The sequence below is a fragment of the Cuculus canorus genome, chromosome 17 (genome assembly GCF_017976375.1).
Source record: "Cuculus canorus isolate bCucCan1 chromosome 17, bCucCan1.pri, whole genome shotgun sequence".
NCBI classification, from domain to species: domain Eukaryota; kingdom Metazoa; phylum Chordata; class Aves; order Cuculiformes; family Cuculidae; genus Cuculus; species Cuculus canorus.
This window is the reverse complement of record NC_071417.1, coordinates 13,244,090-13,388,268: the sequence shown is the minus strand read 5'-3', so window position 1 is coordinate 13,388,268 and position 144,179 is coordinate 13,244,090. Positions and strand designations below refer to the sequence as shown.

Sequence of the window (144,179 nt, the reverse complement as noted above, 5' to 3'; positions counted from 1 at the left end):
TGGCATTAACCAGATTGTGAGAGACGACCTTTAATTTGCTCACTCTAAAGCAAGTCTGTCGTGCCAGAGACTTAACAGATGATATACTCTGGCTCCAAGGAGTCAGCGCTCCGGAGTCTTTGAGCATCCCACTCCAGATCCGGGATAGAGCAGGACTAAGCGCAAGCACGTAATACTTCTATCACTCCCCTTCGATCTTTTGGACTTGTGCGGTTATTTACTACCTGGTCTGGCTGCTGGGAAATCTGGGGAGGACTTGGAGCCTCCTGCGAGGACCCTCTGGAGTTGTGGTATGCCCCAGGCTATCTCCTGGATTATGGAGTTTCCATTGTGTTTTCTGGGGTAGACGGTGGGGGAGATTAACAGGAAAAGCATTGTCACAAACCCGAGCTGCTGTCATGACTCACGGCTTGGCCCCAGCCAGCCCCTGCGTCTCCCAGGGCCGAGGCCCCTGCACCTCCTTGGCCAGCTGCGGGCAAGCTTGGGCTCCCGCCCTCTCCTCCAGCACCCACCTGAGCCAGGCATAAAGGCAGTGGGTGCCAGCGGGGCTTCCCAAACCCCCCTCCTCCCTTCTGACCTCACTTGTGATCCTTCTCTTCCCCCAGGCCTGCCTTGGAGGCTTTGTTCTGCTCACTAGGTAGGAGGGGAACTCTTCGATCTGTACACGGAGATGGAGAAAAAGAACATGATGTCCATCCTAAAACCCAAACCCTGGGAGTCATCTGCTCTGGCCAGGGATCAAAGGCTCCGTTCCATTTTTAACCGCTGCTCTGCCCCACCTTAGTGCTGCAGTGCATCCAAGCATGTTTTCCCATCATTTCATTGTGTGCCAGAGGATAAACAAAAGCCACCCCCTCAGTCCGAGGGAAGGATGCATTCTTGAGAACTGCTAACTCTCCTCTACAGATAAGTGCCTTTCCCACTGCGGGCTGCGACAGCTACTGTAAACCTTGTCCGAGCCAGTTTTCCTGAGCTTACATGACACAACAGCCAGCCAAAAGAGATGGATGGCTTTATTTTTGCCAAGAACAAATCTACAGATGTTGGCTTTAACCAAAAGGAAAAAAAAAATAAAGGCTCTGCAGGTGATTGACAGGCAGCAGGAGACGGGGAAAGAACAGCCCAGAGATACATATAGACAAGTAACGTATACAAAGTTCTTAAAAACAACGGCAGTGGGAGCTGATGCCATTTGTTTATTAACAGCCTGCTTGTGCCTGGCTCTGGAGAATCACGGAAAGGCCAGCGCGGCACACAAGGCCTCACCCCACCACCGCTTTGGTCCATAGATGCTCACGAGGGCAGTTTACACCACTGTAACTGTTCCCTCAGGCACAACCAGGGATGCTCCTGATAGGGCTGGAAATCCCCAGGGCAGGCGGATTCTGAGGGATGCTCAGTCTTACAGCCCCAGCAGGGAACTGGCATCCTCCATAGACCACTGTCCGCTGGCAAGAGACTCTCACCTGGGGACCACAACCAGCCCCACAGCTCAGTCACCTCTGCACCTCTTCATCTCAACACCCCAACTTTGAACAGAACCAGTAAAATCGATGCCTGGGCATCTTCATTAGGAATCACCTTGTTCCAAACTATGTCCCACCTATCAGGCCTCTAGAGCACGAAACGGAGAAAGAACACATCCCCCAAGCAAGAGCCTTTTTCTTAGGCTTCACCTGAGAGGCCGTTCGGATCCATGATGGAAAGAGCAAGGGCAGATGTCCCAACACGGGGAGAAGCAGAGAGCGTACCAATGGTCTAAATCCATTATCGGACCTGGCACAGGACCATCACCAACAAACTCCTGAATTTTTCATCTTGGAATACTTCTTTATTTGGTTTCTCTCCACCCCAGTTTCCACAGCTGGAAATGGGGATGATGGTGCAGCGCAGCGCTACAGATACATCACAGATGCATTAATAAACAAACGCTTGTAAAATGTGCTTCAGGTTCCATTTAGAACCACTTTGGGGAAGGGGGAGAGAAGCAGTGACACTTTTGATCAGAAAGCCCTGCGCCATCGTGTCTTTGCTCTGCTTGCAAAACATAAGCTGCACATGCACCACAGCTTTGCTGCGGGGAGAGCATCTGAGGAGGAGGTCCTCGCAACGACACGTTATTCCTCGCAGACCTCAGTGCAGATGGAAGATGTCTACACAAAGCCACTCCTCTACCCTGGCCCGCTATTCCCACCTTACAAGTTTCTCACACACTGCACATGCCAGGATACTGCCCAATAAAGTTCCTAGCTAGAAGCAAACGAGATATTTCACTCTCGGTCTCATCCAGTTGTTGGCAGAGGCTGCCAACGAGGCTGGCGAGCGGCCAGGCTTTATGGTGCGCTTGTGTGCGTCAGCCGCAGATACCTGACTACCAGGAAATGCAGTGAGACCATCAACTCATCACACATAAGCCATCAGATGGTAACAACTTTCAGTTGCTGGTATTGACTTGAGCTGCAGTTGAAAAGGCACTGGTGAGATGAAAGGCTCTGTATCCCATTACTAATCCCCTGAGCTATCCAGTCCCCCAAATTTTGTGGAAGTTTTAAGTTTCACCATGAAATGTTCATAAAATGAAATGCACATTTGTTGCCAGCTCTATTTATTCTTATCCAAGCATTTCCTCAAATTCCCTCCCTGGAAGCATTTGCAGCAAAGGCTCTCGGCCGCTGCTGGAGGCTGTTCCTCTGCTCCCACCTCCTGGGAGCCTGGCGCTCCCCATGTCTTCTCTCCAGGAACCTTTGGACACAGGGGTACCTGTCAGCCCGTGATGGTCCCCATTAGGCATCTGGAGAGGAGCTAACATTTCTCAAAGGGCTGTTAAGAAGTTACAGCCTTTCCACAACCACACTGGGGCCACAGAAGGGTCTGGGTCCGTCGCCTGCAGAAGCCCAGGGTCCAGCTCGTGCTGCTGGTTGAGGCCATGCTGCCCTCAGCACCCTCCTCCACACCAGCAAACGTGTTCTACCACCCACAGGACGGCTGTCGCCTTTTCCACGCAAGCAGCGAGTCACGATTGCGTGCATCATCCATCGAGGAATCTCATTTACATTTTGGAGGCCTGTGTCATGCAGATGGACTCTGGCAGAGGGCTGGGAACAATGTGGGAACACAGGCAGAAATATTCATGTCCCACCGGAAAGTCTATTTTTTTCTTCTTTCCCCAAATCTATCCCACCCCCAAAGAGGAAGGCAAACACAATGCTTATTAGCGACAGGGAAATCTCTCACACATTTTCTCCAGCTACAGACCAGGGGGCAAAGCCCATTTAACATCGCTCACATGGCACCGAGCATCTTCCCACCCATGCGAAGGCTGCTTTAAATAAAAAACATCCCCACTAAATATGGACACTGCAGAAACCAAACTGGTTTAGGGACATTGTTGCTCAAGAGAACAACCTCTTCCCAGGGAGATAATGAAGAGCAAAACAGCCACAGGAAGAGCAAGGGTTGTAACAGAACCGGATGAATATCGTTACATCCGCTGGGAGTCTTTTTTGGAAGCGCAGCATCCTCCCTTGAGGAAGGGTGAGAAACCTTCTGATAGCTCTTCAGCAAAGTGTTGTGGTCATTCGGGGGAATTCTGCACATGCCCCGGGAATGTGTCACTGCCCATATCCACACGCACATCCCCAGCTCTCCAGCTTCTCCCTGAGGACTCATAGCTGAGTGAGCTCCAGTACAGGAGCCCTGGCCCTCCCTTTCCAGGGAGACCTCCCCTCAATAGCGCTCGGGAACCAAAACAAATCCTTCCTTTTTCTCCACACCCCTTTGCTGAAAGCCGTTCTGTGGTCACGGTGTGTCTAGAGATGCCGATTTCGTGGTTAAAAAAACTCCACCTACAAATTACAACATTTTGGGATGCCTGCAGACGAGTGGGCAGAGCTGCCGACAACACTGAACTGAAGTTGCCAGAACCCAAGTGTTGGCGCACTGACTGATGGGTCAGTCACTGCAGGAGGCCAGACTCGCCCTCCTTTGCTCACAGCACACTCACATAACCCGTCCCTACTCTCGAAGAGCTCATTACTGCTCCGCTACTCTGCCTGTGTCCCCTCGACCTCTCCAGAGTCAGATCTGGCAACGACGAAGCTGCAGGATGGATCAGACTGAATCAAATAATTTCGGTTGGCAAAGACCTTTAATACTACTGAATCCAACCGCTAACCTCACACTACCAAGACATCACTAAACCATGTCCCAAAGCACCACATCTACATGTCTTATAAACACCTGCAGGGATGGAGACTCCACCACTGCCCTGGGCAGCCTCTTCCAATGCTTGACAACCCTTTTGGTGGAGAAGATTTTCCTAATATCCAGTCTAAACCTCCCTTGAAGCTATTTATTCTCATCCTATCACTTCTTACTTGGGAAAAGAGCCCAGCGCCCACCTCACCACAACCTCCTTTTGGGGAGTTGCAGAGAGCGATGAGGCCTCCCCTCAGCCTCCTCTTCTCCAGGCTAAACAGCCCCAGGGCCCTCAGCAGCTCCTCATGAGATCAACAAGTCTATCCAAAGGGAAACTTTTTCTTCTTCACTGGTGGGGCTAATTTTCCACTTGATCCACTGATTTCTGGAGCTCACCCTGGCAGTGAGAACAGCAGGGAGGCAGTGGGAGCGCATGGTGGGGGATAAGGGCAGGGCAGCTGCCTTCAGGCATCCCAGATGTTATGGAAAACTCCATCCTTGGGGTGCCATTTGGCAACCATCCAAAACCAGTCTAAAACCTGTGCTTCCACCCCTTTGGCACAGCTTTCTTGCCCCTCTCTTCTGTTGGCATGAGCACCCAACAGATCAAGCATCTGTGTAGACACACAGACCAAGCCACAAATAAGAACAGTTCTCTTTCTTCAAACTCTATAGATTTGGTTTTGGAGAAAAGTCCCAATTCTGTAACAATTTAGGCAAATATTTAACATAACTTTTAGTTAAGTGCCAAAGCAGCCAATGGGGTTCTCTGCCTTGATGACAAAGATGTTTAGAGCAGCATCGCCCTACAGACTTCAAAAGGAGTCTTGTGCCTCTCCCTGTTTAAAAGCAACTGCTCAGTGTGTTAAGCTACGGGTACGCACGTCTGCGTGAGGTCAAAGCCAAAGACAATACTCTCGGAGCAATGATATCAGCATCTGGCCCAGAGAGCGGAGTTTCACTCCTCCAGTGGTCATGGCATTTCTCTGCTTCTCCGATAGACTTGTGGCTCCTTGTGGAAAAGCCATGGTTCCACAAACATTTCTCTCGGTGGTAAGCCCAGCTTATCCCACCACACTCCCCCTCCTTTCTCCATCACCAGCCACTCACTCCCAAATCCCGTTCACCCCTCAATTATGCCAATCCAACTATTTATGGAGCCACACGGTGAATCAGCCAAGAGAGCTGATCCTGCAAAAAAGTAAAATAACCTTGCAGAAAAGGAGAAAGAGAGAGAAAATAAAAAGCGTTCAGTAAGAAGGGGCCTTAACCAGAACTGCAAAAATCCATGGGGCAAGCTGGATTTCTGACGAGTAACTCAGTATTGCAACTACTGCCCTCACATCTGTTTACTGTTATCCCTGCGCAAGCGAGGTTCCGGATACCGGCACTACAGGGGCTGAGGCATAATAACGCGTGGCACTTGGCTTTTCTGCTCCTATTAGGGCTGATTACAACTGTCTGAATTTCAGTGTTGTTGATCATATCTGGGGGGAGGAAAAAGGGGGCTTTCAAACTGTTAAAAAGAAAAGACCTGGGAAAGGTTTTCACAATGAGCTTTCAAATATCTTGTTTGAAATACCTTGCAGCTACACTTTCCCAACCTGATTATTCATGGGGTTTATCTTTAGGGAAAAACAATGGGCTCATAAACCCCTGAATAAATCCATACAGGTAAAGGGAGATGTTTGGCACTGGAGTGGTGGCGGAAGCAAGAGGAATGGAGCGGAGCTTGTAAAGAAATCACCAAAACAGAGCTTTTCAAAAAAATAGTTTTCTTTGCACGGAAAGGCTTGATATAAACATATCCCTCTGCCCCCAATCCCTCCTCTACATTTCCCTTATTCTTCTGCAATTTATGGAGTTATAAGGCTGGCAAAGGCATGAATCTGCATTTTAGAGCCTAAAGCCTTTGCTTACCAAAGACACAGTCCTGCTCAGGTGATGGTCCATCATCACTGTCCCACCTCACTCTGTGGGTGCACAAGCAGCCCTCTTCACAGCAGACAAATCTCCCTCCTGCTTGGAGTTGGCAGGAAGAATCTGGTTGTGGAAAGACAAGAGCGGAAAGGCGGAAGAAGGGAATTTCTGTGTTGTGGGACACTTCGAATTTACTCAGTTTGATCTCCAAGTTTTCGTGGTCGTGCTGAACAAGGTCATGTTTGAGTTTCACAAATGACTAGAAAGGGAAAGCTTGTTTGTTCTTTTTATCCAAGCTCAAAGGGTTTACCACAGAGATCTACGGCTACAACATAAACATCACGCAGCCAGAGCAAAGGAACAAGCTGAAAAACACCACCGCATATTATCTCCCACAACAAACACTGGTTAGCAGGAAGCCACAACAACAGGAGGCAGAGCACAGTGGTGGTCTCCACAGCTACACGATAACCAAAAATCAGAACATGAAAACACAATGACCACAACAAACAAGCAGCCGAAGACACAACAAGCTCAAGAACAAACCCATCACCACACATCACAGGCAGAAATGACTGCTCCAGCCTACAGCATCTCCATCATCGACAGGCACATCGAGTCACTGTCAGCCAAATCCGCAGCACGTCCCAGTTCAAACCTCTCCCAGTAACTGATCTCATATGGCCAACCCAGAAATCATCCAATCTTATAAAAGAATTACAGCGAGACTATAAGGCATCTACAACAACTCTTCTATAAAACAGGAAGAAACACACAGCCTACAATAGCGAAGCACTTCATAGGATCCCTTACATTTTAGCAGCGCCTTTGGCCATGACCGCCCCACCTAGAAAATGAAGAACGCATCAGTCCAAGTGGAGAGATGCTCCTTGTTTTCAGTCTGTGTGCCTTTGGATTTTACGGAGAGCTGGGTGACACAGAGAGCCGGGGAAACTCCTGAAGAAAGGAGAAAGCCTGCAGGCTAAGTATGGGGACCACCTCCCGAAACAGGAAAGCATGACTAGATACAGCAAGGCTCAGCGGCTGTGCAAAAGTCTTCAAATCAGCATCCACTGGGGCTCACGGTGAAATAAGCTCACAGGTAATAATGAATAACTGAGAATGAAGAGAATGAAAGATGGTTCCCTGCAAGAGGACCATAAATAGCAGATGGGGAGTCAAATCAGAGAGTCTGTCTGCTGAATGTTTTGGATGCCTGCACAGTCATGGAATTTTAAGAGTAATCACAGGGAAACATGAAATCTTTGTACACCGTTAAAATTATAATTTAAGGATCAATCAAAAAGGAGGACTGGAAATAGCACAGTAAGAACTTTTTTTCACCTGCTGAGTCTTGATGGTTGGAGAACAGGGTCACACATGGTGCACAAGAGCTACCACCAAGGCATCCAAACTCACAATAAAGCTTTCTGCCCCACAGGGAAAACAACAATTTATTAGGAAGGCTTTCTGAATTACATTTTATCAATGCAATTTTACTGGATTCTGCAGAATGTATCCATTCAACCCTTCATGCGAAGTCTTGCTAAGTCGGCTCCACAACATGGCCCTGTCCTGCCGCAGGACAGAGGCGACATGACCCAGCAGCTCCTGCTCAGCACTTCCCAGACTCAAAACCTCCCTTTTCCATTTCCATCAGCTCGGCAGTGGTAAAGTCACTCAACCGTTGACTAAGAAGAGCAATATGTACCTGAGGCGTCAGAATTAATTTAGTGTTTCAGTTAGGACTTGGGCTTGTATCAAAGCCACGAACACATGTAGACGCTCAGCTCTGGCCCCACATAAAAACCAAACACAGAAACTCTTCTCTGGCCTTTGACAAAGCAGACAAAAGGTCAAAATGGTCCAGTAACCTCTACAAACTTTCCTTTCTTGAGTTCAGCCAAAGAAAATTCCTTGACATTAGAAACCAAGTAGCTCACCCTTTGCCAAGCCTGGAGAGCGCAGGCAGCAAGGCAGAGTTTGGCTGCCCCATGTCTCCCTCCTTATGGGGCTGGGAGCGTTGATGGGACACAAAAGGCAGCAGCAGTTGGCTGGTCTCCCCATTTACACTCCAATACCACGTCCTTGTTCTCATTATTTGCGTTTTCTAACTGCTCCCAAGTTTCCTTCTTTCCTTCCTCCTTGCTCCAGACCCCTCCTGCCTAGAAGAAGGGATATGGCTCATGTTGGCATCAAAAGAGACCAAGAAGAGGTCTCGTTCTTTAAAATGCTCAGCTTCTCATGAAGTTCAACGCACTGTCCACAGCCTGATCCTGGCAGCCAGGTCTCCAACTCCACCATACCGACCAGGGCACTTGCTGGAAGTCCTCCATCACCAGAGGGACTCTGCTCCACTGGAGATCACCACGAGCAGCCTCAGGAGCTGAGCCTGCTCCTGGCATAGAAGTAGCTCATTCACAACTGAAGTGATGGCCACAGGACTCGCTGCAGGTTGCACCTCGTAGGGAAAGCACCGGTCCCTTTCAGTGGATGAGCTGGGAAAGATCTCAGCTTAATTTTTCTGCAGACAGTAGTAAACTCTCAAAACATCAGGCATAGTTTAACGCAGGTGAGCGACAGACCTAAAATGTCTGAGACATTCAGAGCAGCCTCCTCACTACAGCTGAACATTCGTTAAACATTTCCTTTATGACCTCTAGTTTTATGGGGGTTCCCAGCTACCGATGCCAGCCAAAGGTCCGGAACACAGGCTGGACGAGCTGGTGGTGCAGTGCAGGCAGAGAGAGGCAGCCGTGGCAGGGACGGGAGATGAGATCACACGACGGCAGTGCCAGCAGCTCAGGATGCTTGAGTTCAGCTGCCGGCTTGGCAGCGATAACGGCTGTAAGCGGAAGCTGCTCCTTGCACCAAGTCTCCACTCTCTTTTTATAAAGAACAGTTAATTTGATTTCCCTCTCATCTAGACTGCCAGTATTTTAGGGTAGGGCAAGCTGTCCAGGACAAAATCATAACCCAGGCTTGTAAATGAAACGTGGCACCAAGTGAGCAACGTTGAGTCAGCCTCTTGATACCGCTTTATATGGCCATAACCAAACTCGGCCAAGGAAGACGCGGGTGCTGGAAGTCCAGAACAAGGGATAAAGGTCAAATTCTTCTTGCTTCTGAATGAGATTTCCAGGTGGCAGAAGAGGTGCAATGATTTAACTAGATTTGTGTAAATGTTGTAACAGAAGTCATTTGTGTAAGGAAAACCAGACCAAGTGGGTTGGGATTTAGACAAAACTCCATACGTCTCTGCAACCTGGTTGGGCCACATATCCCAAGAGCCTGGGAAGAGATCCCAGTGAACCAGGCCAAGTCCTCAACCCAGGCAACAACAGAGCTCTGAGGCTAAGCTTCAGTTTAAGGTCAGAGCTCATCCCACCTGCAAATTCTAGAAGAAATGCCAAGATTCGGAACCCTCAGAAACAAGCCCACCAGAGGCCTGCTGCGGACAACCACGGCGGGCGCTCCTCCCTAGGAGGAGATGTCGGCAACACGGACTGATGCTTTTCCCTTTGCAATCAGAAGAGAAACGGTGCCAAAGAGGAACAGACCATCTGATCTAAGTCACACACCAGTGCAAAGCCGCAGCACTCAGCACCCTGAATACACGTGGCTTCACCCACCAGAAAAGGGGAGCCCAGAGCGGTACCTTGGATCCAGAGATCCCCACAGCTCAGATGTTTCTGCAGACCCAGGTGCTTTACTCCTAAGCTGGCAGGTGAGAAACTTGGTATTTTCACAGATAAAATGCTTACATCCCTATTTAATGGCAATTTGCCCAACTTAAGTTTTCCCACTTTGGCCCAGCACGACAATACACAGCACTCGGCAGGATCTGGCCCAGTAACTTTTGGGGATTGATTAATTAGATACAAACGACAATATTACAATATGTATGGCTGAATACTACACAACTATTTCACCTCTTCAGGGCTCTTCAGGTTAAATAACGATGCAGAATACGAATAAGCAAAATAACTCTCTTCCAGTCTCTGTATCTGAGCTTTTGGAATGCGCTATTTTTAGACGTCCTCCTGCCACTTGCAGCTTTATAATATAAATGATTGCTCTGGGCATCCTGGAGTAAAACAAATTAATTTTGTTAAAAAAAAAAAAAAAAAGGAGTGATTTGCAATGACTCAGTAACAGCCTTTGACAGTCAAATAACTCAGGGCTCGGAGTCTCCAAGTGCCCATTGACACACAAGTCAGAGCTGGCTTCCAGCGCATGAGAACTCTGAAAGGCACAGAATAATGCCGTAAAAACATGTTTTTTTCAACCTAAATAAATGACATCCTGTAATGCAAAAAACAGTTTTCAAACTTGCACACATCTGCCCCATTCCTCCCCTCGCTCTTACTCTCCCTCTTCCAGAAAATCTATTTATTTCTCCCGCTGGCCTCAGGATGTTTTGGTTCTTGTTTATCTATAAACACATCCACTAATAGCTTCAGGAGATCGGGTGATTAGACCTGTGTGAATTTTTTGAGCACTGTTTTTTTTGTGGAAAAATAAGTCTTTCAGGACTACAAACATCCCATAAATGCATATTGCTGACTTTGGAGTTTTAGTGTTATTTACTGCAAAATCCCAAACCATCAAATGAGCAAATTTCTACATATTTTCTTTGAAAAGCCTACTTTTTTTTCTTTTTTTTTTTTCTTGAATAGTATTAAATAGTATTAAAATGCTAGCATTATTGCCACTGTACCAGACACAAAAGAAAATTTAGTTCCCTTTGGACGTTTTCCACTATCATTGCAAATGAATCACCGCACAAGTTTTTTTTCACGTGCCAATGTATTTAATTATTTTATATAGGGTTTTAATTTTTTGTCTGGTGTTGCCCAACACCAGCAATAAAATATAAGCTGAAGGCATTGGTTCTGAATTCTGAGTTTGCCAAAGAACAGGCAGAAAAATTAACATTAATTAAGAACATGGAGTAGCATCTCACCCTTTGTAAATGAGTTGCACTACTGTAAGTTGCTCCAAGTCCCCAACAGAAGTAAACCAGGCAGGCGGTCCTATCAGCAAGGGGGAATCCTAGCTGCTAGCGCTGAGCCACGACTGATGGATGCGGCATATATAGTTGTGGCAGGCAAAGATCAACCCCCTGGAACCACCCCAACCTTTGCTGCAGCCTGCAAAGCTTCATGGTTGGACTCGATGATCCAGTGGGTCCTTTCCAACCTGGTGATTCTATGATTCTGTGAAAGCACAGGGCTAGTAACAGCCCTGCCGAACGAGGCTTGTCATAGAATCATAGAATCACTAAGGCTGGAAAAGACCTCCAAGATCATCCAGTTGAACCATCAACACAACCCCACCGCACCTGCTGAACTACGTCCCAAAGCACCACATCTACACACTCTTTCTTTGAACTCCTCCAGGCACAGAGACTCAATCCCCGCCCTGGGCAGCGTGTTTCAATGCTCCATCACTCTCAGTAAAGACATTTTTCCTAATATCCAGTCTGAACCTCCCCTGGAGCAACTTGAGGCCGTTTGTGGCGGACACCAGGCTGGAGAGGAGCTGGCAGCACGCTCTCATCACGTACAAACCATTTAGTCCAAAAAGCGCGGCCAGCAGAGCAAAGAAAACTATTATTCACCTCTACTTGGCACTGGTGAGACCATATCTGGATTAGAGCCTTCAGTCCTTGGGTCACCCTGTTCACAGCAGGTGGCAGGAGCTCCAGGGGGTCCAGGCACCAACATCTCTACCATTTGAGATCCTTTCATTTGGCCAAGTGCTGACCAGCGTGGAGATACAGCACTGACACAGAGCTCAGCAAATAAAGTTAGGGACACAACAGAGGGACCGAGGACAGGCTCCAAATGTGGAAAAAAGGGGAGGGAAAGAAAAAAAAAGCCAAAGAATGTACCATTGAAAACGATGTTTCAATTAGCACGGGTAACCAGCAACTGCATGACATGCACAGAGCACATGGGCTCTGCACGCAGCCGGGATCGTGGCACATGAGGCAAGATTAAAGTCACGTCGACCAGCACGGCAAAGGGTGCTCGCCAGGGCGCCGGCAGCGAGGTGGGGACAGGCAGCACGTCGCAGCGTCGAGCAGAAAGCTGACCGGGAGCCCCTCGGCTGTGCAAACCCTCCCTGTTCCCCTGCTCTCTTGGGCTTCACTTGCACAAAAAATGCAGCATGTGTTTCTCTGCATCCAACTCCACCAACTGTGTCAAACCATGTGGAGAAGCTCCTGCCTTGCCCCTTTCTAAAGGGCATCAGGAATTTCTGAAGCCAGAGGTTCTTGGCTTTTGAGGCTTCTCAACTCCTTTAATTCTGCCGTAGTTGTGGACTAACCCCAAATGAATACAAGTCTTCCTAATTTAAATGCTACTGGATCAGGGTGTTTTGAGCTCCTCCACTGGACGTGTCGCCGGGGGGAAAAAAAGACAAAGATAAAAGGTCAGGCACAGTAAGAGACAAATAATGACATTTTCTTTTTTTTGAATTCAGGATTGGGAAACTTCAACCATATCCTCAGCTGGCAGAAAAGCAGAGAAATACATGTGTATTTTATCAGAGAGGTGTCTATTTTCCCTCGGCTTTCCAAATGTCATCAAAATAACACCCCCCTCCCAAACACAAACCCTCCAGCTCTACATGCCTTTGATCCAACTCCCTTCTGGCCTTAGAAATGTGGGGATTGCTCCCTCTTACCAATCCGCCTATCAGCCTTGCTCCTGCATCCATATACATACAGATGTTATCTATCTGTCACATACTCTATGTGTCTAAATACACACGATTTTCTTTCTTCTCTTTTTCATTAGGAAAGAGATAACAGGTAGGCAGACAGACGAACACATGTAGAATATTAGCTCTAGGTCCCTGTAAGCTTATCTTATCAGTTCAGTCTAAATCTCCACTCACAGCCTTTTGCTCTGAATCGCAAGCGAGCTGAAACTTTAATTTGGAAAATGTGGCATCGGGAAGAGAACTGTGACATTTGGCTTAAGAGCTCAAGAGCAGTGCTCTCAGCTCCCCGCCACCTCGCTGCCGAAACCACAGCCCGAAGAAAAGACGAAGCCATCCGTCCATCTGTCCCCCGAAACCTACAGGAGAAATAAAAAGGCTGAAAGGGAAAGAAACATCTTGGGATAAAATGGGAAGTTTTAGATCTCGCAGGAGGAATGCTGCTGAAAATGAGAACCATTTGAAAGCTCTGGGGGTTATAAAGTGGAATTCCCACTCATACAGTACACAAGAGTTATTAAGTGTGTATATGAGACTCCTGTTTTACTTCATGTACATGATTATTTTATACAGGGAAGTTTGGAAAGAATTATAGCCTGAGCCTGAGGCCAAGCCAAGAAGCAAGATGAGCAGCAGCAGCAGCTAAAGGAGAAAGGTTGAGCTGGCAGTGGAGAAGCAGCCGGCCAGACAAGGGTTATTTATAGTGCCTGGAGCATGGGAATGTTAATTGAAATCAATCAGTGGCCATGAGGACACTAAGTTGGAGTGTCAAGCTAGAGCAATTAAAAAGCCCATCCCGGGGGACTATGAGCACGTCCTGACTTTTTTTTTTATGGGATGGAGGTTAAACAGCCATTCACTTCGGAGTGAGGAAGACACAAGACGGTTGCACTGTCTAAGCCAGGAACTGAGTCAAACTCTACTACTGTTTAAAATCACCCACTGGTAGCGCAAACAACTGTCCTTTCCCTCGTTGGGTATTTCTGTCAGGAAAATGGTGAGTAGAGGACTCGGACAGTGTTATAGCATATAGGAAAATGGCCGAGTTGGCAAAAAAGGGGGAAAAGAATTGCTTTAAATTGTATTTAAGTCCCATCCCCTCCGCTGTTCGGCAATGCTGACATTTGGCAGCTCTGACATCTGACCTAGGGCAGACAAAGGACAGCCAAGCATGGAAGACATCCTTTGCTCTGCTGTTGTTGTAACTGAATTTGGTCATAATTAAGTAAAAATCGTATTAAGATAAAAAAGTGGGGACACTGGAGTGTCCTTCAACAGGCAACGGAAAGGAATATTTGGCCATTAGGGCAAAGGACCTTTAACTGAAAAGAATGCAGGGAGAGTTTGCAGCTGAAGCGGCTGCCCAGAGCGGCTGGGTGGCACCTCAGGCTTTGCCAGACGCCAGGAGAAGGAAGAGGAGGAGGAAACGCCAATGCTTTAAGAACCGACATCACCACCTTCACTAAACCGGGTATCAAAACCAGCTCTGGCAGCAAACCCATGTGAAACCAGTGCAAGTGAAAAAGGAATCGATACGTATTTTAATTGCGCCGTTTAAATTGTTGACAGAACGCTTCCCATGTCTTCGCCTTCAGCGAGGGGAGGCGAGCACTCTGTTAGCTCTGCGATAAGGCCCCTGTGTGCTTTGTGTCCTTTTATTTATCGGGGAGATAAGCCCTGACTGACGAGGTTACAGATATTGGGAAATCCACAAACTGCATTTTAAGCGCTGCTGGAAGCGGGAGGACGGAGGCTTGGCAGCACCGCGGGTTGTTTGGAAAGAGCAGTTAATAGACTCTTCTTCTTTGGAGGATCCAGCAAATGGGCTGCAGGAGTCCCGAGACAGGATCTCCTCAAAACCAAGCTCACTCCACGCCTTAGAGTAAATCTCCACTCACTTCAGCCAAATACAATTCACCAGTTACTCACTAACACTGAACAAGTCCTACAGCTGTAAAGCCACCATTCACTCCTACAAAAAACCCCCAAATCGTGAATATTTTTCATTCCCCCCACGCCATTTTTTTTTTAATTCATTTTAAAAGAAAATTTCTGTAATGGCTGCAAATGTCATTTTCAACCCTAGAAAGGGTTATATGAAAATAAAAAGTGACGACATCGGAGTGCAATGCATCAGGCAAAGGAGAATAGTATTTGGCCACTAGTGCGAAGGACTTTAAACCCTAGAAAGGGTTGAAAAGGAACCAGATTAAACCCTGTAAGGGTTGCAGCTCCATTCCCGGGCAAGCTAATCCTTTACAAACTAACACAATTTCCTTCGAACCAGAACCTTTTGCAGAAAGGAAAGCCTCTTCCAGAGCCTGCCTGCTCTCCCCTGCCTTCGCTGACCCCATATGAGGAACGCGCCCGCCCTGAGTCCCCAGGAACACGCAAACATTGGCCACGACAATCACCTCTGGATCGTCTCTCCAGCACAGCTGGAGCCCTGCATGCCAGAGCTCAGCGTTGGCCAGCGCTTTGTACATAATTAACCCTCCTGATGTTGCAACTTCAAGGAAGTTCAATCTGACTGCTTGGCAGTAAAACACCCAGAATCTGCTGACGCCAACAAATTACCCGGCGAAGAAAGCTTCAGGATTTTAGGTTCGGCAACAAAGGGTGATTCTTTTCTTCCGCCTACACTATGGAATTTGGATGATGCTGTTGACTCAGTTGCGTTACTCCTGCTTGTCACAGGAGGCTCACCCAGGGACTGCTTACCAAGGAGCCTTCCCCAAGCAGGCAGGTGCACAGGACACTTCATAAAGCAAATGCAGCACTGGAGAGAAAGTTGGGGCTCGGACTCTCGGCTGTGTGCCACAAAAATACCTTAATATAGATTTTTTTTTTCCCAATACTCAGCAGCGACTGAATCGAGAACAACCGAGTGCAATCTGGCATCGCGTGCGCCAGGATTCCTAGGACTGAGTCAGCAAAACGGTTTGTGGCAACAAGAATAACTCGTGTGTCACAGCTAACCCCGCTCTTCTGATCCTTAAGGAAAGTCTATTTGCAGGAGATAAATGCACGCATGTACCTACGTGTGCGTGAGAAAAAAGAAAACCTCTCTGACAGAGGTTTCTGTAATTAAGTTGGGGTTTGTTGTGCTGTGGCACCCCCACCTGCTACCCCCGGCCACCCAAGTTGTAAGCTGTTTTGTTGACTCTAGGCGGTTCCACTTTCTTCATAAGCAGGCTAAATTACAGAGGAATTTTCATATGAAAATCTTTCATTTGAAGAGATTTCCAGCACCGCAGGGACAGTCAAGTTCAATGTCTGCTTGCAGAACATGGGAATACACGCGATTTTGAGAGCACGTGAAATAAGCAGCATGTTGCTCTCTATGTGTAAGTGCGGGCAACGGGGATTGGGAGGAGAAAAGCGATCCATGGTAAGAAAAGGGCAGAAAATTGCACAGCTCACTGGGAATCGTCAGATTGCTACCGAGTTAATTTCAGACCAATTTGCTTTTCCAAATCTTTGAATTATGTTAGTGTTACATCCGAGACCAAGGAACTGGCACAGATGCAGAGGGCAGCACCATTTCTGTGTTATTTCCTTCTGAGGCATCACTGTGGGATCGTTTAACAGTAGCGTGTTTAGCATTTCTCCCTGGTGCTACGGCACGATGAAAAGGACAAGCCAAAATCTCTCATCCTGGGATTATTTGAGTAACACTCTGCTACCAAGCAGAGGACTTTGCCCTGGCCTTTCCGACTGTCCTCCAGCGCCAGAGCAGGAGTTTAAGATCACCCCACCACAGATGCTCTTGCATATCCTCTTTTTACCAGAGATTAAAATCAATCTCAGCAAATAAAAAGGAATCGGGATGTTGGCTTGCCCAACAGCTCTAAGTAGACACCCAGATATCTGGAAACAGAGCAGTGCCTGGAGATCCATCCTCTGGCACATGCCAGCCCCAGCGCACATGTGCTGCAGCGCCAATCCACGCCTGCATCCAGCGCATCTTAGCTGGATTTATGACACATCCCCCCCTACACATCCGCCTCTATAATTTGGTCAAGAAAGCAAGGCAGAGATACACAAGTGCTGGGCTTTATCCCGGTGACTTAGTGCAGACGGACTGGGATATTGCAGGAAATTCTAACACAGGAATTCACCTGCCAGAGCTGTTTTCCAAACCTTACTTTCAGGGAAAGACCTATCTTGCAAACACACACACAGAAACACTTTCAGACACGCTGCTGGTTGCACAAGCTGAACTCTGTGCTACGCTATCAACGTGCTTTGTGTAGTTTTCGGGAATGATGTATAAACATTTCCAGCAAAAAAGCCTTTGTTTAAGCTTGTTTGCCAGGTGAGATGCTTCCCACTTCCTTACTTAGGCTTCTGAGAAAAGCACATTTAAATGGGAGGAGAGATCAACTGATGCACTGCAGCCTCACTGCTTTGCCCAAGCAACCCTCCAACTCGGGATTCAACATCCCCAACAGTCGGGAAATGGCAGAAGTCCTTGTAAAAATCACAGGCTCAGAGAAAGGTGCCAGAGGCAGTTGTTCAACCTCTGTTTAGGAGACGTCCTCGTTCTGGGATGTCCTTCCTCTACCTTGGCACTAAAATAGGTCCTTTCAAAGCCTTTTTGACTATTGCGGTGATTTGATGCCATGTTTCTCCAGGTATTTGGGTATCACCCACTACAGCCGTACTGGTTTACGTCACAGGAAATACCAGCAAGTGACTACAAGAGCAGCAGCCCGCGGCCTGGGCACAGCCGGCTTTGCTACCCACATAACCAAGATCAGGCTAAGGGGGAGGCTGGCCTCAAGGTTCTGCCCCGTTTGCTGAAGCACCCCAAAGCGCACCATCCCTCCACTCCTGAGAGCAGCTCACGACCAGAACGCAACCAGTTTGATCTGAGCAGAGGTTCGGGTCTGCACACAATATAAACTCCAGATATATCTTAAGCGTGACGGGACAGATTAAATTATGTGATGTACTCCAGACAGACGTTATTTCATGCAAGTGAAGGGTCTGAATATGAGCAGTAACCTCAAGGCAGGTCCTTACCCACCCTCCCAGTTTCTTCGGGTGCACATCACCCGATCTGCAGGACGAGGCTTATCCAGCCGAGTCTTCCACTTGAATCATTACTGAGTAGCATCTTGAAGACCAAACCCCCAGATCACCTCCTGGGATCATCATCTGCCCTGGCATGGACCTCTGCAGACAACTGCATCCACCTGAGCGAGGTGCAACCCCTGCTATGACCGAGCGCAGCCCTCCTGCCCCAGCTCCCAAAGCGGAGCAACTGGTGCCGTTGGCTTGAGGGAAAAGGCTCGCAGCAGCACAAGCACAGACGGAGTAACCCGACGCCCACGGTGGCAGGCTGCCTGCATTCATACCATGCCTCTCCCTGCTTACCACGCCAAAACCAGCAGGATCTCTCTCATAAGCACAGGGGACCACAGCGGAGTGATGCCAGAGGAACTCCTTTGCTTATGTAAGACCTAAGTTAAAGTTAAACAGCTATCGACCCTCAAGACAGAGATCTGATGAAAATGGCACATCTCCTGCCTCCAGAAACGGCAGGTTCCGGCTTTGGGATTTGCTCCTTGTGCTGGAAGGACAAACACAGCGGCTGACCACAGACACAGCTAACTGACCCGCACCTCCAGCATACCAAAGGCTTTCCTTTCCCATAAAGATACTCACTGCACTGTAAGGCTTTGGAAACAGGCAATAGCAGAGAAAAAGCAACAAGAGAAGGTTAATACTCTGCATTAATGCAATCATTTTCTCAGGAAACTCTGTCCCTTCAGTATGGAGGGAGTGGAAGCTGATAGCAACTACCGCAGACTCGTCCCCCCCAGTGACACCAAGGTCTGCCCAAGCCCCGAAGCAATAAAATGCCCAAGAACAGAACCAAGATTTATCACAGAACTACATTTATTGTTTCTTGAACTACGAGCCTCTTCATTCATTCCCAGCCTAGGGATCCCTGCAGTCCTCAGCCTTTGCCAATGGCCATCCAACCCAGCACATCCACTGGCCCTTACTGGTAGTCTTACACTACTGTCTGTAACCGGGGATCTGAGTCCCTTTGCCAAGACCCTTTTCTTCCTTCTGCAGATGGGGCACAGAGGGAGAGGCACAAACACACAAAACACCTCAAAAAGTTGAAGCTGATGATTTCCTTGGGTTTATTTTGCTCCAAGCTGGGGCCAGCAGTGTCCAAGACAGTGTCCAGCACCATGGCTCTCCCTGAGACATCTTTGGGAATGACCTAGAAGCTCCCTAAAAGCAAGTTGGCTAAGGAACACACTACCCGACAGGTTGTCCTCGTGAATAGCACCCAACACTAGAGATGCTCAACAGCGAGTGTGACGAGCTCCCATACGGTCCAGGGCTGCTCCTCCATTGGGGACAATGGGGTTCAACACTAGAATTGCAATGAAAGTTGCTTACAGAGTTATTTACCTCATAGACTACATACAACGAGGAGGGTTAATGGAAACAGCACAAAGCCCCAGGACACACAGTGGACCTGCCTGCAGAGATCCCCATTGGGTAAAACCCTTCAAGCCACCTCTGGGTTAAGGCTCAGAGAAAGAGAAGATGGATGGGAAGAGAGGATCACGGAAAGAACAGCCAAAGTGAAGGCTACCGCTAGACTAAGCCAGGGGGCTCAGCACCTCACAGCATAAATCTCAGTCCAGGGGCAGGATGAGGCAGGGGGATAGTTGGGTTCATTCCTTCAGGAGCTTTTTGGCTTCTGACTTTTCCCTGAGGCTTATTTCCCTCCTGTGTCGGGGAGGAGGACACACACAGAGCAGCAGGCCCAGCATTGCAGCATTCTGAGCACGCACACTGCCCCCTCCGCAGCGCCCGTCAGCATGGGGGTCCCCAGACTGAATTATCAGCAAAGTCTGACCAGGCAAAACACAGCCAACCTCTCTCAGGGGACAGATCAAAGGCAAAGCAGCTCTTCTGTCCTGGTTGGGGGACACGCCCGCACCTCTCAAGACCCCCAGAACACATCATGGGTCCAATTCTGAAGTCCTGTTTCATTCCAGATGGGAATTTTAGCCGAATAAGGATTTAAATCAAAGCAGTACTAAGGCTCCAAGTCTCTGCCTCTGGACCGCACTGGGACGGCTCTGGCTCGGTCTAGAGGTGGGGTGGAGGCAGTGGAGCCGAAACCCACCTCCGCCCCAGCCTTGTGCTCTCACCAGCATTTCCCACTTCTGCCCCCATGTTAGGAAACAGCTGAGTGACCCTTCGGAGGGACAAATCCCTGAATTTTACGCCTGAAGGACAATTTCTTTCTCTCCCTACAGTTCCCTCCCACTTCCTCCCTCCTCCCTGAAAGATAAACGACTTTGCTGGAGGAAAGGGTGAAATTTCATCCCAGATCAAACCCCATGAGCAGAACACCCATGTGACGGTTCACAGAATACGCTTTGCATGCAAATATCATACATGCAAAGTGAAAATGAGTCATTTCACAGCAGCTCTGGCTCTAGGCACTGAGTGACTTCTCCTCTGCGACTCCTACACTTGTCTGCTTCCCCTCATTCACCAGCTCTGTCCCTGTCAGCCCCAGCTCCTGTGGTTTCCTCGCCCCGTTTGCCTGCTCAGGCTCCAGTCACTTCAGATAGGATATTAGCTGGGAAGGAAGGAGGGAGGGTTTTTTTTTTGCTCTTATATTTGTTTTACATTCTGGTTTTTACAGCTTTGAGGTTTTCGCTCACTGCTTTCGCCACTGGCTTCAATCGCTGTGTGTTGGCTCCCAGAATCCAGAGAGGCCAACAGTTTCCAAAACACAGCAGCAGTGTTTGTATTGGCTTCTGAGCTTGCTTGGGCATGGACATGGCTTGGCTTGCTCTCCCTGCGTACACGAGCTGTTTTCTTTCATTACGGCTGTTAATTGTTTGCTTTTGAGATCTAGACACAGGAGCAAAGCCATTTTACAGTAGGAGCAATAAAAAAATGGGAGGAAAAAGTTAAGTTCACCACCAGGTTTGTCTTGAGCTGATCACATAAGCTCGGAGATCAAGGGCAGAACGAACCCTCTGCGCTCCCAAGTCTGTGAGCGAGGGAGAGGGGAAGCGGGAGGTTTTGGCTGCCTGGATGGAAAAACAAATACCCTCCCACAAATGAGCTATTCTCACAGCCTTGAATTAGTGCTGGCAAAAGCCACCTAGGAGCAGCCTCACTGAAGGCAACGGGGCTGAAAAGATCAGAGCATATCTGGAGACCTTGAAGAAGATCCCTGCGGAAGGTTTGCAGCCACAGCTGGGACAAGATGCTCAAGAGCCACAGAGAACAGTGAAAAGCATGATGATGAAGAAAAGACACCCCTCCCTTCCCCCCAAAAAACCCACAAACCAAACCAAAATCCTACTTCCCTTAAATCAAACAGTAGCTAGAACAGCAAAGAACCCAGGTCTCGCTTCGAAAAGCAGAGCTTTAATATTACCCGGCCATTTTTCTGGCAGCGCTGCAAACCCCAAAGCCAGTAAATACAGCAAAAATAAAAGCCAACTGTAAGAAGGAGCGACAAGCTTTGGCTCTCACGCGGGCTGGACGCATGGAGGGGTTCAGGGCAGCCATAGCGTTCAACCACAAAGCTGAAACTATTTGTCTGTTATTTACCTCCCCACCCCACGTCCTCCCCCCCTCTTCCTCCGCACCGATTCCTCCCCACAACTGACCTCCTCCTCCTCGCCAATCAGCCCAGCCTGCCAGCACAGGGGTTACAGCATGACATAATTGCAACATGCATAAACAACATTTGCCATTAAGGGATACTTTTAATGAGAAACAGAGCTGCGAAGGGGAAGCATCAAAGTGGCTCACGGAAGGAAACCGCCTGGAACAAAATCCTACTTGATGCCCCAATTAATATGTTCCCTAATTCTATTTCCTGCACTTGTGGTCCCACAGCCTCCTTGCTTTAATTTCTTTGGGAGGATGGAGAGGAAGGAACCTGGAAATGCAGCGTCTTCATGGCTGACTTGATGTGCAGGCAATGCGCATATTAGAACAAATTAGAGAATTAAAAAATAACCGACGACAGACTGAGGAAATGTCATCCCCAGGATAATAGTATTAATTGAGACCTGGGTTTTGCAGGCCAGGCCAGCTTTAGAGGAAAAACAAAGCTGAAAGCTGGAGTAATATGACTGGATTAATTACACTGGGAGGTTTTTTCACTCCACCCCTGTGTTCTGCCCAGCTTCGGTCTCTAAACTCGGTGACACTGTCGTGTGTGTTAACAGCATCTTCTCAGTGCAAAGGCAGATGTTTTAGCAGCTCATGGGCATGGCAGGAGAGAGCTCCACAGGGTTTCTCTGAGCACGACACCCGCTCCCTCCTGCAGCCTACACAAATACAGGCACATCCCAAGTGTCTTGAAGAGAGCGTCTCCTGCAGATCTGTCGTGTTGTGAACGAAGCGCAGCTGAGCACCTTATGTTCTCCCGACCTTGAGTTTGACTCTAAAGAGAAGGGTAGGGTCTACTGTTTACATTTGTGTTTAACATATGTACGACAGACTCCGCATTCAGAAACTAACTCGGTCTATGCACCAGATGTCACTCTAGCAGGTATATCCACTGATTCCCTGGACTCAGGTAAAGTCCCAGTGATACATTCAGAGTAAAACAAATGAAAAGAGTCCCTATGGATTAAAGACTCCAAAGCTGAGCACAGAAGAAGGAGCAAAAGAAACAAATATCCTTATGAAAGGAGCGCTACTTGGGAAGATGAACCATCTGGTGAACATCCCTGTTTAACCATCACCAACAACTTGAAGTTAAACAGAGGCACGAGACTCAGAAATGATGTAAGCTTTTTTTTTCCCTTTTGCTTGGATTCCTATGGAGACAAGGCTGGTGTGAGCAGAGCTTGTCCACCCACAGTTACCTCACCACTTTCAAGCCACAGATCTTTATTTAGATAAAACACTACATTTTTCAGCACAGTCAAGATCTCAGAGTTAAGTAGTTCCTACAAATATCATACTACAAGGAAGCCAGGTGGAAAAGAATTCCCACAGTGGTCCAGAAGAGGGAAAATCCAAACCTTTAGCAGCCCCAGGGAATCCTACAAGGTATAAAACCACAGTGAACCAGGCTTAGTTTGCTCATTAAACAATTCCTTTTAGAAAATCTCTTCCTTTCTCTGCGAGTCCAGGCTACGCCTTAGATAGAAGCACCCAAAACCATCCCAAACATGGTTACTGCCTTTGAAATCCTGGCAGAAAAGGGCTGGAAAACTTCTGAGAAATCTCACATGGAAGCTTGCTTTCTGCAAAACTTCAGTCCTCACAAGAGGTACAGACAGCTAAAATCCCTAATTATGATAAAGAATAAAGAATTACTTCTTTCAGCCTTGAAGTGATATCCAGCTTATAGGGTATCCACTGATTTACTGGACAGAAGACTCTTCTGATGGAGCCATCTGCATTCGAGCACCGCAGCCCAGAGGAGCAAGCAAGCTGCGTAAGTGCTCCTCAATCCTCACCCACGTCTCCAGGGCTTTGGTTTCAGCACTCTAAGAAAGAAGATAGGGGAGGACCCCATCGCGGGCATTGCAAGGATACCATCGACTGGGGTTACGACTTTGAAAGAAGAGTGGGGGAAGAAACCACGACCGAAGAGATGGAGAAGCAAACTTCTCCTGGTTTCCAGCCGCAGAGAAGTTCCAACAAGACGTTAAAAACCCCGCTTACACATCACCCTGCCCAGTTTCCTCCCCAGCACCTACGGAGAAGGGAATCGCTGGGTCCAGCACCTGCCCGCCCAGCAGCCGCTCCCAGGCCTGAAGCGCCGACCTCCAAAGCTGCATCTCCTCTCCTCCTGGGTTTGACTTCTATTCCCCCGCGCTCTCGCCAGAGGTGCAGCCATAGAGACCTCCAGCACACGTGAAGGATTTCACAGAACCAGCCCCAAATCCCCGGCAGGCCCCGGCCGCTGGACGGCTGACAGACGGCCCTTACTTTGCTCATTCTCATTTTACTCATTTGAGGTTTCTTAGGGAGACCAACGCATTTGTTTATGGATACAAAAGACAATGACAGCTGGCTAAAATTATTGGCCTGAGAAGTGTTGTATGTTGAAACCAGTCTTTTTTTTTTTTTTACAAACAAAATTTTTAGCCGGAATTTTTCCTTACCATCAGCATTTCCCAAATCCTGTCAGATTCTTTTGGAATCATTCATGAATATTTTTATTGACCTTACCAAAACTGTTCGCAAAACAAGAATGTTTTTTTTCCTCCTTACCACAGATGCTGTTTTCCAAACACGAAGTTTGCTGCAATCAAAGAGATGGTGGCTGATTTGTACAATTAGTTTGCTAAAATGGATCTAACTTCTAAAGCATTTCAAATCTAGTAAAGCAGAAACAACCAAAATGACAGCTTCTCAAATATTTTTGATACAATCTGTCACCCGCTCACACTGGAATTTGTTTTGCTACCGAGAAACTCTTCTTCTCCTTATAGGGTTGCACATTTTAATCTCTTCCACACTGAAACTAATGGAAATTACATTTCAAAGTTTGTTTTATGATCTGGGCTCGAGTCTTTGCAGGGAATCTCAGAACGCAACACCGAGCGTTAGATGTAAAAACGTAGTTCCTGAACATTTGCAGAATCTGCTATTCAGAAATCATTCCAAAATAGCCTTATTAAATACTAAGTTCTCTAGAAATGTTGGATTTCCCACTTACTGAGAAAAGATTCAGCACATGGGAAACCACTAAAATGGTACATGATGAAAGAAAAATCTGGGCAAGATTTACCCTTGGGTTAGGTTGGGATCAGGACTATTAAAACGTGCACCCTCCAGTCAAGGGTTTGGACAACAGGTCAATCTTGCCCAAAGTGCATGTGTACAATGCTCCCCAGGGAGATCCTCTACGTGCAAATTTGGTGCTGTTGAGTGTTCTACACCACCACAATTTAAGATCCTTTGAGCCCTGGTCATTCTGCTAGGACTGAAGTTAATTCCCTGAGGACATTTAGAAGAGTCACCTGCTGCTGGCCTGGACCCTGGTGAGGTCGGTTCAAACAAAATTAGGGTGAGTTTTGAATTTAACTGGACTCAATGCCGGAAGAAATCAGGTCACATTTTCAGAGCCTTAGACTATATAAAAAAAACACTGACAGTTTTCAGTACAGTTTTCAGATAAACACAAGCTACAGGCAAGTCAACTGTTCCATCACAATGCAGATCTAAGCGAGGCTCCAACTCAATGCTTGAATCAACTTTTCCAAGTCACAGAATCACCGAATAGTTTGGTTTGAGTTGGAAGGGACCTTCAAGATCAACCAGTTCCCCCATCAGAGGATCTGAAAACATAATTCACCATAGGACAAGAGAAACACTTCAACACCTTTTAGACAAGATCTGCCGCCGTTGTCAGTCCCCAAAGCCATTCACTCACATAAGGAAAAATATCCACACATTAAAGGCTTTAGGTACAGAAAATCAGGTCATAAAGGAGAAAAATATAGATGCTTCCACCACTACATCAGCATTTTCTTGCAATGATTTCCTCATACCTTGCGCAGTGCTTGACACATCATTACCTGGTAATAGGTCTCTCAGCTCTGGGTGGGAATGGAAGTGGAAAGAACTGCTGGGAACTTAAGGACCATGGCAAGCTGTGTACTTAATAAAACCAGAGATGCATGTCTGGAAAAGGTAGAGCAGAAATATAGAATTGCAAGAGAGGCCCTTGCTCACAAAATCTGGGGCTCAGCCCTGCAAAACTGTCAAATACCTCCTGCAACGAGTGGGAGTGAGAGGTGCTCACATGACATTACTGGATCAGTCGCTCATTCATTACTTGACTCCTGGTTTTACTATTCTCCTTAATGGACTCCACTTCCTCTATTTTCCCTGTATGTGTGTGTTAAAAGGCTCGGACCTCCACATGTGCTGACTCTCAACTGAGAAACACCCCATATAATCACAAGGAACTTTATCTCATCTGCAGACGGTGACACCTTCCCACAGAGGATGTGCTTTGTACTGTCCAGTTTGGATAAAAAACATTGCAAAACACAACCAAAAAAAGACAATAATTTTCCTTGTTTAGATTTCACCGGAGCTGCCAGAAAACCCAGCTGGTTGAAGCATACTGAATGTGTTTTGCAACTATCTTCCTTAAAGTTTTCTTTTGCAAAGACTTGTGAACATTCCCGTTCTTGTTGCCTTTTCACAAAAACAGTAATGGAAGAGTTTTTGCAGTTGTTTCTCTCTTTCTAAGCTTGTTCTCAAAAAGGAAAACCCAAAAGCCTAAAACAAGTAATAGTTTCACTTCTTACGTAGACTTACATTTAAAGCGAAGGTCAGGGCCTTTTTAAGAGTTCATTCTTTAGGTGAACAAACTCTGAATGCCAACCCTCAACCAAGTATGACTGAAACTATTTTCTTTACCTGGATTACAACCTTCAAACACACCCAAGTCTCAACAGAAGAAGGGATTCTAACTTAGACCCCAATACCTGAGCTAGCAATGCCAGCCAGCTCTGCAACTCGGAGAGGAAAGTGGACACCTCAAGACAGGCACAGGAACCAACGTTGGCAACTTGGACACTTAGCTGCTTACTACTAAAGAAGTGAAGCCTGTCAATCCTATTAAACACTCCTGGCATGCAGACAACCCAGGATTCAATGATAAGAGTGCCTGCCTTGCTTGCTCTTTACCTCAAAACCACCTGAGGTTTCTTCATTGCTGTCCACAGACCTCTGAAATCAGAAAGCAAATCTCCAACGTCACAATCCAGGCTTTGGGATTCAGTCCCTAACCTCCCCTACGTTACCGGCAGCATGAGACGACATCGTGGCCCGGTCTCACCCAGCAGGCAGCCGTACCACCAGCTAGGGTTGCTTGTCTCTCTGTTCCCAAGGAACAAATTCATCCTCTACAATAGGCAGAGATGCTGTGTGATGCCCAGTTAACTGATTCGTATCTCTCTGCTTCTCCTCTCCAGCACAGGCTGATCCTGCAAGAGCAGCAGAGCTGCACCTTCTCCCGGTGAAGCACTGGGCACCGCCTGCCTTCACGCTCGCAGGGCTGCGGTGGGGATCTACGCTCTCCTTCTCAGTCAGAGAGCACAGAAAGCACTGACATTACAAAGAGCAAACCCACAAAATACAGGCATTCTGGTCCATCCAGTTTCATTTGGAAAAGCATCAAGAAGATCCAGATTATCAGATTCTACAACATCTGGAGAACGGCAACTCCTGTTGCACAAGCTCAGTGTTTCTTACCTTGGCCCCAGTGGTTGCCAGGATATGTGGTGCCCCCTCCTCAGTTCCTCCCACCCAACAGTTTGTTTACAGTCTATGTGCAAGGCAAAAGCTTACTTCAGATGTATGTTTTTAGACGCTGCTTCACCTGTAAGAGCTCAGCTGGTTTGCTAAGAGCTTCGCATGATCAGAGGACTGAGGAGTCAGGAAATGATGGGCACAACCCAGATACCTTCTGCACCTGGAAGTAACACAACCCATACACACTTCCTGCCCAGTGTCCACCACGATCACTCACAAGTAATAGTGCCGTGCCTGGAGATGCTAACGGCCCTTTGAGCTCCTGCTGTTTCAAACTTGCTCCTCCTTTCAGGTGGCCCCATCGCTCATGTGAACTTCAACTGCCAGCACTGGGAGGCAAAGAGCAGGAACGCATCCACCACCTCCAAACCTGCAGGTATCTAACCTCAGTTTGTGCATCTGGACAGTTCTGTAAAGAAGTAAATCAAGGAATAACAACGGGAAATGAAATGTCTCAGCTCTACATGACTCAATTTTCCAATCCCAGATCGCCTTCTTCTCCCTTCGTCTTTTACCAGTTTCTAATACTTCATGGGGAAAGAGAGAGAGGAATTTGAAGAAGTGAGATTAGATGTAAGCGTACATATCTTCCTTCGTGGCCACTTGTTGTGTGATGGAGCTGCAATGCCCCGTGATGCAGTCACAAGAACCTCTGTGGCTCAGCCCCACAGGGCAGCGCCCCACTGAAGGTCCCTGCCACCCCCCGGGCCCCGCTGCTGCTCGGGACGTTGGCTCCCCGCTTGGTTCGTTTGATGCGAATGGCTTTTGCATCAGGGGGGTCTGCTCCTCCACCTCCTGCTCCACGTACCACCCCTGCCACCTCCGCACGCAGCAGCACACGCCGTGTTTCAAACCCCCCCATTTGTCTGTTCAGTGTCTTCATAAACGAGGGAGAAAACGAAAGAAAGGGGCTGGGGGAAGGGGATGGGATGACTAAATCGGTAACTTGTCTCTTTAATTTCCCTGCCCCCCCATCCATCCCCTAGAGACACAGGCTTCAAAGCCAGCTACAAATATTTACTAATTCTATTAACAGGATACAAATTGTTTTCAGGGGAGCATCAACCACACAAAGCGGTGTGGCCCCCCCTGCTCGCAGCCCCCCAGCACACGCACTATACAGGCAGCCAGTCCTTCCCGCCTGCCTCCCCCCCCCAATTTTCTTTAAGTTCAAGATGAGTTGAAGGGTCAAAAAGGCAAAGGGTGTTTCAGAAGTTTAGCAGACAGCATTTGGTAAGGGGAAGGCAGCGGGAGGGGGGCGGGGGCAGAGAAGAGAGAAGGAATCTGGCATGCATTAGGCTGAACAGTTCCAAACATCCATCCTCCACAGACTTGTTACTTTCTTTCTTTCTCACAGGAGGGTTTTTTTTTTTGGTAATTTGTGGTTTATTTAAGTATTTTTTTCCATATCAGCCAAAACTGTATTTTAATCTCCTTCCCCCACCTTCCTACGCTGCCTGCTTGCCTCCAGAAGCACACGCTCGCTTGCGGTGTTAGCTCTGAAGCGCTCAGACACATCCAACGTCCTTCGCCAAGGAGCTGCTGCAGGGAGTTTTGATAGTTGATGGGAACTTAAAAGGTGAATAAAATGCTCCATTGTGGATGAGAAAGGAGCTTGAGGCAGTGAGATGCTCTGTTCTCACCCAAACGTGGCAGAGAAGGAACAGTGCTCGCTCGCACGGGCATATCCCACTGCCCAGATGCAATGGCAATGGTGACCTTCCGAGTGAGGAGAATCAGATCCACTAAGGCCACGATCGCTGCTATACAGTTCAGTGGAGTGTAATTAGAGTTACTATGCTAAGCCTTCGGCTCCACAAAGTCTTCCAGGATATAATTTTCCATAAGACTTAAATGTTGACCCATAACTCATTATGTTTTATGAGCCCAAAGTACGAACAGTACAGGCTTCATACTTAAAAGAAATAACACTTCCCAACCATCCATCTACCTAAAGCAAATCCATCTGGCTGACTGGACAGGTGACCGAAGTTCCCACAAATACATTAAGGTGACATCAATTGGGACTGTGGCATCAAGTGGGTCAGGTCTGACCTCTGGACACCACCTCCTCAACCTTAAGGAGAGTGGGAAACTCAGCCAGGAAAGACAGCGCTGTGGGACACCAGCACGAGGACTGACTCGCAGCAGACGCCTCCCTTTGCTTTGGCCAGTCCCTCAGGTGCGGCATGAAGACGACTCCTGTCCTCACACTGAAGTGACGTCATGGGAAGGAGAAGGCTGTGCATTGCTCTGCGTGTTAACCTTCCCTGGCACGCCAAATATTTTCACTTTTGTTCTGGGTCAAGGAGTGCTAAGGATGGAGGAGAGTGTTCAGCACACCGCAGAGGAGCTGCTGAAGTGGACCTGCCTTCTGCCAACCAGATGTGAGAGCCAAACACCGTGGTACGCGGTGATTAACAAAGAATGAACTACCTGACCAAAGAGCCCCTCAATCTTAACCACAAATCTTGTTTCTTTGCTTCTTAGAGGATATGACCCACGCAGCCCTCCAGATTTTTTTCCACCAAGAGGAAATATGTAGATAAAAACGTGTATCTTAGTGGAAATCTCCTCCTCCTTAAAAAGAAGGAAAACACAACACCCCAAAAAACAACTCCCAGTTTTGGAGGAAAGATGGAAGGGTATCCCTAGAGGTGTTCAAGGCCAGGTTGGACGGCGCTTGGAGCAACCTGATCCAGTGAGAGGTGTCCCTGCCCATGGGTAACGATTGGAACCGGGTGGGCCTTAAGGTTCTTTCCAACTCAAACCATTCCAGGATTCTAGGAACACAAAGGCAGCAGGTAGAGGCCAGGTAAGGAAAGGGAGAGCACTGCACCCTGTTGCACATCACTGAACTTGAGGTAATTCTCTCTGGCGCATTAGAAGTCACCTTGCCCATGTCTTATCAGTGGAAGAAATAGGTACCTCCAGAGGGCAATTTAAATCTCAGGTGGATTAAAGTGCCCTTTGGCACCAAGGAGTTCAATAGTGCCTGAAATTAGCTGGGATGAATCTGGGCCTTAATCAACAAATGGACTTTTCATTTCATGAAAAGTGTCAAGATTGCAAATTATTTTTCATTTCAAATGAGGAATAAAAAAAACTCGCCGGCATTTTATTTTCCCTGTGATTTATTTTTAAATTCATTTGAGTTAATCAAAATATATATTTTCAGTCCTTTCAAAACATTCCCATTTAATTTTACACATCTTTAATTTGTCTAAATATGAACTGCATTTTAAAAATTAAAAATCTTTTCCCTCCCCACAAGGAGGAAGAATAAAATCCCTCACTTTGCAACTACTGAAGTCAGACCTCTGACATTATTTTCCTCTTACGTTATTTGAAACAAGGATTCCTGTAAGCATATCTGTTTGCACATAGGAAAATACTCAGTTTTCATCAAGGTGGTGGTATTCTCTGAGAAGAAACCAGCACAGGGGCATTTTTTGAACCACTTTGAGTCGGCGTGACTTCAGTACCCTACAGAAGCAGCCGAGCCAAGGGCTGGGCAGGGCTTTGGAGAGCAACAATTCGTTCCAGTTCAGGATTCAGAGCAGCTCAACACCGTTTGTTTTCCCCAGCAACAAATTACAAGGTACCCATCATCTTCCTCCTAATACACACTATCTTGTTTGACTGTAGCTTAAATAACGCAGCTCTTTTTGGACTATACTATCAGCCTACAGCAAGAGGGTAACGCACAGTTCAAGAGTGAAGGAAGGAGGAGAGTTAAAAAATCCACCACCAAATTAGTTCTTCGATAGTTTGTAAATGTTCACAGTGTCAACCTCGTGGTAACACCTGCCCATGGCACATAGACCTTGACTTCCTGGAGTCCCTGCAGCATCTTTTCAAGTAATCTTTGGGAGAACAGAAGGATGTGGCCTTGGAAAAAAACCCAAGCCTTAAGTGCATAAACAGCTGTGGCCACATTTCCTATGTCTGACATCTCAAGGTTGCTGCAAGAGGGGAGAATGAGGACAAACCAGGCTCTGAACAGGCTCTCCAAAGGAAATTATTTCCCATGTGTTACTTATTTGTTAAAGAGTTCAACAACTGACTTTGTAGAAAGATTTTAGCTGCTTTCTTAGCTGCTTTTTGCAGTTGCAGTGGTGTAGAGGCTTTCTGCACCACCTGTGTACAAACACCTGTGGGTATCTGAACGCACACGCTACGTGGATGTTTGGCTCAAGAAAGTTATAGATGTGGTAAGACACAGTCAAGCAAACATCCTCACTCACGCGAGTGGACTTGCAAGGATGATGAGCATTACACAAAGTGACCACAACAGTCAAAGCCATTACTAAAGCGTGGGCATTATGCTAATAGAAGATAATCCTGAGGATAATCTACAGCAGTTTCAGTTACTGTCAGAGCTACACCACATATAATGCTTGGCATCACACCAGTATGACCAAGAGGGCAAATGATTTCCAAACTAGGAGCAAAACAGTCCTCCTTTTGGGCAGATCTGACAAGACAGGGCTCACCTATGAAACGGTGCGAGCAATCCAAGTGGCTGGTGTAGCCATTAGTGCCTTCTGGTTAGCTCATCACAACGCAGAGACCCGAGCACTGGTCTAAGCGCGGGTGTCTGCGCAATGCACACTGAACGCAAGTCTGCACGAGGGGCTGGGGGACTCGGCCGAGGCCAGGAGGGGGTTCCAAAACAAAAGCCATAAGGGCAAGCAGAATCCCCTCAGTCTGGAGGGAGCACAGGCACTGGCCAGCCTACCCTTGAGCTCTAAGCTGTGCTTCCTCCACGCCTGCTTGGAGGAGGAAAATGAGAACCATCTATCCACACATCCAACATCCACAGGCACTGAGACCTCCACCCACTCCCAACCTTCGCTGTGGCCTCAGTCAGTCCTTAGGCGGCTGAAGCTAGAGAAGCATGGTGAAAACATCAGATTACATCGCCCTCCAAGGAGCTGCCACAGCGGCCAGCGATTGCTGAAGTGAAACCTCTCGCCTTCTCACAGGACGCGGGGGAGGACAGCAGCAAGCTGGTAGGGATGACACCAAAACCAGTGACCTCAGCAGGCACAGAAGCGATCTGCCTAATGAAGAATGAGCTTGGACCAACTGCATAGCAGTGAAATTGCTCTTAATCCACTCTGCGGAGATCCAAGCCCTGCTTTGCTCCTAGAGTGTCCGTTTGACTTAGCCCCACGCTCCTCGCGCTATCAAACCCAGAGATAATGCTGAATCTAGGATTCACCTCACAAGAATAAATGAAAATAAGCAGTTTGAGAGGCAACTTTGAATACTGTTTGCTGAGCACTTCACCAGGGAGCAGAGGAGCTGTGGGGCTGCGGCAGGTGAAGGCAGCTGTCGTGGAAAATGAGCAGAGAGCAAGAGGCCGAGTCTCCATCTATTCCCCTTGCTGGGCTCAACTATCCATAATCCTTAAAAAGGGAGAAACAAAACAAAACAAAGCCTCTGCATCAGCCTGTTTTGGCCATACATCCTTCCTACTGCAATGGCACTCTGACCATCCCAGCAACCCAATGAGGTGTTGCTGTAATTATGGTTTAATGGAGCTGCAAGGCTGTGTCATAGCAAAGAGCCTTATAACAGAGGTGGAATGCAATTTACTACCCACCAGGTATAGAGCAATAAATCTGCAATATTTATTGGCAAGAGAGAGAAATGTGATCCAGAATTCCATATGCTGGGCTGGGGGAGGAGATGAACACCACTTCCAAGGGCGAAAACCTTTTTTCTGTTGCTCTTAGACTGCTGTGTGCCCTGAAACAGGGATAGTATTTATGTGTCGGTAGCCATTCCCAAGGAACCTGAAGCACCTTCCAAGCTGCGCGCAGACAGCGCCAGCGAAGCTTGGCTGCTCCGAGAGAGCAGGGAGTGGCAGCTGGTATCCTGTCAGCTAAGGAGGGGATTCTGCAGCTCGCACATCTGGCCAACCCTGCATTCTTGCAATATGAGCCCCAGGATAACGCGAACACAAAACCTCGGGCCAGCGCTGCAGCTGGTGTAAGCCAGCGAAGGCATGCTGATTTGCACCCACTCAGTGCCTGGCCTCAGGCTTCTCCCCCTACCTCGTTCACTTGAAACTTGCGGGCAGGCAGTAAACTGCACGTTATTCAATTTATTGCCCTCCGAAGGGGGAAAGGCTGAGCAAACTGTTCCTGAGGAATGGAGACATTCCCAGCCTGCTGCTCGAGACCATTAAACCACCCCTTCTGCCGCTGAGACAGACTCCAGGGAAGCATCTACTGCTCTGCGCACTGGCAAACTGGGCTGAAAAACTGTATTTCAGAGGCATATTGAGTGCAATGACTATGGAAGCAGTGGTGAGAGGAAGCCACCGACAAGTCCTTAACGCACAGAGATACAGGCGCAGTAATCAGAAAATCCATGTTTCTCAAAGGTCTTAAATTGCACCGAAAGCGTGTGTGCCCACATAAAGGAGACGTGCCTCCAGCACGGGCGATACGCTGCCTTCTATACTCATTTTCAAGACGTGTGCGTGGGAATGGGGCACACCACATCCTTCCCCGTCCTCAGGTGGATGGCAAATATCATGATGGTCTGAGGAATCCTATGTGAGATAAAAGCAAAAAGCAGAGCAACTGCCAGGTGCAAAAACAACCGAAGAAAAACCGGAGTGTCGCAGTCCTGGAAGGTGCCGAGTACCTGTGCTGGAGACTGTGGGAATGACAAATGGCTATTCCCTCCCAGGGGACTGGATTACTTGTTTCCTATGTGTGCAACAGACATTTTCTCTTCGAGCAAAAACAACTAGCAGGTGGCTAGTCCTGCCTTCCGAACGGGCTGTGGCAGATGCAGGGCTGTGCTGAAGGGAAGCTAGGGTTTCACATCCTTAATTCCCTGCTAGCTAACTGGGTTGTCGGAGGGTCACCGAGATTTGTTTGTGTGCATATGTGAGTGTCAGAGACCAAGCAGTGAACAAGAGGGAGTGTTCCAGCAAGATTAATCCTCTACCAGAACTGGCTCTGTCCCAAGGGTGACTCTCGGAAATGCTGGTATAAATCTACAATTAATGCTGTGAGCTTCAATGGAATTGCTTGGGAAGTAATTGACAGCAAGGTTTGGCCCACTTGGTGCTGATCCCATGGCTTATGCTCTCATTTTCCCTCTCTGAATGAATTTCCCAGATGAATTTCCTACTCCTTTCTACAGTCTAAGTATTCAGGGCCATAGAACTACATCATTTACAGGAGCGCCTCCCATTGAAGACCCCAGAGAAGACGCGGTGGCAGCAATACAGCTTCTACCAGGTACCATCTGTCATAGCTTCACAACAACACGGGTGCTCTGGTTCCTTTCAGCCAGGAGGAGGCCGAGGCCCCAGGGCCCCTTCCCGTGGGTTCAGCATTTCAGCACGAGCGCACTGTACTCTCTGGAAGCATTTCAAGACAGTATCAGAGTTCGCTGCAGACGTGCTGGGATGATAACCTTGGCCATATCTGCCAAGACAAAGGTTTCAAAGGCTCCTCACAGGTCTGACTTTCAAGTTGAAAAGTCTATCGTTTATTGACTTAGGGAACAAGGTTGTCACCAGCTGTGAGTGCACTCGGGAGGAAAACCCTCCATGGAGAAGCTGTACATCTACCCAGAAAGCAGACGGCTGCCCTTACAGGTGCTGTGTTAGCAGGCAGCTTGCTAGTTCACCACTTGGCATGACAGTGTGTCTCTGGTGCTGGCAGATCTCTCTCAGTCTACAGAGGCAGCAAAACCCAGCACAGAGCAAGCATTTCCCCCCTGGTTTGCACATCTAAAGGTTTCTTGTGGCCATTGTAGTCAAGTACCATATGCACATGGGACAGGGAGAGCCTGGGTGTTGTACCGACAGAGTTCAGAGGGCAAAATGAGGGTTTTTTTCCATCCTTAGGTTTAGACCATAGTTCTAAGACAGTGCCAGGTCCCACCTGGATGCCTTGGTGTGCACCTCTAACTGCTGCTGGCTGAGCTACAGAGTTTTGGGAAGACAGGGTTGTCTACGAAGGCTGCAGCCTTGTTTCCTTGGCATACAGAAAAGGAAGATCCCAGGAAGGCAAGACCTACCATTTCTACAAAACATACTTTGCAAGAACCAGGCCTTCCACAGTGATCAGGGCTCAGGCCACACTGAAGGCGGGGACAGGAGGCACTCAGGGACCCCTCCTCAGCTCCCCACATGCTACAGGGAGCCCCCTAGACGTGGGGCTTCACTTGGCTTCCTTCACATACAAAGGTCAGAGGCCTCCTATGACTCCTTCCGGAAGCCAAGGCCCTTTTTGGCCATAGCAAAGGACACAAAGCATCTGTTTGGGGCTGTCTCCAGTCTCTTCCCGTGGCTGCCCTGAACTCCTGCACTCAGCCGCAGGCCCATTACCTCCACAACAGCAATTTTCAGCCTTCAGCCCTCTATAGCTTCAAGGCTGATACCAGACTGCCTGTCTTGGTCAGCTCAAAGTCTCCATTTTGTTGGTTTAGATGACCTCCAGGGCTGATCTCCTCTAAGACAAACCTTCTCCATCCCCTGCGGATCCCACACCAGAGGCTGACTGTAAAGCACTGAGGGCTAATCATCCTGAAATGAGCCATTTCTGCTCCAGGAACAGCTCAGGCTGAGGGCAGGCACAGTTCCTCCTTCCTGAAGGCATCTGAACTGCTCCATGTGCTGCCTGAACACAGCAAAGGTTTTGTTGTTGGGTTTGGGTTTTTTTTCCTCCCTCCTTCTCACTGCCTACAGAGCCAAAGGGTTTGTTTGTTTTCCTGTTACTCATCAGAAAGGTTTATTTGCGATTGCTTGAGAGGGGGGAAAAAACCCTCCTTAGCCACAGGCAGACAAGCTCAGTGCTCAGGAACATAATGGCTGGAGCCCGCAGGCCCATCTGCTCGCCGTCCTGCGAGGTGGAAGGCCAGCTCTGATCACATCCAGCTGCTGAGGATACGACTGATCAGGTATGGCTGAACGTCAGAAAAACAGGGTCGGGTTGACTAGGGGTTGTGGCAGGGAGGGGAATCAGCAAGGAGCTATTTAAAGCGTGTTGCAGAACTGGGAATTTTCCTGTTTGGAGATGTCAGGGCTGCAAACAGAGACACATACACAGCCCCCCTGAAGGGAGGGAGGGAGGGAAGGAGGTTATATTTTCCCTGTCAGCTGCTATAGCATCCTCTGAGCTTCATGAGAGAACGAACGAAGCTTTCATACCGCACTGAATAATTCCTGCATTTTTAGGTTCCTATTTCCCCCCTCCTCGATGAATTAAGATCTAGGAATTCAGCTTGTTTGTTGTTGCTTTTGTTACTGAATATCCATGAAAAGCTCCATGTCCCTGGGAACTAATAAGGTATTAGCCTTGCGTTATTGCTGCGTATCAACCATGGAAACATGCCATTTGGCTAAATCTCCTTGAAATATGGAAATATTGAAGGATCAGGTGGAATGGCTAAAAAGTAAGTTAAAAAAATAGGAAGATGGCTGATAGAGGGAAGGAAAGAAGGAAGTATTTCAAGCAAAAGCAATTACGCAGTTTTCTCAACTACAAGTTTCTACCATATTGTAAACAAAACCACCCAATAGGAATAAATCTGCTGGCAGAAGAACAATGAGGTCTCAGTTGCCACTAGAAACTGAGTCTGGGAGATACAAGGGTGAGGCTGGGAGCTACCCGGGGTCTATTCTAGCCTAACTTCAGCTTCTTTACTTGTTTTGTGCTTAGTGCATCACCACACCCACAGCAGTTTTGGGCAAGATACTTCTGGAAGACCACCTCAACCAGATCATATCGTCAAAAACCTGGACCTTCAGTGACATTAGGTGATAATTTTGTATTTTGGGATATCTTTTAGTTTCTATGCATTACAACCTTCCAGAGCACACTATCACTTGACACAGAAGCACAGACCGCTGACGGCGTGATATCAATAACTATGTATGTATCTATATTTTATAACTCGGGCCATTTCAGGAACTGGCAGATAATTAACTCTGAGTACTTAGTCATCTATTTTGCCCTCAAAAATCTTCCCATCCTTATTTGTGGTCCAAGCAGCAACACACTTAAGACTGAACATGGCTGCAGAACAGCTTTGAAGAAGCCTTAAGGTACTGAAGACTCTAAAACAAAGCAATTTGAAATAGCATTGTTCTCCTCCAACCTGCTCTTGTCACAATAAGCTACACACCTGCCTCGTAGGACTCAGGAAAGACAGCAGAGATCCTGACCCCTCTGGTGATAAGGGATACAGTACCCTCAAACCCGAACATTTCTAAAACACTGTGTCAGCCTACACAAACACTGACTCAAGTCAACACACCGCTGAACCAAAATATTTTGATTTGATAGAACAAACTCAACAGTTGTTTAGACTTTGGCTGAGTAGACTCAGAATGAAGGTTTCCCTTTCAGCTTCCCTATTTATTCTCACCTCTGCCATCACGCAGTTAGGTGACCATGGCCAAATCTATCCCTTCTTCCTCGACACCGAATCCCCCTCCTTCTCAGCCATTCAGATGGCCAACTGCCCCGGATCATCTCCCACAGCACACTGACATGGAGCAAACACAACAGGATTCTGGTCTTATTCAGGAGAGACTGCATGGCTATACATGAAAAACTGTTATTACAGTTCTTTCCAGCTGCTGTACAAGCACTTCCCACAAAGCCAGTGTGGAAGTGAAAAGCCTCATTTAATTAATGGATTCACAGAATTCAGTGGTCCTCCCCAAAACATCCTTGTCTCCCTGTTACAACAAACCACCACGTCCCTGATCACAGCTACTCCCAGCGCCCAACTCCCCTTGCACAGAACGGGCTCTTGAGTGCTCGCAGTGGGAGGTCTATTCTCACATGAAATTAAAGCCAGGCAGAATCAATTAAAGCAAAAAGGATGGGGTCTGCTGAAATGACAGAAGGCATTTGGGCAAAGCCTCACAGCTGAACGCAGGAGAGAGGCTGTTGCCCAGGGTTTTTCGTTGCTCCATGAAAGCTGGAGTCCAACAACTTCTCTCCAGAGGATTCCAGACTGCCAGTCCTATTTTTTTTTTTTTTTCAGTGGCTCATGGTGCTGATCAGCAAGGAAGACTGAAGTTAGAGAGGGATCAAAGAGGATATGAATGCAGGGAATTAGCAGAGGAGGAACTTTGATTAACTGGGAGAGAGATGAGTAACAGCCCCACTTCCCTCCATTACCCCAAGATCAGCAATTCCTGTGGGGGCCCAAGATAAGAAAACCAAACCCAGATTTTCTAAGTTGGCAAAACCTCCACAGGTGAACATTTAACTCCTTCCTCTTAAGGCTCATTCTCCACCTTATGCTTCTCTGCAACCACCATCTCCGGATCTAATCTATATATTTACACCTATTCCTATATCCCTCAGAAGTGTCCGCTGTGTCCATTCCTGCCTTTGTCCCCTGGTGACCCAAGACCATTCCCAGGGCCGGACCGAAGCCCTCTTTGCCGGGGGGATTGGCAGAGCACTTCAGCCCATACCCTCAGGAACAGATGTTGGCTTTGTAACTTTAACCTCCCTTCAAAGCCACCCCCTCCCTCCCTCCTCATCCGGCATCTTCAGCCTCCGTGCCATCCAATTTGTTACCTACAAGGAAGGTCAGGCTCCTGCTGGGTGCTGTATGTCTCTCACCTTGGGGCACTTAATTTTTTTTCTCCCACCAAACAAGATGCTGGAGCAGAGAAACAATAAGGCAAAGAAATCTGCTTGAGAGAAGAACCGATACTGCTCCTGTCTGATGCAGGAAGAATTTTCTTTGCTTCTCCCTCCTGTCCAAAAAATATTCTCCAGTGTCCTGGTAAGAGGCACAGAATTCCAGGGGGGCAAACGCTCTGCAAGCTCATGAGATGTTCAGCTTCTACTGGGAGCAAGTGGGCAGCATTAGCTCTTAAGAGTTTGCCTTGCTGGGCTGATTTGTGGTGTGAACATGCTCTAATTAGTCATTTAACTTAAGAACCAAGACTCCCAAGAGAAGATTTCAGAGGGGAATTCAGAGCTCTTCCAACTAAAACTATCAACCGCCTAATGCAATTTTTCTGCATCTCCTTCTCATGATCTCTCGCCATCCTCATCTCTCCATTTGTTTATTAAAAATACGTGGGGTGAATACTTCCACACCTTTGCCAAACTCTGATTTGTGCACTCCCATCACATTGCTTTCTGGATCTGGGCTGGGAAAGGAAGGCATCTCTGTTCACGAGCATGGGGCCGGTCAGCAGCAAGAGCCGCTTCACATCTGATACAATGGAAGGAAACATTGAAACTGGTCAAAACCTCCAAGCCTCTGGCATGCAAAGGGACTCAGAGACTGATGGTCTGAAGAGTCGACTTGAACTGCTCTGAGTTTTAAAGATGATCAAATCTTAGTTTAAATCCCGACTGAAACATCAGACCTGAGCCTGCGTCTTAGATCACTGCTAACGTTTGCTACTTTGCTAATGTCGAAAGCTTGGCTCTCTTCTCTTCCCAGCTCCAGTACTGCCACACTGAGTGACCTTAGCACAGCAGTATCCCCAGCTTGCTCTCTTCTTGACAGAGACAGGCAAATGACTTTATGCATGCCAGTATTTGAAGGTAAAGATGAGCAGCAGACACTACAAAATACTAAATTCTTGTTTCAGTAAATGATAGCCCTTCCACACTCCCTCCCCTGAGAGTGTATCTAGCACAAAATCCCAACGCTAAAAATCTTTCCGATGTCACCACTAATGAAATGTGAAAACCTGCGGTGGGGTCAGCTCTGCCCACCTTCTGGGCTCAGCTCTGCAGCCGGCCCATATCACATGTGCCTATGTGTGATGGCACGACAGATCCGATCCAAGCATGACAGTTTCATTGGCCCTTGTGCTGTGAACACACATGAGGTTTGACTGATCTAATAAGCTCGCTGTGCCACAGCTGCACAAGAGAGAAATGGAGAATCTGACTGGTCCTACACACCGCTCCTGGTTTGTTTCCCTATCCCTAAAGCACAAATGAATGACAACATTCCCTTTCGAGGTCCTCTGCTAGAGGAGAGATGACAATGCTGTAGTCCAATGAGCTGAAAACACCTCGATTTCCTCCCCAAACCCTTCCAATCATGGTACAAGAGTATTTTATATGTGAGGAAAAAGGTCCTTAACTTATTCTTCAACAGAACCACTTCTAGAGCAGGTCTGGCAGAGACGTAAAGTCTCTTTTTTCTTAAAAAAAAACCCCAGAGAATGTCAGACAAATCCTCAAGCTCTCTGATTTCCTAACACACATGTGAAACCTTATATCACATCAACATCTCTTTGAACTCTAGGCTGGAATCAAAGGTTATAGAAAAGACTCTTTAGAGTGTAGTAAGCCAGCAGTTCCCCTCATCTCACTAGGTCATCTGTTCTTCTGTTCCGTACAGTGTCTACAGCAGCTTAATAGACACTTCTCAGAGCTCTTCACGGGTTCTTCCTCCAGGCACAGAACTGAATTTAAGGGGAATGGATAGTACCCACTGGTGAAAAGAAATTAAATCCTTGTATGTCCTTCGAAACATCAGAATGTCACAGTAATAACACTGTAGTCTGAGCACTGGGTTCCCCAACATTGCAAGGAGCTGCTAATAGCAATTCACACCAATACAGATCACTGTTCAGCTCCTCTCACATCACAGCTCTGGCCACCAGAAAGCAGCCATGTTTTTCTAAGGAGCCTAGTGAGAAAAAAAAAACATCATCACCACGCCACAAAGAATTCTGATATGGGGGTCAAACGAATCCACAGACTGAAAAAGAGCAAGCTTTGCCTCAAACCAATATTCTGAGCAAGAATTCCTCTGCTAGAAATGCCTAAACTCAGAATTGGGTTGCAGGAGGTTTGCCAGTAAGAAATTCCATCCATCAGTGCTAACCCTGGTTCAGAATTCTCTCCTCCAAAGGCCCGTTCAGATAACATCTAGAAGATGATCCAATGTATGACAGTCCAGCCTTACTGGACAAGAAGATTCTTCACAAGGCTACAACTCTCTCAGCAGCTTCTCAACCACAGAAGGAAAGGGGTAGTACAAGGCCCACTAGTACTAACGGAGGCTCTTTATATGTTGTTAAAGAACAGTCGCTTCCCTATCCATGAGTGCTGGATGCCTGAACCCCCCGAGGAGCCCCCGTCCTCAGCTCCGGCCACCCAGGACCATGGACAGCAGTCCCCCGGCCACGCTGCCGCACGCCGCCGCCGCCGCTCTCGCTGGTCGCAGCGCTCCGACACCAGCGCGGAACACAGGCTTGGTTCTCCTCGTCATCCTGGACTAGAAGCTGAACACATCACAAAAGCTATCATGAACTAATTCCGTCATCCCAAGGGCTGCAGTTCTTCAGCGAATGCACATTAGTCAAAGGAATGCCACTGTGCCCACTGAGTTCCAGAGAACACCTTAGAATGGTGCAGAGAACTTTATACCTGCCCATGGCAGGGGGTTGGAACTGGATCATCTTTAAGGTCCTTTCCAACCCAAACCACTCTATGATTCTCTGCTCTGTTGTGAACAGAAGTTTGCTCCCCACCCACGTTCTGATAATAACCAGAGCACAATGGCAGCATTCAGAGGAACGCCTACAAGCCTCTCTTTCAGCTTCCACTGTTAAGTGGCCCCTGGCTTCCAAGACAGACTTAAAGGACTTCTGTGCAAAGGCCAAGGTGTTACATGCCCACATACTCCATTTACTCCACATCACCTCCTTTGCCATACAAATTCACCAAACAAGAGATGGTGTGAGGGGATCTCAAAATGAGGTGTCAATGCTGTTTTACACAACGGAATTCACAGCTTTGCATCACTGGGTGTATATGTCCTTCCATGGGGAAGGAAGAAGAACTAGATTCATCTCTGCCATACTACTGCTGCAAATGATTTTAAATACCAATGCCAGTATATCAAGAACTAATTAATTCCCTTACACTTCCAGTTCTACAGTTGCCTCAAAATAAGTGGACCATCAGCCAAATTTGGGTGGCTATTGGCAGTCACTTCTACTTTGACAAAGAACACGTTGCTAAGATACTACAAGACCAGTATTCCTATAAGTCAGCCTCATTCTCACTCAGCATCCAAAGTTCAACTTGGAGGATAAAGGAAACGAGAGAAATGTCTACTGACAGTAAGCCTTGATAGGGTCATGGGCTTCGCAACAGCTTCAACATGCAGGCGGGTGAAAACATCACTCATGAAGTAAAGGGACAGAGGGAAGAAATAAAGAAGGGGAGGGGGAGAGGAAAGAAAAAGGAAAGGTTGATGGACAGTTGGACTTGTTGAGGGTGAAATCAATTAAAGTGCATCAAATCCAGAATTCATGCTTTTTCAAAGTGACAAATATGTGCTGGAAACTGAGAAAGACGAAGGGAAAATAATGTCTTTGACCTCCCGGAGACCGGCTGTTCCTTCCGTCAGAGGAGCCAAAAGTGAAGTGAGATGCGTTCATGATAAATTGTAACAGCCAGGCAGCCACCTTAAAAAAGAACGAGGTGAAAAGGTTACAGAAGAGATCCAAAATGCGAAGAATTCAACCAACCATCAAGATAAATCAACTCAGGCCCTTGTGTGTGCATACCCAGCCTTCACAGAGCTGCTGCGGCTCATCTCAATTTGTTAGACTTACTTCAAGTGTAAGAGACACACACCCACGCATCTTGCTTACAAAAGCTTTTGAAAACATCCTTACTAAGGACTGGCTCACTTCAGCCTTCCAAAGCCAAGGAATGCAGCCACCACTGACTCCTTCTTTGGCCCACCGTGTTTTCAAACACCAGGCACTCGCAATACACGGCCCTTCCAAAGCTATTAATGCATAGCAATGGACATTAACCAAGCTCGTCAAGCAAGAGCTGCCCAAGCCTTCCTGACTACCTACTGCAGCAGTAGCTTCACCTAGGCAGAGGTTCCTGAAGCAAGCACGTTCGCTCTCCTTTCCCGAGCTGTTGCCAGCACTGAAAGGATTTTACCAAGTAGTTTTCTAATGTTCAGATGTGATCAGTTAAGCCTCTTCACACTGCTGACTTGTGCAGATGGGCATGTGAGAGTAGCCCTAAACATGGGAGCTAAAGGAGATTCCCAACTGAAGCGTGGAATGTCTCATGCCTGAGATCCCAGCTGGCATCCAAAGCTTAGCTCAAATGTAAAGGGAACGAAGTTCGAATTGACACTGTTGCTGCGAGGAAGCTCAGCTATCAAGTCCTAGCTGGCATCCTCACAGCTCTGCCTTCGGAAAGCACTGGTGATCATCTTGCCAACTCCTCTTGACACACATGTCCACCCCACTGTTGTTGCATTCTTCTTCACGACAACCTTCTCTGGATGGTCCCTTCCCCAAAACAGCATGATTCTCTCAGGGAGACACGAGTTCACATCAACAAATCCTTCCCGACACTGCCCTGAAGCACTTTTGCTAAGATCAGCTATTCAGAATGATGGGACACACTAGTTAGATCTCTCTGTGTGTTTATCAATCCCTTCTCAGCCACTTTCCTCTGTAAATCCGTCAAATCTTTTTCTTCAAGCTCTGTGGGAACAGTTAGGAGCTATCTCCTCAGAGGTGCCTGTCCTGCCACTTGGATTTCATCCCCGTCCTGCAGAAGCCGGATGTCAGCAATCAGAACTGGCCTGCACTGCGCAGACACAGCAGGAGCAGCGCTACTGCCAGCAAGCTCAGAGTGACGGAGTCCTTCCAAAAGGCCCCTGTAAGACCTCTTGTCCCTCTGCAGGGGACTGGGAGGAGTCCAGGACAGAGAAGGAAGAAGGGAGAAAACCCAGAGATTAAGTCAAAGGAGTAAAAAATGTGTAATACCCCAAATGAGACACAACCAAATTGTTCCGAGCTGAGCCAGGGCAGGAATCAAGCTGTTCCACAAGAACACAGGATGACACAAGATTTATAGGACACGACTGTATCAGACTTTATAAGAATATGGGTATTTCAAGTCTCTCCTGCAATGCCTCTTAGCCAACACAGTTCAAGACACATAAATGGTACCAAAGAAGGAACAGCATCCGTTACAATCCTGTGATGGATGTAAACTCAGCCACACACCGTCACCAATAGCTTCGGACCTTACAATCTTCTTTTCACTCTTCCAGGGACTTTGCTGCCTAAAAAGTGACACATCTTCCCTCTTCAGCAGGGAGTATCCGGCAGTCCATTTGCCTTCTACCGATGCTGTAACCTAAAGTCTAAATCTGCAGAGATGCTGTCCTACGAAACTACACTTCTTAGCTTATACGCACTTTGATTGTGCAGATCTAGGTCAGCATCCCGCATCCTGACAAACATCAGCCGAGAATGCTTGTTTCTCCCCTCACACTTGTCATCACTCGAGCTGGTTATCATCCCCACTTTGCGGCTGGGGGAATGAAGCACAAAGCAGTGAAGTGACTTGGCTGAGGCCGTTTTGCGGGCTAGGGCCTGATTTGGGAATCAAACCCAGGTAAGCAAGCATCAAACACGGTCATATCATGTTCCTAAGACTAACTAGAGATGCTTTTGGGAAGACACACTTGGTGGAGGGCTGATATAGTCTGCAGATGCCACCAATTACATTCCCTCAATCAACTACCTGATGAGTTAACCAGAGTTTCAGGTGGCCGACAGACCAAAATCTAGGACAACCCCTAGTGCTTCCAAACAAGCTCCCTATTCCTTGCCTGATCACCAGACAGAATAAGCACTCAGGGTTTTTACATCCTTTAATTAAGCCCTGCAGAACGGGGCAGGAATCTCACAGATAAACCCTCTGCACTCTATTTCATCAAACATGCCAGATGCAAGGATAGAGGCAAACATGAGATTATAGATATGAAACCAACAGAAAGCTTTACCAAACAAAAAGGGGTTCTGTCACTATGATTGAGTTGCTTCTGCTCCTGCTTCCGATACCTGGTGTCAGAAGGGGCAGATGAGAAAGGACCACGTGGCAGAAAAACAGGTTCACTATAGACAGTCTGGTAACAGCAACCACACAGCTCTGCATCAGACATCCACAAGGAAAAAAAAGGTTCCCAAGAGCCAGACAGCAATTGTTACCCTTTTAGGACTGAAATTTGTTTGTTCGTCCAAAAATATTTGCCATCTGAATGTTATTTTTTGCTTTGGTTTTGGATTTTTTGTTGATTTTCACTAAATTGCTTTCATTCATTGTATGAAATCGTCCATCTTCAGTTATTTTTTCCATCTCTTCTCAATTCTTTTTCTGTTTTTTGTGGATTCAAAAGTAATTTGGTGCTGAAATATTTTGGGTGAGTTTGAAATGGAGCTAAAACTTTTAATGTTTTAAGGAAGAAAACACAGAAATCTCTCTTTTAAGCCATTGTTTCATTGCCACCCATTATAAAAATGAAGACAATTTTTACTGTATTTAAAAGAAATGAAAAGCACCAGTAAAACGTGTCTAAACGAACGCTCCCCCTTGCTGATCCCGGACATTCGGCATCACCACAACTGCTGCCACACAAAGTCAGGCTGCCGCTCTGGGATTCAGGCTATAAATGGTTAAGTTTTATTTTTAGAGGGACAGTACAATTGCAAGAAAAAAACCCACAACCAGCTTTTTTTCCTCTTTAAAGGACTGTCTCTAGAGAAGGAACAGAGCAAAGACACTTATTGTTTGGAGTGCAGCCACAGCGAGCCACTGCCACCACCACTTGCCTCCAAGCATGCTATGGGAACAACCAAGGTTGGGAGCCTCGTGGCTGAGTCCATCTGTCCCCCGATAGTTGTAGCCCAGAGCTCCCGCTTTCCCCAGCGGCCGGTCGGTGCCTTCAGCAAGCAGCACCACGTCATCACCCCTCCTGCCTGACCTGGAGGAGGCTTCTTGCCAGGGCGCCTCGAGATGACTCGCTGCAAAGCTGGTGCAGACTTAGGGAGATTTACGACTTCCTAAGACACTCTTGAGCTCTCATCTTCCTTTACCCTATGTGATCTCCACCTCGCACCTTGCTTAGGCACAGAACAGCAATTTTGTAGAATCACAGAATTGTTAAGGTTGGAAAAGACCTCCAAGATGATCAAGTCCAACCATCAACACAACACCACTGTGCCTACTAAATCACGTCCACATCAAGTGCCACATCTGCGTGTTTTTTGAGCTCCTCCAGGGATGGAGCTCCATCACTGCCCAGGGCAGCATCTTTCAGTGCTTCACCACTCTTGCAGTAAAGAAATTTTCCCTGATATCCAATCTAATCTTCCCCTGGCGCAACTTGAGGCCATTGGGATGCAAAGCTACGCCAGGTGCCTGCGCAGTCCTGATGCTGCACTGTGCTACTGATACACCACCACACACACGACTTGTGCCGCAGTTGTTGCTTCTGCACACAGGCAGAATCACATCAAGTCTTCATCTGCAACCTTTGCACATTGCTAAGGAGGAGCTTGAGCATAGCATTCATCTTTGAAGGACCTGAGATCCCCATACATCGTCTGCCCAGCACACAGACCAGGCTTTCATCCAACACACTGAATATAAGGATCAAACGCAACTGCCCGTGGAAATCCCAATATGCAGTATTTGCTGTTGATACCGAGACCTCATCCTAACGCGTGACCCCAAAGCAACACAGAGGAATAGATGACAGATTTTAGCATGGGATTGTCTTTCCTGAGCAACAAGCATTCTCTGTTGTCAAGTGAAATCCATCACTAAGTGAAACAAGGCCATTTCCTCCAAACGTAAATCCTAGAATTACTGGTTGGGAAGGGAATTCAGTAAAAGCGCCGTAACACTGTGCCACGCATATAATCCAGCTGGTTTAATTCACAGCTTCCCAACCTTTGGAAACCTTGACTTGAAAAGACCTGAAGCTTTGACCCCAGTCTTCTTCCCTCTGGTACAGCTTCCTACACTAACCCTCTGGGATATTAAATCTTCCACTTGCATTTTCTCCTAGGCAGAGAGGATATGAATTTCATAACTCCTCAGCCGAACTGCCATCAAGAGCCATGAAATATGACAGGAAACCACCAGCATGGACTTGCGAGTGCTCTGTGCGGTCACACGAGCTGCAGGACTGGACACGCTATTAACAGCAGCACATGGCACAGATGCCTGAAGCATGGAGGTTCACAGGGTGCATAGAGAAGAGCAAGCCTACGCTTGATGGAATCTGAGCAGGACAGAGCCAACGCCTTCATCAAGGTTGGACATGCACAAGAAAACCTGTGCTTAGAAACCACGCAGACAGGAGAAACCAGCACAAAGTCTCCCACCACACAGAATGAGGCAGCAAGGAGACATGAAAGCATACATGGGAAGGTGTTAAGGAACAGCTACACGAGGTCTTACACAACACACAGAGGCAACGTTCATGATCTACTGTAAATCAACTGCTGCAAAGCCCCAGGTAACAGACACAGCCTTCTCTTCCAAATCAACGTTCACCTGCATGAAGGACAGGCAGTAGCACTACAGCCATCCATCCTCCTGCCACACAACACAGAATGAAAACATTCTTTGAACAACTCCTATCACAGGGTTTGGGCTGCAACAATAACAGTAATTTTCTTATTATCATAAAGAGCCTAGCACTAAAACTGACAAGATCGCTTAGTTAAGGAGAAAGAACTAGGAAAAAAGACAGAGTGTTTGCTCACTGTACCACAGCCAATTACTGCTATTTAGTCAGTCTGAGCAAGATCATATCTGCTCTCCACCTGACCATGATTTGCTGAACTACCAAAGGCATCTAATCACTTTAATCTTTGGGAATTCAAGGCTAACATGCAGGCATTAACATACCTGGTCTCTCTCCAGCCAAGAAAACACTTGACCCTATGATTCCAAGGCCCACATTCCACATTCACCCAGAAAACCAAGCATAAAACCAACGTTGGAAGAACAAAAATAAAAGCTCAACACAGACAAAACATCTCTTTGGGCACCTTTTCTTCAGCCACACTCCAATCCGAATCAAGGGCGCAGCCTGCAACATTTACAAGCTACCAAGATCCACTATTCTGCAACCCTGCTACCCCTACATCCACCTCTTCTCACACCAGCCTCTGCGTACCATATTCTCAACTGCACATAAAGTTCACTTACTCACAGTTAGCAGTAGGCAACACCTTTTCCTCCATCTCTTCTGGTCGCTCTTGTTTCCCCAGGGTCCTTTGCAGCAGAGGTGGCTTTGGAGCAGGCAGTTGATTTCAACCAGTCAATTAGAAGACTTCAATAAAAGCAACTTCACACACAGTAAGTTTTCCTCAGGGCAGAAGCATTTTTCTCATCCTCTAAGAAGACTGCAGTCACTTGCATGCTTTTCACTTGCAACATTACGCACAGACTTAAAACAATTTAGGATTTACTCTTCGCTTATCGGCACAAGTTGGCTTTTTCCCCTCTTCTCAAAACAGTGTGGACACTAAACATACCCCAGACACAGAATAATAGGAGATTAGAGTCCCAGCGTGCAGCTACAGAGCTTGACTCCTCCAAGGGAGCCACCAAAAGAAACCCCAAAGGTAGCCTCAGGCTCACAGAAGAGAGTGAGGTGAGGGACTGAGCTTAAAAGGAGCAGAGGCTGTGGCAGAGCAACCCAGGTGAGGCTGGTCAGGGTAATAAGGGCCTACTGGTGCACTCAGGCCCTGCCAATTTTTACTTAATTACTCCCAGGAGAAAGCCATTAGACAATCCTAGGATTATCTAGGGAAATTTCTACATTTCTGTACCGGGATTTCCCTCTTGGAACAAGAGAGTAAAAGAAGGGGATTGATTGCCTGTCACTCAAAATCCAGATTAGCCGTCTGTCTTTCAAAAGCACACCCTCCACTGCTCCCCAGGAGCGCAAACCAGGTAACTGTGCTGGATATCAATTTGATGAAGCCTATAAACTGGCACAGCTGCTGAGAATGTAACATAATTCTGCCCCTGAAAGACCATGACTGCTTTTCCTCATAGCCAAAATGTCCTTTGACTCTTTGCAGAGGCAAAATGGATCCAAAGCGGGGCTGGCGAAACAGCCTGGCAGATGGCACTTGGGCAGAACCCTCCCTGATCACAGCAGAGAACTAAAAGGGAGCCAAGTCCAGGAGGACAAGGAGCACAAGAGCCAGCAATTCACATTCCTCACCAAGGTGACTGCCCTCAGATGGCTCAGCCTGCTGGGGGTACCACGCCCCACCTGGACTGTAACCTCTCTATTTGCTTTTTCTCACCCCCCCTGAGTCCCCGGGAGTTCAGGAGAGGAGTTAAGCACACGAGAACAAGGCATTGCCTTTTTATGACAGTCTTTCCCTTTCCTTCACGCCCTCCTTTCCCTTTATCCCTCCCTGCACTCTGCCACCAGCGCTCGAGAGAGAACTCCTTGGCACGTTGTACTTCTCACTTTCTCTTCCGAGTCACCAGTAGCATCCTCGCCGCAGCCCCGCTGTGGCAGCTTTTCTACCCCAAGAAGATAATAAATACATCAAGCCTGTCAAAGTCACATTGTTTTGGCTGGGAAGAGGTGCCCCCCTGCTGGGTGAGATTACTTCCCACAGAGATGTATGTCTTTCCCCTTACTGACAGCTCTCCAACAGGGAGTAATCGGTGTCCAACCGAGAGGAGCAAGCAGCAAACGTTGCTAAATGGCATTCAGGACTGATGAGGGCAACAAGGAGGATAAAGAGCTTAGCCCTGCTCACACGCAGCCCTCCTCTGGCTGGCGTGGTGCGCTGACAGAGAGACAAACTGGATCTCCTTGCTGGTTTCCCAGGCAGGGGGTGGCAGTGAGAAATGGGAAACTAATGTTCCTGCTTGAGTCTCAGGGCAAGTGTCATCCTTAATCCCACACAAGCACGACACCTGGAACTCTCGGTGCCTGAATGTGTGAGTGAATGAGAAATTAGGAAAGGAAAGACATGAAGAAGGACAGAGAAGAATCTCTCTTTGCCCTCGGGTACAGGTGTTTTTCCAGACACCAGGCCCTTTAAACCTCCCAAGCAGCAAATTCTCTGGCAAAGACACTCCCAGAGCTGCACTCCTGGCACCGGGTGGATTTCTGGGACAAAAGCTAGCGGAGAAGTGGCATTCACTTGGGAAACAGATTTCCCATGAAAAATTCATGAAGAAAGAGTTTGGCTTGTTTACATTTCACAAATGCGTAGGCTTTTCAGCAGCCTCTGAGACAACCAGGTAAACTGAAGGGCAGCCGTGTTCTCACCTGCAGGTCATCAACTCGCCCCAGAAACCTGTCAGCATTGTGCTGCTGGTTTTGATTATGTCAGATGAAGTAGCTTTGTAGTCTCAGCTTTTTTAATTAAAGAAAGAGAGTAAAACGATCATTGAGACACTGAGATGAGACTGAGCAGTATTGCAATGAGTCATCTGGAGTTTCTCCACCTCTAGACCGGCCTCTTCAAAGACACTTAAGGGAATCAATTGCCTGTATCCCACTAAAATCCTCTCTGTATGTGGTTCATGAAGCTTTAAGCCCCTTTCCCACCCCCACAACCTCTATCCCTCACCTCTGAAGTCTCTCTAGTCCATTATTCTCAAAGCTGATTTGTGAACAATGCATTCACTTTCCGTACTGCCTAATGAAGATGTTCCTGGCCCTGAACATTATATCTGCTGCACTCTTAATGGAAAAAAATAGCTATTATTATCATTGGTGGTTCAGATGAGTTTCTTGGCAGTGAGGGTGGTACAGTTATGTGGACAATCAAACAAGCCAGTGATTATCGCCAATGCATTTTTGAGGAAACCATTGCTGTTTAAATGCCAATCACAACAATACCTCATTTAAAAGCATAAAAGCTTTCACTCAGCAGACCTATCTTCTTTTTCCAATAGCTAGACAATTAAATAAATCTCCTGACACTTAACCATCATTTACCCAACAGTCAGAAAATGGATTCAATGCCTTTGCATTAGTTAGATTATGATATTAAAGAAAAACTGAACAAGTACAAGCAGGTGAGGGAAGATCTTTGAGGATTGCGTGCTGCACGGCAACCACAGCACAGTATCTTTTGCAGAGGGTAGAGGGATTTTTGTTCCTCCCTTATTCAGACATTAAGATAGTTCTTAACAGTATTGTATTTCATAGATTTTAACGTTCTTGGGAAACAAGGTGTTTTTTTCCCCCTTTCATAGGTTGGAAACCGAAGCATAGCATAACAGCATCCTGAAATTCCTTGTCTGAACCAGGAACCGAGTCTGGATGTGGTGAACTGTTCGATAAGTAACCTTTCTACACTTAACCCTGATCCAAGCTTTATTTTGTGAGCATTTCCATTAAAACCGATAGCTGGAAACTTCAGCACAACTGTGTGTTAAACCTCAGCAAGCAAGAGAGGCTGGGACCTACTGCTTTTTTGCTAACCTCTTAGGAAAGGCTGCTTAATCTTAAAACACAGCCCCCAAACTAACACTGAAGCAAGTGTGACTGCCCCTGCACTGGTATGAATGTTGGCCATTACCAGATGATAAACCTTTTATTACTCGTGATCCCAGTGGTGCTCTTAATCCCTGGCTCTAGCACTTCTCCCTCATTAGGTTCCTCACGTGAAGAGCATGTTTTTCTGAGACCATTATTGAAAAGGCGATGCTAAATAACTCCTAAATTTATTACCTTCTGCCTGCTGTCAGCTCCCAGTGGCTGCAAGGAGAGTGCCCTTCTCCGTTCCAGGTAACAGCAATGACACAAAATTGCTGTCTTCCAAGCAGTGGTTGACTTTGAGATGTTTTATTACGTACTCGTTAACTTACGCTGAATTTCACGGTCTCCTTTACAATATGCTGTTCAAAAAAAAGAAAAGAAATAAATTGAAAGGAAGGCAATTGATCGGTTTTCTTTTCTTGCAGAAGTAACTACTTCTTGTATAGACCAGGCTCTAAATTACTGACAACTATATGGACAGTTAATTGTTTCCTGATCTCCGCTTACTCAATTTTTAAAGAACTCCCACAGATAGATTTTATAGAGATGGATCTTTGTTCTACCTCCCTCCCAGTCCTTGCTTTGGCAGAAAACAAATGCCTGCACTTCATAAAGATGTTTATGATGGGCTGGAAAGAGTTAAAACCTCATCTTCCACTCCTCCCACTTTATCGTTTTAATTGGCTGTTCTGATGACCTGACCACCTCTTTGATACGCATCAAACGCCAGCCTGTGAAATAGGGAGCATGTCAGCCTGCCGAACAAGGGTCAACCTGACTGTCAATAAGGCCATCAATCAGACCTACTGGCAGGATGGATCCAATCCAGACCAAAAGCCTCAGATGGAAATGAAACAGCCTCCCCAAAGATAACGCCGTGTGCACTGCGCGGCCCGACAGCTCGCGGAAGGGTCACTGGCCTGCAGGCCAGAAGGCGGCAAACTTCAAACTGGAAAAAGGTAACAGTGAGCAAACACCAAAACCCCCTAAACCGACAGAAAGAAACCCTCTCAGCCAAGCCAAATCCAAGGAGCTAAGTGAGGTGAGAGAGACAGGACATGCAGGGAGTCAACACGCAGCACAGGAAGGACGTGGATCTGTTCGAGTGGGTCCAGAGGAGGACATGGAGATGATTTGAGGGCTGAAGCACCTCCCATATGAGGACAGGCTGAGAGAGTTGGGGTTGTTCAGCCTGGAGAAGAGAAGGCTCCGGGGAGACCTCAGAGCAGCTTCCAGTGCTGAAAGGGGCTCCAGGAAAGCTGGGGAGGGGCTCTGGATCAGGGAAGGGCAGGGAGAGGAAGAGGGGTAACAGTTTTAAGCTGAGAGAGGGGAGATTGAGATATCAGGAAGCAGTATTTTCTTTTGAGGGCAAGTATTTTCTTGAGTATTTTCCTGGCTCCATCACCCCTTCTGTTAAGGGATAAGTTCTAAATCCTCAACAGGAAGGGCAGAAGCTCAAGACAAAGTTTCTAACCTTGCCAGGGTGTACATGCACTCCTGTACACCAAAGTGCTCCCACACGTTACACACACAGAAACCTCAAAGCGGACATAAAGGATATATGTGCTGTTTTGAAGCATAGCAGCTCGGAAGCAAGATAGATAACGCTAGAAAATGTCACTTAGCTTGGAGGACCATCCCTGTTGCTGTTGCTGAGAACCTGCCACCCACATACCTTCATTACGTGAAGCCCACCAGTGTGACACATACAGACCTTAGCACAAACTCACACGGGTGTTCACATTTATATTTACCACAGAAAGTTTGGGGTTGGAAGGGACCTCAAAGCTCATCCAGTTCCACCCCTGCCATGGGCAGGGACACCTCCCACTGGATCAGGGGCTCCAAGCCTCATCCAACCTGGCCTGGAACCCCTCCAGGGATGGGGCAGCCACCACTGCTCTGGGCAACCTGGGCCAGGGCCTCCACAACCTCACAGTAGCAAATTTCTTCCCCAAAGCCAAGTCCCCTTTTTCCTGTTGCTCTAAAGACAAGGCAAGCGCTCGCTATACACTGCAAGCCAACTGCACCGGCTGCCACGTGGTAGTTTCACACCCTCTGGCCTTCCACCCCTGCCCTCTGCTGCACCTCCTCGTGTCGCTGCTCACGTCTCAGGGCTCAGAGACTGGTGTGGTACAAATATTTGCCTGCTCTCGGGGGAGAAACAAGAGTGCACTGGCCTCCAGGGGCAGGCGGTCTACATATTTATTCTGAAATAGCAAACAACCCGGAGAGCAAAGAAGAGAAAAAGCCAGATAAGATAAAAGCGTGTTACCAGGTCTAACAACATAAAATCAACAAAGACCACAGAGAAAACTTATCTGCAAAGACCAGCAAACCCAGCAGCTAGTGATTCTGACAGAGGAGGCCTTTTGCAGGTTGGATCACTCAGAAGACTGGTGAGACGAAGCTGGAGGGCCCAATATCAGGTAATTGTGAACCCCTGTCTGTGTCTCAAGACGATTTACATTAAAAGATGTTGTGTGGTGTCTGTCCTGCCTGCATCACAGAAGTATAACTGCAACCAGCACTTCATAACACAGAACAGAACACTTTCCTATACATCAGAACAAGCCATAGGCCAATATCTGACCGAAGAGTGGTGTGAAACACCGCAGCAGTTCATTTCCAGTGTGTCATGGAATTGGGTATTTCTTCCAGAAGATAGGTTCACTCAGCTGTGAAGGCTTCTCTGTCATTTAAGAAGTATCCACATTTGCTGAAGTTTTAATTCATGCGTGTGTTTAATTTATAAAGTGAAACAAAGTGTGCTTGTTAGACAAACTGCATCTGATGAACCCGGAGGGAAAAAGTAGAAAGGAGGGTCTAGGAGAACCACATGTGAAAGCCATATGGAAGGGTGTTCCACCAGCTTGGAACCAGATGGAAGAAAACATTGTCCCTGGACACTGTACAGAGTCCTACTGATAACACATGATAAATCATTCACCGAGTGTAAGCAGGAGAGTGAACATCACCACATACCAAGCTGTGCGGGGACAACAGGACCATGAGCTGGAGGACATTAGATAAAAGGACAGCACTAAAAGCTCAGATGTTACCCCCTTGTGTAGATCTAATCTGAGCTGTTATCAGCAGGGACAGCCAGAATAGCTGCAGAAAGAAACAAATGCACAGCAGCAGCGAACGCACTGAAAGAAACCACAACACAGCCAAGGCGGCAATATCGGGAAGCTGAACAGGGATCCCGAAGAACTGTCTAGATATTCACCCTTACGAAGAAAATATGGGCTTAGTCCTTTATCCAAGCACTAACTTCTCCGTGTGACCTTCCACAAATCATCTGAAGTCAAAGGGCATCCTCCCTCTAACTCCAAAGCACCACTGCCTTCTCAACCACGCTGCATTTCCCAGAGAGCCGAAAGCCCTTCTTTGACTTGAGGGTTCTCTTTGACATCGTCTGTCTTCTCAGGAGGGACAACTGTTCCTGACACAAGAGAACTCCAGGTTTCACTGGGTCAGAAGACAGGATAGCGCAACACACATAAATGCCACTCAGAAGCAGGTTAGTCAGAAGGTGGCTGTGCCTGATAATCAATAATTTATTTGTAGTCAGCAGTATCACAAAGCAGTGATGCCCGCAGGAGCCCTGCTCAAGATAAATGGGGCATTACACTGACGTGGAGCTGCAGATTTCAGACTGACAACTAGTTAAAGCTTTATATCAGCTGAACTTCCCAATCCTGTTTATGGCCTGAACGTTCATTCCTGGCTGTGACTCCTTTCCTCTTGCCAGGGTTTTCATTTCTTGTGTCGCATGGAATTTTCCTGCTGGAGGAAGGGGAACCTAATGATAAATATGCCTATTTCATGTCCCCATGCGCACAATTATCTATGCAAGGACCAAATGACTTCTTGACCGAACAAAGACCTGAAATCTCTCTTCCAAGTGCAGTGCATTTCTTTTTAATGGTACAGGCCTGCATAACAGACCCCGGAGCCGGATGGGCCATTGTGCACACAGAGACAAGAAAGCTGATCAAAACACATCTAGGCAGGACCACCAAGGATGACACTAAATTAGACCACCCAGTCACTTCGTTGGCCCTATTTTGAGAAGCCAGAATTTCAGAGCGTAAAACACTGTCCTCACTTGGGTTCCTTGGCCTGCGTTTTAGACCATTGCATATCTCCAGTGACTTCCTGCTACCGACCTCTGACAACAAATCATCCTAACCAGCCTCCCTCCCTCTTGACAACATCCTGTTCCTTCCTCAAAAAAACCTCCCACTCACAATTCCAAGGTTTGATATCAATCTTAAATAAACGCCTCTAGACTCAGCTGCATTCCCTACGCCATTTTATCTCCCGCCTCTCCAGAATGGCAGTGGTTCAGGAAGCATAGGTAGAGGCCTCTTAGGCCTTTCTAATTTTAATTCCGCCCTTGCGTCTTCTTTCTTTTCCCCATATTTTCTTACAGAGAAGGGAAGCTATCTGCAGGAGAATGGACATGGCAATATGGATGTCTGCGTACTGCCACTTCTGAAAGGGAAAAACGGTCACCCTAAAAAGAGACAGTGCTGCAATCTTCTATATAAAATACAGTGAGAAGAGAATCCTCGGGAGAGGTTCTGCTCCACCACCTCCCTTGCTCTGGCTTCCCTCACTCCACAGTTTGGGTGAAAGAAAACCCTGCTAATACGTCTACCTATCAGAGTCCCTTCTTCAGCATCCAACTCTCCCCATCCAACCTTTCCATCTCCCATCCACAGCCCATCTTGAACCAGGGCACCTGAATCAGAAAAGCACCACCTTCCACTCCCTAGATCAACACTGCAGAAACCAGAGGCACCTACAGCAAGGGAGTCAGCCCAGGACAACGGGGCTCCTCATCGCATCGTTCAACTAAACAACTTGAGCCAAGCAGGATGAATCCAGGTCCTGATACAAGTTATGTCCCTGAAAGCCCCTGGAATAACTCACAGCCAAAAGGAACTACATTCACTCCGTGATCCAGCAGTCTCTTTAATTCCCTAAGTCTTTATACTTTGCCAACTGCAGGGAGATTGGTTCATGTTGGATTTAGATTTAATTTTCACACAGGAACTCTTTCACCGCATATTTCACTGTTTCATCACTTCTGCAACCCTTTCTGTTAATGTGTTTACTCCCAACCTCAAAACGTCACGCCCGGTGCCTTGCAGGTTACAGTCTTTCCAAAGAACAGGATCGCTCAAAAGCAGTGAGATTTGCCTGCTCATATTTCACATTTGCAAAGTTATACGTGACACTGGTGCTTACCTACTCCTCTTTTTGTCTTCCTTTGCTCTGCCCTCATCTCTCCTTGCCTTTACAGTGTACCAAAATGGCCCTGATTCATCTAACCAACTCCCTGGAGTCTATTTCAATGAGGATCTGTTTCTCGCTCAAGAGGAATTCCTTGGGTCTTCCCAACTAATTCATTAGCAAGTCACTCGATAATAAGCCAGCGATCATCTTTAGGAAAAGCAGCAGTGAAGTAGGAGACTTCCACGTTGGAAGAAAAAGCTGGAGAAGAAGCAAAGAAAACAGGCTTTAGACAGAAAAACAAAGTGGGGGAAGCAAGATGGCATGGCAGCCTCCTAAAATGCCCTCAGAGTCTCTAAAGTAATGCTATTCCAGCACACGCATCCCTCAGCTGCCCTCCCTCTACTTATCATCCAACTCATTCAGCCATGTCACTGACATATGTACTTAGCAGCAGTTATCGTCAGTGGCACATAAATAAATGGCAGGTATCAAAGAATCAAGGTCGTCAACTCGTCATGAATATTTCAGAGAGAAGCAACATGAAAAGCTCAAATGTCCCAGCCTCTCACATTCCCAACAGAAGGAAAAAAACCACACACACACACACACACACACACTCACACGGGCTGCTGGCTCGGCCATCACGTGCACGTAGCTCATTTCAAGGCAATACCACATATGTTACAAGACAATCTGTCACATTTTAAAAATCTATAAATATATAGCATATATCTCCTCTGTATAATGTGCAAACTCTAAGCAGCTGGCAAGAGGGCAGTGGTGATTTAATGCAAGCAAACTCCGCTTTGCTGAAGGGGCTGGCGACTAGAGAGCTTGGGTCGTAACAAGAAGCCTCTTTGACAAAGGCGCAGAGTGGCATCTTTTCACACAATTATATGTGGGTCACATTAACCTCTGCTGGGCAGGATTCCCTTGAGCTGCTTCTGTCTGCACGTCACTGCAAAGAAATCAAAGCAGAAATTCCTCTCTCCCTCTCTCGTGCAGTCTTGGGCAATGCAGTCAAAGGATGGAGAGGGTGAAGCGGTTCCCAGTTTGTCACACGCAGACGCGGGCTGCAAGTGTGAGTTTCCCAGTGAACTCGGGAGCAAACTCCACACTTCAGCGCCCAGCAGTTCCATTAATGAGATATGTTAATCAACGGGCATATGGGAGATTTTAAGCTGTATCAGTGCACTCTAATATCTGGAGATATGGCTACTTACAGGGAGACCTTAGAGCGGCCTTCCAGTACCTAAAGGGGCCTACAGGAAAGCTGGGGAGGGGCTCTTGATCAGGGAGTGCGGGGATGGGATGAGGGGCGATGGCTTTAATTTGGAAGGGGGAAGATTTAGACTAGACATTAGGAAGAAATTCTTCACAATGAGCATGGGGAGGTCCTGGCCCAGGGTGCCCAGAGCAGTGGTGGCTGCCCCATCCCTGGAGGGGTTCCAGGCCAGGTTGGATGGGGCTCGGAGCCCCTGATCCAGTGGGAGGTGTCCCTGCCCATGGCAGGGGGTGGAACTGGATGGGCTTTAAGGTCCCTTCCAACCCAAACCATTCCATGACTTTATGTTTCTTATAGCCAAAGGGACTTAGTGAAGTTTCACTTTCAGCACATACACCAGACGTTGCTTGGAAACTGAATTTTGTGGATGGAGAGACGGACCTAAGGCAGACAGACATTTTTTCAGGGGCTTTAGAGACATAGATTTTCTCCCGTTGAGTACAACTCGAATTTGCAAATGGAAATTTCATCAAACCCATCACAATTCACTGAACATTTTTTTAACCAAATCATTTGGGTATTCCACAGTTTTAGGTTTGCTTGTTTGTTTAATGTCTGCAGGGAGTCTATTTATCAGACAGCTCCATTTCTGGGTGGCAAACTTGCAATGAGATTAATTTCCTATTTTCTAGTGCCTTGAAAGCCTGGTTTTGTAGGTTATTATTTTTTTTTGTTGCTTCTCCAGGCTTCTCATCACTTTCTTCATGGTACCTCTGAGCTCGGAGGGTCTGATGTGGTAGATAGCAAATGATCTTTATGTTCTGTGGCAAACTGCATTGAAATCTTCTAAATTTGAGAAAGTCACTGTGCAAACCCTGCTTTCATTTCTGTTAAAATAGGTTCTTTCTCAATGAACTCCTTATGGAAAGGAAGGAAACACTCCTTGCAGTGACAACCAATACTTACACTGTCATTCAACTCCAAGTACTGTGTCCATTCACACCTTTCAATCCCAGCGGGCTGTAGGGATTTGAACTTGCAGAACACAAGAAGCTGGAAAAGCCTTTGAAGACGGCTGCAGACTGTGAGATAAGGGCGTAAATTGGACATCAAAACACCTAAAAGTGATGATTAATACTGATGATTTTAAAGGTATTGGAGCATTTCTCTTATGCTGAGACCAGTTCCAGATCATGATCTGATATTAAGAAGTACACTGTGGCATTACCAGAATCAGTAATTGCTGCTCACCTTTCACCCTCTTGCTCATTCCCCCTCCATGCCAAAGTGCTCTTTCCACTCATTTGTGCCAGGAAAAATCCATGTGACCAAGCGCTGAACCAGATGGAGGAACTTTTCCTGCTTTAAACAAACAAACAAACACACGAAACCTTATGTTTTTTTGCCAAGTTGGACGGCTCCTCCCATCTGGTTCCCAACCACAGGAGTAGTCGTGCCGGCATAGCAGCAAGAACAAGAGGCCAGGAGACAACAATGACTTAAACCAATGTTACCACCAAGCAATTTGTAATGTCAAACCACAGGCTAAATCTCAACTAAAAGCTTTTTGGGTTCAGAGTGAACACCTCTATTAAGATGAATTAAGCAATTTACAGTGTTCAGAGCTGCAGCTTCAAATGTAGTTTAAATCTTTATTTTCAACTCATCCCTGTGGCAAAAATGGCCTGAAAGAAACCAGATAAGGAGATCATAGATTAGATTGAGATGAGATCTTAGGAAGAAGTGTTCCACTGTGAGGGTGGGGAGGCCCTGGTCCAGGCTGCCCAGATAAGAGGTTGCTGCTGCATTGCTGGAGGTGTTCCAGGCCAGGTTGGATGGGGCTTGGAGCCCCTGAGCCAGTGGGAGGTGTCCCTGCCCATGGCAGAGGTGGGACTGGATGGGCTTTGAGGTCCCTTCCAACTCAACCCACTCTGTGATCATTAATTAAACGTTTCTGTAGAAGTTTTTTTTTTTGTGTGTGTATTTATATTCTCCTTAATAGAAAAGTGTATCTCTGCACTGCAGCCACAACCACTGCGACTCCATTGTACTACAGAGCTATCAGAACTACCTTCATATTCACGAGTGCAGGTCCTGATAACCACCTAGCCTCAACAGCACAGGCTCAGCATGGACTAATTTGTCCTGACAAGATTATTTGCGAATTAGGTGAGGAGGTCAGATAGCTGCTCTATAACCACATAAAATTGTAGTAAACATTTTCCAAGGTTACACCATACTTACATTTTAAATGTTTTTCATAAAGCATTTGCTTCATGTACCCCCTCAGTACCACTCTCAGGCACAGTTTCAGTCAAGAATATGTTTAAATATTACTTCTCCCAAAGAGCAAGTGATGGGACGAGAGGAAATGGCCTCAAGTTGTGCCAGAGCAGAGTTAGATTGGATACTGGGAAAAACGTCTTCAGTGTCAGAGCGGTGAAGCCCCGGCAGAGGCTGCCCAGGGCAGTGGGGGAGTCTCCATCCCGGAGGGGTTCAAAAGTCATGCAGACGTGGCACTTTGGGCCGTGGTTTAGCCAGCACGGTGGAGCTAAGCTGATGGTTGGACTGGATGAGCTCAGAGGCCTTTTCTAACCTTAATGATTCTATGACTCTACGAACACCCCGCTCAGACTGCCATTTCAGGTCTGTACTCACCAAAGCCAAGCTTCTTTCAGCTGGAGGGTAAGAAGTAGATCCTTGGCTAGGAATACTCAAGCACAGTGATGGTTAGCGCCACGCAGAAACTGGATCACTGGAATTAAACACAGGTAAACCCAAGGAGGACAGGAGAAGGTTTGGCCCTGAACTAACAAAAAATTGGTTTCTAGATGTTTATAATCATATGTCTGTGTGAGCTGTAAGAGCCTGCCCCATCCAGAGGGCTAAACTAGTCAGATGATGTTACTGTGAGAACACTCCTGGATCACAATCAGAACATACTCCTCCTTTATGCTTTGCAAAGAATTTGTCTCTGTTTTGTCATGCAGAGGCATGAGCTGCCTGTCAGTGAGATGAGCACGGTACTGAGGGATTTCTCACACAGAATGATCCAAACCCCACGGACTCACGTGCGCCCATTCCAGACGGTTCAACAGTTTGTACTGACACGTGGCACGAGGACACCCAAGTGACAGAACGAGCTGGAAGAGGGCTCACACTTGTCTTTAATTCTCAACTTCACAGTCTATTTGGAAACACATTTCTGGAGTTTGTGCTCTGCTTTGTATTTTTGGAATTTGGGAAGCATGAACGAAAGCAAGACTGCCTGGTCTGGGCTACTGCACGCCCTGGGAAAAACAAGGCACAAGGGTGAAAGGGTGCACATAGAGCAAAATGGTGCCTGAGCACCAGCACGCAGTCGCATTGCAGACATATCCTGCACGTCGATGTGTGCAGACAGGCCCGACACAAAAGCTGGCACACACGTTAGACTGACCAAACACCAGTGTCAGCTTCCAGCACAGTCACAGGGGAAGATGCACTTCGATGTACTTAGAACAAGAATAAGCGATGCCATCCTCGGTCAGGCCAAAAATCAATCGGCTCAGTGGCTGATCCCTACCAGAAGGCAGGGACAGGCTGCTGAAGGCAGAAAACAAACCTCAGGTGCTCCTGTGACTCAGCTTTACCTCTTATACCTGGCTATCATTTAGTGATCTGCTTAAAGACTTCCTTCCTTAGGTGGCAAGCACAGCCATCGATGGAGACGCCCTCCATTACACATCTAAACGGTCTGTGAGCATATTTGTGCCTCAGGCCACTGTACTCTGTGGCGATAACTTCTGCAATCTATTTAGCCACTCACGTCACAACTTATTTCCTTTTATTTGTTTTAAACTTATTACCTGAAGAGTTCTTCTGGTTCTCCTGACTCCAAAGTCTCCTTATGAGAGCTGTTCAGGATGTCCTTCAGTGCAATTTCGTTGGGAGGGGTCAATTAAGTTAAACTGAAATTTCTCCCAGACAGAACATAAAGAGTTTCTAAGAGTACGTTCTTAGATCCTGCACGGAATTTCTCCTGTCACTCCACCCTGTGTCTCGTTTTCAAGGATATCATGTGTGATGTGGGCAACCCAGAGTGTCACACTACTTGCAAATATTTAATCACATATATAACATGGAAAGCTTCCAGGAAGATGAGCTACAAAAGCCCTTCCCAGTCACCCACTGCAGGCGAGCTAGTGTATCAAGATCAGCATGGAAGACTCTGTTTCCAGACCATGATATGAACATGGTAGAGACGGAAGCTTTGGTTTCCCATCTCACAGACACACACCATCAGCACTGGTTTACTCTGGGGTGACTGACCTTCTTTTTCTAGTTTTCAATAACCACCTGCTTGTTCTAAACTGGAGCTGAGATGAAAATCCTTTCTCTTTCCCAGTTCTGTTCTATGTGCACTTCCTGTTCACTTAACCTTCACTTTTGAACTTCTACTTCCCCAAATGTGCCTTTGCCTCTCCAGCTGAGCTCTATCTGCCTCCCCAAAAGTTACTTCTTGCTGCCCTGTTGCTGCAGTGAGGTCTCCCTCTCTTTGTCTCTCCGACACTTTCTCTCTCTACCTGACACTTTGGGTCTATTTCCAACAGAGGAAGATGGATACAGTAGAGATTTCTTCACCTGAGACAATATCATTAGGAAACCTTTCTAGTCAATAATAAGAAATAGAAATTTCCATGGCTTCAGATTATCTTGAAGTGAATTATTAAACTGGAACATGGGTGACTAAATCATGTAAACATCGACAGTGTAAACACCTAAACTCACTTAAAGGAAATCTTGCCCTCCTCTTGGCCACAGCACAATGTCACACGCTCCAATTTGTTCCTTGTCATTTGGAGTACTTTAAGAGGAGCGAATATTCTCCTCCCGTTATCCTTAGTTTCAAGGGCACTGCCTTCTGCCCTTCCTTCTTTTCCCCTCTCAGTTGAATGATCTTGTTTTCCACCATCGACATCAGCTGGTCCACCCAGCAGTCCTGCAGTCCTGCTATGGAGACCGGTCCTCTTGACCCACAGGAAAACAGTTTTCTAACGCTGTCCAGAAGCCCCTTTGTGAAAACCACCTAGAGATGTTCTCTGGTGGCTTTAACTAATTAGACTGAAAAGACAAGTAGCGTTGTCCGTACAGAACAGAAGTTTCAGCTGCCTCAAAAATGAATTCAACTTTTTGGCATAAACATGACCTCCCAGCACTGAAACGTAATGACAGATGCAAATAAGAAATTAACCTGGCCGGCTACTAAATCAAAGCGGTGGAAAAGCTTTTTTTCACTGTTTCAGGAACAAGCTTTTCTTATAACCTTATCATATAAACAGCTTTTGTAAGACTCCACCGATTCAGGAGTTTCAAAAGGATGCGAAGGAAGAAATGATGGTAAGATCCTGGGGTCCTCTCTAAGAACACCCCATGGCCTTGCCCTGTCTCCTGCCTAAGAATCTGAACCCCAAACTCATTGCTCTGGTCTTAAAATGGCCTGGGGATGGGGCAGCCCCTCAACAGGCAGAGCCACTTAGGATGGTGTTATTTGTAATCCTTAAGAGTAACACAAAAAGCTTTTTAGGCTGGGTTGGTTTCTGTCTGAGCAAACTTGATGTATAAAGAGGTAGCCCCATCCGAAGGTGACATAACCCAGATGCCACAGTGACTTGACACTGACTTTACAGCACTCTAGAGGGAGGAAGCAACTTCCCCTTGATCAGGCAACACCCAGCACCTCTCCTGCATCACTGAACACTCAGAAACGCCCCATCCCACCTACCTCCCCCTAGACAAAATGAAATGTTGTCCCCTATGCATCATTCATCAAAGCCAGGCCCCGTAATTAATAGCACCATTTGTTCAGGGAATTTCAATAGATACTGAAATCCACAGCATCAAAGCATGGACAGTCTCATCCTGCTCTGGCAGATATAAATATGTCAGGAAGACTTTCACAGACACACGGCTCAGGAATCATTGTCCCTCTAAAAAGGGTTTTAAAGGTCTTTCCAAGTGTTGAGATACAGCAAATTAGGTTCTCAGCTCCAGCACAGGTGACACTAAGAAAGCAGCGCTACATGAGGGAACCACCGTTTTTTGGGCTTTTTGAGGCGAGACTTTGGGCTGGGCTTGTCTTCACAAAAATGAGCACAGCCACAATTACAACAAATGCCAAAGCTGCGAACACGCAATGAATTCACGGTAGCCAGGTGCAACGCAGGCCGCGTCATGCTGCCCTTTTCCTTCAGCAACACCACCCATCACAGCGGCAGAAACGAGGGCGTGGTGGTTTTGAAGAGGCTGTTGTCCACAATGGACATTCAGCGCAGACCTCACCAAGCCAGACACGCGGGACATAGGGTGAAACTTTCTCCCTAGCGTTGTAGTGCAGAACGGTCCAGCCCAGCACAAGAGCTCAGCTGCCTCCTCAAATCTCTACAGATTCTCTGGGATAATTTTTGGGGCCTGTGGTTTTTCAGCAAAGAGGAATTGAAAGAACAAAACCTTGGTTCATTACATCATGGCTCCAGTAACGTCTAGGAACATTTTACATTTGATAAAATCTCCCCAGATTACCTTCTGAAAGCCTTGCGGTCAAGTCACACGGCTGGAAACACAAGAATGATGTAAGTAACCACTGAAGAGCTCATAGATCAGTTCTCTCATGATGCACAGAAGCTCGGGAGAAGCATCACTCCTCCTTCAAGGGATGTGGTAATTAGCTGAAGTCAAGGGACTGCTAGGTATGGAGAGAGAGGAAAAATGACCTGGAATTAACACACGTTCAGTCTCACTTTATAGGAATTCTGGGTCCAAGGTTGCTCGCAGTGTCTACTCTTTGCATGAGTATTGCCCCCCCCCCCATCTGTCCCTCCATGGCTCAGTTTCCTCTGGATCTATTATCCCACCTCCTGACTGTGTGGTTTGGAAGCCTCTGGGAAAAGAAGCTGAAAGAGCCATCTTTCCCAAAGTACAAAGCTTGTACAGCGTGAGACTTGGCTCTCAGTCCTGGTGGATGAACCTGGCTGAAAGCGAGGATCCACATCTGGAGCTTGGCTGGAGGGCTGTTAGAGCAGCTGCTCAGAGGGCATCGCTGCCAGCCTGAGGGCTTTACAAATCTTACCTCTGTTAAACCCAGAACAAAACGGTAAAGTTCAGGGAGATGAAATATGCCAAGTTACACTGCGGAGAACCTGGGATAGTAAACTTTCCCCCAAAACCATTACTAGAACGGGAATCTCAGTTTCATCCTTGCACATTCTGCCTTCAAGAGACAAACAATTTTGCAATCTATTATTAACAGGATAAGCCCTGTGCTTTGGCGGAGTACTGTGCTCTGCCTTTCAGAGACAAAGTGTGAACCTTAAATCTTCATGTAAAGCTGTGTAAGCCCAATTTGTGTATTTAACAATGCAAGGATGGGCAGGAATCACCTTAAATTCTGACCTCAGATGACTTCTCCCATGTCATTCAAATCAAAACCAAATTGAGACACAATAACCAAGAGTTCTGGTTCCCAGACTGTACTTACAACCACTAGTTCACGCTTCTTCTCATCCGAGCAATGTCACCACGACACTTCTGTTCACTGGAGAAAACAGAAGTGACAGCAGCTCTTTGTTGTGATTGGCCCCTGAGCTTCCCTTGTCACACCACAATTAGTTAGCTGGATTGCCTTATTGCAATCAAGTATTCCATTCACAACTGCGTTTGGATGGCTAATTCAAAGTCTCAAAAGCAGAGAACACTACAAAGTTACAACTCTAAGAATGAGATGCTTCTCTTAAAGAGGTGGTTCATCCATTTGTTTGCTTTCCATTACGGACTTAATGAAGTCTTTATTTCCGCTTTGAAAACTCAAAGGAGTTGTGGCATTTGTTGTAAGCACAAGAGTGAAGGGCAGTTCCTGTTCCAAGGAGAGCACTACCTAAACCAGCCAACAGGTAAGAAAAAGATCAACACAAACACTGGCTCCTCCTCATGAAACGAACCATGAGAAGACAAAAAGATTTGCCTGATATCGTTCCAGCTGAATCAGAACCTGCAGCACCAGGCAGTGACTCAACCAGAAGACCACCCTTCCTCTTGGAAGCACAGCCGGAGGCCTGATTGCGAGTAGCCAGGCAAGAGAAGGATTACATGGTTCACATAGGTGAAGATTTCTGGGCACCCTGAGGCTTTGCCAGAAACTGCCTCTCCATGACACCTTGGCACAGGATCTTTGTCAGAGCAGCTGAAGATAAATGCTCAAGTCTGGTATTGCTCCCTGTGGCCCATCTGCATGCTCCGGCACTAACTTCCTGGTAGGTGCCTCCCTTTCAAACGGGAATCCAATTTACAAAGCCTTTAATTTTAAACTTTCTCATCACCGACTTAATAAAACTAAATGACAGGTAATGGTCCCAGAAGTCAGGAACTGTTACATCTTTCTCAACACTAATAAGGGCTGATCAGATGCTTGTGCGCTCCTTTTCCAGCTCACAAAAGCCTGGCTCCCCAAGGACTCTGCAAGCTGGGGAGACACAAGAACCAGCCCTCTCACAGGGGATGAAGGGAGAGAAAGGAAAAAAAAACAGAAGGAAAAAACCACATCAGTGTGAACACTTGAAACTGAAAATGGGTAGCAGGATCACTGCGGTAATGCCTGCTCTCCTCTTGGAGTTCATTTGGGGCCCACGTGCTCACTCCATTTCCCCAACAGGGCACTGGGGGCTCTCCGAGGCGCTACAGGCATCGTGGCTACACAGAGGCACGGAGCAAACCGGCTCTGATTTCTGCCCAAAGGCATCAGTGTCATACCGGTCGGGATGTCAGCTTGGGAGAATGTCAAGGCAGCAGTCACGGTGTGCTGTCACAAGGAGAAATAGATATCATTTCAAACACACAGCTCTGGAGAGAGGAGGGAGAGGCAGAAAAGAGAATCCCATAATGCACTTTTTGGGGGGGAGATAGGGACAAGGAGGCTTAACTCTGCTTTGGCCACGCTAGAGGAGACAGTAGAGGATGCTCCATATCTTTACAGCCCATGTGCCACGAGGCTGGGAGGGGCAGTGAGTACTTCAGAATAGTCCCAATTCTCATCTCTTTTATACACTCTTGGTAGAAAAACAGTATCTGGAATTGGCCTTCGTAAGACCATTTTCTCAATTTAAGGAGCTCCTTGGCTAGCACAAAGCTTCAGTCTTTGCCTCGAGCACAAAGGACAACAACAGTAGTGTGGTCGCAAAGAACAGGGCTCCAGCGGTTTTCGGTCCTCCCATGATAAAAGCCAACCTCATCCCTACCCCAACTGCCTCAGTAAAAACAGGCCTTACAGCCTTCACATTCTAGGTCTAAGGCAACCCTGGCTCACCTACATTGCACTGCACCCCTTTACAGAGAAGGGGGGCCTTTACACTCATATCTTCCCCCATTACAGAAAACCACGTTACTTAGGCATCGTTTGGAGACACTCTACCTCACCTACCTCATATCCAGGTGACAGAAAGCAACTGGGGCACAGTCAGGACTGGAAAACACAGCATCAGACTTTCCTTCACCACCTTCAAGACCATGCTGGGGCAGCTCCTCCCTCTTTTCGTGTCTTTTTGTCAATATTGTCTGGCTTTCGCTTTTGTTTTTCTGCTGTCCAGGACGGTGTTAGATCTGCTGCCACTTCTGTTTCCCAGAGCACACTTTCATGCTGATTTTCTATTCTTCCATGGTTGCAAGGGCATTGGCCGTGCAGCGCACCCAGTCGAGGGAAAAAACTTCTTTGCTGGAAGGGGAAAAGAAGAGAGCCTTCACCTCAGTCCCTTTCCCATGGCTAGAAGGAGAACCGGAAAGAACAAGTTATCCATTGTAAAAGCAAGGAGTGAAGGCTACTGTTCCCATTTACAGCAGCATCCCTCAGACCGGCTGATACCACCACCCAACAAGGAAAACAAGGTCCACAAGAACATAGGAGACAGCTGGTCCCGGGATGGAATTTCAAGCCAATCCTTTTGGCTAGGACAGAAGAAATGAACACAGGAGGTACTTAATGCAAACCAGGGCGAAGGATTAAGCCTGATGGATGCTGCCATCCATTCTCTTTGGGTTTTGGGGTCCCAGGTGGTGGTAAAGCTGATCACTACTGACAGCTGCCATTCCTACTGGTTTGCACAGATACAAGTTCAGGAGAGTTCTGCTAAGAGTTCTGCCCACAACAAACAGGGACAGTATCATAATATTCCCTATATCTTCATCTAGGTTTAGGTAACCATATTTCCAAAGCAAGGACTTTTCAAATAACACCTTTTAGTGTCCCAGAAACGCTATCCAAGAGCGCATGTATTTTAACAAAAGGAGAGGGGATGGAGTTAATTTTTAAGAGAAACATGACATTTCCAAGAGCTGATTATTTCTCATTCCCCATAAATCATTTGCTTTCTGCCCACGTGCACAAAGGGAGCAGCACCGAGGAGTCTCAGCCTTCATCTTTGAAGGCATCCTAGTGGACGGCTTGGAGACGACACAGCAAGCTTATCGTGTTACCCCACTGCTGATGTCTGCGAAGCAGTTTTGATACACAAAGTCTGTATCACAGAAAGCCCTGGAGCCTGTTGCAATATAATTAATGTGATAGGAAATCTTGTACTGGAGCACAGCCAGGATTTTCATCACACTCAAGCCTCACTCAGTAACCACTGGACTTTCCATTCCTCCCTCAGCCACCCACCTTATTTGTCTTTGCTTCCCAATTCCTCTGAAGCACCTTTTAAACCCTATTGACATGCCTGTTAGCTGTAGTAGCATGCAGGATCTATGAAGGACTCTCTGTCTGGAGCAAATTCCTCGCCTGCTGGCTCGTCTCTAGCCTAAATCAAGGCTCTCTTATCCTTGCGTACGACACTAGCTCATATAGCCCTGAAACCTCACTTCCCTATTCCCTTCAGACATTTTTATACTTAAAGTGGTTCCTCTTTCCTCACTCCTGTCCTTTTCCTCCCAAGTTTCGCTTTCCACATAAAATTCTTTCAGCTTTTCTGAGCAGGGAGAAATCTCCCAAGACCCTGCATCATTCTCGTTACCTTATCCTTTTCCCCATGCTCTGAATCTCTCTGATAATAAGGTGCATACACTGTACATTACAGCTGAAGAAAGAAGGGGGATTTATACATATGGCCTCTTCTAAGTGTAATACACAGGTTTGGATGCTCTCCCAACATCTGCTCTTAGTCTGGATGGAGGGAATGAAAGATGTTACAAGGTTTGTAGCTTGTGTAAGAAAGACCTCATGAAGAATTGCAATAGCAGACTCCTAGCCCATGGGAAATGGGTATGGACAGCCTCTTCGATTGAGGTGTAGCCTTTATAGGGACGCTTCATCTTGCGACATTAGCTTTTTCACTGCACTCTTTACTAGTAAAGAGCAAACAGCGTTTGTATTGCTTCTTACAACACCATAGTGCCGGATAGATGAAAATATCCGTAGCCGGTGACAGATAGGACTAGTAAAGAGGCTCGCCACATGCGTACAATAAATGGACAGCAGAGCCAAGAAAAGAAGTCGGTGTCTTTGTGGTTCCATGTTTGCTTAATGGAATGTCTTTTTATTCTTCTAGGAAAACACATACCAGTACTTTTGCTCTATTCCACCAACACGTTATACCAAGCTGTCGCCCCAAGCAGGGTACTGGTTCACTTAATCCAAAATATGCTGCCACAGGGAAATGTAAGCAACCCTGTGGTGGTCGTTTTGGTTTAACCTGGCTCTAAAGTCCTCAGATTTACAGGATTTCTAATCCTTATTAGAACACAAATGTACCCGTGGATCTTCCCGCTCTCCATGTCACTTAGATAAATTCCCAGGACTGCTGGGTTTTATGCCCCTGGCTCCGGCATGATCATATTTTGCACTAGAACAAGGCACATGGTAAATTCCTAAAGTTTATTAGTCAAAGTGTTTTTCGCAGGATGACAATACAAGACCCGCTATAAGGCTACAAGTATAACAACATTCCAGACACCCAAAGAAGACTTAGATGCTCAGCTACCATGAGAATCTTGAACATCAGCCCTAATGCATCTTAGTCGGGTGCCCCAAAACCAGTGTTACTCCAAACTTGCAACAGAAAGTTTGGATAACTGTCTAATTCTATTGGAGCTTTATCCGTCTTTGGCATTCCTGCACACGCCCTCTTTGTCCCGCCCATAGTTTTGTCCTCAAGGGATTTCAATGCTTCAGACACTTTCCTGCGACTTCAGCTTGTTGGAGCAGTATCTGTGGTTGGACCTGCATGAAGAGTCCAAGCAAAAAACCTCACAAAGAGTAGATCAGAGATGTCTGACGTGCACTAAGTTCCTGGGTGGCAAAACCAGAAGTTCTCATCCTGCAATATGACTACGCAGGAGGAAAACAAGGACAGCAGGACTACACTCATAAATGCTATTCATCTCTGAAACAACCAAATCTCAGCCAACCTTCTGGCTACGTATTTCACCTCTCATACAAACTAATTCCCAAAAAGGGTGGTTCTGCCTTGAACAGAGAAGAGCTGAGTTGCTGTCTTGAGTCCACCACCACCTCTTTTTTTAGACTCAGGGCAATTTGTTCCATTTCCAGACCTCAGCTCCCCATCTGCAAAAAGGACGGAGCAGCTACAAGTCTCTCTCTCCCTCCCACCATTCAGTGCCTTATTTATTCAAGCATTTCACAGAACAAACTCGCTGAGACCTCGTGCGATGACTTCATCAGGAATCTTATAGGAGTGGCAAATAATAAATAACGAGAGACGAGCTGTTTATCCAAACAAATTGAGAACAAAACAGGAGATGTTGTAATTGGGATGAATATAGAATAATACTCACCCGCCCCGTGCTGTGGCCCAGCTGAATTTGAGCTGTGCAGCACATGCACGATGCAGCTGGATTCTGGGAAGCACAGGCCTGAGAAGAGGTGCTTTGTAGTGGATCAACACCAGAATCTCACGGGTTGTTACAAGCTGTGATGTCCTCTTAGACTTACTTTATTAAGGAAAAGCATATCCCTGAGAAATCCCCCTCCCTCTTTCCCTCCTGCCACTTCCCTTCTTGAGTTCCCAGGACTATTTTCTAAGGCATAGCTTTCAAAGGAGCATAAGCTTGACCTGACGGTCTGGCAAAAGAGAGCATGTTAAAAAAGAAAACTTGGGATGCATGGATCTCCGCATAACAGCTCTGAATGTGGATTTTGAGGTGCACTGCTTAAGGAAAGGCCGAGGGCCTGGACTGCTTTCTAACTGAAATCTACCCAGCCACATACACGACAGACGCTTATCCTTTCATTGCTTGTTGCCTTTTCAAACCACACAACAGTGTCATTGTTCAGATGGCAACTTCACAGCAAAAGGCGATCGTCACATCCCTCGGCTGGACTTGGCTGCAGTTCAGATTTCAAAGCCCAGAGCAAGGTTTTTTCACTGCAGCTTTTCTTCTGGGAGCACGCTGACAAGCCGAGCGGCTTACCCTCGGATGTGCCAGCCCGTAATAAAATCACCAGTCACCCAGGATCTTCTCCAGACCAGACAAAGGTACCGCAAGGGCAGGCGAAACAGATGCCCTGCAAATACCAGAAATCATGTGGTGTTTACTAGGACTCTCAGCCTTGTTCCTGCCACTCGGCTGGCCCGGCTCCAGGCGTTCAGGGTTCACACTGGACTGACTCCAGATTAAATGACAACGTAAAAATTTCTGTGTGTCTCCATGCTTTGGTTTTAAAACCTACAATTAAAAGGATACAGGGACACAGTAATTTCCTTGCTGAATCAGAGCTGTGGGCCCGTTAACACAGGATCCTATTCGTTACGCTGCCGAGCAGAAAGTTCACCACACAGTTCTCTCTGCTCTGGTGTTTGGGAAATTGTTGCTTTAAGAAGGATGACAAAAGAAACCTGAAGAGTCAGGAGTAAAGAAATAGAAAACCTTGCTGACAGAAACACGGAGCTCGTCCTGCAGTACTACTACCACAATATTTGTAAACCATGCACTGCTCAGTCTGTGTAGCACCACTGCAGGAATAAGGGAATGGATAGAAGTTCCATTCGATACATAATTTCATACTTTCATTGATTACTTATGTTTTCCTTTGGAAAAGAACCTCCAAAATCTCAATATTCCCTACAAAATTTCATTCTGGACCCACTGAAATATGCTGGAAATGTCTTATACACACCCAAAGCCTATAAAAAAAGAAGCAAAAAGTCATTTGCAATGAGAAAGAACATCTAAATAAAACCTATGGCTTCATCATCATCATCACCAGCTCTTCTTTTTATTGTTCCTCTGAAGACAAAAAGAAGAGCTGAATCACTGTGACTTCCTCAACTATTGCAGTTTTGCCAAAATTACATTCTCTGATGGGAACCAGATCATCAAAGCATTTCTGACCAATTTGATGTGTAACAGTTCCTAGAGAGTATCTCTGTCAGCTGTGATAATTAGGACAAGATTTTAAAAGAAATGATGCTGCTGTGAGGGAATTCAGTGCTTGGACATGGAGCACAAAGCCACGTGATTCCTACCATTCTCTTTTCACCTTCAGTTTTCAAGATGTTGGCTAAGGACAACTACTATTATATTCTCAGCCAAGAGATTGAGATTATTACAGAGGAAACATATGGATCAGACAGCATCTGCCATGAAACTTTATCCTTTTTCTGTCTTGTTTAGCTGTTTTCCCTTAAAAAGACATGAAGCTGAAAGTACGTGTATCCTTAGTTTATCAGCACAAAGATAACAAAACATAATGGATATTTATCTTGCCTGGATGCCATTTAAACTTCTGCAAATGTGACCAGAAATTATTCTTACTCGCTCAGGAGAATCCTTTTCTGGAAGATTTTCAGTGCTAACAGCTTCTGCTTACACGAGAAATGCTGTGCAGAAGTGCTTTTTCAAGGCACGGTGACAACCCAGCTGCCAATGCCACCCAGCTGGAGGAATCTGAAAAGGCAATGAACAAACATGTAAGCGCTGGAGCAAGACTGTGAGCTCTGGGACAGCCAAAATGACTCTGTGCAGCTGCCCGGCCTTCAGCAGGAGCTTCTCCAGAAAATGCTTCTTCCACAGCTATTTCCTACCAGCAGCAAGCTATTCCTGGCCTCCAGCAGCACTGAATTGCTTCCTCCTTCCTGGCCCTGCACAGGCTCAGCGTCTTGGCCAGAAAGCAGAGGTGTGAGGCTGTCTTCTGTCCGTCTTCACCCTTTTCCCACCCAGAAGCTCTTCATGAGCATTCCCATCTGCTCCTCGACACTCAGACACAAGGATGAAACAATACGTGGAGGAGTGTAGTTGTTATTCCAGTTCCCAGAGTAGGTGCTTTGCTTGGGTCAGGCTGCTTGGACCTGGAGAACAGGGAGACACTAATGGAGATAATTTCCACCTGCTCCCATACATTCATTTTTCAATTTTCCCTGTCCTTCCAATTGTCTTCAAACATTCAGTTCTGGTCACATTTATACTTCGGCTGAGATAGTCCCAGCTGTTTACCTGAGCCAAGCCAGGCAGTCTGTTCCTATGATTCACCTCCAACTGAATGAGAGGCTCCTCCTCTGGCTGGAAATGGCTTTCGTACACCACCGAAGGTCAGAGATATCCCTATCACCACACTTCAAAGAGCCTCTTCCCATGTGACAACTTGGTGTCTCCCCAGGATGATGTGAAAATCTTTTTCTCAACAGTTTTAAGCCTTTTGATCTTCATAAAAACCGGGTCACAGAACACCTTATACTGTGTGTCTTGAGGAATGCCATAAACCCTGAGCCACTGCCACACTGGGCCTCAGTATCTCTAATTTCACACTATTTATGAGCTCATATTTGCTTTGAAGGGACACAGCGTACTTTAACATCTTGGATTAAAATCACACCTGTCATTACCTGTGCCCACAATTTACGTTAGTAAAAGAGGAATAAAATCCATAATCTACTAATTTTTCTCCCACTAGTCCAGTTTTTAAGTCATTTGCGCTTATGTCCTCTCCAGCAGCAAATGCAGAGGAGGGAATTTGCAGCCCCTTTGACTCTCCGGGCAGCCCCGCACACACTAGCACCACAAACATTTTATTGCAGACATAGCAGGGAAGTATTCAAATCTAAATAAAGATAGCGTCTAATCTGGTGTCTTTAAAATAAATGCATGAATCCATTTGTTTTTCAATGTTAGAATGTTTAAGGTGTTAAAAATGCAGGACTCGGGCTCACTGGTGACTTAGGAAATGCAAGAGATCGAAAGCAGAATGGGAAGGATTTATTTCTACACACTTTTACTGCACCTTCTTTTATCTGTCTGTGTGTCGGTATTGCTGAAAACGCTTTTCATCATCCTTTTACCTCAGGGCCTGATCTCCAACCATGGCACCCAAGAGCACCGAGGCGCAGGGCCCTCACTGCTCCACTGGTGACATTTCCAGCCAAGAGCGTTCCCTGGCCCTGAGCTGGTCTCATCCTCGCCAGGTCTGGCTGTGGTGTCACGTAGACTCTTCATAGCTATCGCCAAACATATCTTTCTGCATGTTCTAAAGTAAGGGAAGAGTCAGAGAAAGAGATAACATATCCTGAACTCAGGATAGTCCCGAGTTGAAGAACTCACACGACACACTGTAGGAACACGCCTCGGATATGCAACCAGGCTTACAAGATCTCAAACAAGAAACGGGTCTGTCAGCAAGGCAGGATTTCCACTGACTGCAGAAGAACTAAAAAATAAGCTCTTTTTCTTCTCCAGCTTTGTTATCAGTGTATTCCAGCATAGGCAGAATAAAGACAAAAATGGTTTATGAAGCCCTATTTTGAGATGTGGGAAAACAAGCAAATATCCCTTCTCTTCTGGACCTACCACGTGTGCAGATACTTGAGGCTGTTTGAAGAGGAAGATCAAGCTATGCTTCCCCCAACAAAGGAACAGCGAATCATGACAGCTCATGGCATTTTTACTATTAAAAGTCAAGCACAACACAGACCTCCTCTTTACAAACTATGTCATGGAGTGACTTCTCTCCTTCCTGCTCGATCAATACTTGTACAGAGACAGAAGAGTTGATTTAGTTTATAGGGATGCTTCACATTTCATGGAGTATTCCTCATCCCTCATCCACCAAAGTGACAACAAGCAAGTACGTCCCAAGTCATGAGGGGAAAAGATGATGAATATAAAGGGAACGTATTGGAATTATTCTGCATTACTAAGTAAGAGAGAAATATTTCCAGTATCGTTAAATTTCTCATTTGTCCAGTGCATTTGTCCAGATCATAAGATTCACATCAGAGAAAGAACAACAGCAAAACCAACACAAAATCAAATAAGAAGGGAGGGAGGAAAGACTGGTAAAATTAACGCTGCCTAAGAATTAAAGCTGCCCAAGATGTCAAGTTTGACAGCTTTCTTTTCCTTCCCTTTGGAGGGTAGATGAAGGCAAGTAATGAAATGGCACACACAGTGCAAAGACAGTCAGGAAAGAGAGAAAAATCTAAGGGGAGAAAAATCTAAGGGAAGAAAAAAATCATAGGGTCTATGGTGACAGAAAAAACACACGAAAAGTGTATTCCCCCCAAGTTGTCAGAGATGTGAAGGCACCTGGTACAACCTCCGCTGATAAAGGCTCAGACCCGTATCATTAGGAGACAGGTCCCTGGGTCTGAGGGCTAATTTATGATTTTGAGATTGCCAGCTAAGACATAATTCACTGGGCAGCAAGACTGAGGTCAATATACGTTTAAGTAAAAAGGTTTTTTGTAAGCCTGTGGGGTCAATCAGGAAAAGCTGTCATTATTGGATGGAGGGATGAGGGGGAGAACGGATGGGCTGGCACAGGGAGGAGAACTGACCAAGCCGTCAATTCCCGTTAAGTAACTAAGACCATTTTATTGCTAAACAGCAGTCTAGCAACAAAGCACATCCTGGAGCATGTGAGCCAAAGGATCTACCCCTTCGGAAAGAAATACTGCACTCTCCTGTCCCTCCTTCCTTGTTATCCTCTAAGCAACCTCCTCCCAACTCCAGCTAGGACCAGATTTACATCCTTCTTTCCGAGATGGAAGATACACGACTGAAAAGACTGTTAAACCACGTGAACAGAGTTCAGTTTGAGTAATCGAAGGGCCCTGTGTGCAGGGAAAACGTAGCACACGCCCTGCAGCACCGCTTCAGCCCCCTGCCCTACTCGAAAGGTAAGGCTGTCCAGAAACTGAAGTTCCCGTTTCTCTTTATAGCCACCTCGAGGCTGCTGTGATGTCATTTACCATACGACAAAAAGCTTCTGTTTAGTAACCATCTATATATTTGCATTTAAGATGTTAACATTCCTTGTGGACGATTCTAGGGAAAAAAATCACGGCATCGAAACCAACTGAGGCAGACCAGCTTGTGTCCACTCAGCAAGGAGAGCGCCCTCTGAGCTAGGCAGGGGAGTTAAATGTTCCCTCGCCAAGTTTGAAACCCGCAATGCACATTTCTAACCATGCCGGGCCTCTATAGAAGAGAACAGAACTGATCTCCGTGGTCAGTTCCTACTTCCTTAGAAAACTGTGGCTCTAGCAGCTCACATTCATGTTGCTAAGCTGAGATCTCAGTCCTTGAAGCCACACTTAGCAGACTGGAGTCCCTGCTCTTCTGTCTCACCACCCCAAAGCAGCTGAATCCTCTACTTAACCCGAAAAACTTCAACTGCAATAGGGTGTGGATTGCAGAGGAAAACACGCCGTGTTTGAGCGAGAAGGGTGGGAAACGCTGACAAGGCTGAGTTGGCAGTTTGGACAGCTTTTACTGCTTGTATGGAAATACAAAACGGTGAGAAGAGTTGAAAAACCATGATAATCCAACCCAAAGTGTTCATGGCATGACTACAAACAGAGAACATATAGAAAATCACCCTCTTGCTGACTGCTTACAGACAGACCTGGTAGCTGGAAGAGTTCAACAGGCTCTTGGTAAGATCTAGCTGGCTGCCTGCGCAGGAAAGCCTGGGAAGTTGCTCTTCAGCCAAGCAGGCCTGGAAAGCAGCGTTACTCATCGCAATTGTACTAGTGTTGTTCCCGAGAGCGAGGACGTGGCCATCCAGTCCAGCTTGGTTTGGCACTAGAAGGTGGCTGAATAAACTGTGGTCAGAATGAGATCCAAAAACAAGACCATCGCTGCCGCAAGCGAAGACGGCATGACACAAAAGAGACAGGCCGCCTGCGCGACCACCTGAGGCAGCGCCCAGCAGACTGAATGCTTTCGAGGTCCAGGCTACGACTGCTGATGGGGCTGGTGCATCCTCAGAAGACACTAAAGAGGATATTCTGCTTTCACTCGTGAACAGAAATGTGTATTGTCACTTCTCAACTCCCTCGTAAGACCTCTCTCTGACGCACCACATAACCTGGTTACTGTTTACACCGATTCAAATTCACTTTTTCTCCAGCAAACTTCCCTATGCTGGCATTACTTTCTTCTCCTTCTTTGATTGCTTGATTTACAGTATAGAACTGACCTTTCTTTCCCCCATATTTTGAGGGTTCTCGGCTGTGTGTAGGGCTTTGGGATGCCTCCTCCAGAAAATCCACTGCTGCCCACATTCCCAGAGGTTTCAGCAGCTCTTTCCTGGGGCGCTTCTGTTTCTGCTCCGGGGAGCTGGGTCACGTCTGTAACGAATTAAGGCGGAAACAACACTTTTAGAAAACCACTTGGTGGATTAAAAAAAAAAATATCATAGCAGACCCATTTCATAGTATCACAGAACGGTTTGGGTTGGAAGGGACCATGAAGGTCATACAGTCCAACCCCCAGCAGTGAGCAGGGACATCTTAACTGCTCAGAGCCCCATCCAACCTGGCCTTGATTTCAGATGTGAGAAACAGGTACGAGTTGTTGGTTCAGGCCTCTGCTTTGAGTAACTGAAATGTGAAGTAGCAGATGCGGGTGAGAAGTGTTTGCTTTCAGTGTGGGACTCAGGCCCCCAACTCTTGCACATCCATGAGTGAAGATCTGAGATCCCTTCTCTGGGCCAAGCGCTGCCATTACACAGCATTTAGACCAACCTTCAAGAACCTCAGCCACAAGGTGCACACCAGATTCAACTATTTTCCTCATTATTATTGCAGAGGCCATAAGTGGCAAAAGCAGCTCATGCTTTCTCCTGGTTTCTAACTTGCGGGAAAGCTCGTTATCAGTGGGGCATCCTTGAAACAGCAACCAAGAGCATTAACTTTTAATATTTAATGTATTCCTCAGGCTCTGGGAGAGCAATGTGAGAAATATCCCGTAAAAATCTATTAGTGTTAATAAAATACCACCCAACAGGTTGTCCATTATCAGCAATTAAAGTTTTCAAAGCAGGTCAGATAACTCCCTGGAATGATTTGTGTGGCCTTTACATCCGTTCTTCTCCTTCTTCCATCTCTTTTTTCTTTATTAAACTTTCTCAACTCTTTTTTTTTCCCCTTTCCCTCCCACAGCACAGCCTGAGCCCTAACAAGTGAATTATAGCACTAATGAGGTGTTTATACTCTCTGCCCATCAATCACAGATGTGTGTGAGTGAAAGCGCCAGCCGACAGTCGGGAAGTGCTGCAGCCTCTGCTGCAGCCAAGAGAATATTAGACTGTAGCTAGATAAATCCCCTGCTCTTTGGCGTCGTTGCTCTTAGCTTCAGGGCAGGAGCAAACACCAAACACACTCCATTGGATTTTCTACCCAGAAGTTCTGAGCTGCTGGAGCGTGTCCAGAGGAGGGCAGCGAGGCTGGGGAAGGGTCTGGAGGACAAGTCTTGTGAGGAGCGGCTGAGGGACCCGGGGCTGTTTAGCCTGGAGAAGAGGAGGCTGAGGGGAGACCTCATCGCTCCCTGCAGCTCCCTGAAAGGAGGTTGTAGTGAGGCGGGTGCTGGGCTCTCTTCCCAGATAACAAGCAACAGGATGAGAGGGAGTGGCCTCAAGTCACACCAGAGGAGGGTTAGATGGGATATTAGGAAAAATTTCGTTACTGACAGTGTCGAAGCCCTGGCGGAGGCTGCCCATGGCAGTGGTGGAACCTCCATCCCTGGAGGGGTTCGAAAAGTGTGTAGATGTGGCATTCTGGGACATGGTTCAGTAGGCATGGCGGCATTGCGTTGATGGTTGGACCGGATGACCTTAAGTGGTCTTTTCCAACCATAACGATTCTATGATTCTGAAAAAATGCAAGGCTTTGGCTTTCTCATTGATAATGAATTCATCTTAAAGAAAATTAATCCAAAATTTACATTAATGAATATCCATGTTTATGAACTCAAATACCTTTACACCTACACAAATGGAGGCAGCTTGAGTGCCCTCCCGCTCTGGCTGCTGGGTGGACATCTGAATCTCTTGGTAGGGAGGAGGGATGAGAAGGGAGACACACAGACACTGGGTTTTGTGGTGAGCAGCGGGGAGGGGGGACTTGGCAGCTCATTGTAGCAGAGCAGGAAGTCTTCATACTCGGAGCCAGTTGACTAACCTCACTGGTGACCTTCCATCATAGGCGCCACTGCTGTCACACAGGGGAGCATAACAGGAGGAAAGAAAGAACCAGAAGCTGAGACAAACCGGTGCAAACAATCACCACAACACAGGGATGAAAGGAACACCATGCTCCAGCCATTTGATAATCATATCTATAAAGACGGGGGAGCATGAGGAGGGGGAGAGCAGACTCGCTTCCCTGATGCGCCTCATAGATTTGACTGCTGTTCTTAAGGGTCGTTTCTATTTATGAACCAAAACAAGTGGTTGGATTTTCTCAAGAACTTGGCATGTTTAAAAGATGTGGGTTTGAGTGTCCCAAGGGCCATATGTAAATCATGGGGTAGGTGTGTTGGGCAGACTCAGTCCTGACTCAGACTGGTGACACGACCAGAGCGTGCTACAGCTCCCTGACTCACACGCCCAGGATTCCTTCCTATGGAAACCAGAGCGTGGGAGGGGAGAAAACAGAAACATCTCACATCTGGGAAGAGAGGATAATGTACCCAACACAAGAGTTGGGAAAAACTGAGTATCCCACAGTTTAGCTAACCCCCTGGGGAGCTACTGGGTGAGAAGTTCCCCTAAGAACTCAAGCTCCTATAAAACTTGTCCTCTCTGACATCACAGGCAACAATGGGACACAGAGAACAGGGATGTCCCACTTCACCATCCCCATGACTGAGGCCATCTCTCTGCATGCGCTTCACATAGAAGTGCTAGAACTGAGCTCTCAAAATAAACTCTGTCACTGAAGTAGCTGAAATATCTCTGGTACCTTCTTTGTCCTGTGCAATTATATTTATACAAAGAGTTTAACACATCATTTCCTTCCATCACAGAAATGCAGCTATGTGTAAGGAGGAATAAAGTGATCACTTAAGAACGCAACAACTTTCTACAGTGGGAAAACACAGACAAGCGCTGATGATGCCCATGAATGTTCTGACAAACGTGTACAATCATGTGCGAGAGAGGCAGCCCACAAGTGCCTCTGGTGAATCCTGGAGCCCACAGCTACCCGTCTCACCTGCCCGCCAGAGCACCCGACCTGGTAGCAGGGCCAGAAGAGAAGAACATGACGCCATGCACAGTACAGAGCCTGGGAAAGAGGGGGAGAGCGTGGGCAGCAGTGGTTTATGGGTAGGAATTCCACGTTTAGGACAATACTAAGAGTCAGCTGAAAATCACTGAGTTTGGTCACTTGAGACTTTCTGGAATCCATGCCCCAGGCGAGAGTGCGAGGCCGCCCCGCTGCAGGAGGAGTCATGTGGCGAGCACGCAGGGGTCATACATGCAGAAGGACCCACACGGCAGAACCAGCTGCGTAGGGCGTAAAACACAAAAAAGTGTCTAATTAAGGACAGCCTTAAATATGTCAAGTGTGACATCAGTGCTGTTACGTTCCACGTCGTTTCTCCTTGCACTGTAACCAGGATGGCAAAACATGTACCCTCTGAAGTCAACAAAGGCTTTTTGGATGATGCCCAAGAATCCGTATGTTGGGCTTCCTCCAGCAAAGCTAAGGAGAAACGACCAGATCACAGCCAAAGGTTGGATTGCCACAACAGCGGATAAGCATGGAGCCAGCCTGGGCGAGCTGGAGTGAAAGACATTGATTTTATACTGCCAATATAGCCTCGCTGAGAGCTGCTGAACTCCTGCTGCCTGTTGGAACGGACTATACGTGGAAACAAGAGCCAGAATGGGAGCAGGGAAAAGAGAATGAGGGGGAAATCACGCTCCGTAATTTTAAGCCTCTAAAAGGTAAGGACTCAGTCCAAGTTAATTGGTTAAGTTCCCTTCATATTCAGCAGAGAAAGAAATCCCTTGCCAGAACGGAATTTCTCTCATCTTAAATCAGGTGGGATACGTGTTCCTCCTTAACCTTCTCTTTTAACAACAAAGGGAATCTAGACAATTAGTCTAGTCTGGATACTTAGCTCCAGAAGGCTAAAATCAGGCAAGATGGGTCCTACCCTCAGCATCCACTCCAGGCGAGTGCGAGTCAAACAAGAACCAGGACTGCAGCATCACCTCCATAGGCCCTAAGTCACCGACCTCTGTGTCTGCCACCTTAACTGGCACTGATCTTCATCCAACCCTTTGAGAAATCAAGGCAACTCTTGGCACGAGAATATCAGAAAGTGGCAAATTCTAACCTGCAGGAATAAAGGCAGGAATTTGGGGAACACAAGGATTTGAGACAGTTGGTATCACAGCACTTCAGGCCAGTCACACGAGATGGGGACAATTTCTCTTTCAACTGCCATATTTCTGTTTCGTATCTATTTTCATATATTAAATGTCACATTTCTAGGCTGGGTGAATTACTGGCCCCTGGCTTTTCTCCCAAGGCAGCTGAGCTCTTTTCCCAGCTCCCTCTCACTAACGGGCGCAGAGCTTCAGCCCATGAATCCTTTCTCCCCTTCACCTTCGTTCGCTCTCTGCTCCCCAGCGCACGCAGACCCGCGGAGCTGAACTCAGCCATTCTGTGATGGAAAACGAAGGCAGCTGCCAACATGCAGGGCTGCCATCAGTTCCCGAGTGCAAAGGAGGTGCTATTCACCTCCTCCGTGCCAGGTTACACCAACTCCGCTATCCATGACATCCCTGGCCTCGTTCAACAGCTTCAAGCAAACTGCACAGGCTTGCGCTGATACAATTAGCCCGCCTCAGTCCTGGAAAAGAGCAACCCATGAAATACACTGAATTCTGCCTCTTCCAAATGCTCACAGTTGCTTTCTTTTCCTCCTTCCTTCCTTTTTATTTCTGTAATTATATTTCTCGCCTTCTTTTTTTTTTTTTTTCCGTTCTTCCTGCATTAATAGGGGAAAAATAGAAGAAAGAAAACACAGGCAGCCAAAAGCTCATTAACATACTTGACCTTTCTGAAGAAAATTAATTCCAAATTCGCACATACCGGCTGTGTTGCTTGGTTTTGTCAAAACGGTGGCATCATTAGAGAGGAGAAGAGATGGCTCAAGGGGACGGGGTGTCTGCCACCTCAATGGAACTTGCACCGAGTTACTGAGTGCTGGCACAAATAAAGCAATGACATGGGCCATTCTGTCAGCTTTTCACATGAAATTAATCTTCGTTTCGTTGGCTGTGTAAATTTTTATCACCATGGAGTGGGGGGTGATGAATATACCAAAGCATCCTGACAGCTATGGCCTGAAAACTCGAGATTGTCTCAGCATCTTAACCGCAGTGGTGCTGGAACAATTCTCCTCTCCTAATGTTCTCCCTGTGTGTGTGTGCACGCGTGCGTGTGTGCGTTTCTGTCTGTACATGTGAGCGATTCGCTGACACTCTCTTTCGACTCGAATGTGCTGTGGCCTGGGAAATGCTTGGGGTTTGGATTTCCTGGCTTGAGGGCAATGGCAAACAAATTACCGCTTTTCTTTCACTCTCCGAGTCCCGATCCAAAAGCCAGTCTGGATCCCGGCATGCTTTGCTGGGGCTGGCAGGATCTCCTAACCGATGATCCAAAAGAGCAGCTCTGCCTTCTCCCGTGGCTCCATAGCTTGTTCTTGCTGTTTTTACGGTGTATGTCATGTTGCAGTCCAGGTAGGGACATGACATTGTTTGCTGCTAGCAAGGATGTGAGAATAACACACAAACAGATGCGTCGACACAAACGCACTCAGGTTCAGCCCTCCCAGCTTTACACCCACACCAACACGCAGGGCAAGCACAAAGCCACCCTCACCGTACACTGAGAGCCACAAACGCAGCAACACGAGAACCTGCACGCACGCTCAGGCTCGCCATCACCCTGTGCTCTAAATCTGAGACAGATGAGAGACCCGAACCTCCAGATCCCTGCAGAGCAGCAACACAAATTCCACCAAGCAGCTTGTCTCTGAAGCAGCCTGATTGATGATGGCCAGAAACAAGATCACAGAGAGCTGCCCGAGAGAAGTGACCAGGCCTCCGGCCGCGACCGCACACGCTGCACTTGGCACCACCTGCCAGTCACGGGCATGGACTGCTCTTTTCAGAGCAAGAGGGAGCTGGGCCAGACACAGCCCGCCCTGCGCCCCAGCCAGAGGCACTACGCTCGGTACGAATTGTGTTGCTCACACTTTTGGCTTCCCCAGGAAAACAAGGACTTGGTCCCTGAACGTGAGGCACGTTTTGCTTCCCAAATTGGCCAATGCTCCTCTTGTCCTAAAACTCATGCTGGTGAAAATCTGAACAAACTGTGCAACAACAGAGGCATATCCTGGCATCAGCGCAGTCCGCAACCCTGCCCACGGACATCTCCGCAGGGCTGGCTGAGTGGAAGGATGTACGGATCAAAGAAACCCCTCTTCGAACGCACAGTGCCGCTGGCAGTGCCTTATGGACACATACAGAGATGGACATTCACGTTGGTGTATATCTGAAATAGCTCACAAATAATTGTTACCAAAGTCTTAAAAGTAAACATATGTGGAAACACATAACATAGGTCAACTGCTATTTTTAGTTAAGGTATCAATCTTAAGCCATCCTATCAAATTCAGCTCTTGAGCAGATCTATAATTAGAACCAGAGAATCATGGAATCATTAAGGTTGGAAAAGATCTTTAAGATTATCCAGTCCAACCGTTAGCCCAACCCCACCGTGAGCTAACGGTTTAAGACTCTCATCTACCCCAACAAAGCATGAAGCACAGGAAGGTCATCACATATGAGGTAAGCACGGCGGCCTACAATGGCTTTGATTTTTTCACTTCACATGGTGCAAAGGCAAACAGTGTGTAGGACAATGTGTGATATTGGTGATCCACCAAGGATTCATGGGACAGTGACCTGGGAAAGCTTTCAGATGCGAATGTACATGAATATGTATTTATATACATCCTTTCCTTTCTATTTATATACATCCTTTCCTTTCTATTTATATACATCTGATTCCTTTCTGCTTGAAGGTGAAAAGTGTGTAAAGAAGGATTCTCCCAAATGTGGTCAGAAAATCATAGACTCATAGAACGGTTTGGGTTGGAAGGGGCCTTAAGGCCCATCCAGTTCCACCCCTGCCACGGGCAGGGACACCTCCCACTGGATCAGGGGCTCCAAGCCCCATCCAACCTGGCCCTGAACCCCTCCAGGGATGGGGCAGCCACCACTGCTGTGGGCAACCTGGGACAGGGCCTCCCCACCCTCATTTCTCTCTAAGATCTCATCTCCATCTCCTCTTTTGGCTTAAAACCTATCCCTCTCACCTTATCTCTGCAATCACTGATAAAAAGCTGAAAAACCCCACCCTTTCCCTCCAGTGCAGGCCTTACAAGACAGTAGGGAGGCAGAAGCCTCTACGGAGTCTGAAGAGTAAAGATGGTCGCGATAATAGAATTATAAAAGACATGCAAGAGATCTGGTAGGTCACCTTACCCACCTTGTTCTCCCAAAGCTGGATCAACATTGTAAGTGCAGGAAGACACACTTCAGCTCTTTGCTCAGGTGTGTTGGAGGGGAGCAAAAGATGTTAAATTAAAGGTCAATAGAATGGTGAAAAATTGAAGGAGTGAAGATTCCGCCTGGATACAAGAAAAAAAAAAGGTCTATCATATCTCTGACCCAGGAGGTTTTAAACATCTGACTGGACAAAGCTCTGAGCAACCCCTTCTGAAGTCAGTGTTGAGTCTGCTTGGACCAGGTGGTTGGGTTAAGTCTCGAGGGGTCCCTTCAGGCCTCAGCTCTCCCTCCAAATTCTGCAGTATCCTTGCAGGGTGCGTAAATCTGTCCGTATCCACACACACAGGTTTGCAAGAGAGTGGGTGTGTGTGGAGTGTGCACGGGTGTGACTACATGGACTCGAATAAGAGAATTCTGCCTCTACACGTATGTGTGAGTACAACAAAGGAAAAGCACTTGCGCATATGTAAGCAAGCAAATGTGTCTGTGTACTTACACATCAGTGAAACCCCTGCATGAGGGAACGTGTGTCTGCGCACACTCACGAGCTCAGGAGAGGGAGAGTATGCTCCCAGCTGCACGGAGTTCACAGAAAAGACCTCTGCGTTAAGCTGTGCTAACGGAGCATCTTTCTCCCTCTTGCCAGCCCTTTGTGGCTTGTTGAAGTAATGTAGTTTTTGAGGAGGGGGAAGCCTTATATCTTGAGACAAACCACATACCTCCAGGGTGTGCATCCAGCCTGGAAGAGAGTGGAAGTGAGACAAGAGAACAGTCCAAGTCTCTCTGAGGTGTCATTGTGCGCACGCTGAATGCAATGACTCGGTCCCATCGGAAGCGATGGGGTGAGAAGAGAGTGCAAGCTTCCTTGAGAGGGCTTTAGAAATAGAAATAAGACAATCCAAACACGCTTCCACTTGAAGTCAATTCCCACGTACATTCCCAAATCCTAATCCCTTACTAGGATCATAGTTGGAAAAGGCATTCAAAGCCACGCACACAGAGAACCAGGGGTGCAGTACTGAAGTGTGGCGTCAGAACACACGTGTAAAATAACATCCAGTAGCCTTAGTCTGAATATTACATTCATCAAAGGAGGCTCTGGATAATCTGCAATGCTTTAAAAACCCTCTTGCCAACCTGGGTAGGCACAGAGAAACAGCACTCCCTGGATTCCACGGAGATGAATCACGGAGTAACTGGGGGACCCCGGTCATGCTGAGGTGATGCAGACCTGGAACAAACTGTTGAGGAGCAGAAAGGTGCAAGGTGGGAGGATGGAGAAGCAGAGGGAATTGCAGTGCACCCAACAGCCAGCATCCCGATTGCAGTCTGCAAGGCACAGTAACATAAGAGGGGAAAAATCTCACCCCAAACCTCCAGGTCCAGACACCCTGTTTGTCCGAGGAATTTGAATTTCAGCTCTGACTTGAGCGAGGCTGCTCTGGGAGCCCTGCTGAAGCTTCTTGCAGTTCATGTGGTGGGTTATGATCAGTGAGCCATGTATGCTGTACACCCAGCTCACTTCATCCGATGGGATGGGTGAGCGGGAATTTGTAAGTAGGTGATCAGAATAAATGATTTACCAGGGCACTAAAAGATCAAGGCAGTCGTTTTGAAAGCATCTCAAAGCATCTAAAGCCTAAAGTGTTATGGCACTTTCAGATCTACCCTCAGGCTGTCAACCTTGCTCCAGCTTCTTGGACTAAATAATTGTCCTGCTCCTCATTAGCCAAAAAGTAGAAAACCTGTTCCAAAAGTTCCTTGCACGCTCAGTCCCCCAAGGAAACAGGAATGTGATAACGAGAATACAGAGCTGCAAGAAGTATAACATTTCTAATTCACATTTGAAATGAGATCCCCTTTTGCAGTTCCAGTAATACAAAAAGAATAAGAGAAAGAAAGGCTTTTGAAAATGCCTTTTCAATACCAACTCAAATTCTCACCCCAGATTTCACTCCAATTCAAGGTTATATACCTTGAGTCACACTGTGGTCCTTTTCGATAGCCCTTTCAACTACTGGCCGTTCCTTTGGAAATGTAGCTGTCATCCCCAAACCATGCAGCTTCCCCTAATCAACACGAACCTCTGGGGTAACGGGAGCGTAACTGGGGCCGTGGCACCACATTACCACCAGCATGGATTGTTTCAACCTTAATCACTGAGAACACTTTCCAGCTCCATAAGAAGTCCTACCAAGCTGGAAACATGACACTCTTGAGAGGGTTGTGAGCAAAGGGGAACGAATTCAGTACATCAGGATTTAACTGTCACTTCTAAACGTTAAACCATTTACTGGTGGAGTGAAAATGGCTGCTTTTGGTGGCAAAAAGGTCGTATGGCACTCCTAAAACTCCATGTGGCCAGTCACTAGAGGGGGCCAGAAAGCCACCTTGTAGCCACAGGGGCTGGAAAATCAATGCTAAGGACAAGGACTTGACTTACTCTTCAAGTGGGCCACTGAGGTGTGTAAGGCAGGCTCCGGTGCCTTTGCTTACAACGGCTGCCATTTACCTCAAGTAGAATTCCATTTAAAGGAATGGACATCTTCAAGAAGAGCACCAGCCCCATGAGTAAATGTGACACAATTTGGCCTTTAAATAGCACTACCCTTTTGATGACCTTCCACAATAATAAAATGAAGTCTAGAAAGACCTCCAGGGTAAAATCAAACTGAATTTGTCAAAATGCGTCAGAAAGAACACAGGACGTAGCCAACCTAAGTTTGAAACATGTCTCCAAAGAGGAAAAAGTTGGAGGTCATGGAGGAAAACCAAGAATGACAGAAGCCAAGAGGCATCTGTGGTGATGTAGGAGGGGATCTCATTGCTCCCTTAAGGTCCAAGAAATGTATTCTTTTGGTTTCATAGCTGCCCCAAGAAGCTTCAACCTGGCACAGGGTCTGGCTACAGCCAGTACGAGCACGCTGAAAAACTGTGCTCCGTTTACAGACAGCTCTGGAATTGCTGTTGTACAGATATATCTTGTGTTGGGGAGGAAAAGACCCTGTTCTCTTCCTGGACAGCCCTTCAGTCTTGCCCTTCATCAGCAGTCTCCGTACTGCATGGCTGTGCCACAGAAAAGTCTGATTTAAGTTACAAAAAGCTGGCAGTGATGAGAAAGGTAAGATTTGCTTTTCAATTCTTTTCTCTTCAACTGTCATTAAAAATGATTCATGCTAAAGCCAAAGTCAAAGCAACTACACGATTAGAACTGAGACCCGCCATAAATTAAAAGGCTTTTCTTTCTGTTCTTACCTCGTTGTGCCGGCTCAGGTTACCAGAACAGAATAGCCACATGAATCCGGAGACAGCCACGTCTTGATGACCAAAACTCAACTACTACTTGCTTAAAAGGTAAGTGATATCTCAAGAAACACATGTTGGTTGTGGGGCTTGAAACAATGGATCCTTGTAGAAAACCATAAAACTTTAGTTAAAAAAAAAAAAGTTACATTGTAAAATGACATTTACCATAAGCAGGCGAACGTCAGGGCAGTGATACCATGCACCGCAAGACTTCTCTGGGGCTGCTCCGCAGAGGAAATGAGAAAAAAAGAGCTGAGCGGTTCAAGCATTCACAGAGTATTGAAAGAAGATGAACAGAGAACGCTTTTTTCTCCTAATATCTTTCCCAAAGAGAAAATTAATGAATATAGAAAGTGGGGAGGAGAAAAGGAGAAGGGAGGGGAGAGAGATATATTTCAAAATTGTCTTTTTTCTCAAATCAGGAAACAGAAATTTCTGTTATAGCTTAGAAGATTTACTTATGGGGAAGAAAAGAAAAAAAAATACCAACAAAAGAAAAGAACTCAGAAAATCTGGGACTTGAATGGAAAGAAGATTTGGAACCCAAGACCTTCTCATAAATATCACTTTCATAGAAATGATACATAATAATAATAATGTTATAGTACTGCTCTATAATGATAACTACATCACAGCCCTACGCTTATTCAGATGCCAACTCCGTATCCACAGCCACCAGGCATCTTCGGATTACATTAAATAGGTTGGCAAACTTATTTTGCCAAAAAGTGTTTCATTTTTAGTTGAAAGAATATTATGCCCCACCAACACTAAAATACAAGACCCTACAAGGCCTTTCACAGAGAGAGATACAAGGAAACAACGGGCAAGAAGACTGGAGACGGTTCAGATAACATGAGAAATCTCCTGCTTCTCTCGCCCACACTAAAACTAAACACAAACCTTGGTTATGTGAAGTTCAGAACCATTCGTTTCAAGTATCCTCAGTTCATTTTTCTACCTGAACTGGAAAAGGCAAACAAAAAAAATACTCTGTAGAAGAAATGTTTGTGCTTCACATCTCCACAGAAGAGTCACAAGTTTTTCCTAAACATCTTTTTGCGTAAAATCAGCACCACAAGTCTGTGAAGTTGGTAAAGTCTGGATCCACACCCTAATTTCACCACAACTACCTGTGATACCCAGTGCCTGTATCTGGCCAGCAAGGAATGGATTTTTCTCCACTGGCTTTGGCCCTCAGGCTCTCACCTGGTACCTGCGCCATCCTCACTGGGAGCACGGGGCCATTGCTGGTTCTCTCGGTATTATCCACCGCTAATCCCTGTTGCCATAGATACAGTACAGTAATATTAAGAGTTTCCACAAAGATGCTTTAGCAATTTACTCTGGTGATTAAACTGCAGCCACTTATTGCACAGAATAAATAACAGGGCAACGGTGAATTATGGGGCTACGACTCCATCGATGGGTCCTGGTGACATCATAAACCACAAGAACCAAGCTCGAGTCATCAGAACTCCCGAGATGGAATTATAAGCTCCATCACTCAAACTGCGCTCTTTAAAGATATTTGATATAATACACGGAGCCAACAAAATGAAGGAGAGAGAGGCAGAGACAGACCGTCAGGCTCTCAGGCCAATCGCCTACTCTCCTGGCCACCACAAGTCTGCGGCCAAGATTGGTAACAGCTGCCCCAGGCATGGGGAGCCAGACTGCCAGGCATCCAGCACGGCCAGGTCTTTTGGTTTTGGGAGCGCTACTCAAGATCAACGTTGCCTGTGGGACTGCACGGGTCAGCACGCAAGCAGAGTTCTGAACCTTGCAGGCTGCCAGCAGCATCTGGATTCCCAACAAAGGTCTCTGGGAGCACTGGTGTTGCAAACTACAAAGAGAAGAATGAACACACATGAACTTACAGGCTTTGTTTTCTTTGTTAGGTCAGTTTTGTTCTCCTGGACAGAGGGGGGTCACGTCTCTCCTAAGGTCTGATGAAGTCCAGAGAGAGTGGGCTCAGGCTCTGAAGTGTTAGAGCAATCTCGTGTTGAAGCACTTAAGGAGCATTATGATGTTTGCCTTGTGGCTCTGCATCCCGATGGTATCAATGAGGGATCTTTCTTTTCTGAGCAGATGAAGACTATTTGCTGGCCAAGAATTTTTTTTCTCTTAGAAGGATATAGGGCCACGTTCTGAGCAAGTTGTAAACTGCTGACATTGATTTAAACGAGCCGAGGCTCTGGCTCCAAGCCTACCGCACTGGGATAGTGTATACCTGCAGCTGATGACTGTGGAGTTTGAAAAACATCGATTGCTTTGTACATTCTGGCCCATTAGATGTTATTTAAAATACTGAAGTATCAGAGAACAGAATGATCTATAAGATTGGTGACAGCAGATGGATCTTCTCACTCGTAAAGTTGTTTGTTTGACTTTGGTGCTTCCCAAAAGTTGTATTTAGCAACCAGCAAACACGAAGCTTCTTTTTTTCCCTGTTCTTTCGAGAGCTCCATGCAGCCAGCTTTCTGTTACTTGGAGCATCCAACAACATGGAAAACGTAAACTACTCATTGTGGGCTCACTCCCTTTCTTCAACAGCTCTTCAGATTGCAAAACCCTCCCTCAAATTGTCCTTGGTGGGAAATTGCAACAAAAATGCCAAAGCAGTAGTGGACTGGGACAAATGAAATGGTGAGCTCTGCTCCCTCTCACCACCATTTCTCAAACAGAACTTTAGGATCAGGGAAGTTAAGATCCCTCTTGCTTTAGCAATTCCTCTTTAAATACATCCTTAAGAGTAGCATTTTAAAAATCACTCATCATTGACCTAAAATACGATGCTATTTGAGGTCAACATTATCGTTTCCATTGGGGACAGTTCGACCAATGCTGAGCACTCTCAAAATTTCTGCCTGTACCTACAAACACGGAGAGAGAGGGAAAGAGAGCGTACAGTGATACGTGTGTTTTAATGTACCACACTAGACAGAGAAAAACCCACATTTTTAATAGCTTTCTATATTGATTCCAGAATTATTTATTGTGTGACTGCAATAGCACACGTGCGGACTTCAAAGACTAAAACTCAACTTCCAAAATGCTGGGCTTGATTCTAATCTCATTGTAAAACAGTGATGCCTTCATAATTACGCCAACATAAATGCCATCAGAAACAGGTCATTTTGCCTCATTGCACACCTCTTTTCGCCTTCCTTCATCTGGGAAGTTGTGTGGAGGTACAATTCAGAACCATTCACGCCTTTGTTGAGTTGGCCAGAGTAACTCTTCAGAGCTGCGTGTCTGTAGCAGATCTGAATTTACTCCTCTATCGCCCTTCACCTTTCTGTCACGCATGCACACTCGTTCTAGATTCTGTCTCTCCTGCCTATCCTTCACCTGAGATATTGTATTTGTCACAAAAGGAACACACCAACTCAGATGAGCCAAAGATTATCATGAGCAACCTTCCGTTCCACTGAAGGACTCAAGGATGATTGAACACTTCTCCTATTGCACCCTCTCCATTAGCAATAATGTCCCAATGTAGGCACTTTAAGCTGATAATCATAGAATCACAGCATGGTTTGGGTTGGAAGGGACCTCAAGGCCCATCCAGTTCCACCCCTGCCATGGGCAGGGACACCTCCCACTGGATCAGGGGCTCCAAGCCCCATCCAACCTGGCCTGGAACCCCTCCAGGGATGGGGCAGCCACCACTGCTCTGGGCAACCTGGGCCAGGGCCTCCTCACACTCATAGCAAAACATTTCTTCCTAAAATCTCATCTCAATCTCCTCTCTTTCAACTTCAACCCGTTCCCCCTCGTCCCATCACTCGCCAGGCTGCTCTGCTCTGCGCTTGGATTTCAAGGGACGGGCCCGTTATCCATACTGCCTTAGAGAACACGCAGGTTCATGTAAAAAGCTACACAGCAGAAAGATGATGAATTGCTACAGGTAGTTAGTAATTTACTAATTGCATACTCCAGCAACCAGGCAGGATCTGTACTCTACGATACTAAACACAGCAAACGCTGCCTGGAAAAGAGAACAGTGTATGGAGAAGGAATGAAGCACAGTATTTCACAAAGGGTAACGCCGCAGGGGGCAAGAACTTCCAAACACCATGGAAAGGCTCATTTTACTAATGGCATAAGCGCAGGTAAGATAGTGATGACGGGACTGCCAGCACACATTCCCCCTTCATGTAAGGAAGAAGCTGGCTGGCCTGGTGTGTGCGCACTGGGTAGGCGCGAGGCAAAAGGAAGCCTGAGTCACTGGTGAAACATGACATACTCTACAACGCGGGGTCTATCGCCTCACCCGACCACACGTGCCTTCATTAGGTGTTGGCTCCACTCCGCCTCCTGAACACGAGCGCCCAGCTTTGCAAGGCACACGGCGAACTTTACCACCAAGCACACACTGGCCTATCGCAAGGCGGAAAAAAAACAAACAGAAATTTCTCCTTACCTATGATCGCTCTTTCACTTTGGTCCCTTTGCCCTGGTGACAAGATGCTTTCACCTGGCCAGAAAACAAAAGCAAAGGAACAGAAAAAACAAACGCTACCGGGGGAAGTGGGAGCAACATAAACTGCCTGCTGTTCTGGGTATGCTTTTTTTTCCTCCTTCTTTAATTTCAATTTGCAAAGACAGTGAAATGGAAAATGTGCCTCTAATTATTACCCCTCTGTGCTTCCCGAAAGCCTCTCTCCAAACTTTTAAGTCTCCTCGAGTTTCAGGTCCTTTTTTCCTCCCTCTCTCTTTCTCTCTCCCCCTTTTTTATTTAAACTAATCTAAAAAAGCTATAAAAAGCCTCTGACACTATAAACTCCCTTGTAAACCCTGGTTTTATAGGTTTAATTGCCTCATTTTACTGCCTTGCATGCTTTGTTCCTTCAGTGTTTTAGAGAGCTGCCCCCAGTATTTAGTACAAGTAGGCAACTGGGGGGAAGAGGGGCCATCCCAGAGCCCTCTGCTAGAATTTGGATGTGGTCAGGGCTCTGGCATGGCGAGCAGCCTACGGAGACCGAGCCCTGAAATGGCTCCACTCAGACTCACGCGTGTGGGAAGCTGACCTAGACAAAAATGGAGAGAAACCTCAGCACTGGGAAATTCAAGTGTCCCTTGACATGGGATAAAATCACACTCACAAGCCTTCGGGATATGAGAAAACCCACAAAGAATCTCTCACAGGGGAAGGGGCACTGGGGTTTTTCTTGGTATTTCTGTGACACGAATAGTTTCTTCTCTGAGTGTTGTCAAAGCATAGGACAAGAATCCCAGAGAGGCCTGAGCACGCAGCAAGGGCGCTCTCGTGCTGGGTGCCGGATAAACAAGGACAAACAAGTGAGATCCTGGCCCAGGATGCTCCCAGTCTGAATAACCACTCTCTTCAAAGAAGGGCAAAAAGGGTGAGTGTAAGAATCCTATCAATATTCCCCTTCAGTCCTTCATAGTCTCTTGGTCACCATTTGCATCCCAACGCCTTAAAGCCCGGGCAATCAGCAAAACCCACTCTTGCTTCCAACACAGACATTTCCTTAATGACACCTCGGGCTGTTAAACTGCCATCTGCAGATCCCAACTAGACACCGCGGCTGTCCCGTATCTCACCCGCAGTGGTACAAAGTGGAAAGCAAGACTCCATGTGGGGACCTGACAGGAACCTCTGGCTTTTTCTCAGGATTAGAATGGACTTGCAGAAACCAGCCACGTTCACAATACGTGTTTTTTTCCTTTGAAGACCACAGATAGAATGTTTCTGCATAGATATTGTCAACACATGGCCACCTGGCAACACCGCTATGGAAGCTTCTTCCATTGCCTTAAGCCTTGGATCTAAGACCTTGATGTCTATCAAAACCAAACAGCGCCGTCTACCGCAGACCTTTCAACTAAAGGGCAGCTCTTCTTCCCTCAAACAATGTTTCCAGAATCCATTTCTTGGCTCCCAGAAAACATGAGATGACCCCCTTGGTTTCATCTAAGTCTTGGGATTTCCTTGACTATCATATCCAGGTGATCTGCAAAGGACAGACTGTACAAGGGTTTATTTCCAAACTCCTTCCTTTAGCAGTTCTAATTCAGGCACGGGAAACAGAAAATACTAGAAAGAAGGGAGAAATAAATGAAAGCCTAAAAACTTTCAAACAATTTGGTTTTGGCTTAACAGAGGAAATGGTGAAGGCATCCAAATGTGGGTTTTATTGGCAAATTAAGGGTTTTGTTTTTTTCTATATTATCCTAAAGAGACAAGGCTTGTGCATGCATCCTGTGCTACATTTTGGTTTACCGTAACTCCAGAAAATGTTGAGCATTCTTAACCAAATATATCAGAGAGAAAGAAGTCTTAAGATCATTAAATGTCCTTAAATTTCATAAATACAGGTTGCCGAGTAAAGGAGCAAGATACAGTTTTTTTCCCCATCCTTAATCTAAACCATACAGAAACTTCAACTTCTTTATGCTCTTTACAAAGCTGCTGTTCTCTAAAATGTTCCCCCAGCCCTGGTTATGAGGGAAAAGGATTGTGTGAAGAACCGAATCTGCTTTTTGTAGTAAACTGAGGTGAAAGAGTACCAACCTATTAAATTCTCCAGGCCACTTATGATTTTATAGACCTCTATCGTATCTCTCCTCAGAATCCTTGCAGAAGGAAGATCCCCAGTCTGTTCAGCTGCTCTTCATAAACATCATGGTTTTCCCTCTCCTCTGCATTCCTCCTTTTAGCTGCGTCCTGTGAAGAAGAAAGAAAACATTCCCTATTCAAGGAAAGGGAAATCTGAAGAATGTGTTCACACGCGTGCTACTCCCTGCGAACAAGAGAGCCTGAAAAAACACATTGCTTGTTTTAGCCATGAAGCTGTTGGCAGCAGAGCAGGCGAGAGGAACAGCGATGGAAGCCTCGGCAGGGACGGGAAGAGGAGGGAGAGGCACTTAGGAGGATCAAAATCTGGAGGAAAAGTATGTTAAAAACAAATGAACTGAAGAAAGAACTTGTTGTTGGTGAAGTCGATCCTTCATGCTGCCCTGCTATCTTGTAAAAGGAGTTTTATTTGCCTTTTTGTGGGAGTCCTGGGAGGAAACTATTAAAGGAACAGGCTTTAGGCAGTTTGTGGAGATGTGTATATAGGAACATGCGTGAGTGCGTGTGTTTGGGCGTCCGTGGCTGTGTGTTTGCTCCCTCCCTTTTACAAGGGCCAGGTAGGTCACAAGGTTAAAGCCGGGGGGGACTTATTTTGTGTTGTAAGAATTTTTACAAAGTGTAAAGGATCAAAGTAATTAGCTGAGGGTGAGAGCCCAGGACTGTCAGAGAGGTAATGCAGCCCCTGCCCGGGAGTCTTGATCACAGCCGCCCGCACTGAAACTCCAGATACCAGGAATAAGTCAACCAAGGGGTGTGCGCAGCGTGAGGGGTGCTACGAGATGTGGAACTTGTAAGGAAGAAGAAAGACAAAATTTTGGATGGAGCAACTGGAAAAAGTTCCAGAAATGTGGCTGAATGGAGCACAGGAGCTTTTAGGTGCGAACATTTTCAAGCCAGCTGTCTGCTGCTGCGAGGGCTGCCAAACCACGCTGGCACTCTTCGGGGAGCAGGTCACTGCTTCCTGCTTCCAGCTGGCCGGGACAGACTACCTGAAAACGAGCCAGGACTCTCAGTCCCTCTGTTTGGTCTATCAAAGCCTGCAAGAGGGAAACAGGCAGACGGGGTGATGGAGCATCAACATCAACAGAGCAGATCCCGGGGCAGGTTAGAGCTACCTGCGAGTGTTAGTCAGGTCCCTCCTGCTGCATGTCTTAGGTTTCTGTGCTCACTCTCCTGGCTGCCTGCTGCTCTGGGGATGCTCTCCTGATGCCACTCAAGTCAATCCAGCAGCACTACCACTAAAATGCACTGAGCAAGTCCAGAGACCTCCCAGTACCTGAAGGGGGCTACGGGAGGGGCTATTCACAAAAGCTTGTGGTGACAGGACGAGGGGGAATGGGTAAAGGCTGGAGAGGGGCAGATTTAGACCAGACATTAGGAAAAATTTCTTCACCATGAGAGTGGTGAGGCCCTGGCCCAGGTCGCCCAGGTTGGATGGAGCTTGGAGCCCCTGATCCAGTGGGAGGTGTCCCTACCCATTGCAGGGGTTGGGACTGGATCATCTTTAAGGTCCCTTCCAACCCAAACTATTCTATGATTCTATGAAGTGTGTGTAGTGCCTGAGCAAGCAAACATCTGTCCTGGGCTTCCTCATCAAAATGTACAGACCAAGAAGGAGCCAAATCTCTCTCACAGGAAAGAGCTCTTTAAGCCCACATTTATCATCTTGAGGAAGAACCTCTGATGACACAGATCTTCTGTGACTTTTTAAAATAGCTCTGGTTTTCATTCCTAGACTGTCAGGGGTGTAGGTGCAAAGCATTCACTTCACAGCAAGAATCATAGAATCATGGAATGGTTTGGGTTGGAGATGACCCCAAAGCCCATCCAGCTCCACCCCCTGCCATGGGCAGGGACATCCCACTGGCTCAGGGGCTCCGAGCCCCATCCAACCTGGCCTGGAACCCCTCCAGGGATGGGGCAGCCACCACTGCTCTGGGCAACCCGGGCCAGGGCCTCCCCACTTTCTGGTGATCTGTTGTTCCAGGTTTCCGTTTTTCCTATTAAACAGACAAATATCCAATACTGGGGAACACGTGCTTCGCCCACGTTCTTAGGAGCAGTACAGGAATGAGGCAAGATCTCTAGCCAAAGAGACTGCCCTACCTGTGCACGACTGCTTCGGTTCCACGGGTGGCTGACATGAGCAAAACACCAAACTACAAAGCACATAAACACACACCACATTCCTGGAGTCACCCACAGTTTTGATGGGCAGCAGTAACTGAGAAGAACAAATTACATCTTGTTTTAGAAACAGAGATCAGGATCTTCCAGATGGCCACAGGAGAACTTGCTGGGCAGTGTACACTTCATCCGGCTAGGCCAGCAGATCCCCCACCTCCCCCAGACTCGAGCAGCTCACAGCTAATTAGTTGCCACTATTAGAATTCAAGGGGATAGGAAGGAACCACAGAGTGAGAGCAGAAAGCCCGGCTACGTCCATATCACACCTAGTGACAAACTGCTCATCCTCCTTACCTGGAGCGTCAGGATAGCAGAAGCAGGTGGCATTTCTACACCCCATCTGCAGCTGCTGTGTGAAAGAGAGAGAGTTATTAATGGAAAAGCTTCTTTTTTAAACTACTGCATTAGTTTTATTAAATGTTCGTCATCTACATTTCACATTTCCTCCCCAAATTATGTTCATCTTTGTAAGAGGAAAAAAATTAGATGCCTGACCACAACTTTGGCTCAGAGCCGTCTTCTGTCTCCAGTCCTGTGAGGATGAGTTAGTGCTTTGTAGATGTTATTGATCTCCAGGCACAGATTGTCTGGCTGCATGGTCCTCGTGTCTCCTACCCTGCACAGCTCCACCCAGCCGAGATCTTCCTTCCTTGGCGTCCCCCTGCTTTTGAGCCTATCTGAGATGCAAAATGCAAAGCTGGCAGGTGTGGCTCCGTGATGGCCCACAGCCATTTATCACACAGTTCTCAATAATCTAATAGCCCTAATGTGTGAAAATTGATTTCTGGGGTGAATGCAAAAGTCCCAGTGATTTACACTCTATTTCCAATTGATGAGGCTCAATTGATTTCAATGAGTACTAAAATATTTACCATAGTGAAAGGCAGGGGGAGGGTGTGTGATGAAGGACTGGGAACAGGGTCATCACTCACAGAGAGGCGTCTCAACCAACCGTCAGCTCATGGAAGGGCCCATCAGGAAATGAAGCATTTGGTCTAACAGGAAAACTACTTGCTCAGCAGTAAGTGGCAAGAAAAAGGACAGCAGTGACAAAAAAGAAGGAAAAACTGATGCGTTATAAACACAGTCTTCCAGCTTTGGGGTGAGCTAAGATTCATGGAAGGTGTCCCTGCCCATGGAAGGGGGTTGGACCTGGATGATCTTTAAGGTCTCTCTTCCAACTCAAACCGCCCTATGATTCCAAGATTCTGTGATTCTGAGTTTAACGAACACACCACGATCAATTCTGAGATTATCTCTCAGCAAGCGGTGCTGTATTTCCCGCATAGGTCTGTCTTTTCTGAATGTTTGAAGACGCTGGCATAAGCAGAGTTTCTCTATTTCTTGTCATCCATCTACTCATGCTGCTATTCACTCGTAATGACTAAATGCTCTGGGGACTATGAAACAGCAAGAAATAAAGAAAACACATTCAGCTAAAAAAAAAAAAATAATCGAATTTCTACCAACTTCCCGACAGCAACGTCAGAAGCTGAGGAGCTGGACATGCACAACGTTTAATGTACAGAACGACACGACACAGCCCTCTCCCAGATCTACCACACCAGCCCACCTCTAGGTGTGGTGCCAGGTCCTCCACTGATGGAGCCCAGGACAGCTTTGCTCCACCACCCAAATAAGAACGTGCTTTATAAAAACTGGATAATCCACTAGAGGGAATAGCCAGATTACAAGCTCTAGGCCAACTCTTCAGCTAACGCAAAGCAAGAGAAGCCAATGGAGCCATGCCTGTTCAGAGCAGACGACCCACTCAAACTTTAAACAACTTTCAAATGAAAACACCAGCTTTGCTCTTCACCAGTTTTGTTTTCTTGTCTCAATGTCCCGCCCAGCCTTGACAGCAGAGTGTTGGGGTGAACACGCAGAGCATCTCATTGCCGTACAGGACTTTGTGTCAGCAATGAAACCTAGCCCTTTACTTTTCAACAGACCAAACGGGAAGAAATTCTCTGTCACCTGCTTTCTTCTCACCCTGGCACTCAATAGCAGATCCTTCAGCAGGGAGAAGTTACTTTCCCAAGCAGAAATACTTCTTGTTGCTAGAAAAAGCGCCCTGCTAGCACGTTTGCTCTTCCCATTTCACTGTATTTGATACGGCAGAGAAGAACATAAGAAGAGACAAAAATGGTGTCACCAAGTGGGTTTTGGTCACCTACAGCAAGTGATGAGTTCAGGACAGCAGCTAATCTTCTCACTTATCTTCGGATTTTCCAGTTTCTGGTTTAGGCAATTCCTTACTCTTCTTAGACTATACCATTCCAATCATCCCTCCCGTGCAAGTTCAGGAGACACAGACGCATCCACAAGGAAACGAATCCACAGTAACACCTACACGTCTAGTGGGCAAAACAACTCAGATTCCAAGGTTCCTTCTTCCTCTGCCTCTGACCTACTCTATGACATTTGAAGGAGTCACTTAAGTCTGCCTCTGCCTCCTCTCACCTTTCTGAGATGTTACAAACGCGCTGCACTTGGGAACCTTGGTTCAGTGAGCTCTCACCAGTGTCAAGCGGCACTAATTGTTATTCATCTTCATCAAAAGATGATGTAGTGTTTAATCAGCAAATGTCCCCATTTGAGCTCTCCAGCTGAAAAACGATACGCAAGTGCAAAGTGGTTTTTTAAAAATACTGGAAATACATTTTATAAATAATAAAAGAGGAGAAACTACCATTTTAGCCTCTGCCTGTTCCTCTGGCTATACCCACCCCGCTTACTCCTGCTCACTCGGCAGAGCTGGATAGAAAATCAGAATCCAATCTCAGCAAATCCTATTGACTGTCTCCTGTCACTCACTGATTAAAGGGTCCACTTACATCCAAATGGTTAGAGCCATGACTTGGAGCCATTCATAAAACTTGTATTGAAGGATTAGCTTTCACAAACTTTGCCTTAATGATTATGCATTCTATTGATCAGCGGGGGGGAACTATAAAAATTGACACCAGAATAAACTTTGAAGGACTGCTCTCTCTCAGCAGAACTAGGATCAATGTGAATCGACCAGGACGATAGGGAAGGGGGGAAAATCAACTGCTCTCCATTAGCTGGGTGTAATCCTGATTAGCTAAATGTTTTTTTTTCTATCTGTCTCTATTTGACTGCTGAAATCCAACAGCAACTTAGTGTGACACAGATTATCAGGCCTTGAGGTTAACTCTCTCAGATGCATCGGTGTATGTTCACTCCACCTCTGCTCCACAGATAAGCCCTCATTCGTGACTACTTTGAAGTCCAGATTTTCTTATCCTTGTTCCTCACTTTCAAACAACCCAACACACCACAGTGATTATTTTGTTCATGGAGGCATTAGTCACTGACAGCAGAAAGGAAACAGCACGTTAATATGACATTCATTGCTAAGGCCAAGCAGGAATTCTTTGGTTTTTACCCTTGGAATTCTTTTCCAAAACCTTTCTGGGACAGCACACACATACATTCAGGTATCCAGCTCTGACCAACCCGCCTGAAACAGGAGACGACTTAACAGAGACGCGCCCAAAACTCTGACTGTTTTTCTAAATATTTCACTTGTTTTAATAGAAGAAAAAACTCACCTTCTGCCCATAAAATCCGCCTCTCTCAAACCCTGAGACCATCTTGGCTACAACAGTAATAACGATTTCATTGCATTTAGATGCGCAGTCTACTGAGCAGAGCGTTTTCCAGCTTCCAGCTGGAACGTACAAGCATGTACACAACTGCCTTTCCAGAGGGAACGGCAGGTTGGCTGAGGAGACCCATTTCCAGTTCCTGGTAGTCCTCGTATTTTACTGCCTGATCAGAATCATTGAAATGTCATTTCAACAGAGTCACTCTCGGTTCATCCCATCTGAGCGTTCGGCTTTGCCAGTTCCTGCTGAAGCTGAAAGAGCAGCTGTAAGGATTAGTATGTATTCCAGGGTATTCTGGTTCCAGCGCATGCAGAGGAACAACAGCAGGAGCTTCCTGTGAGATTTTACAAGAGCTGCATCCAGAACTTGGCTAACATCTCCCCGCGAGTAGCTGTCCTGTTCCAAGCAGTACGGATAAGATCCAGGCCAGGGAAGCAGCTGTTTTCAATCACAGAACGGACCTTATCTAGCGCCCGGCCTTCATGGCCATTGGAGTCCAGCTCAAGTTTACATTATGCAGAGATATTTTCCCAGCCTTGGTTCCAGGTGGTCACTGAAATCTAGCTCTCCTCACTTCGCAATTACTCACAGAACAAGCGATTCATTTTCCCGTTTGACAACCACACAAACGATCTCATACAGCACCCCAGACCGTCGGGCTGGTCTAAACAGAAAGGGCATCAAAAGAGAACTGCAAATGGACTGATAACAACAACCGATTAGAAAAATTAAGATTCTTTCAATAACATCAGATGGCTAAGAAAGAATTTTCCATAAAAACATTTCCAGGGCTAAAGGAATTAGGTGACTGCGTGCAACTGCGCAGGATTCATCTCAACTAATATTTATAGTCAGAAAATGAGGTCTAAACCAGATAATCCTCCAGACTCTGGTGACGCAATGGCACAGGCAAGTCCCTGATGTGACACACCCCATACGTTCTAGACACCTTCTGGGGAATGAAAAGTCTCGCCTTCTAACCAGCCTTTGCTGGGCACCAGCTCGGGGTAACAAGTACGGCATCTGCACGGACCCAGGACGACACAAAAGGGACGGTCAAAGCAAACAGCCCAAGTCCATGTGACGAACAGAGGCAGCATTCAGAAATCACTCTCAGATGTCTCCAAAGACACAGCCTCAACAAGAAGGAGGATGATGTACTCGGAAAAATTTGGTCTGTCCCAAAGATACAGTCAGGACTAAAGCTGGTAACGTGAAAGGGCAGATGCTGTAGCCTAAAGCAACACCACGGGTGGATTAGGTTGACCAGAAGCTACAGCCAGACACATTCAAATCAGCAGCTGAAGGCTCCGAAGGTGTGGAAATTAACTGTCACAGCAAACTGCCAGGAAATGCTGTGCACTGTCTGCTTTTGGAAACTGGAACACGTCTTGGGAAGATGTGTCAGCCATCTCTAAGTAAATGGATTCAGCTTGGCTTCCTTTGCAGAAGAATTCAGACTATGTGATACATCCTTTGACCTTACAGTTTTGAATTGATGAAAAGAGGTTTATTTCCAGGATTGGAATAGAAAAATCAAGTAAGAAAATTAACTTGTGATACATGCAACACTTAAATAAGAACGAGAGCTATCACGAATTCAAACATGCACAGGATTAACTGCATGGAAGTGCAAGTTAAGATCAAGCCAGTGTCTTTTAATACACCCTTTGAATCTTATTTATTTAAGTAAGTGCTGTCCAGTACTCTACTCCCAGAGTTTTCACAGTTTCTAAAAGCTCTCCAAGTGATGAATCTGGAGGGGATGGCATTCCCACTTAGACTGGAGGCCTGAAAGAACATATGGAAAACCATTAAGTTTTGCAACAGACCACAGGAACGGATCTATGGCTCAACTTAAAAAAGTAATAATAAATGATCCTATGAACAGAAGTGATCCATAATGGATGGAAGTTGAGTAAAAATGAGTTAATTGCTGATCTAGGGAAAATAAAGACAATCGCTGAAGCGTTTACTCCACACAGCAAAGCAGATAAGAAGAGATATATAGGAACGATAAACTGATTTGGCAAAACTCATTCCAAATCTATACCTAATCAATAAGCCCTTGTGGAAATTGTTGGAATATGAGGTTGCTGGCATTCAGTAAAAAGACATTAATAGACATCTAAGTGGTTAAAATCATTTATTAACGATGTAGGTTTAAAATACTATAACATGAGTAAGCCGGTTGGATTGGAAGGGCTGCTCCACGCTGGCACCAAGTACCTGCCAGACCTTTAGAGCAGTTTCCCATAGTGCATCTTGTCTGAGCTTTACACAGGCCCCAGGAGGGCATGGAAGCATGCTGACATGGCAGAAGATGTCACTGTGCATGGGCACCGTCTCTGGCCTCTCTAGTTGTCAGTCAGAAATAGGAAGAAAGTGCTCCAAGAAGTGTCAGGAAGATGCTCCAGGGGAGGGTTAGGTTGGACATTAGGAGAAGGTTCCTCCCCAGAGGGTGGTGGAGCACTGGAGCAGCTCCCAGGGAAGCAGTCACGGCACCAAGCCTGACAGTATTGCAGAAGTGTTTGGCCAACACCCTCAGACACACGTGAATGTTGGGGTTGTCCTGCGCAGGGACAGGAGTTGGACTCGATGATCCCTTCCAACTGAGGTCATTCGGTGATTCTGTGGGTATGAGGTCTATGGGAAGGTGGACAACGTAGATGCAAAATTCTTTCTGAAGCCAAATGGTAGCTCTGTTTCTAGATCTTCTGGGAACCTCAAGGTTCTCAAGCTTTGAAGTCTAACCACATTTTCTGTTTCAAATTGTTCCTTGTCTACTCCCTGCTCACTACACCTCAAAGGACTGGAAAAATACCCATCTAATAAAGAGCTGAAGTGGTGAATGCTGGACTGAGCCCCAGCTGAATCTTTCCAGCCTCTTATCAACACCACTGAATCACTGTGACCAAGAAAGAAAGTTGTTGGGGAATGATCGCAAGGAGAGGCTACATTTGAGCTTTTGGGACATCAACGGAGAGAGAGATGAATATTTATATTTCTAAAGAGCAACAAAGAAAAAAAGTACATTCCCTTTGCAGTTGCCAGTGATAATGGATGCTGTGTGAGCTAAAAACCCAGCAGTTAAAAGCTACATTTATTATCACTCTATCTCACACCAGCAAATTTATGATCCCTTCCAGACCTAAAACATCAAAGCCGAGCAGGAGTCAGAGCCTTTGCAGACTGTTAGTTTTTTTTCTTCTTCTTTTCACATGGATTGCTTTATTTATTTTTTAAAAGGAGGTGGGTATTAAAACCAAAATCTGACCTTTGATCCCCTGAGGCAACTCATTACTTACAAGGGCAAATAGGGAGCTGAAAGTTTTTCCTGCATGAAACCGTAAATAATTCTTACATGCGTCCACAAATCACTCTGGGTTGGTAAAGTAAATAGTAATTGGTGGGTTTCTCCCTAGGGGCAGGTCTGAAGGGGCTTGTAGATTAGAGTTAGGGAGTTTTTGTTTAAAAAAACAACTTTAAAAACCACGTTCCCCTCAGCCCAGCACTCCAGATGCTCAGGTGATACGTGAAGATTTGGAGGTGTGTGCTCAGTACGGTTGTGAGAAGGGGAAAGCTTTACTCTTTTCCTTATGTCCAGTGATTTCTCACATTGGAATTCAAGAGATCAAAACTTTAGGGCAGAGGGTAGTATTAAAGAAATTAAATGCCACGTATATACAACAGCCTTTTCTGTGTATTATCAATGAGGTTTAAAGAAGGGGGCGCCTTCACACCTCCTCCTGTGGCTCCACTGGGCACTGGAAGAAGGAGCAGACTATCGCCTCCCCGCTCCCTGTTTGGATGTGTCGCCACAGTTACACACGGTGCACACCGAGCACACCTGAGCGCCTTTCACTGTTAGTTTACCCAAAACATCTGAAGTCTACTCAGGTTCAAATGCCGTTTCAGCTGTTATCAGAATGATTTCACTCAATAACAGTCATACACAGACATCCAAAGAAAAGACCCATACTTACTGCTGGAAGAACACAGTTATTGTATAATCAAGTGAGAAAGTACACTAATATTATAAACACTAGGTGAAATCTTCCCACTCAGACCTGCCTGTCACCAAACCACGACCGCCCAGCGGTGCACCAGCACAGCGCACTGATTTTCTCTGCTGGAAAACAACGCAAGAGCTTGCTGACAGCAGGCAAAGAAAGCCATCACATGCAGAGCGGCCCTGCACAAAGCACAGTGATTCCAGAAAAAGAGATGTGGAGCTGATAAGCAAATTCAGAGGCATGAGGATAGAGAGAAAATGGAGTAGGAAACCGGATATTTAGAACCACGTCTGACATTTCTACCTGCATGGACTGACCGCAGCCAAACACGGTTATTTGCAAGGAGAAAACTGGTCCCAAGCCTGGTTCTATTTCCAAGAAAAACAGGTCATAAATCTGTATTTGATAATTGAAACAAATGGCCTGACTCTCAGCCAGGCAGAGCACAACGCAGTGAAGAAACCTACAGTACTGATTAAGACATGGGATTTTTGTACCTGGCCTCTGACTTCTGCGAAACTTTCAAAGGCCTGTGCTAAAGCCACCGAGAGTTTCGTCTTAGCCAAGATTATGTTTGCAATTTCTTATGTTTACCTTCCAGTCCATGTCAGTCTGAAGATCTAAGACCAGCTGTGCTCAGCAGTGCATGACAAAAGAGCCACCGAGGGCTACGTCGAGGACCCAGAAGATGCTACAGTTAACCACACAGGAGTTGTGCTACCTCCTTCAAACACAGTCTCTTTCATTCCCTATCTTGTATCACAGAATCATTTCGATTGGAAGGGACCTCAAAGCTCATCCAGTCCCACCCCTGCCACGGGCAGGGATACCTCCCACTGGATCAGGGGCTCCAAGCCCCATCCAACCTGGCCTGGAACCCCTCCAGGGATGGGGCAGCCACCACTGCTCTGGGCAACCTGGGCCAGGGCCTCACCTCCCTCACAGCAAAACATTTCTCCCTCAGATCTCATCTCAATCTCCCCTCTTTCAGCTGAAAACCCTTCCCCCTCATCCTGTCCCTGCACTCCCTGATCCAGAGCCCCTCCCCAGCTTTCCTGGAGCCCCTTTCAGTGCTGGAAGCTGCTCTAAGGTCTCCCCACGGCCTTCTCCGGGCGGAGGAGCCCTGACTCTCTCAACCTGTTCACATAGAGGAGGTGTTCCAGCACTCAGACTGTCTCCGTGGCCTCCTCTGGACTTGCTCTAACAGATACACATAAAATTGCAATAACTCGCGCTACTGAAAATCTGAGCAGCAGGAACTCTCGGTGTTCCCACCGCTCCGGCCTGCAGCTTTCCCCCAGAAGATTTACACCTTGGGGTGGGAACGGCAGAGCCATACGTGAAGCTGGTCCTGGACTGCTGCCATTTACATAGCAGATTACTAAGGTAAAACAAACCAAGCATGGATTTACTTTTAATAAACTGAGTTGAAAAATACCATCCATTCAGAGTGTGCTTCACAAGGACACTGAAATAATGGCAATTCTGGCCTTTACTTTATAAGTGCACAACAATAAAGTGATTTATTTTCAATCTCCCGGTGAACTGGGGAGTTGTTGCTATTCCCAGGCTGGGAACAGAGACAAAGGAAGATTATACACCCAAACATCACACTAGAAGCCTTTGGCAGAGTAGGAAACTGAACTCACCACTCCTTTCTGCAACGTAGCTCACTTCTTAAACATCAGACCATCATTCCAGCCCTCACGTGATGCGCAGACACATTGCCTTCTGCAGGGCTTGAGAGCACGAAGGTAGCAGCCAGTAAAAGATTCCCGCTGGCCCAGACTCAGATCCTGTCTGGACTCAGGGAACAGGTTTCTGGTTTCAAAAGGAGCCGAGGTGGAGTTGCCTTCCATCAGTTGCAACCTTTTTAACAAAACAAAGATATTTTTCTCCAGCAAGTAAAGCCATAAATCAGGACATCTCCCGAGGTTCTATTTTTTTTCCCTCCCTTTTTCCCTAGTTAGCGTGCCCTCCCTCCCCTTTCCATCCCTCCAGACTTACTTCATAAACATTAGCTTTCAAGCATCTCTTCCCCCAGAGGACATATCATAAACATCATGTTAAATATTTAGAACAGGAAACCACCTCACTTTTCCAGCTACATAAAAACTATCTTGGGAGGGTGCATTTTCTGTTCTTATGCCTTTTATTTATTTCTTTCCTAGCACAGATCATTCCAATAATCAGTACATTTGACAAGTGTTAAAAAGCCTCCCTGAGCCTGGGCAAAGCAAAACGCTAGCAGACACTTCAGGGAGAGTGAGCACGTCTCCAAAGCATCCTGCTCCTTGTGGACCTTTGGCAGGTCCTGGATAGTCACTGGCATAACTACAGAGCTTGACTGAGGGACTTAACTACAACAACCTAAGGTCACTGTGCAGCACTCCCAGCATCCACTTTAATGTCCAACTTGCAGCTTGCTTACCTTAACCTTCTTGAGTGTCCCCAGGAACCACTAAGTTCCCATGCAGCGAAGATGTTTAATAACGGCATTAAACACCACCAAGTTCCCCACCTGCTCAGTTGTAAACACTAGCAATACCAGGCTTGACTCAAAACTATACGGCACTACAGCTTTTTTGATGCTCTCCCGTGAAACACCCCATATGCCCTCACCCTTTCGGGATTTATTTGTCCACGGCAAAGGGCTCAGTCTCAGTTTCAGAATCACAGAATCGTTTGGTTGGAAATGACCTTTGTGGTCATTGAGTCCAACCACACCTGTCCACTACTAAATCAGATCCTCGAGCACCTCGTCTGCCCGTCTTTTAAACCCCTCCAGGGATGGGGACTCCACCACCTCCCCGGGCAGCCTCCGCCAGCGCCCGAGAACCCTTTCGGTGAAGCAATTTTTCTTAAGTCTGTCCTCTCCTCACCTGCACCACTCCTGCCTCCCTCTCGGCCCTCCCACACCCCTGCTGCCCCTGCTGCTCTCAAACCTGCTCAGTCTCCAGCCTGGGGCTGTCAGGTCCGCGGACAGGCAGGATGCGTGCCTGCTCGGTGTCGCGGGGTGCAGCCGCGGCAGAGGCTCCAGGCTGCGAGCTGGCTGTGGACAGCAGAAAGCATTTGCTCTCTTACTGGCTATGAAAAACAGCCATTTCCTTTCTGTTCGGAGAAAAGGGCAGCTGGACAGAAATCAAGGGGGAAACTGGGACAGAGTACGGCAGTGGCCACAGCAGCGATCTTCTGGGCAGCGATGCCCTGACACACACACTGTCACCAAGTACAGATGAGATCTTCCCTGAACACCCATAGCTCCAATTATCCCACCTTTTTCTACTCTCTGAGACTTCACAAGCCTAAACCAGAGAACATGTCCTTCTCCCAGACAGTGTGACCGTGTGGCCATGCCCACCGCACCATCCAGGATTTTGCCCAGCTTCTCTTTGAAAATTCCCAGCTAGTACGCTGACTCTCCAGCAGACAACTCCATACCCAGAAAAGCCTCCCCTTTTCCCATCTCATCACTGTTTCCAGCTATTTTCGCAGCCCACTCTTCATTACTTCGGTCTGGTTTGTGCATGTGCCCATCAGGTGCTGTCCTCCTGCTCTACCACGCTCCACATTGCTCACCTAAACCAAACCTACTGAACTCAAAACCTTTCTGCATAAGCTGGTCTCTGTGGATCTTTAACGCTAATTTACTTTCCTCTAAGCTTCCAAATTTTGATAAGAGGTTGCCCAAAATGGGATGTATTAGTCCAAGCAGTCACCTAAAGCACCAAAGTCACGGAGGAAAGAAAGCAACAATCAGTCCCGCAGCCCCCAAATTACCTTTTCCTTCCTTAGCACAGTGCAGAGTTACAGTAATTCATTGTCCACCATCACCCTCTTCATTCCACCTGGCTGAAACTCAGTTCAGCTTCAGGGGAAGGCAGTGCAACAGTTTGGCAAACTATAATGCCCTGTTTCAGTCCTATTCGGAAGATTTAAAAGGTGCAAAGGGCTTGATTCTGGCTTTTCAGATGTGGACAAATCTCACCCATTGTACGTAGGTGAATCACATTTTCAGTGATGCAAACTGAAAACCCTTGCCAAGTGCGCATGCAAGAGAAAGAAAAACAAAGATCATAAAGATTTATAGATTGCTTTAAAATGCATTCACCCTAAACCCTGAGCTGCTCCTAAAAGCACTACCATCCTGGCTGAGGAGTTGTATATACATGGAGGACTCATTCTGCTGGAACAAGGTTTTCAGAGAAGATCAACAGAATTAACGACCTAAAAACTTCAGGGTATTAGTTCAGAACCTCATAACAACAATAAAATTAAAAGTTTTATGTCTTTGAATTATATGTTTCAAATGAAGAAAGGTATTTTAGGCTGTAAGGACATATGGGACCACAGGGGTTCACTTCTTCATGCTCACGCATAACACAGCACACAGAATTATAGCAGCCAGTGTCTGAGGTCCACAGTTCTGGCTACTTCAAAATATATCACTTCAAAAAGAGAAATTCAGGAGTGTAAAACTTCAGTTGTACAGGAGTCTGGACCTTTAAGCACGCTTTACTCATGAGCGTCCAAACCTGAGCCGGCCAAACAGCTAAAAAGCGTCTTTACAAAATAAATCCCCTTGCCTCAGCCCTAGTGTTTCCTGCTTTCAGTTAGGCTAAAAATGAGGAGAAATAGCAGTCTCTGTAGCATTAAAAGCATGCCCACTTACCACTGAGCCTGAAGTGGGATCATGAACAGAAGTGTGCAAAAACAAAATGGGCAAACATCAAAAAACAACAACAGATCATATTTTGAGATCATTTTGTTTGAGGCAGAAAGGCTGAGGCTGGTTCCAATTTGAATCTAACCAGTTGGCCAGGCCCTACCTTATATATTATCTTTGGAATGTGAGTCATTTTGTTGGCTTAGTTATTCCTTCTTCTGTAACATGGCACTCCTGCCTACAGAGGTATGTGGGAACTATTTTTATTGGGCAGCAGTGAAAGGAAGTGATGGATAGAGCTGATTTGGAACGTTTTAACAAAACAGTTTTTCATTACCGTTTCCTAGTTGCTCAAATGTGAAGTTGTTCACACCGAAGTGCCTGGTTCCAGATTTTTTTTTTTATTTGAAAACAAAACCAGAAAAAAAAATATTCAAACCAGTCCATTCTAGCATCATCTGCTTCACTCAAAATTATTTTGGTTTGAATGTTATTGGAGAAAACCCCACCTGGTCTGGCAAGGGAGCCACCAAGGATGCAAAGCCAACTGTCTCCTGCATAAGCACGCACTTGATTTTTTTCCTTCAGATTTTAAGTTCTTGAGTTTTCAAGGCTTTGGCTTTTCATCTCAATTCTGAACAGTAGTTCCCTTTTTCATGGCCTCTTCAAGGATTTTAGGAACATCCAAACCTTCCACTTTTTGGTTTTTTTGGCAGAACAAGCAGCTCACCGTAAGAGCAAGGCCTTGGAAAGGTGGGATCCTTGAAATCCTTCCTGGTCAGGGTCACCTCGGTACTCCAGCACGCAGTCCCTGCCTGACGTGGTGCGGTCAAATGGAGATGGTAAACCACACGCTGGAAACCTCCCAGTCCCAGGTGCCCACAAAAGCCAAAAATTAAAAGGGTGTATCCTCAATGGATGACCAGCCACTCCTGAGACCCTGCCTTTCCCTGTGGGGTTTTCGTAACAGCTTTCAAAAGCACAGCCAGCTACATCTTAAGCAAAGCTGGCCAGTGATCTAGGAAACTCTTCAATTATAGATGAGCCCCAATAAACAGCCAGTGATTTGCTGGAAATTATGAAGTATAAATAATTGAGAAGCAGGGAGTTGGCCCAGAGGTACCCTTCTCTCTTGCTGATTCGTCTTAATGCATTTCCTTGATGCAACTCCCTGCTGTGTACCTAACGCTGTAGGGAGCAGCAGGATAATGGCCCTTGAAGAATGTGCTGACCCGCTCGTACGCAGAGTTATAAATATGTGAACATCTACCAGACGGAAAGGTGCAGCTGTGGAAAAGGGGTTAACCCAGCGAGCCTAAATCTTGACTTCCTGTATGGAAAACAGTGATTTTACCTGAGCATGTAGAGTTTCTCTAGTCCTAAAGGACAACAATCTCTAGCACAGCTCATGTGAAAGAACCTCAGTACTTACTTGTTGCCACTGTTCCACGGTGTCATTAAACAGGAGACTCCAGCAGTGCAGTGCAGAAGCTGCTCCCAGTCACCCCACGGGCTGATCTCAGGGCTGTCCTGTGTGACAAGAGAGTTAAAGTCACAGTTCCTCATCTTCCAGCCCCGATAGCTCTGGCCTGCAATGGCTTTTCAATTAACTAACCCTAAAAGGAGGGAAGCGAGTCCTTCCCGAGGCCACAAGCTCTCAGGCAGGGCACGAAACAACCCCAAAAAGCTGAGCCTGCAGCTCAGCAGGACCCAAAGACAACAGCACTGCAGAAAATCTTCTCCCCAGGTGAGCAGGGCTCAGCCAGAGCTTCTCCCTTAATGTAAAGGGAAAAAATTCTTTGGGAAAACAGACTGAAATTTTCACTCTTGAGACACCTCTCTGGAGTCTGCCAGACGAGAAAATTGTAGCAGACAGGCCAACTTTCTTCTGTGCAGCGGGGTCAGAGGTAATGAAAATAGCCAAGTGGATGCACAGCACAGACCACAATGGACACTCGGAGAGAATCAAGAGCACCTCCCCATGCTCAACCATGGATGATTCTAAGGGAACTTTCTTGCTCATCCCCATCAGTTAACAGCTGACTCACATCTCAGTGCTTACGCGCTTTCAATCTGTTTAATAAAACTGTGGCTGCTGTCACAAACCACATAAAATCTTTCACACTACAAAAATTAAAGTCTCGCTGATGACCCGTAGCAACGGTTCCCATTCAGTAACAAAGCACTGGGTCATAATCATATTTGTTTTCACGAGCTTTAAATGTGTCACCAGTAACTAGAGAAAATCTTTTGGCTCTCACAGTGAAAAAGAAACGCCTTTACTTATTCCAGGTGTAAGAGATGGAAACGGGGAAAGACAGACACTAGAGGACAGAAACTAAGGTGCTTCACCAGGAGAAGTTTCTGGTAAGATCGTTAAAAAAAGGAGGAGTGAAAGCATGAGATGAGATTGCTAACTTAGATGTGTAAAACTGACGTGTCTAATTCAGAGCTAATTCCTCTGTATTTTCTTTCCTGCCTTGGTAAACACAGGCAATTTATCTCATTATAAACTAAACATCTAAGATCAGTCACATGAAGTGCTCTCTGAAGTGTCTGCTCTGACTGACTCGCAGGAAACGACACCACAATGCTTAGACTTTCACGTCCAAATTTTAGACAGGTAAAGGAAGGAGATCCAACGGAATGCCTAAATACTCTATAGACACTTTTCCAACTCTATGGTAACTGACTTCAACAGACAGGGTGCCACGAGTGCTGTGCTGCTCCCGTATGTCCAGAAAACTCAAGTCCACTGGGAAAAAGAAGAAAAGGGAAAAAATAAAGGAAAAAAAAGACCGAAAGCTGAAAGCAGGAAAGAAAGATCTCCAGAGAGCTGGTGGGAGAGAAGGCAGGCGCTGGCTACTGCTTTGGCTGTGATTCTCTGGTCCACCAGAACCCAACTCCTTTTCAACAAGAACAGCTCCAGAGTGTGGGGATCTCCAGGGATTCCTTAAGGCAGAACTAGGCAGGCAGGAGGCGGCAGAATTCCAGATAAGGTGTTTCACCTGTTCTTCCGAAGGGCTTAGTTCATACTGAACCATTCCACTCATTTGTGGTATAATATTCCCTTTTATATGAAGACGACAACTGTAAAACATCCCTGTATGTTATAAACAGAGCAGTCAGGATCTCCTGCGAGAAAGATCAACTCCTCATCCCATTTCATTTGCACAGCACAGAGCACACCAACATCTCGCCATACGATAAAGACGCACGACAGCTTACAGAGCAAATAAAGCAGATGCTCATGTAGAGGTAAATCTAGCTCTTAGGCATAATCATGGATTTCTGATTAAAGCAAAGAGAATATATTCTGCCCCCCCCCCCCCGATGCACAAACAGCCCATGACAGAAGGGAGAAGGTCTGCAGGAAAGCTGCTCGAAGAAGAAGCCTTGAAAAGGGATGGGGCGGCCGCAGGAACCACAAAATCCTCCCGGTCTAATGAGGTGGCAGCAGGAGGGGACCGGGAGCTGGCAGTGTCTCCAAGGCCAGCATCAGGGCACGATGGGCTGATGAAGTCTGAGTAGATGCCACAGCTCGTAGCTTTTAAGCTCTAAGTAAACAGTGTAAAGGGACATGGAACCAGGGCTCAGTATGCAGATTTTGCTCCATTACGTTTTTGAGCTGTTTTTTCTCTTTTCACTCCCAGCTATGGAAGACGCCAAAGCTGTTAAATATCAAGCATGTATAATGGGAATCCCATAAGCTGGGGGAATGGCCAGGATTCAAGGATATGTCCAGACTAGGAAAAAAAAAACCCCACATTAGAAAGAAAAGAAAAACAAGAAAGAGAGAAATAAGCATAAGAGATGTGGGTGGAGGAGAAAGAGGAGGAGAGATAAGACCCACGACTTCTCGGCTGTTCTGTTTTCCAGGTCACAGCTTAAGGGTACCAAAACTATTTTTATTATTGTTGCTGCGATTATTATTGTCATCAATTACAATTCTTCGTCTTAAGAATCTATAAAGAACATCGTCCCTTTTATGCTAGATGCTGCAGGTAAGCACGCACAACTTTGGGCAGAGGTCCTCTCTGCAGCACTCTCCGGGCTCTGCAAGCTGTGCCCAGTACCAAGGGAAGGGGTCCCTCAGGACCTCGCCCCCATGCTCCTCAACCCTTCCACAACATCACTGTCACTGGAGGACAAGGAGATGAAAAACAAAGTCCTACCTTATGGTCTGGGGGTGACAGTGTCGCATATGGCAGGATGGAGTCTGTATCTAAGACCGGATGTCAAGACAGGATGCAGTCATCAAATGAGACAGGAGAAGAATCTCAAGTGCAGAGGTTTTCAGGTGATGCTGAAGACCCCCTCAATGAGCCCCTGGTAATTCGGTCATGTTTTCCAGGCTGGTTATCAACCCCTGATCACAACGGACTTCTCCTACTGCAGCTTCAGACTTCACAGCCTAGAAAGCACACAAGCCATTGGTCTCTTCCTACACCGCTTGCACGCCTGGAATCCAGGGCAGAGGCTGTGGAGGGAAATCCTCTCACCACCCTGTTCCACCACCTGCTCTCCTGGCTGGAGGAGGGTGTAGGGAGCAAAGGAGGCTTTCCAAACACACTATGCTATCTGTTTTCCTTCCCGAGGTCTTTAGTTAGCAGCTTCCGCAGGCCTCGGAGAGTCGCAGGACGGAATCCTCTGGAAGGGGTAACAGAAGAACCAGACTAAAAGCTCGCAGTAAAGAATGCTAAACTGAAGTTATAGCAGGTCATGTAACTTCATTAAGGAATGAAGGGAACTCAATAAGACGGAATAAGTCTTGTGTTATTTTTAGGCAAGTTACATACATTAGACAGTACTTTCTACATTTCAGAGATGAAAGAATCGAGGTGTAGGGCCGGCCAAGGTCTTTGTCCAAGACTACAGAACTCTGACACAGAACCAGGACTGGAAGCCTTACGCTATGAGCACCCATCCTAACACTACTAATTCCATAGAGCAGACTCTTGGAAGTCGTTAACATACCTTCAAAAATCATTATATCTCAAATAGACTATGAAATTACAGCTTGAGAATGGCCGTTCTTCAAAAGCACTTTCCCTGTAAACGTGTCCCCATCCCCAGAGGGATTTAAAGGACAGGCGGATGAGGTGCTCAGGGGTGGTTTAGTAATGGACAGCTAGGGTTGGACTCAATGATCTCCAAGGTCTTCACCAAACAAACGATTCTATGATCCCATGACCTTATTTTTTAAAAGTATAATTAAACAAATCAACAAGGCAAAAATAAAAAAAAAACCAACTTGAGATCCCCAGAAAAGAAAGGGAGGCTCTGAGCCCCTCGTAACAAAGTGCTTCCAGAAGGTGGCCCTTCACAGCAGAGCACACAGTTGCACACTGTGCATTTTGCAAGCCTGCACTACCAGTTGGCAACACCGTGGATGGATAAGGCAAGCAGAAAGCAAAAGGAAAGGCTCTTCCCTTCTCATTCCAATGTATTTGGCTTTCTGTAGGAAACACTACGCAACAGGATGAGGGCAGCAGGGAGGAAAAGCTATTTTTATTTCCTCAGCCACTTATCTAAGCAATACATCAGCAAATGCAACTTTGTTCAAGTCTATCGACAGCATTTCGGATTCTGCCAGTTTGCTTACTTTGCACAGGTAACTGAAGGATAGTCGGTGCTGAATCCCAGATGAAGCTGTCTGATCTCAGCACAGCTCTTATTAAACAAGCAACTGTTTTCACTCCATCAGCCAATGTCAAATCTCAGTTGGAGCACCAGACAGGAGAGCGCACTGCGGAACCTCATGCCAGCCAAGCCCCGAGAGTCAGTACCCACAACGTCTTTCTGGAAGCGCTTTACAGCTTGCACAACAAAAGAAGGACAAGGAGGAACAAAAAAGTACCCCTCATCATGTCACTAAGAAACCTGACGGGGAGCTGCCCTGGCAGACTCAAGTTCATAATGAAGATTTAGGAAATAAAGGAACAGTTGAACGGGGAGACAAGACACAGTTAAATACACTGAAAAAGGATGGAGAACTGTATTTAGCAACACAGTAAGAATCATTCCCTCCTCAAAAAACATCTCCTCTTTCTTCACCTCTCTTTGAGCACTACTCTCCATCTCAGGCAATGTCCAAAAGGGTATTTCTCCCCTCTTCTTTTTGATAAAATAATCCATTTTGCTGCTTCTGACAAGCTGTTATTCATCTCGAACCTGTTCATCCCTCCCACTGGGAGCTCCAGATGGATTTACCAGCTAATCCAGTTAGCAGCTCCTGCTAGCCGTGGCATTCCAACATCCCCTGATACACAGCTGGGGGAAACTGACTGTGGACACGTGTGTGTGACAGAGGGTGTGTGCATGTGTGTGCGCGCATGTGCACATGTGTGTGTTCAGGCCAGAAAGAGAGACAGGAGCCAAGAAACTGCATTTACTCCAAGTACCCTTTTGCTCTCACAGCTGAATTAAACTTCCAAGCACTTGTGGAAGCAGCTAAATAAAGGAAAACAATGCCAACAGCAAAGCAGCATCAAATCAGCACCTCTCCTCCGTGCCCCTAACTTTCCTGGTGCTGGTGTGAAGGCAACCGTTTGATAATCCCTGAGACCCTCTGAAGCTATAAACACTGAGCAGCCACAGCAGAGCATCACCTTTTACCACGGTGTCTTGATATTCAGTCACAGTCCTGGTTCACTCAGCTCCCCTGCCCGCCAGGTTCCCCTGCCTTCAGGTTCCTTTACCTTGATAGTGAGATAGCACCACTGGAGAGGCTGGGGGAGAAAAGGCCACTCTGACCATCTGGAAGACCATGTAATGGAGAGTCAAAGAATCATAGAATGGTTTGGGTTGGAAGAAACCACCTTCACAAGCCATCCAGTCCAACCCCCCCTGCAGTGAGCAGGGACATCTTCGACTAGAGCTCAAGCCCCATCCAACCTGACCTGGAATGTTTCCAGTGATGGGACATCTTTCCAGGGATGTTCCACGCTAAACACCTGCAGGTGCACAGGGGAAGACTCAAAACAATACACAAGGCATAAAAACGCAGTTCTTCACCCCAACCAGTTTCCAGGGTAACCCCTGCTCGGACACAAAACACTCCAGAAGAAATAACAAAGGTGAGAAAGCTTACTGATAAAAGTAAAGTTAGAGCCAACACAGCTTTCAATCTGATCCCTTCTAACCCTCTCAAAATAACAAATGACAGCGCCCCACGCCACAGTGCGATCACCGTCTGGGTTACTGGGCTGCTGCTGAGCAAACTGATGGCGATGAGAGAGCGTGAGGGAGGTTTAGGGGAGCCTGATGTAACCACCGGCACATGAAGGGGATATGTGTGCACATCCGTGAGGAAAGCATGTTGCAGGGTGTCTTCTCCACGAGTGTGGAAATGTGCTGGAGTGTTTCTGCATTGTTGCAAGCACATGGGTTTGTTTCCACGATGGCTTTAAATCAATGAGTCAACCCATCGGTTGCTGAGCCCCCACCACTCTGGGTTCACTGGTCTTTTACGGAGAGCTGCCGTAGCCGTACCGGGAAGGTACCGCAGCAGAGCAGCACACTAAGTGGGAAATGAGCAAGTGTCACAAACCAAAATCAATAGCCTGGAGCCAAAGCTGTTTCTCTCCCTTTCCTGTCTCCAATCCGTGTGTGTGCCTGCATGTGTGTGTGTAACTCCAGGGCTTCTCTGCCTCCTCTGTTCCTTTCTTTCCCCGCCACTGCAAACGTTGCAGAGCATGATAATGAAAGCTGGTGTCCAAGCCACCAGACAAGCCCATCACTGCAATGAGAACAACCGCGAGAGATGGTAGCCTGCAGGCTCATCAGGCTGTCCTGACGCTGGGCAGCCTCATGCACACGAAGATGCCAATCTCGCCTCTCCTCCATCCCTCCTCCTCCTCTTTGGCAGCCCAGTCTCCTCACCCTCCTCCCGCTGCCACGTTCCCCTTCTCGCCCTCCCCCCTTGCCTCCATCCACGCTCAGCACCAGAGGAACGCCAGCCCGGGCCACATCCCAGCCCTTGTCTCTTAACGATTCTGATAGAAAATGCCCGGCAGGCTGAATCTTTCCTAGAAAAGCAAGGGGAGGTCAGAAGGCATATGGTTGCTGTCCTCTAAGCTCCGGGTGACAAGGTCTGTGATGCTGCATCCTTCCCAGGCAGAAAGGGGGGAAAAAAAAGAGAGAAAGAGAGAAAAATTGCCTGTTTGGGCTTTGGGAAATCACAAGCTGCTCCCTGCAGTGAGCAAACCCCTGTGACCTCACGCCACACTGCTGGCCACAGCTCACACCACGCCGGCTGGCCCTGCCTTAAAACGAGAATTTCAAAATGCAGAGTGTGAAATCTGTCTGCATTTTTTTAACACAGCCACGGAAAGAAGGAACATCTGGCTGCCTCTCCTCCCTGACCTAGAACCACAAGTTAGGAGGCACATTTGGTACTGAAGATGAAAGAGAGTACAAAAAACTACCCCAGTCTCTTTGAGACTTGCATTGCCACCATTGGCAGATGTTTTATTTGGTTCCACTCACAAGGTCACTTAAAACCCTGCTGGAACCAGGACTTAAGAGTGGTTTAGGACTACAGAGCCTGGGCTGCTCTTTACGGTAAGTGCAACACGATCTCTGGAGAAGGAGATCCCTGCTGCAAGGGAAGGGACGGCTGGCACCGAGGTCCGTGGGCTGCATTCCTCTTGGAGACTCACTTTTCCACTGGATTTCCACCCGATTCAGTGGGTGGAAAGAAGCAAGACAACGCTCCTTCTGCTAGTTCTACAGAGTCTACACAACATCCTCTGTTCCAGCCCGCCATGCTATTGGCATGAAGGAAAATTTGCAGTTCCAGTTTGTATTTTGCCCTGAGGTACAGGTTAAGTTGAAGATATTACACTGTAGGACGTTTACAGGGTTGTCTTTCAACAGCAGTGTGTTCTCATAAAACGCAGTGGAATGACACATATTTCCTCACTAAATGAGCACAAGGGCTCTCCTTTCACACAAATGATTTCTCTCAACATATGAATTCTCTGATCTCTCTAACTACACCAACAAAAAGTTTCTTTCCAAACCATAGACCTCACCTTTAATAATCAATATTTTCTTTCCACTTGCTCAGCTTTCAGGGTCAGATGTTCAACAGATTAATCACACTTCTGGAAATATCTTCCTCTTAGGTTGATGCTAGCACTGACATTATGTGGAATTTAAAGCAAAACCACACTGAACAGGGTTTGGGTTTGTCTTCCTGATGGAATGTAAGGCCAAAAAAAAGAAACTGCTGTTTGTCCAGAGTAAAAGGGCAAATAAAATCATTTCCAGGCTCTTAAAGAAGCTATTACATACAGTGAAGTAGAAGAAAAATTACTTGATGACAGTGGCCTTTTAAAATTCTACTGAGAGCCGGAGCACTAAGCAGTTAGCCAACGGCTATCTATATTCTGCCACTCTTAGATGTCCTCGTAGATCCTGCTTTAGAGAAGCCCATTCACAGTCTCGACACTATACTCATAACACAGCACAATTACCTGTAATCCTACACGCCATCATCTCCACTCATTCCATACAGTAGCTCTTAAAAATATTCATCTAATGGGATTCTAGTGCACTGCAACACAAGCCCGCAGAAGAGAAAAGGAATGCAGAAGTGAAATTTGGGAACTTTTTCCGTTGCCTTTTCTCTTCAACCATAAGTGTCTCCATTATCGAGGTGATTTGTGTCCTAGAAGCAGAGAAATCCATTAGTTACACCAAATGCCAGCGAGCACCGTCACCGCTAGGACCTATGGCTACCCACAGCACTAAACAAGAGATCTGCTGCGGCTGGGCGGGAGCCAGAGCCTTCATACCTGGACTGGGGAGGCACTGGTTGGGACAGCACTGGGAAAAACCCAACAGCTTGCCAACCACAACAGCCCTGATCCATTCAGTCTCAGTCTAAGATGGACTTCAGGTTCAAATTTCCCAGCACTGACATGGAACAGAAGGGGGTTTGTACCTGGAGATGATCTGAATGGAGCCGACCCCACCAGAAATCTTCAGGGAAGCTTTCCTTGTGAGATCTGACATCGTAACAGGTCGATGCCTCTCAAGATCTCACTGGACTCCCACCACGGTTTGGCCTTACACCTGAATTTCGGTGTCCTTACCACCCACCCAGAGTGCTACTCTACTATTAACCACTGCTTTACATTCAAAAGCACTTCTATTCAAGAACACGAGAGCACTCCAAAATCTTAGAGATAAGTATTCCAATCATCCCCTTTCTTGGAGGCGAGGACAGCTTATTGCCTGTCTGTGGCAGACAGGGCCATTACTCACAACGAGCTGACATGAGATGGAGAAGGTCAAAGGGTAAAGAAGTGGCAGTGGTTTGGAGTAGAACCCCGAAGTCCAACGGCCCAGAGCCCCATTTAATGTACGAGAATTCGCTGTAACCAGGTGTTATGTTTCAGAAGGAAAGGCAGAAGAGTAGCGACCACGACTTATCAAGTGTCTAAAGAGAAGTAGGGGGAAAAGCGGTGTGCTAGGCTGTCCGATTATCACAAAATGGTGAGCACTTCTGCATTCATTTCTCCTGCCATGTCACTAAGAATTATAATCTGCCTAAATGCCTGAGCACATTGAGAACATATAATAATAATTAGAGTGTCAGAATTCCCTTGGAGATCTGAGCAAGATCTTGTTTCCTAAAGTAGCTCAGAGAGAAGACATTGCAACTATAATTTGCCCATTCTTTCACAGACACTTAAAAATTGGGGTTTACTTTCAATTCCAGCTGAAGAGGCAGACGGGAGCCACCTGCGCGAAGCTCCTGAGAGTTGGGACATGCCTATGACACTAGAGCAAGGGCAAGTGATGACAGGAAACCCCTAAGACTTGGGTCAAGCGCTCTTGGGAAGAAGAATAAAACTCAAAGTCTGGAATACCTGAATGTCTTTGACCACTGCAGGTCACTGCCTCTGCCCTCAGCTTGTGGCTCATTTCATGCCCAGAGCCTCCCATTCTGATGATTTCTCCCTTTTATGCTCTGCTGGAAAGTGACCACCTCACTTGCCAAGGAATTTCAGCTCCCCTTATTTTCAGTGGGAAACAAAAGACCTCCCTCTCCCTCCACGAAGCCTACGCTCCCTGGAGATCTGCTCCCTGAATGGCCACCAAAAGAAGCCTTCAAGCCACGTACGGGAGTCCGGCTGCAAGTGTCTCATCTGTGCTTTTCCCAGGCCACGAACGGGTTAAAGCCATCAGGGCAACAACAAAAGCAAAGATCCTGAACATCATTTCATGCAAATGACCTTTCAGTGGCTTCCTGTTCGCTCACTGTGCTCTTGTCTGCCAGGGCCCTGGGGCCTTCAAAACCTGGGGCTAGATTTTAACTCATCTCCCCTTATCTGCTTGACTGACTGTCAGCCTAGCACATCTCCCTGCTTGTGATGAAGGCCTTAATTAGTGCCTGTCTGTTTACCCTTTTCCTATTGCCACCTCTCTTTTTCTCTCCCTCTCGCTATTCTTCTCCTTTCTCTCTCCCATCACCCTCGGGCGTGTTTGCTTAGCTGGGCATCTCTTGTTTACACAGTAGGAGGTTATAATATATGTAAATAAAGTGAGCCAAAAATCCATAAAAATATATCACAGGAAAGATAAAAAAATACCAACACATAAACATATTTTCACATTCAGAGACATTATTAAAGCTGACCTCTCGCTTTTGTCGAGGAAACAAGACCCTTTTGCTACCTTCTGAATTCAAAGGCAGTTTGGAAACGGAGCTGTTTTTTTCGTTCTCTCTCCTCCTTTCTTTGGAGACTTTATTATCACAAAACACACACAGAGTGCACAGTGATCACCCACCACCTGCTGATTTGCTGTGTCTAGAGTAGGTGCCACCTATTTTCAGTCACCCAGAACCCAGCGCGGCCTCACTGGGGCTTCTGCTGTGAGAAGGTGTTTGACAAAAGGCCAAACTTGGTCAGCTTTCATATGATGCAAGAGGATCAGGTAGGATTTTCCTCCTTCAAACAGTTATGGTGGCTACCAATTTCCTGTCAAAATTGCCCAAAGAAACTACAAGTTGCAAAGAAGAAAGAAGGATTAAAAGACAGGCTGAGCATTCAGCCTCCCAGCTTTAGCTCTCATGTAGGTTCTTACAGTCTCCTGGGCCACCTCACCGTAGAGTTCTGGTCGATACACAACGAGAGTCTGAGACTTCTCAGACAGGAGCCCAGTGCTGAGCGGCAGAGACAGCAGGAAATCACAACTGTCGTGAAGATGTCATTAAACAAGCCAAAACCCAGCATGGAAGGATTCAGCCAAGAGCACACAGTGGTTTAACGGCAGACGTGCAGACACAACCTGCATCTTCCAAATGCCAGGCTGGTTCTCATCCATTGGAGCTCACTCCCTTTACTGGCCTTGCTGTAAAACAACACGTTAAAACTCGTCTGCTTTCTGTAGCTATTTGTCAAGTAAACCCTGGAATGTTTGCTCAGGGTGGCAGTGCCTCTGCCCCACAGCCCAGGCTTCAGACATCTCCAGGCTTTTGCAGTCTGGGACAAGAAACCATTTCAAAATCCACGCCAAAGACGCCGGATCGCCAGGACTGCCTGCCAGGGAATCTTCATAGAATCACAGAATGGTTTGGGTTGGAAGGGACCTTAAAGGCCCATCCAGCTCCACCCCCTGCCATGGGCAGGGACACCTCCCACTGGCTCAGGGGCTCCAAGATCCATCCAACCTGGCCTGGAACCCCTCCAGGGATGGGGCAGCCACCACTGCTCTGGGCACCCTGGGCCAGGGCCTCACCTCCCTCATGGCTGAACATTTCTCCCTAAGATCTCATCTCAGTCTCCCCTCTTTCAGCTGTAAACCATTCCCCCTCATCCTGTCCCTGCCCTCCCTGATCAGGAGCCCCTCCCCAGCTTTCCTGGAGCCCCTTTCAGTACTGGAAGCTGCTCCAAGGTCTCCCCACAGCTTCTCTTCTCCAGGCTGAACAACCCAAACCCTCTCAGCCTGTCCTCATATGGGGGCACATTTTGTTCCCCGCCTGCCAGCCCAGTACACCACTTATGTCGGCAAGTTCTGATGCAAACAGACTAAGTCAGTGCCATTCTGCCGAGGGAGCAGTCACAAAATCAAGAGCTTGTGCTGCCGAGTATAGGTGGACCACAGCTTGCAGAATTGTCCCCAGTAAGAAGGGGACTAAAGTTAGCCTGGATGGGGAGAGCTGTGTCTTATGTCCAGGATAAAACAGGATGCAGTGTGCATTGCGACACCTGACAGCTGGGAAATCTTACCTGTGGAGCCTCCCCTGACACATCCCTCCCTAATAAAAGCTGCTTCATACCCATAACAGGGCTCACGAAACCCACTTCGTAGGTAGATATTCAGTAAAAATCCTGCAAGGCTTATGGGACTTAACTGTGCGAGTGTGTAGGTGTTGGGACCAAGAGAGGACCTGTGACTATTCACCCAAACACACAGAGCAGACCGGAGTCCTGCTGCTCGCCAAAGGAGCTTCCAGAGCTATGGAACGTCGCAGGAAACGGCAAAGTTGAGGGGCTGCTAAAGAGCAAAGGACAGGAGAGAACAGTTCTCCCATTAGCAGGTAAAAGCCATTAGCTTTAACAGAGTAATGTGCTCAGAGCACGAGAGAGACAGGGAAAAATAGAACTGGACTGACAAAGGAATGCAGGGAATGAGCATGATGAAAAGTGTGGGGGGGGAGGGAAAATATAGATAAACAGAAGTTTCTGTCAGAATTATGAGAATAAAACCATTCCTCTTTGGCAGTAATGCTGACAGTATAGCCACGCGCAAACAGCCGGAGAGATACGGAGGTTGGAGGCTAGGAAAGAGGAGAGACAGACAGACCCAGGAAGATCCCAGCAGAGAAAGGAATGTGGTAATGCAGGGCTAGATGGAGACAGGGCGGCTGAATGTCCGGAAGACAGTTAGAGGCCTGGCCAAACATGTCCTGACCCACGCAGCGGCTCAGCTCAGTCCGTGGGAGCAGCAGCTCTGCCAGATCCAGGATGTGCCCATCACTTCCCAGGCAAGGTGAGCGCCAGCTGCGCTGCAGCACGGTTCCCACTGCCCTTCCAGGACTTACTTGGGATCACGATCCTCACGACAGACTCGGTGAGATTCGTAAAAGTAGAGCAGAAAAAGTCAAGGAAAAGCAGCAAAGAGCCAATAACATTTCTTGTGATGGGTATAAGCATTTCTGGGTTGGTTCTCAGAGCCCTGACATTTTCACACCTAAATCTGTAGGTGGACCCACTCCCAGCCATGAACAGGTAACAAATCAGAGAGCCATGGTAATTTCTAGTTGGGTCAAGAGACATTTCAGGGTCAATTTGCAAGTATTTGTAGAAGCTGAGATTTTAGAGACTGTGTACTCCTCAGCAGGGTGTGTATGCAGGCACACAATTAACTGCATTTCAGAAGATGATCGGGATTGCTAGCTGCCTGTCGGGGCCTGAGTTCTAAGATCTCAGTTTGTCCTGATAATATCTTCTAAGACCTGAACATTGCAAGAGGTTGCGTCACTCCACGGCTTTAAATACTAGTGACACATCGGGTGAGAAACACCACGCCTCAATCAGCACTCGGCATGAACCAGGGCCGGGAGCCGTAAGTAAGAAGAGGCATTCTCTTTAGCTTCTGAATTAAAGCTGGAGCCTCCTTACCCTAAACCCCATGTAGATCAGGACCAATTGTCACTGGATGTCAAAGAAGAAAGCGAGAAATGTATCAGCCCTGCTGCAAAGGGCACTTTCTCGAGCAGGGGTCTTGGTGCACATCTGATCACAAATGAAACACCAGGCTCTGTTTCACAGCTGGAACTGCCCCAATCCTGCCTTCTATTGGCTGCAAAAAGTTTACCAAAAATTAACAAAAACCAAACCACACCAACCCAAAACTTCCAGAAATTACGATTCTGAATATTAGTTGAAGAGCTAGAAAAAACTGAATAAACCCTATGGAGAGTGCTTGTTTGAGTCACACCTTGGAACCTTTTATTCTTCCAGAACTCTTGGATGTGATCCATCTAACCCCTCCACACTGCCACTTCTCGACACCCAAGTGTCTCACCCTTTACTACCTGAAAAGGGTTCAGCTGTAACAGTAGCTGCTGCCCACGCCTGCTGAAATAGAAGATGGACCAGAAGAACATTTAGCTGCTCTAAAGCTCCCCTCTTCTCTCTATCTCCCTTCCTCCTCCAGTGATTTAAAAGACACCTTTCAACCCTTGATGTACCTCCTGCTTCTGAGAAGCTTAAGGAGCTTTGGGACATGTTCCATCCTTCCAGTGTGTTCCTATGGCTGGTAAGCATTCCAAACAAAGTAACAGCATTCCCGCACACACAAAGTTAGGTTTCCATATGCAGAAGGTGAAGATGACTTAATACTGAACCATATTAACAGTGGTAACACTAATAGAAAGATGTTTCAATTATTTCACTACTTTCTCCTCTAGGAACATTGATTCCTTCTTTATTTATGTCACCAGGTCTCTATTTACACAGCATTTCCAAGGCCTACTAAATAACATTTCCCTTTTGCAGCGAGCGGTGTTGATGCCTTCAGTACTGCACACTGTAATCTCACCTGGGTATCTGAGATACCTCTAACCACAACAAGGCCAGCACTACCGGATTCGTTTACAGAACATGAAACATTAACACAAAAGCTCTCCCACGCAAGACTTGATTAAACCGGAATGCTGATTGCTACGGAAATCACTCTTCCATCCATTTCTGAAGTGTTTGTTATGGTCAGTCAGAAATAAAAGTGACAAGTAGTGGTCTCTGGGGCCACCTCAGCAGGGACTCCTGTCCATTCCCTACCCCTCCCGACAAAAGAATCCTTCCTCAAACGCTGTTTGGCAGCAAGCATGGGGTCAGTGTTACATTTAAAATCCAATTCCTATCAAAAAAATTAATGAAAAAAGAGACACTCAGAATTAAACCTTTAATTACTCCAATGCCTTGTGTCAGCACTGCCCGAGCTGCGAGACCAACTTTGTGAAGAGAAAACGTTCCATAACTTCTTCGCCTTGGAAAGCCCAGCCGTGAGCTACTGCGCCCGCTCAACAGTCTCTGGCTGACATTCTATAGCCAATTAACGTTCACCAGAGCCAATGAAAGAGGATGTTATTGCACAGCACACCACTCTGAACTTCTACAGCAGTCTGCCATGGAGGAACATCTCCCAAAGACCCATCAAACAAGGCTGCGATACCCCCACACAGCAAGAAGGCACCACTGCCCTGTGGTGTCAGGGAGGAGGGAAACAGCACGACGTACAGGAAAGAGAGAGAGTTCCACAAATGAGTCCATGGGTGGGCCGGGAATAAAACCAGTACCTACCAGTACCCAATTCCAACTCCTCCTACGCAGTGTCATGCTACAGATGACGCTCCGACACGTATTAACCCCCTGGCTTCTGCCTAACAACACCTAACAAAAGATAAAACTCATAATATGTGACCTAATAACTCCTACTACCTACACAACAAACGATACGACTCACTCGTTATTGCTGGAACTGATGGAAAGCAGAGTGGCTGAAGAGAGTGGCGGATCAGAATAAACCCTTGATGCACTCTCTTCTGCCCCTTCCCCGCTCAAAGAGCTGCTCATGTGCAGACAGCTCTGGTTCTACAGATGTTTTGTTTCTTTGACATGAACAGAATACAGAGAAGTAATGGCAGAATGGTTCAGGACAGCTCAGGAGGCCGACAGGCAAGGGAAAGTTCAACCAGTCAGAGCCAGGATGGGGGTGCAGCCTCTGGGCTTTTACAAAAGCCTCTGAAAAGTCCATTAGGATTCTTCTGCTACAATTTATCCCGAACACTTCCAGGACAGGGAGCACAGCATGCCAGTAGCACCCACTGAGTCCCTCTGACTTCTCAGCCTTTAAAATCTCTTGACCTAACCACACTATTACACAAATCCAGACGGATGGATGTGGGCAGTCATAAGCGAACGTTACTTGCTAGGAACATGTGAACCTTTCCCGTTACTAGCAAGTCCTTTGGATACACCTGAAAGGGACTGTAACTGGGCTAACGTGCCCCACCGCTCGGCAGGGAACACCCCTTCAGGTACAGGCACACGCTAGAACCCAAGGGTTTCACACGGGATATCACGTAGGTCTGCTTACTGTTCTAAAATGCACTGAAAAAGAGGTTCTCCACAGTTCAAACACTTTCAAAGCACACCTTGAGTAGAAGCAGCTTCTGTAGGAACTTCACCAAAGAAACAAACTCCCAAACTGCACGGAATCAGAACAGAAACCTGAAAATCCAGAATTATTCAAACCCCAAAATTCTGAGGGAGTGACTGCTTGTTCCGTGGGATTCCCAGGCTTTGTTTCCATTTTTATTTAGTAACTATAGTACATTTGAATGAAATATGTACAGCTCAGAATCAGAAAGTTACCATGTCATAAAACAGAGAAATGGAATTATGATCCAAATATCATGTTTCAACACTGACAGCATTTACCATCCTGCTACTTGCAATAATTAAGGATTTAGTTTTTTCCTGCTGAGATCTCTCACTGAGACTGACTGTTCCCAGAGCTTTCTGATTTCCACAGCCCTGCACATTTCATCAACACCTTGCTTCACTGGACATTTTCTTCCAACACTTTTTACTTGGGCAAACATTTTTTACCTTCCACTTCCTCCTTTCCCCTCCCTCTCACAGAAGCTGTTCCAAAGGGAGCCTGCGGTCAAGGCACCGAGATTGTTTTGTTTTCACTTTGATGCCAGCCTTGCTGATGCCATTACCTTGGCTTTGGAAATGGAGTTTGGGATGAGAGCCAGCTGGCGCCGCTTCAGTAGCATTCTCTTTTCTGGAGCTTGGCATACACCTCCCCAAAAAGACAACTCTCCTCAAGAGGCTGCAACACTTTGTGGGAAAACCAAATTACTCCACAATGTCCCTTTCAAGTTCACAGTGGCTCACACTGGAAAGTGAATTAAATATTTTCTTCCTGCCACATGCAAACAAGAATCGCAAAGTGCCCACTTTCTCTCTGGTTTCTGGGTTTGGTTATTACTTTAATTAACTCTTCCTCTTATTCTTTTTTGTAAAATAAACCAAACCAAAACAACAACAAGATCCAAATCGATGAACCAACAGCCGCACAATATAGTGACAGAACAGGAGGAACAGTGTTGAGGATGGAACCCCCATCTCTGTAGATTAAAATTCACTGCTAGGTAAAATTTAGTGTAATAATTCCAGTGAGAGCTGAAGGGAGCACAGGGAATTGCTTCTCTTCTACAGATCCCAGCCTTGATATACTGGCCTTAAAGCTGAAGCAGGATCAGCCGTTCTCTTGAACCGGCCCTGGTGCACGGTACCGCCCATCCGAACCAAGAACGGTGCTAACTGTTCATCAGACAAGCTGCTTCAGGTATCAGCAATGAAATCAAATCTGTTTCGCACCAGCTTCAAAGTCTATCAGAGAATGACTTTTATCTTTGAATCATCACAGGTAGAACTGAACAAGTGACAGAGACGAGAATCCCTGCAGCCTGTCCCACGCAGGGACAGAGGTCCGCCTGATTCCCGAACTAAGCTTTCCAGCCTGGCAGCAGCAACTGGAAAAACACATCTCAGGCTTCAGGGAAAACCTAGAACAGAGGTGCAATGCTTTATTTCAAGTGCCTCTTAGTCTTCCTTTATGAAACCCTACAGCTCTGACTTGCCCCGCTATCAGGATTAGTGCCGCTGCTTTGAACCTTTCAAGCACGAGCCACTACGGTTTGCCACGCATTCGAGAGACCCCTGCCACGTCAGGAGCTCCAGAGGAAGAGGCAAGGGATGGAGGAGCCTGTTCCACCCAGAGATACAGCACAGTGCGCCTCTGGCACACGCCCCAGTTAAACATGCTTTTATCTTCCTACGCCCAACATCATTTCAACATCAGACAGCTTGAAACAGCAGCTGCAGAGCAACCCTCAGACAGGGCAGGATGGGGATGCTCCCCGCAAAGGATCTGTGCTCTACAGGTGGGAATTTGTCTGCTGTTAGGCTCAGCTAGGTTTATTTTAAAGCTGCTCTCTGATCCCATCACTGCACTCGCGCTGGGCTCCAGGCAGAGGTAATGGAGGAGGAGGAACAGCTCTGACAAGAGAGTATCAGTGGAAGAAGCGGTACCAGGACTTTTACTCTGCTGGGTGTGATGCAGTCGAGCGCAGCTGACAAATCTGACTGCAGGAGACTCGCTGATGCTCTCTCCCATTACCGCGTTACTCCCTAGAGCAGCGAGTGCCCTATATCTGCAGAAAGCGGCGAGCCAGAGTTTTTGGAACACATTGCCAGGGTTAGTCAGGAAGAACAACACCACCGAAGTCTGACAACGAGAGCAAGCTCAGAGAGGGCATTTCAGAAAGTAAACACACAGCCGCGTACTGTATGCAGGGAAGAGCTCTGCTGATCTGGCTCCGAGAACCCAGAAAAGCCAGGAATGGTGAAAGCAGAGGGTACAAACACGGGGACTTGCGCCTCTCGCCACCAGCTTGCCAGCCTGAGTACAGCGGCACGACTAAAAGCTGCTGCTGTGGCTGTGACTGAGGTCACTGCTATCTGCTGGCTTGGAATTTGGCTTCAGCGAGACATACCTGCTCTGCTTATTCCCAGCGGATAGCTGGCTTGCGCGGTTTGGAGCAGAGGTTGGCACTGCTGACTCCCCTGAGAGAAGGTCTAACAGCGAGTGGAACAAGAACCCACTGTCCAACCCACTCCCCCTCAAGCAAGAGTAGGACATAGAAAAGGAATAATAAAAACAAAAACACCGAAGGAAAACCAGGAAGGGATCCCAGGTAAGAGGGCACGGTCATGAATGGAGGAACAGTACATGGGGAGAACTGTAAGATTTGCCTAAACTACAGTAACCGGCTTTTAATTCCCACTATAAGGACTTCTGTAACTCTCAAGCAATTCTCTAAATCTCAGATTTACTTGAGGAATATTTAATTGACTAGCGGCCACTGGAACATGAGAGACAGAAAGCAAAGAAACTGTGTTTAGGAACTCAGTGGATAACAAAATCCATAAAAGTGTTCTTCACTTCACCCTGTCAGGATGCAGCCAGTGACTGGAGTTAGGAATAGGTAAAACATTTCCCAGGTGATTTTGCTGTAATTTAATCAAATTAAATGAGAATAATATTGGGTTAATTGAACTGCTTTAAACATAAAGGTTCTGATCCACAGAATGTTATTGGATTCCTGCACCTTGTTAAAGCTGGTACCATGCTTGGTTTAGGCTCTGCTCCCTAAAATATGGATTAAATAAGCAGCCTCTTGGCCCTTCATCTGTTATGATACGTAAGATACATTTGTCTTTTAACCTTATCCAATGATATTACTCCCATAAGTAATTCCTAATTTAAAGCTTTTCTCTGTAAGCCACTACTGTAGACAGTCAAAATGCCAAACTCAAACAGGATATGCATCCTGCACAGGCCATTCCTGATCTGGGTGTGATACAATACAGATATTGGCTACTGCTAATTCAATATTCATTTCCTACAAAGTTGTACATTCTCAAATCTGATTTTTCTGCTTCCATGCCTATTATCAAGAAGAATTTGAGAAGGTAGCAATTAAAAAGGACATAAACACAAAGGAAGTAAGTTTGGAGGAAAGACTTGGATGATAACACATGATGGAAGACGTTTCTCATTGCCTGCTTCAAGTTTGTCAATGTTGACTAAACCCAACTGAGCGCACTTCCCACTCCAAGGAGACAGACAGCTAGTCTACCCACCGTCCACCAGATAACACTAGAGACAGGAGGACACTGGCCCAAATACCATGTTCATCTCCAAACAGATGAAGTTCCTAATTCAGGTTGTTATTTGAGAGATCTGCCTGTCCAAATCTCAAGAGAATCATCTGTATTTTTTTCACCATCTATGAAAAGGAGGATGCCCAGTGACCGCTCTACCAGCATTCGTCATCACTAATTTCAGCCACTGCCAGGCCATCTCCTACCTAGAGCGGAGGGCTTATAACACAGCCTGTGTCATTCTAACCTCACGTGGATTCTTTTCTGTGCTTAAAGCTGCCCAGATCAAAGCTCCTGGGCCACCTGTATTTGGTAGGGCTTGCAGGGACTGATGGCACCGCCTTTTCTGCAAAGGTCTGAACTCCACCTCCTGATGCGAACCCTGAGAGCAGGGAGGTGCTAGACTAAAAACTCATCCCAAGAGCAGAGTGTTTCCTCAGCGCTGGAAGTCTGGGTCAAACACAGAGCAAAACTGCCTGCTGCCTCATTTAAATATTCAGTGAACACTGCAAAGATTAACATTTCCTCTCTTGAATATCTAAATATTTGCCCACAATCCCCCTGCTAATGAGCAAAGACAAGTGCTGGTAAGTGGCAAGCAGCATTAAGCCTAGAGTCAATCAAATGAGAACAACAGGCCCTTCAGCACCACCACAAGGCCCATGCGAGTTACATTCCAAGCTGGTGGCTTGCAAATGGCCCTTCTCTCCCGCTAACTCTTCCCTCACCACGCATCCGCACACATTCCTCCCTCTCTTTTCCTCTCCACCCCCTTTTCCGCTCCATAACCCACTTGAGGGCATAAAAACCTGGTACTGAGAAACCTGCCAACTGCTTTAGACTTTGGAACACAGGCTCCGGTCTTGTCAGCTCCGAGCCTTCCACACAATGGAAAACATTACACATTTCGCTAGCTAACGACCGCGCTGCTCATTTACATGTCGTAGGCAAATACTAACAAGGTCGCAGCCAGAACGGTGCGGTCAGGAGCTGCTACTACTCCTGGCAAGAGGTTAGAGCCTGGAAAAGGGCTGCACAGGAAGCTCTTTAAACACCTTGGAACATGTGCTAAGCTGCTGAAGTATGAGGTGTGGTGACAGCAAGGTGTTGAAACAGCACTTTTAAACCCTGCCAGTCATCATTAACACATCTCTGCAGAGGACTGGCAGCCAAGTCAAAGCCAACACCTAGAGCATCTTCTTGAAGGGTGGGTGGGGAGGATGGAAGAGGAAAGGGAGCAGGTGTGGGGAAGACAAAGGGAGAATACAGAATCACACGGAGGGGGTTTTCCCTCTTGCTGTCACGTGTAGAGATTTTCATTCTTGCTTCACAAACAAGAAACGGGGTTAACTGCTATTCAGGAGCTCCAGTGCCAACTTTCTGGATCACCTGCATGGGAAACAGTGAGCTGCCCCGCTTGGCTCCTCTGTTTGCTTCTGACACCACCCTCGCTGTCCTTGCCGCTTTGGGGACCACGTATTCCTACTACCACTGGTTCTCCTGAAGCAATGACCACAAGGCTGGGAGCAGCAGGCTTGGAACCACCCACGCCAGTGGCACTCCCACGCTCTCTCTTTGGTGAGAGACTGAAACCAGATTGCTCAGGAGCTGCTGAGAAGCCAGCGGAGAGCCACTGGTTTGAACCGTCCAGGTTACCAGTGAAAAACTCTTGAGCGACACACAGACAGGCTCAGACCAGTGCTGACCAGGGGGCCCCACCTCTCCGACATGGCTGTGGACAACACCTGCCCAGGCACGGATGCAGCGAGGCCAAGGAAAGGAGCTTCCACTTGCCCCTGTTCCCTTGCCCTTGCCCGCTCAACCAGATGCTGGCAGGAAGTCCATGAGCACAGAAGAACCCAACAGCAGCTGGAGCTCCAGGGTAACAGCCATGTTCAAATATCTCATTCTCCTCTGCCCCCTGCGAACAGAAATGATCCAAATTCTGCAATAACATACACTTGTTACTTTTTTGTTCAATAGAATTTGGCCAAATTTGGTTATTTTCTATTTTTTCTCAATATTTTTAGTTAATTTTTACAGTTGCATGCAACCTAAGATTTGTTTCAACTTCCCAAAAAATTACCTAACGTTCAATACGCAGCTACTTTAGAGAAGACCCAACTCCCCAGCACAGGCAGAATCTTGGGCAAAGCTGCAGCAGCTGCAATTTTTTCCCCAGTACAAAGATTCTTTTACGTAAGTCTGCAGCCCAATGAAACAGCTGGATAGGAAAGTTTGCATGAATTAAAAGAAAACAGCCCTAATGAAATATAATTCTATGTCCTAAGAGTCTGAAACCGTATCACACATCAAAATCTTAAATATTTATTCAAAATTATGCACCCTACTTATTCCATATTCTAAACCCGTGCAGCGGAGAGGCTGTAATTGTAATGGATTTAATAAAAGCTATCATATTCCATAATTTAGCAGGAAAGATTGCACATAGCCCCTAGATGCAACTAAGAATAGCTAAGTTTCTTCTTGTTGGTGATTCTTTAAAAGAAAAAGATTTATCCATCTATCTCCTGCTCCTTTTTCTCCCTGAAGTACTCACGATTCACCGCGTCCCGCTGATGTGCAGAATGCTCTGTTCCCCTCTATTTTATGAGCTTCAGAGCAGTTATTTCCTTAACCCTCAACAAGCACCACACTCCTCAATATTTAGCGATGCTACCCCTAGGTTTCCAACAGGTTGCCATCAGCAAGTGATCCTCAGTGCCCCAAAAATGACACCTTCTGTGTCTGCGTTGCCAGACATTTGCTGATTTGCCTCCTGATCGCATCACTTTTGGGCCCGTGGTCCAATCTCAGACCAACCTGGGGGCAGAGGTTGCCAATGAGTTTCCCGAATGGAGGAAAGTCAGTAAGGGCTCGGCAGCAGTGGGTTCCTACTCAAAAGCTCCAAACACCACGTTTTATGCCTTGCCGAGCCCCAGTGTGCTGGGGGACACAGCAAGGACAGAGAAGCCACCAGCCAAGGCACAAGATCCAAGTCCATGGAGAAAACAGGCTTCATCAAACCTGCTGCTCTGCAGAAACTCATTTATTTATTAACAAACTGAAGCATTAAAAGACAAAATAGCTAGATTTTCAAACAGATATTCTGGGGGCTGGGTACCGAATTACCTTTAAAGAACAGCTAAGCAGAAGTGACTTGCTTAAAGACACAGAGCAAGTTACTGAGTCACGTCTTCCAGCATTCAGATTTTTAGCAAAATCACTACAACTTTTTTTGCTAGTTCTTATCTTACCTGTGGACAATCACTACTGGAGAAGAAAGGCGAGAATTATTTAAAAAAGTACACCCTCCTTTAGAGCCAGGGAGATGGAACCTGACATCCAGCTCTCTCCTCCTCTTGCTGTGTCTCTCACTTGCACACGCTCACATGCTCACCTTGCAAAGAGGCTCCATCACCCTGATGGATCCGTGCCACAGCTGCTCCCAGCCCCCTTTGGGGAGGTTTTGCTCATCCCCCTCCAAGGCAGGGACTGTCTCTTCGTTACACGTCTGCGGAGTCCTTAGCACGACGAGGCTGCAGCCTTCGGGCACTATCATCACAATAAATAATCATAATTCAGGAGTGTGATGCTTTCAAATCCCAAAGTTACATTCTTCTGAGCTTCCCACCACACGTACATACACACACCCACCCTTCTCGGTTTGTGAATTTGACCTCTGCTCCTGTTCAAAGCTGAAAACCTCTGTTTCTGGAGGGGCTCCAGTTTGGTAGGGGATTCCCGGAAAGCCCGCTCGGGCTGAGTTGATTCCTGTGAAGCCAGGTGGGATGGGATGGCCATCAATCTGTTCACACCTTGTCAACAAGGGGCCTGATCTGAAGACATCCTCCTTTAGCTTTAGGAAATTACCCCAGACGATGGCAAGGAATAACGAAGAGAAGCTGTGCAGAACTGCAGAGGAACACGAACATCTTACGTGTGAACAGTTCAGTACACGACTAAAATAGTGGGGCAGGGCGTGACTGAAAGGAGCCTTTCTCTGCACTTACATTTTGGGCCACACTAAGAATTTGAAGGGTGGTTCTTACTGACTCCAAGTCTCCTTTTTCCCTCCAAAGAGAGGTGATAAATCCCAATGACTTGAATAGAGCTATGTCAGCTTGGGCCACTCAGATGATCTGAGGGCTTGAACACCTCCCAGATGACAACAGGCTGAGGGCTGGGGCTGCTCAGACCGGAGAGGAGAAGGCTGTGGGGAGACCTTAAAGCAGTTCCCAGTGCTGAAAGGGGCTCCAGGAGAGCTGGGGAGGGGCTCTGGATCAGGGACAGGACAAGGGGGGAGGGTTTTCAGCTGAAAGAGGGGAGATTGAGATGAGATCTTAGGGAGAAATGTTTTGCTGTGAGGGTGGGGAGGCCCTGGCCCAGGGTGCCCAGAGCAGTGGTGGCTGCCCCATCCCTGGAGGGGTTCCAGGCCAGGTTGGATGGGGCTTGGAGCAACCGGATCCAGTGGGAGGGGTCCCTGCCCATGGCAGGGGTGGGACTGGATGGGTTTTAAGGTCCCTTCCAACCCAAATTATTCTATGATCTTATGCCCTTGCAAATACGCAGCGGGTGCTGTGTCTGCCTCAGTGAATTCTTCACCCTGCAAGTCTTTCCCTTCCTCCTCTCTCCCCTTGATTCTTGTATTATTCTCCTCCCCTCATCTGCTCTTTTCTCTCTGTTAAAACTAATGGCTTTACCACATGTTAGAAGGCAGCAAAAGGAAGTGGTGAAGTGACAAATGGGAATGTTCATGCTTTAATTTATTATGACAATCGTGCCCGGGTCCACAAAGTAAACTGAGTCAACAGAGGAGGACTTTGTGCCAAGTTATTTATCCACTCCTCTAACCAAGGGCTCTTTTTTTCCCTAGCCAGCCATGAGACTTGGTTAAACTCATCAACTTTATTGATGAGCAGAAACAGCAGGGATTTTCTCACAAATATGTTGTTGTAAAAAAAAATTTGGATTCATCCAAACTAAACCTTTTTTTCCTAGGAATGGTTTGGTGTCACTACCATTTCCAGACCCAAGGGAAAACAAAAGAAAAAAAGATCTGGGGGAAAAAAAATCCAAAATAATCAACTCGCGCTGCTGAACAGTCACTGAAGACATTTGCTTTTGGTTCAAAGGAGCTTTCAGTGCAGTTTCAGCAGATTTTCAAATGTTTTATTTTTTCTTTTTCTCAGCTTTTCATCGAGACAACAGAACAAAATACTTACATCAAGCAAAACTTAACATTTTTTTACCATTCAGTCTGTCAGCACACAACAGTTCTCAGAATTTTCACCCACTTGACACAAGACAGTTCCCATCCAACTACACACGTGGATGCACCCCGTTAGCCGCACCACGTTAGCCCAGACACGCACAGCTGTCCCATACAACCGGTGGACACATTTGTCCAAACGCTCACTTGTTCCACTCTGTAGAAGGCCACAAGCCAGAGATGCTGCCCAGCACACCGGCAGCAGAACCAGGCACTTGTTCCTTAGTGTCTCCACCTCCTTTATTCCTCAAGTCCTATGAATTGCCATTCCTGGGGAGGCCACAGGTCAGCCCAATGTCCCATATTCACAGTGACAGTCAACGTCCAGGAAAGATTTAAAGCACAGGACGAGCACACAACGTTTCTACTGCACCTCCAATAACTGCCATTTCAGTTTTCAGAGGCAGAAGAGGTTCCTCTGGACTTAACTGCCCTCAAGAGACCTTTCCCAGAGAAGTTTATCTTTTCTCTCGACTTTAGCTCTCTGGCTTTTGTCCAATTGTACTAGTTAGACCAGTCTCTCAGCCTATTACTGGGAGCATCTTCCTCATGGAGGTCCAGGAATGATCTCTTTCTGGCACAGGTAAGTTCTCGGCTAACCGTGGAATCCAGTTTTCATGTACTGCTTTTCAAGGGAAAGGCAGAGAAGAGTGGATAAACCCCGCAAGAGAGAAAAAGAAACGCTAAAAAACTTCAGAAAACAAAACCTACCCAGAGAGGTTGAAAGCACCGCGTTTCTGCAGCGCCATGGAGTACGAGCACAATGCCCTGCAGCCTCACACTCACATCCTCGTGGCCGAGCACAGACCTGGCATGACACTCCTTTAAAACACTTCTGTGTCTTTCATACTGAATCACATTCCAACATCATGACACAACCTCCAAAGTAGCGTTTTAACAACCTACAGTCAAAACAAGCAGCCATTGTTTGCCATCCAGCTTGTACAAACGCTCTTGCTATTGAGCAGGAACGTACCCACATCCGGGTAGAGGACACCAGGACTGCCAGTAGATATTCAGATCCCACAGAAGAGAATTGAGCTTTGATCCAACAGATTTATCAATCAACAGCACCAGAGTATGCCAGTGCAGACTAAAGAGTCCCCAAACGATTTCTCTGCTCTCCCAATATTTTCTTTTCAGAGGAAACACTGCTGTTGTGAAGCCCTTTGACGATGCTGTATTGCATCTGCTGCTGAGCCCTCCCTGCAGCGCTTTAGAGCTCCACTGAGTAGGACATCTGAAAGGCTGATCCACAGATACGAGTCATCAGTGAATGTCGTTTCTTGCTTAAATAAATTTTGGCTAACAGGCTTCAAATCCTAATCCATTAACACCCAGGACATAGAGAAACACATACAATCTGTCCACAAACAGAAAACTACCTGAGTTGCACTACCAGACTGGGGCAACCCCCCCTGGCTTTCAGCTGAGTGAACTGTTATGAGGACACTGCTGTACACACTATATGTGGACAACATCCCATGAGTACGGAGGACCTGTTGTTTGACCGGCCTGAGGCGAGACCCCGCGCTGCCCCAGCTTCCTCGGCTGAGGTCAAGCAGGACCAAGGGAGGCTGTTTATACCACAATATAGCCAGGAAGAGCCAGACTAGTTATGCCCTGGGTCTGATCACAAGTAACAACTTCTTTATTCTTGAACACGACCTTCCTCAGCCTCCTTTTGCTGTTTGTGTAACTTAGTGTCCTCTGGAGGAGATCACAGAATGATAGAAGGGTTTGGGCTGGAGGGGACCTCAAAGCCCATCCAGTTCCACACTGCCCCGCCCCCCCCCGCCCCTGGCTCAGGGGCTCCAAGCCCCATCCAACCTGGCCTGGAACCCCTCCAGGGATGGGGCAGCCACCACTGCTCTGGGCAGCCTGTTCCAGGGCCTCCCCACCCTCGCAGCAAAACATTTCTCCCTAAGATCTCATCTCAATCTCCCCTCTTTCAGCTGAAAACCCTTCCCCCTCATCCTATCCCTGCCCTCCCTGATCCAGAGCCCTCCCCAGCTTTCCTGGAGCCCCTTTTAGTACTGGAAACTGCTCTAAGGTCTGGACTTCATGCAATTGATGAACCTGTTGCCCAACCTATTGTCCTGTTCCTCTGGCACACACACAAAATGGCAAAGTTTACCCTTGGTACAACTCCCCTGAAGTTACAGCTCATATGGTAAAAGCAAAATCACCACAGTAAGATTTGCCTCCCTCCAATAACGCTGAAGAGTTATACCTCATAACTTCCAACTGAATTCACTGTACAGCCAAGCGTTTCTAATAAATTCCCCTAATGATCATGCTCTAATGTTTGACTTCATTATGTCACTTTTGCAATAGTTAAACTACAGAAGAATGTGTCTTTCTTTCAGTAAGGATCACTCAACCCTCACCCTTCTCTAAGGGTACAAGTGCTGGCCGTGGGTAGCGTGCTCCTTCCCCGGCTTCTGCCAGAAGGAAGTGCTGTGCAGTAACGTACCGAGCTGACAGAGGAGGAACTCCCAGCTGCTCTTGCTGAAGCCTTTTCCCAAAACATTCCTTCCCTTTGCATATCCGAGACAACACCCTTCAGATATCCCAGACAATACTGAGGAAATTTAGCTACTGAAGTCCCTGCCTTCCCATCGGGAATGGTGTAGAAATACATCCCTAGCGATTTCCATCTTTGAAGTGCTGAGATAGGAAAGCTCCACCACTTAGAGAGCTTCTTTAAAAATAAAAATAGAAAAGAAAAAAGGAGAAAAAGTCCCATTGTAGGGTCGAGACACTCAGAATTGAAGATGCTCCTGACATTTTTTCCTGTGCATTACTCAGCCCAATCTGTTTAATGGGTCTTCATCAGTGATTGCGATTGCTGATTCGTGCTGGCGACATCATTCAATTGGACATGGCTTTGAAGCAGAAGAATAATTATTTCCCATCTTCCAAAAGACCATTTAATTCACGCTCCCCAATCTCTGGGAACAGATAACCCATAGCCCTTTTAGTTCATTTACTCTCTGGGGCTGTCATCGAAGGATTGTCAGCTGCTCAGTGGCAGAGGCTGCAGTGAGGAAGCTGCAGGGGAGAAAAGGGGCTGAAAGCCGGCAGTGTCCCATGGATTCAGCACCTGCATCTCCCACCTTGTATCCCGCAACAACCAAAGTGACTCTCAGAAAGGAAGGAAAAGAAGGGGAGACACACACGACTCCAATTATCTCTCCCTTTCCTTGAGCAGGATCAAGCCTGTGTAAATCAAGCAGATGTTGCACTACAGAAAACTCAGTGCCAACACCGAGAGACAAAGCAAAACCAGACATCAACAAAGCCCTGGGGAAAGCAGTGGTGATGGGATCAGCAGAAGTGATGGCTGTGCTGGTGGCTGGGTCAGTGGAGGAGATGACTCCTCCACGGTTCATAGGGAAATCCAGCATCAAGGCAAGCCACACCTAAGGCTCTGCAATCCATATGCATCACAGCAGAGAAGGTATCTGAGCTGGACCTTCTGCAGCAGACACAGAGGTCAAGTTAAGTGAGATCTGGCAGAAGATTATTTTCTTATTTCCTTTCCCTCCTACTACAAATATCAAGACAGTTTGAAGAAAGGCAGAGAACAAGTGAAAATCTTGCTTTAAGACAAGAGCAGAGGCCAGTTCTGGGAGGAGCCAGGAGCTCTGAACCCAGTGTTTTTCCACACTAGATTTAAAAGCATTCTGCAAAGGACTTAAGTGCTATCATGCCTCCTTCGTGAAAGAGGGAAACTGAAGCTCCAAGTGATGGGATAAAGCACACACAAGCACAGCCAGTGCCTAATGGCAGGCCAGGCACAGCCATCATCCGTCCCGCACCCTCGTCAGCATTTGCTTCAGACACCTCTATCCTAGAACTAATTTCAAGCACTGAGTGCACTTGGAGCTTTCTCTGTAAGATGGGAAATGTACAGACATTGCAGACAAAAAGCTCCACCTCCTTCGTATTATGAGTGGAAAGAATTTAGCTAAGAGGCTTCAGTAAATCAGCCCGAAGCCTCTTTTACTCAGTTTATATCATCTATCTCCCTATCCCTTGACCACACTAAATTCTTAAAGGCATCTTGGCAGCATGCAAGCACGGAGGGGGAGTTTATTGAAAGTACTAAACATGTTCTAATTGTTTTCTCTTGCACTACTCTGCTAAAACTCACTCTGCCATGAGCGGAAGCCGAGTTAGACAATTATTGAGGCACCTGGAACAGCCTTGCCCGTAATATACCAAAGTGGTGAAGTTTAGCAAAGCGAGGACCTCAACTTCGTATCTTTGCTTTGCTACCGTTTTGCCATTCAAACAAGAACGTTTGTCTCAACTTCTCCAGCAGCAGCAGGGGGACAATAACCTTGTGTCCCTGATCACAGGATATTGTGGGGTTCGCTTACACAATGCTCATAAAAAGCTTTGAAAACGATAAAGTGCTATATAAATATTCCGTTGAATTGCAATTAAATTTTTGGCATGTGGTTTACATGTAAGTGCAGAAATACCATCAATAAATGTCCACACAGCCCTTTTCCCCTTCCTCGCACTCTCTCTCTTTGACTTTCCTCAAGTACTCCCTAGATCTCGGTCAGCGTTCGCTGAGTTTTCATAAGGGAAAAAATTACTTCCTAAAATGTTCAAAAGCTTTTCCTCGGTTTGTTATTAGAGCAATTATCTAGCATAACACAGTGAAACAGCACAAAGTATTCTAATGGGAAACAAATGTGCCAAAGAAGTGACCAAACTTGGAATCTTTATTGAAAAATGAGGGGAAAGCGATTAGCTGAAGAGGCAGCAACGGAAAGATTTTCCACCTGGCCTTGGGCAACACATCAAACAGCCCTCAAAAGGGTGCTATTTATAATTGTTGTCTGGCTGTCTATGGACCCCTGTCTGTCTGTCAGCCCAGTCTGCTCTTTCCCTCCTCCTCCTCTCTGCCACATGTCCTGTCCGGGATTTGTTTATACAATGCGCTCTCAGTCGTGAGGGGCTCTGTGAGCATCTGAACCCGCAGAAAAGATGCTGATCACCCCCTCCCCTGCACTCCAGAACAGCGCCATGGGGTTCAGGGGAGTCACAGTGGTGTCAGCAAGCACAAAACCACGCCTCGGACACAGTGGTTTCTTTCTCCTCACATCTGCTGAGCTTCTTTCTGAGCACAGAGACTTCTGAACTGTCTGCGTTACTACAAAAGCAGACACAGAGGCTCAGCCTCACTGAATCGCATAGAACGTACAGTATCTTGTCTGGTCATTTCTCGCCAATAAAACCAGTTCAAAGCAGAGGCAAAAATGCTGCCAGATCAGGAAGGGCCAATTTCCCCTCCACTGTGCTTTGGTATAAATAGCGATGCAATTTGTAGGTCAAAGGCCCATCAATCCCAGTGAAGCTGCGTTGGTGCAATTCAAGAAGCAATTACATTTTGCCAATGTTGAGATGATTTATAAGAATATCCAGAAAAGTTTTAGGACCTTTGGCATGACAAACAAAGGATGTGAAAGAATCCTAATAGTGATTTCTCACTGCTCACAAATGGTCACTTATCTTTAACCGCTTCATCTACCCAATTTCAATTGTGGAATAAGAAAACCACATAGAGTGTCTAAATCCTACCTTAACTGATGCCTTTGGAATTACCTTTCACAGTAACTGAGGAACTGCTGTTCTTGTGAGAGATAATCAATGCCACAGAACTAATAGAAATGGACAGGCAACTGAAAAGCAGGTCTGCATCATTGTTTGCAAACACCACCACAGGCTAAAATTCAGTCCCTAAGCCACCCAAAAAATATAAGGAAAGAGAACATTTCTATATGAATAGAAAACAGGATTATTTAGTGATAGATCTGTGAACAAATAACAGGCAGCACGTTGGCAATGAGCACTATTCTTAGTAAGACATTTGGCCACGCTAAGAGATACTGAGGCCCACAAAACCCCATAAGCACGCCACAGCTTCGTTAGCCAAAATAGGGACTTTTGAAGTTCAGACATGAAAAATAAAGTCTGATTTTATCTTTGCTAGATTCCATTTGCCCGAAGATGTCCAAACCTCAAAAGGGGTCAGATGTTCAGTTCAGATAATCGCACAGTTTGGGTGTGTAGTTGAAGTCTACTCAAATTATCCCAGGCTCTCGAAGGATGAAGGATGAGAAACCTCGTGAGAAGAATTAAGAGACACCAACAGAAGCTTTCTGGTACATTCGGCTTTCACTCTCATCATAAATACTGCAAGAGCAGCCTTCGCTGTGGTATTTTAATGTTTCCAATCTCCAACTTCCCTCAGCTCAACTTAGAGCAATGCGTTTCTAAGTGCACACGCTCTTCGGGTAAAATCCTGCGCCATTGTTGGAGGGCACAGCACAGCAGGAAGCATCTTTGCCCTCACTTACAATAGCACTGACCCATCCCATAATGATAAAGCCTCATATATAGAAAAACTCCATGGCGGCAAGGGATGGGCGTGTCATTCACCTTCACGCACACAACATTAGTCCAGATGAGGAGAACCTGGACAGATTTTCTCTTCTATCTTTTTTCTTCTTCAAGAAAGGGAATGAATTACGGCTTACCTCCAGTGACTGGGAGCTCCTGCGCTCAAAGCTCCCTCAGCTGCGCCTACCTGAACACCAGCAGGAGGAAGGCCGTGTAGAGTGGTCCTCTGGGGCTCCGAGAGATGGCACCAAACAGACCTGCAAATATACTGGTGGTCAGTGAGAACATGTTAGGGTTGGAAGCAGCAGATGATGTAAAACACTGGGATTTTGCATTCTTAATCAAAAGAAAGTATTCTATTCCAAAATCCTGACCAAACTGCCACGAGAAATGACATAAGTTTCATTTCTACTAAAGCACAGAGTAAGAACAGGCTCACCTCATTAGTTCAGCTTTATAGTTCAGTAATGCTGGGGACACTAACTCAGGGGAGGACTCCTCAGAGATAAAGTCCTGTCCCTATGAGATTTATGACTTCAGGGGTCATTAAATCAGGGAAAATGGAAGTGACCTGCCTGTTCCTGCACACAGGTCAGCGGTAAAACCATGAAGCAAGCCCTCGTTCCACTTCCCATCCAGTGTTCCCTTCACATGAACAAACTGCAAGACATTAAGACAAAAACTATTTACTTCAGCAGATCTATTACTACATGAAACTCAACTGTAATAAACCTGCTCTGAACTGATTCTGGAAATACCTTTTCAGGGTACATCTATCCCTACAATGGGCATTCCAAGGGTGGAGTTTAACTGAAGATGCCACACTTAGCAGGAGTGACGTCCCGCGTGCCTCAGCATGAGGAGCAGGACAGCAAGACCAAAATCCACCTTGACACATAAAGTGAGCAAATGACCGTGTGTTGTCATTCTGGGAGTAAACTGTACATTTTGTTGTCTGTTTAACTACTCAAAGACAGACAAAAACCTGGACTTAATCTCTGACCCCAGAAAATCACTCCTTGAATATCTCTGCTGCAGAAGAGAGCCCAGAGGTCAAGATTTCTGGGAAAAAAACCATCCTGTCTGTTCACAACCCTTCTTCAGTTACAGGTCAAAGCCTGGTTTTGTGAGTAACCTCCAATTTCTTTATTACAGTGTTTTCTTCCCTCACCGACACACCCTAAGCCTCTTCTCCCTTCCCCCAAAACCAACCTCAATATCCTCCAGCCACACATCTCATTTGGAATATTTACACACTCACATCTTCCTCTGAAAGGCAACCACACAGGCAGGGTTTCAGGAGACAATGGCTTTATTTTCCCTCTTCTGACAGAGTTTGTAATGGGATGTGATATGTTGTATGAAGCACAACGAACATCAGCAGCATAAACCCCGGTGGAGACCATAAATCTTGAACATATCATCTGGGTTCTTAATTCCAGTTGCAGGAACGCAGCTATGGCTGTTCAACTCGCTAGGATGCTCAGACCATCTTAATCAGCTTTCTGACCACTGTGGGTGCTCAGAGAGAGTTCTACACCAAAGGAAGCTTTTCTAGTTTTTGGGATCACTTTACAAAGAATGAGAACGTTTACCCAAGAGCAACAGGGCTCTTGGGCCAGTGAAATGCAGTGCAAACAGCCCAGCTAATGTCAGGGACCAGCCTGGAGTTGCTCCGTACGTGAAATGGGAACTTTCTGCTTTCCTGATCATCTCCTGTTCATGTCAAACCTGTTTTGTTTCAAGCCTTTCTCCTGATAGATGCACCTTCTATGTTCCTGCGAGGCCAGATTAGGTCCAGAGTGGGGCCAGAAACATGATTCCAAGGCTGCAGCACCTTCCCTACAAGGAGAGGCCGAAAGTTGGGGTTGTTCAGCCTGGAGAAGAAAAGGCTGTGGGGAGACCTTAGAGCAGCTTCCAGTGCTGACAGGGGCTCCAGGAAAGCTGGGGAGGGGCTCTGGATCAGGAATTGCAGGGACATGATGAGGGGAAGCAGTTTTAACCTGAAAGAGGGGAGATTGAGATGAGATCTTAGGAAGAAATGTTTTGCTGCGAGGGTGGGGAGACCCTGGCCCAGGTTGCCCAGAGCAGTGGTGGCTGCCCCATCCCTGGAGGGGTTCCAGGCCAGGTTGGATGGGGCTTGGAGCCCCTGAGCCAGTGGGAGGTGTCCCTTCCCGTGGCAGGAGGTGGAGCTGGATGGGCTTTGAGGTGCATTCTGATCAAGACCATTTCATGATTCTATGATTTACCTGCTTGACCTTAAACAGAGCCACGCTCGGGTTTCCCTTGTTCTGCTACAGTGAAGAGATGATCTGTAACAGCAACACTGTTGCTACATATTAAGGTACTTTACTGGAAGTTGGTCAACCTGCATCCAGGTCCAAGCTCCACCACAGACTTGACAAGCACAGCTGGCTGAGCACCTCTGCTTCTGCTTTCCTTCAGGCCCCCCTTTGCCTCTTGTCT

General features: G+C 46.8%; 1 long non-coding RNA gene across 1 annotated transcript; it reads right to left on the bottom strand.

Moving 5' to 3' along the window:
* Positions 1–56,161: 56,161 nt before the first annotated feature.
* LOC128853889 (uncharacterized) lies at positions 56,162–141,959 on the bottom strand. The gene is made up of 15 exons (XR_008452709.1): positions 141,851–141,959; positions 133,419–133,573; positions 110,686–110,783; positions 106,237–106,456; positions 97,231–97,285; positions 94,687–94,839; positions 77,442–77,592; positions 72,782–72,913; positions 71,711–71,862; positions 70,802–70,953; positions 67,437–67,727; positions 64,547–64,709; positions 60,644–60,740; positions 59,237–59,347; positions 56,162–57,018 (listed from the first exon to the last, which is right to left on the bottom strand). It is a non-coding gene; the product is annotated as an uncharacterized LOC128853889 (long non-coding RNA).
* Between the last annotated feature and the right edge of the window lie 2,220 nt (positions 141,960–144,179).